At 43.7% G+C, this 144,179-nt stretch overlaps 2 protein-coding genes and 2 long non-coding RNA genes across 6 annotated transcripts in view; 2 read left to right on the top strand and 2 right to left on the bottom strand.

Annotated features, from left to right (window-relative positions):
• Positions 1–2,805, top strand: part of LOC310703499 — a 7,317-nt gene extending 4,512 nt beyond the window's left edge. The window contains exon 2 of the long non-coding RNA XR_014524195.1: positions 1–2,805. This exon is cut by the window's left edge and continues 803 nt beyond it. This is a non-coding gene — a long non-coding RNA (uncharacterized lncRNA).
• The window catches only part of ISM1 (isthmin 1), a 30,889-nt gene extending 25,684 nt beyond the window's left edge, over positions 1–5,205 (bottom strand). The window contains exon 1 of one of the 2 annotated variants that reach the window (XM_083495648.1): positions 4,473–5,205. In XM_083495648.1, coding sequence (XP_083351774.1) covers positions 4,473–4,595 — 123 coding nt within the window. In that variant the 5' untranslated portion in view covers positions 4,596–5,205. Of the gene's footprint in view, positions 1–3,677; positions 3,930–4,472 lie in introns of those variants that run through there. The other variant, XM_083495647.1, reaches the window with a different exon arrangement.
• A 30,082-nt stretch (positions 5,206–35,287) lies between these two features.
• Positions 35,288–100,567, bottom strand: SPTLC3 (serine palmitoyltransferase long chain base subunit 3). Of its 2 annotated transcripts, none has more exons than XM_083495614.1 (12): positions 99,436–100,567; positions 70,951–71,142; positions 68,266–68,420; positions 65,980–66,128; positions 61,059–61,183; positions 60,157–60,250; positions 58,122–58,227; positions 54,591–54,810; positions 52,530–52,656; positions 40,855–40,990; positions 39,782–39,911; positions 35,288–37,268 (listed from the first exon to the last, which is right to left on the bottom strand). In XM_083495614.1, exons 1-12 carry the CDS (start codon positions 99,676–99,678, stop codon positions 37,155–37,157), a joined length of 1,791 nt encoding a protein of 596 aa, XP_083351740.1. In that variant the 5' UTR covers positions 99,679–100,567; the 3' UTR covers positions 35,288–37,154. The 2 variants fall into 2 exon arrangements, with proteins under 2 accessions (XP_083351740.1, XP_083351741.1); XM_083495615.1 differs by lacking the exon at positions 99,436–100,567 and adding an exon at positions 79,889–80,629.
• Positions 100,325–104,412, top strand: LOC310703439. Its single transcript, XR_014524115.1, has 3 exons — positions 100,325–100,445; positions 101,766–101,954; positions 103,383–104,412. It is a non-coding gene; the product is annotated as an uncharacterized lncRNA (long non-coding RNA).
• The last annotated feature ends 39,767 nt before the right edge of the window (positions 104,413–144,179 follow it).

The raw sequence follows: 144,179 nt of genomic DNA, 5'->3' as shown, positions 1-144,179 counted from the left end.
TGAAATCAGCAGTCCATATACAAACACATAAGCCGCTGTTAAACAGAATCTGCCTTTTGCCTTTTTTTTTTTTTTAAACCCAGATAAGTCACTCCCACCCCCTCAATTCAGTAGCATATAAATAACTCCGCTGGGAATTAGTTTCACCTAGATTTTCATTTGCCCAGCTGTTTCCCTCATTATGTTACTGGCCTGTAAAGAGAGGCAAATTCAGGGTTATTCCAGTGGTACCAAATGCCTCATAAAACAACAACAAAATCCTTCCCAGATTTACTGTTCTACAGAAGGCACTTCAGGGTCCCACGTGGAAAGAAAGCATCGTTCGTATAAAGAAAGCTATAGCTAGGCATCTTGAAGATATTGTTAGCAAGAGTGAAAGTTGTTCTACAAGGACAGCCTACAAGAAATGGGTCAAATGATGGCTCTTGTCAGTCAGAACACAGTCCAGCGACCCTCCAGATGTTGCTGGACTACAGCTCCCATAATCCCTCACCACTGGCCATCCTGGCTGGGGCTTATGGGAGATGGAGTCAGCAGGTTCCCCAGTTCCGGCTTTGTTCTTACATCGTTCAAGCTCTCTCCTAACAAACCCTCTTTCTCTCTCTTCATTTTGGCCGTGGTGGTGAGGATTTTGTATCTGCTTGGCCTCTTTGGAGCAACTTTAGGCTGGACTAACAACAAGGAAGCAGCTTAAAATAGGAATTCAGCTGTTGGGCAGCCCAGTAGAACCCTCACTAAGTGTCACCATTCCCCATATATTTCTTTCCCATGTGTCTTCACGCAGAAGTGCATCCTAAATTTGGTTTCATGCTTTAAAGCTGCACTGAGGTAAAGTCCTCATGCCATTCAGCTATCTCAACCTCCTGTAAGCAGGCAGGGCTTTTACGTCCTTACAAACAAGGGGAAGCTCCCATTTTAATACCCTAATTTCAAGTTGCAGCCATGCATGTTTAGATTAATAAGCACCCTCACAGAAACACCAGTTGTGGAAACTATGCAGCCTTCTATTAAGAAGAAGCTGGGCGGGGGTGGAGAGAGAGAAAGGTACTTTCCCCCAATACGCAGGACGCAGCTGTCATTGTCCCAGCACATTATGCCGTTCTGAAGGCTGAAACTATGCAACATAAATGTGGCCTTCCTGCATCCCATCTGCACAAACTCAGCCACACCTACCCGGAATTTGAAAAAAGCAAAATGAGGACAGCATTTATTGGTTTCAAAGGAGGGGCGAGATCAACTTGGATGGGGAGAACTTAAAACTTGCTTGCTCCTAGATGAAGCAGACATTATTACTGGTAGTTAAGAAAACACTGAATCGTCCACATGGTTTTTGAGGCTGGTTTTTAAAATGCCATAAACTATCCCGAAACTTTAAGGACTGGCAAGAAATCAAAATAGTAAAGTATCTGGGCTGTCCAATTTCCAAAATTCCCTATCCACAGTTGTATGGAGAGACTATAATAAGAAGAGAAATTCTCACCACAGTATCTATGCAACACCTGTCACTCTCACAGGTGACTCCTACTTCCTACCCTGAAATCTTCAGATAAAGGGTGGTATACAAATTCGATAAATATAAATCAATTTTCCTTGGGCCATGCCAGCTTCTCCAGGCCACATTTCTCACCAGCCCTGCTCTGTGCTCCTATAAGTGCTTTCGCCTGGCTGGAACCGTAAAAATGCCTTTTGCTTACGTGGATGGAGCCTCTGAACAGATGGAATGTGGTCTGCTGTACTGCTTTGCCCACCTTTGCCCCCTGGGCATGTCCACCAATGGCATGTGGCCCCTGGAAAGTTCCCCAAGAGGGAATGTGGCCCTTAACATCATGGCTAAAAATCTAACTACAAACCAGTTAGTCCCCATCTTGAATCTTACTACTGCCATGAATTTACTAGCTGGCCATAGGTTCTCATTCTCTCTCTCTCTGACAACTGAAACATGGCATCACCGGCCAACCTCACAGGGGTGTTGTAAGGAGGACAAGATACTTTATTGGAAGCCCCCTGAACCCCCGTGCAGTAGAACTGTTAAACACTATCAGAAAATGCTAAGAAGCATTACTACAAATCCATGCACATGATAATTATCTTATCCCTACACACTGGTCCACTTTTCCACTCCATTCTTCCTAAGCATTTCCCACAATGTTTCCAGTTCAGTAGAGAGGAGCAGGCTAGTTCTAGAATTTGGGATGGAGCACACCTGCTGTCACCCGGAATATTTGCAAGAATATTACTATTATTGTTGTGGGCAGAGGGATATATTCTATTCTTCAGACTCCCAAGTCCACACTGGTTTAGAGATGCTCATAGGACATGTGAAAAATAGACAGGCCTATCATACCTGGACTGGGAAAAGGACTTGGCAGGATGTGTGTTCATGCAAGTTTAAATACAACACAGGGGAAAGACAGGGAGACCTTTTGCAACATTCACTGGAGATGTGGGTGGGGAGGAGCATAGAGCACACCATGCTGGGTAGCAGGCTGAAACAACCTCTCATGCAACAGTGTAATGGTGATTTGTGCTTGAATGATGCATCAAGTATTTTAACGTGGTGGAGATGAATGGGTTGAGATCCGCTGCAGGGTGCACAACATCTTGGGGCCAGCATGAGAAGATCAGGATCAAGACCTGGTGTCTCTGCTCCAGCAGGTAGGCTGTAAAAACTGGGGACCTAGCAAAAGGGGTCGGTCCCCAAAGCCTATGCATGTAGGTTCCATCCAGACCTTTGGAAGAACATGTGGAAGTCTGGAGCAGAGACCTCACACATGATCCTACTCCTCTTCATGCAGGCACTGAAAGGAGCCAAATGTACAAATTCTAAAGCAGAAATGGGGAACCTCCAGATCAGGGGTCAGCAACCTTTTTCAGCCGTGGTCCGGTCCACCGTCCCTCAGACCATGTGGTCGGCTGGATTATATTTTTCTGGGGAAAATGAACGAATTCCTATGCCCCACAAATAACCCAGAGATGCATTTTAAATAAAAGGACACATTCTACTCATGTAAAAACACGCTGATTCCCGGACCGTCCGCGGGCCGGATTGAGAAGGTGATTGGACCGCATCCGGTCCCCGGGCCTTAGTTTGCCTACCACTGCTCCAGATGATGAACCTCATCAGCACCAGCCAGCATGGCCAATGGCCAGGGGTGCTGGGAGTTAAGAGTACAGCAAAATCTGGAGGACCGACCCCATCTTCTAAAACGATGGTGGAAATAGTCTGAAATCACACACGGGATACACTGCAAGGCAATTTTTTTCCAGGACTCCTGTTTGCTGTGTGCACTCGCTGCATTTCTGTTGCGCTGAGTTTTTAATCCCTGCTCACACAACGCTATCCAAACTGCCAGGTCCTTGAACCATTCCTAATTATCTCTAGTCAAAGTGCGAACACTTAGCTGCCAGCAAGGGGGGGGGCAACTTTTTGTGCTCTAAAGTGGCAACATGAACACACCCTTAGTTAAGCCGAAATAACATAACTTATTGAAAAACACAAGCTTTGCATGCGGACGTTCTTGAGTTCAGTCCCCAGGATCTCTAATTAAAAGGAGAAGCACAGAACACGTTTGTATTTCTTCGGAGGTTTGTTCCACCTGGCTCAGTACAGTATTGTTTATGTGGAGTGGCAGAGCCTCTCCGGGGTTTCAGGCAAGGGAAGGCATTCCCAGTCCTACCTGGAGATGCTGAGGACCGAATTTGGGAACTTTGGCATCCAGAGTGTGTGCTCCTCCAAGAAGACGAGAAGGGATGGGCAAGACCTTTCTCCACCCAAGACAATGAAGAGTCAGTCCCAGTCCGGGGGAACCTAATAAGCTGCCTTGTACTGCGTCACGACCACTGGATCCATCTAGCTTAGCACTGGTTATACACTGACTGGCAGCAGTTCTCCTGGTTTTCAGGGGGGGGGGCATCCCAACCAATGCCAGGGGCTGAACCTGGGCCCTCCTGCATGCAAAGAAGATGCTCTGCCATTGAGCCACAGCCCTTCTTCTCCTTGCAGTGTTTCTCAGATTTGATCCTCAGTTGTTGTGGGACTACAACTCCCATCATCCCTGACCACTGATCCTACTTGCTTGGGATTATAGTTGTAGTCCAATAACAGTTTGGGAACCAGGTGAGAGAAACACTATCTGAACTAACAACCTGATAGCTCCGGTTGATAGAACATGAGACTCTTAATCTCAGGGTTGTGGGTTCGAGTTCCACACTGGGTGAAAGATTGCAGGGGTTGGACTAGATGACCCCCGGGTACCTTCTATGAGCAACTTCAGGCATGTTTGCACCAACATATGTAGCGATCCCGGTGGGTGGAAGTAAAAGAAGAGAGGGGGGTAGGAGAACAAATTAAGAGGGTGGCTAGCAGAGGGACCCCTCGGTTCCTTGGTAAATCCTCTCCCTTCCCACCCCAGAATGTAAACCCCCAACTTTCGCCGGTAACGGCGGAGGCTGCTGCAAGGGTGCTCGCTCACCGGTTGGCGCTGGCTGTGGTTTCCCGTGGCGGCGTCGGGCTCGCTGCCCCGCAGCACCGTGATGTGCAAGGTGAGCAGGAGGAGTCCCAGCAGCAGGAGTAGCTCGGCCGCCAGGCGCACCATCCTCTTGCAGCGGGCGGCTTTAGGGCTCCGCGACGGCGACGACACAGCAGCGGCAGCAGCGAGAGGAGGAGCCGCGGCGGCAGGAGCAGCAGGAGCCCCGGCCGCGCCGGCGGCGTCTAGTGGGGCAGCAGCCGGATTCCCTGCGCCGCTCTCGGGATCAACCGGGCCGGCAGACGACGACGGGGAGCAGGAGGAGGAGGAGCTGCTGCTGCAGCCCGCGCCGCTGCCGCACCGCCACCACCCCGGCGGAGCCACTTCGGGGCGGGAGGCGGCTTCCGAGGCGGCGGCGCGAGGAGGCTGCGGGCGCCCGCCCGACGGCAGCGGGGCCGTGGCAGGGAGCGGGTCCGGCTGCAGGGGGCGCTGCTCTCGCTGCTCCTCCGGCAGCCCGGCGCCCGCATGGGGTCGCGCCCGCCGGCAGGAGCGCACCGGGAGGCAGCTGCCGCCGGCCTCTCGCCCGCCCACCGCCGCCTCGTCGGGCCCCGAGCGCGCTTCCGAAGCTGCCGGAGCGGCGGCGGGGCAGCCCTCGTGGCGCAGCGCAGCCGAGAGCCGTCGGCGCTGCGCCTGCGGACGACGAAGGCGAGGAGGTGGAGAGGGAGCGCGCCTTGCGCTGGAGGTGCCCGGCCTGCCTTCGAAGGCAGCATGCGAGGCGGGGGCGGCGTCCGCCCCTGCTGGCGGCCGGAGGGAGCGCCCCGCTCGGAGGGCTCTCCTCTCTCGTCTCTAGCTCGGGCTACTGCTGCCCCCAAGGCCGGGAAAGGCGACTTCTCCTCCTCTCTCCAGCCACCCAGATGCTCCCCACCCGTCCCCACCACCGGGCGCCTTCGCAGGGGCGCCTACGGGGGTCTCGAGCCCACCCGAGGGCTCCCGGGACGGTCGGCGGGCGCCTGTTTTCTTCAGCCCATGAGCCGGGCTGGGCTGGGTGCTGTCAGAGGGGTGCGGGTGGGGGCTGCTCCGGCCGCCCCCTCGGGGCTTCTGCGCGTCTTGCAGGCTAAAGGTCCTCCCCGGGGTCTTCGGCGTGGCTCCTGAACCTCTTCCCTTCCTGGGGGAAAAATCCTCTCGGAGGGGAACCAGGAAACGTCCAAGTCTTTGAGGGGCACCTCGCTGGAGAACTTGTTCCCGGTGCTAAGACAGCAACGGCGGAGAGTTTGTGTGCGAATCCCCCCGTCTGCTGGCCGGTGTGTCTCCGCTTGCAAGAGACTGTCTCTCTTCCCCGTCCCGCCAGGCTTTCTCATTGCGTGGGTCTCATGCTTTTATACCGCGCTCTTTCCCTCCTCTGCATGGCTGCTGTCTCTCTCCCTCCCCAACCCCCCCTCCTCGTAAAGTTTTATTTCTTCTGATCTCGTCAGAGCAGCTTCTCTCCCCCCCCCTTGCTTGACTCCCTGTTGCTGTTTACTTGCCCCTAACTGCCAACTTGGATAATTACAGGCCAGTACAGCAGCGGACACCGATGCCCTAGTAGGTTTCCTGTATTTCATGAAGTAGGTTGTTGCCTGTGGACAGAAGACCCCGGACCAAGCAAACCATGTCATATGGAACTAGACACTCTAAGTCGGTGTTAGACATCAGAAAACACAGGCTTTTGTTGAGCATTCATTCTGATAGGGTTGCAGGGCAGTGGCGATGTTAGATAATGTTGCATCAAAGCAACCTTAGCCCACACTTTTGCCCTGCATTTTCTCGTCACTCCTTCTTGCAAAAGGCTCACATTTGGGGGAAGTGGGTTTGCTGCCCCAGATTGAATCCCACATGAAAACAATGACAGCCTGGAAATGCCTTATGGGTGCTTGGAGACCAGAGTTTATTGTGGAATTGGCACTGCTTGTGTGTACAAGTTTTTCGCAGCATCCACATGACATCGGCTTCATTAAAATTGCCACCCCATATCTCCCCCTTCATTTAATCCAGATGTCCCCTTTCTTTCTTTCTTTCTTTCTTTCTTTCTCCTCGTGCAAATTCAGGTTGCTGAAAGGTCTTGTTCAACACACTTACTTCCCCAAAAGATTAGGCTTTTTGCAATAAAGATCATGATGGGCAAATGCACTGGAAAATGTGGGAGGGCACTTGATTTTGACGCATCATCTAACCTCCCCATAAACAAACCAGAAACCAGTTTTCCCCCAAGACATTTCTCCTTAAACAGTAACAATTCAGAATGGTCATGTTTACATCCCCTTTGTCTGACACCATTAAATGTTAAGACCAAGCTCTTATTTTGCCTTTTGTTTCCTGAGAAACGATTTTCCCGAAATGACATGTCAACAGAAAGTTCAAGAGCTATTTACAGATGTACAAGTGAAAACCAAAGTCACTCAAATGACTTTGTACCCGTTTTAAGCGGGTTCAGGGAGGGCTTCTTCACACAAAATGTGGCCTCTGGTGGTTTCCACAGAAAGTGTGAAGAGACGGTAGGCACATAGGAATTTGCCTTGTCCATCTGCTCTGACTAGCAGTAGTTCCAAATGCTTGGTCTCAGCCATGGTGCAGCTGGGTAGCTTGATGCCTTAGGTTTTTGGTCTTACAGGAGCTCATCTTTAGCCAGCCATGTGTAGTACTTTTGTTGTGAATCACACAATTAACATATCTCCCTCCCCTACATCACCATCCCGTGCTTTACAGCATCCCCTGCATTCCTCATGTATGTTAGAACACACACAAAGAAACACTCAGAACTTTTTCAGTTTTGCATTTTAAAGACTCACTTGAATCACAGCACGATCATGACTACTGGAACAAAATGGAGTTTGCTTCTGTTGCCCTGATGCTAAGGGTATTTACTTGGGAATGAGACCACTGTGGAGAGTGGGGTTTATTGTTGGCATTCGCCTGCTTCAAGAGACAGTGGATTGTGCCCTCAGGGATGAAACCAAACCGCTGGAGAATCACAGCGCCTGCTGTGGCTGCAGAGACCAGTAATTCATAGCTGCTGCCTCCTGCGTTGTTCTCGCTGTGTTAGCAACACTGATTTAGCTCCCTAGGGCGCAAGTCTGGGCAGCGTGTAGGGAGGTCTTGGGCTGCCCATCCTTGCTGGTGTGAGCAATATGCTTGGCACCAGCTTGGCTGCATGAGCTGCCAGAAGTACAAGGTGCTATCCAACTGCCTGTGGGACTCCACTCCAAATTTGCTGTCTTTTCTTCCCCCAAATCTGTCCCATAAGGCCGTGGGTGTGGGTTTTCCTCGGGGTTTACTCCCGAAGCCTTTCTCATGACTGAGTATAGCCGCAAGGCAGCGAAGATTTAAGACCAGAGTTTTCCTTCTTCTAGGTGGGCTACTTTCACAGGTCGATGAGCCCCTTCCCCTCATTTCCCTCTATAGCATGTGCAGTTTCTGCCTTGCTGACCAATAATGGAAGAGCGGGGTAGAAAAGAATAATATATATTTCAAAGTGAAAAATAAAAGGAGCTCCCTGCTCCTTTTAACTAGAGATGCCACTGCTGTGTGCGATAATGTACTTGTGCTCATCGCTATGGTCATCCCAGGATGTGTGTTCATCAGGCCAGGTCTGGGGTCAGAGAGAGCTGTGTGAGTTGCTTACATGTCTGCCTCACAGGTCAACCCTACAGATGCCCACTCAGAATGGAAATAAATACCGTTTAAGCCTGTGGGGTTTAATTCTGAGTAAATATGAACAGGATTAGGCTGCATGGGTGTGAATGGCATTGACAATGCAGCTATCAATCGCAGGCCAGGCTTTTTGAATCCTCGTGGCACCAGCAGTAAATCTTTACTGCACTGTGGTACATAAGACCTGTAAGCCATTGAGATCACAGTGTATGTTACTGTTCCTTTGAAAGCTTTGATTTGGAGGAGTAAAAATAATCTACTTTGTGGTTAATATCTAACATGTTTAGATATTAATGTGAACCAGCAAATGCAGTTAGAGTTGACTGACTGAGTTAAGTTTTATAACAGAAACTACACATGGCTCCACTGGCAGCTTAAAAAGCATCTGTGATAGTTCTGAAAAGGACACAGGCCTAGAAAAACTCAATTGTATCCAAGCCCAATTCAAAGCATTGTGTCTTTTTTTAAATGAATTTGAGGTTTAGGGATGAAGCTTCTGTAGTTCACTGATATAAACAACATCCAGGAAAAAAAGGTCAGTTAGTGGATTGACGTAGAATGAAACACAACGGACTGGCTATGAAACACCATTTTCCACTATTAGTTTTTGGAATCTGATTTGTTAAGCCACCGGCATCCAATCAATCACATACTTCCATGCCTTTTCAACCATTCTCAGACAGATCACCTTCAGAGGGCCGGCCACAGAGAGCCCAATTTAGTCCACTGGTAACCAGCCTGTGTCTTCTGAGGAGGGAGGGAAGGAGGCAGGCAGGAGTGGAGCTGGATGGCTGGGGAGAGAACCCCATGTATCTGTGCTTGTGTGAATCTCTCTGTGTGTGTCTGTGAGTGACACAAAGAATATGAATTATACAAATATGGGTGATGGATGAATAAAGGAGAGACATGTTGAGGGTCTCAGAGGGAGGCTAGCTAGCTAGTGTGAGAGAGACTTAAGAGAGAGGATGGATATATACAGTGCTTTTTTCTAAAAAAAATGTTTAGGGGTACTCTCATTTTCCTACTCATATTGAAATACTGCCGCTCAATGAGGCCAAACTTAGATTCAAAAATTGGTTAGGGGTTCTCCCCCAGAAAAAACACACTGGATATATGAGAGAGAGAGAGAGACTCTGTCCACTTTTCACTTTAGCCTTGCCCATGTTTTGCTTTGGGTCCCATCCATCACCAATATGCAGCCCCAGATCACCTTTCCCCAATTGAATACAGCCCTCAAAAAGGCTTCCCACCTCTACTTTAGACTAGCAGCGGTTCTCAACCTGTGGGTCCTCATATGTTGTTGGACTACAACTCCCATCATCCCTGAGCTCTGGCCTTTCTAGCTAGGGGTGATGGGAGTTGTAGTTCAACAACATCTGGGGACCCACAGGTCAAGAAAGGCTGGGCTAGAGCGTGGAACTTCTTAACATTGTGCAATGAAGCAAAAGAGCGAACTCCTGAATTTAGTGCCAAAGGGCTCCGAGATCATAGAACCGTAGAATTCTAGAGTTGTCCCATACAGGGATTGAACCTTCAACCTTGGCATTATGAGTGCCACAGTGTAGCCAACTGAGCTCTCCATAATTTTGTGGAGTGGCAAAATAGCTGTACTTTGGCCATGAAACAGACCATGCCAGAAAGGAACCCTTGAGGAAGGTCTTTTCTGAAAGTGTAAAAGGTAGGGTTTTTTGAGTTCTGGGGCGGGGAGGGGAAACAATTCGGTATGTGTTACGTTTTATTTTAAGGCTACAAATTGGTGGGTAAGGATGATGGAAAGAGCCTAATGCACACCAGCTTAAGTGACAGCATGGTGAAATAAAAAGAAAGAAACCTCACACATATGAACTGCAGCTGGGTTCTGGGTAATGTAAGTTCACCATGATGCCATGATTGTTTTTTTTTTTAAATAAAATCTTTAATCCATCTGAGGCAGGCCTGTATTTGGCATGCACTTCCGGATGCAACATTAACTTTTATGTGTCAAGATGTTGTGCAACAGCAGTAAAGGAGCTGTGGAGCCCTACTGCTGGCAGCGACAGGCAGGCAGTTTGAAACGGGATTCTCTTATGATTGGAAAAAGAATGACTTCACATTGTTTCAAAAGCATTATTGTTATTATATGCATATATGGTTTTTTTAAAAAAAGAGTTCTCTTGTAGATGCAGTGCCAGCGGCGTTGCAAGGTTGACTGGGGAAAAATGGAAAAGCACTTAGGCAACAAGACACAGCATAAACAGTCAAAGCCTGCCTGCTCTGTTGCCGATTGCGAAGCCCACACATGGTGGCTTTTGACTCAGAATCAAAAGCCACACACCAGATGAGTTCATTGACACAAATCGATGGACCAGAGACCGTTGTTTAAAGGAGTTGTGCCCCTTTGCTCCTGGCGTGTGGGGGTGTGGGGTGGGGACAACAACCACAAAACAAAACGAAAACCAAGAGACACTCCGCTTTAGTTTAGCTGATTCTTTGCAGCTGCAATCGGTGCCAGTAAAAGTGGAGTATTGGATTGAAGCGGTTTTGCAGTGAATACCAGGTTCAGGGATGAGTGAACGTCCCCTGCTGTAGCAGCCCTGATCCTCAATGGCTCTCTGCGGCTCCTGTTACTTTACTTATTTGTTTGAGCAGAGGAATCCCAAGCACATGATCCAAAGACTTCCTTAACGTCACCTTTCGTTTGACTCTTAAACCAATGGGACTAAAGGGATGAGGGGTCTGTTGCTCTCCAAATGCTGTGGGACTCCAATTCCCATCAGCTCCAGCAGGCATGTGCAATGATCAGGGGTGATGGGACTTGTAGTCCAGCACTTTGGATTAAATTAAGATAAATCCACGTGTTCTAATGTCCCTGGTTACACTGCCTGTATTACTTTTGGATACACTAAGCTGTGAGCTTTCTAGATTAAAGAGGTTTGCCGATCTTTACACAGTTCATGCCACCGCCATGATCAAAACATGGTGTCAGATTATGGCTTCCTATGAAGCCACTGCTTCAACAAGGGACAACCAACCTGGTTCCTACCAACCCCCTGATGTTGTTGGACTCCAGCTCCCATCATTCCTCACTATTGACCATGCTGACTGAGGCTGATGGGAGGTAGAGTCCACTGACATTTGGAGGGCATCATATAGGCTACCCCTGTTTTAAACAAACCACAGTTTCCCCATTTTGAATGTTATAGGGAACAGTCATTTGTTTAAAAGCAAATGCCAAAGCTTCCTTGCTCAAAGCTGTAAAAGAGGGAAGACTATGGCGGGGGGCAAGCCACGGCCAGCTGCAGTTCATTCACAGAGTGGGGAAGTATGGTTTTCCATGACGTCTGAACTAGGCCATAGCCTGTAGCAACAAAATACCTGCAAATACAGCAGCTTGCTGCATCAGCAACCCACACCATCATTTCAGTGAAAGATACCTATTGAATATTCTTTCTGTGCAAAAATGTGATCCTTAATTAAGAGAGAGGCTGTGCTTATGTCACCACAAATATTTGCAGAGGATCTAAATCATGTTCATATATGTTATAACAACAACAACAACAACAACAACAACAACAACAACAACAACAACAACAACAACAACAACAACAACAACAACTTATTATTTAAAGCCTGCCCATCTGGCTGGGTTTCCCCAGCCACTCATATTTTGTGGTTCTATATTTTGAATTTGTTCTGTGAAGTGGCCTGAGACCTCTGGGTATACAGCGGTATATAAATTCTAAGAAGAAGGAGAAGAAGAAGTTTTGGTGTGTGTTCATATATTACTTGGGGGTGGGTGAGCAGGAACTGGTTTAAGTTAAAAGGTGGGAAGACATTCTCTTTGGATTAGAATAATACAATTATACAAGCCAGCATGACCTTCATTTGCAATTGTTCTATAATATGGCCTAGGTTAAATCTGGAGCCAGATGAAGTGAGGAAAGCATGAAGTAGTCAGGTGGACTGTACCAGTTGAGATTACAGATAGGAAAGCACCATTTTTTGAAAAAAAATGTTTTAACACATTAAAAACATGTTGGGTACTGTGTGTGAGATGGGTGGCAGAGAGAAGGGGCAGAAAGTGCTTTGGTCATTTCCACCTCATTTTGGGGCTCGTCCACACTTCCTCTTGTTCCGTGCCTGAGTCTGGGCAGTTTTCCACTTGTATGTTTCTAGGTATGGGTCTGAGTGGTTATGCCTTTGCCTTGCTGTTTCCCCCCCAAAAACCCACTCTTTAACGCTAAATCAGAGCAAATGTCAATCTGGAGAAAACAAGATTGATGTTTGATCCGATTCAGTGGTAAACAGCAGCTTTCCTCAGAGGAGCAAGCAGAAGTGTGGAAGAGAGCCCCCGCTCTGAGTTTAGACCAGGCCTATGCTTGTGAATGCCACTGCCCCCCTTTTGTGCTAGTTTAATATGGGAGTGGGTGGCGCTGTGGTCTAAACCATTGGCCTCTTGTGCTTGATGATCGGAAGGTTAGCAGTTCAAATCCGCGCAATGGGGTGATCTCCCATTGCTCTATCCCAGCTTCTGCCAACTTAGCAGTTTGAAAGTTCACCACTGCAAGTAGATAAATAGGTACCACTGTGGCAGGAAGGTAAATGGCGTTTCCGTGCGCTCTGGTTTCCATCATGGTGTTCCTTTGCGCCAGAAGCGGTTTAGTCATGCTGGCCACATGACCTGGAAAGCTGTCTGTGGACAAACATTGGCTCCCTTGACTTGAAAGCGAGATGAGTGCCACACCCCATAGTCACCTTTGACTAAACTTAACCATCCAGGGGTCCTTTACCTTTACCTTTTTAAAATATACGCAAGGAGTTTTTAACATAATGCTGTTGAAATATGTGACATACGCTCCCACCTGCAATCTGAAGCGCTACACTCTAAAGACATTGTTACCACAGTTTATCATTTTGTATAATGCATGAAGTGGCTCTAGGACTTCACAGAAAGCAGGGAAATCCCCACTCGGTTGAATATCCTTCTGCAATGGATTCATAAATGTATCTTACTAGGAAAGCTCACATTTTGCTCCCCTCTCCTCGCTGAAAGAAGACAGAAGTAAATGTCTTTGGAACCTAGCCCCAAGAGAAGAAGGATGATGAAAGCAATATTATTGTTGACTATAAAACTCTTTGTTTATTTTCTCTCTCTATGATTACTTAAGTGTATGAGTCATTTAACTGAGTGGAACTGAGACATCCAAAACACATGGATAGCTAAGTGAATGCTTGGATAAACTCAGTACGTGCACTTAAATTACACTTGAACGGGGTGCTTTGAGCTGAACGTATCTGAAGTGCAAAGCAAGCTACAAAATGTAGACAAATGAAAAGCTACCCAAGGAGGTTGAAGATAAAGCTGGAACTCCAGAAGGGGAGGGGGGCAGCTCAGTTCACATTCTCCATGTGACTGAATCACTTTCTGATAACACCGCATGGGGAAGACCATTCTGAACATCTGGACCAGAAGGTCAGCGCCAAAGGGGTAACTAATCTGTCTGCAGACGGATCTTCTTGGGTAAGTGCCCCTACAGGCATGCAGACTTCGAGAAGGAAGATGCAGTTCAGATAAAGTTAAGCACGTTTTAATCCTGGTATAATAAAATAAACAGAGCTTGAAAATGTATTACAGGTTAACTGCATTTTCCTTCTGAATGCTAGGCTCCAAGTAGCCATCAAGAATATTCCTTCCTCACCTCGTCACATCAGTCTTTCCTCTTACACTACAGATATCTCCTATAGACGACTATACAGGAAAAGCATTTATTGATGGAATATAGATAAAATGGACTTCATAGAAAGAATAATGAGTGGGAACTGTTTCCCACTTGCAGATCTTTCTTGAAAGTACTATTGGTTAAGGAAGGAAAATCTGCTAGCACCAGTACCAGCTCTTAAGTTTTCAATCAACTTCTAATGCAATTTCTTTCTTTCTTTTCAAAAAATAAACCTACAACATTTCATAGCTCAAATACAGGAGATTTTGTAACAGAAATAAACGTGCACACCATTGACTAAATTAAATAAAATGCAAAACCAGCAAACAATTTTCCCCCAAAAGCACAATTATACTAAAAGTATAGCAGGGGTGAGGTTTTAAGCAGGAATGATCTCAGGCAGCAAAGGTTACTGTAAGTAGTGAGGCGTTTCTGGTAAGCAACTGAAAGCTGTAGAATTATTACTTCTTGTTCATTCTTCCTTTGTTCTGTTTTCCTAGTGTTCAAACTAGGAAGCTGGCTGCAATGAAAATGAGAACACCAGTACTCCATAATGTTCATGCTGCCCAGAGGTGCACATAAGACCCGGTGTATGATTTATACATAGAATAAAATTGTGCAACACCCAAGCAAATGTGTCTGTCTCAATTTTAAATTGGTTCTAACTGTAATGCCTTCTTTGAAGAAACTAGGGAGCTGTGCATTTTGTGGGGCACTGAAAATCCCCCAGATGAATCCCCATGTTCTGAAGGGATGACAATTTTGTTTTTGTTTCTTTGCAGTTGTGTCTCAGATTTTGGTGGACAACACATGTATACAGTGAAACAGAAGGTTTAACCTCTCTTCCTCCTCTATGTCTTCCTTCTTTCTTATTCCTTACTTGTCCTTTATTCCTTCTCCTTTGTGTTCATCTTATTGTTTCGGACGCTTATCACCACAAAATACTATCTGTCTGAATCCCATGTGTGGAAATTAATGCCTGCTGTCTCCTCATCTCCCTCTAGCAGATAGGAAACAGAAGGACAGATTAACGTCAAGCTGTATAGCTGTTGACATACAAAAGTATACACAAACATAACAGGCAGACACACAGGGACTTGAAAGTAATCTGACTCTGAAGGCAACAACGCTCACTTTATGCTTCTTCATTTCATTATTACCAGTCTGAGGTATCTTTTTGACTCCTCTCCCCTCCTCTGTGATATGGCTGCCTCTATGAACTACGGCCGCAAATAATATGGACAATACTCTAGATTCTAGAATAGTTCACTGCATGGTACACTTGGATGTTTATAAGAGAAATAAATTGTGCAAGCTGATAAAAGGTATACAAATATGCTATTCTTTGCATACAAATTAAACTGGGGTGTATATTCAGCTTCTTGGTTTTTTGGGGGGTGGGATTTTTATTTTGGTGGTGGGCAGAATTCTGGAGATGCAAGGATATGTCATTCGTTAAAGAAAAGTATGAGGGAATGCCAGTGTCTTTATATCACACAGATGTCAAAATAAAGTTCAGTCCACCAGCCACCAGTTCCATGTCAAGCCAAGACCTTAAAAGCTAACAAAGTTTCCCCCCTCAGGAAATAATTGTTGACTCTCTCATCATTAAATCAAAAACCCATCAAGTCAATCCAATCAAACCAAATAAAATTAGCATTCTCTCCCCCCCCCCCCCCTAATCCGGGGGAAAACAACTGCTGAGTCTATTCATCCTTGAAAAGTACCTAGTTTTAACCCTCACTAACCCTCGGGAGGTAAGAATTATTCCAGACAAGCTGTCTATGGAACATTCATGCTGATTTGGTTGTGGGGTGTTTCTACATATTCCTGTTAATCATTTGTTTATCCCACACTTTTCAATGTATTTCCCTCAGACCTTGTGGGGGGCCAGACTATACTTTTTTGGGGGGAAATGAACGAATTCCTATGCCCCACAAATAACCCAGAGATGCATTTTAAATAAAAGCACGCATTCTACTCATGTAAAAAACACCAGGCAGGCCCCACAAGTAACCCAGAGATGCATTTTAAATAAAAGGACACATTCTACTCATGTAAAAACATGCTGATTCCCGAACTGTCTGCGGGGCAGATTTAGAAGGCGATTGGGCCGGATCCGGCCCCTGGGCCTTAGTTTGCCTACCCATGTCCAAGAGGCTCAGTGGTTTATACCACAGCGTCACCCACATCTATGGATTATGTATCCCTGTTAAGCCTAACAATGTGGCCCTGAATTATTCCATTTATCAGTTTTCTTCTGTTCTGTCACCTTCTGGAGTGCAAGAGTGGTGCAGTACCTCAGCCAGTTGATCTTAAACAAGTAATACTTCAATGTAGAATTTTAGCACAGGGAGCTCTTAGTGTTGTGCACAAAACAGCAAAGGTGTAGTCCTTGAGATGGTTCACACACACACATGACAGACAGACAGACAGGCAGGCAGGCACACACACACACACACACACACACACACACACACACAATACATGTGCAGGGATGCTCATGTCTACTTTGCAGTGAGGGACGGGATAATCCGAATGAAACCTGGCTGCATCCTGTTGTGCTCCATCCAATGATTTGGACAGCATAAGGCAGGATGCACATTGAGAAAAGTGGGCAGTGGAGGCGGGGGGACCCTGCTGCAGTTTGCAAGGTGTGCAATTGTGCACACATAAAATAATAATGAGGGAGTGATGCCTGAATAGGTCTACAGGGCTCCTGTCCAGGCACACTGCAAGCGCTTATTGTTGTTGTTCTTGTTAACATTTATATACCACCTTTGTTTTACAATAACCTCATGGTTCTCTTCCTCCCCATTTCAACCTCATTACAACCTCACTATTGTTAGCCGCTCTGAGCCCGGCTTCGGTTGGGGAGGGTGGGATATAAATTATTATTATTATTATTATTATTATTATTATTATTATTAAGCAAACAACAGAGGAGAGAGATCACCACCATCCCCTGCATCTGAAGACATGGCTGGCCATGGCTACAGTAAACAGAGTAATGGATTAGACAGGCCTAGGGATGGTGAATTTGTTTCAGTTCACTTTTGAAGGTGAACCAGCCTAATGCACACTTTCTGAAACAACACACAACAGAGCCATCCTTCAAAATAACCACTTTTCTGGGTTCTTCAGTGCAGTTTTCTAGTAAGCCAAATCACCCAGACAAAAATGCATATATGCAGTGCTTTTTTCTAGGGGGGTGCAGGAGTACGCAAACCCCTAAACATAAGTTTGGGCTTCAGTGAGGGGCAGTCGTTCAATACGAGTAGGAAAATGAAAATACCCCTAAACTTTTTTTAAAAAGGAAAAGAAAAAAAAGCACAGCATATATGTATAAAATTGTATTTATTATTTTTAAAAAGAACATACAAGAATGTATAGTATTGAGGAAAATTGCTTTGCCAAATCTGGATATTAGGCAAAATTGCATTAAAAAAAGATTAGGAAAATTTTGCAAAAAAACACACAAAACCAATAAATTCTCATGACGACTTAAAAAAATTGCACACTGATGTGGAAATGTGGAGACCTGAACTTGATTGGAAAAGTGATAAACTGAGAGGAACAAAAATTGGCAGATTTGCCCATCCTTAGACAGGCCTTTGGTCTTCCATTTTGCAAAGGATTTTTTATTTTCTTAAAAGCTACTGGCAATAACTATTTAACATGCCATGTCTTCTTGCTAAGTCTTGCCTGTATGAAATATTGCATAGAAAGAGCCTTTCAAAAGTAATTCTATAAAACTTTGAAACAGATATCCTGTCAGTAAAAATTGTTCGGTCTTGTCCTTGTTTCTCTCATATATTAGTAGCAGAAGAGGCAAACGTTATCCACTAAACTTCAGGCTTTGCTCTTTGATTGCACTGATTTACGGGAGTAGGGAAGCTCCAGATTGGGGACAAATTCGGCTTGGCATGCTAATACGGCCTCTGAGGCTGTTTCCCCCAGTCACATGACATCGTATGTGACATCAGGTGTGGGACAGAGAGAGACCCAGGTGGATCAGCTGTGTGATCAAGATCGTTCCAACTCATGTAGGGGTCCCTGCACATCTTATAGCTCCCCTGAAGATGCTCATGCTTCATGCATGGACTTCAGAGGCAGGGAGGTGCCATAGCCCCTTCCATCAGATGGAGCTCCGGTCACATGATTAACACAATTCAAAAGCGTAAGAAGTGCCCTCTTTTGCTGTGCAATGTTGTTCATTAAAGGTGGCACACAGATCAGCTATCCAATCCCGTTAACCTCCTGCCCTGGAGTTAAAAACCACAAGGGAGAGATGAATGTTATATCTGGGTTATAAGCAGAAATGACAGATTGGCCCAAAAGTCAAATCTTAAACCCCGCCTGAGTTCATGAAATATACTCAGAGTCGCAAAGTGATTTCGTGCTCTTTATTCAACTCATAGTGGTGAGGAGGAATGAATGAAAGTCCCCTCAAAGTATCTCTTTATATACATTATTTACACAATGGGCTGCACATGATTGGCTAATTCCGGAATTCTACTGTAAGCCAATCAGGTTGTGGATTCACTTCTATCTGTAGCATGATTGGGTGGTTCCTGCCAACCAATCATACTGCTGCATTGTTCTAGGACCAATCAGACTGCTGCATTCTGAATCCTATTGTTCTAGGACCAATCAGACTGCTGCATTTTGGATCCTATTGTTCTAGGACCAATCAGACTGCTGCAGTTTGGATCCTATTGAACTCAGTACATAACAGTTCAATGGGACTTATTTTGGCTGGGCCTGTTGAGCAAGGAACGTCTTTTCAAATGCTTACGGTAAAAAATAATTCCAAAAGGAGCAGGACTGGACCATAGGCAGTGCCGGATCTACATATAAACTAAACAAGCTATAGCTTAGGGCCCCACTCTCTTGGGGCCCCCCAAAAAAATTAAAGGAAAAAACCTGGATGTACATTTCCAAAATATAAGATAAAAAACAAATAAAATAAAACCTACATACAGTAACAGTGTTTTGTGTTGTGTAGGCTCCTATGGTGTAAATAATGGGTCCCGCCTGCTAGCCTGCTCCCTAAAATATCACTGGTTTGCTCATTTCTATATACAGTGGTACTTTGGTTCTCAAACTTAATCTGTTCCAGAAGTCTGTTCCAAAACAAAAGCATTCCAAAACCGAGGCATGCTTGGTTAATATACTTCTTCTTAATTGTATTTCAGTTCAACAACTACTTTGATGAAATACATATTTTGTTATGTGCAAATGACTTTAGATACCTATTAGGTCCATAAATTACCCTATAGCATATATCCAACACAAAAAACAGTGACAATTTGTTATTGACAAAGGACAGCTGGACATATAAAGGGTCCCATTACCTTCAGTAGCTTAGGGCCTCATCAATCCTAAATCTGGCCCTGACCATGGGCAGTATGCAGGGTATTTGTTCTGTTACTGCAAGGATTTTTTTACTGTGCAGTAGAGGTTTGCCCCATTTCCTCTCCTTGTGCCCTCCCCAAATCTGCTCCAGAGGGCTGGGGGAACCCCAGAACAGATTTAGGGGGCCTGTAGGGGGATGAGAGGCAGGGGGAGAGTTCTGTTGCACAATTGTAAATCCTTGCAGTAACAGATGCTTAGCCTTATATTGGATTCAATACAGTGAGAGAACTGGCACTGTTTAATTGCTGTGTATGTGAAACAACCCTTTAAATAGAACCCCCCAAAGGTGCTACTTTCTGTGGAGAAATTACAAGTAACCAAAGTTGCTGCATAAATGTTTTTTTTTAATTATTATTATTTATTACAGTGAGTTGCTTCACCACAACATATAGCATGGAACAATAACGTTCAAGGCAAAGTGTATGTCTGCCAGCCTCTTGAAAATGGACTAAAATGCTTTCCTCTCAAGGAGCAGGTCCTGGCTGGGAGATTTTTGCAACAATAAAGCCTCTAATATTGTTTTAAAGTGCTTCATTTGTGCACCAGATGTTTGGAATGAAGAGATTCCGCTTCTTAAAATGAAGGAAAATGATGAAAGTGTTATAAGGAAAAAGAGAACAATGGGTGTTAAGAGCGTTCGAGGAAAGTGGTTTGGGAAGTTTTGAAGTGTGCAAAGTTCCAGTGTTGTTTTGTAAATATTTTCCTTTGCTTGTTTGAAGTCTTAACGATTTGTGGAATTCTTTCTGCCTAAAGATCAGAGGGTTTCGTAGTTGCATTGGTCCCACAGAATGAAAAACACACAGCAAGTGAGACGATACCTTTTATTAGACCAGTCTGGCTATTTCCTCCCATTCTGTTAAACTCCAGTCCTCTTTTGCTGCTTTTTGAGGACATGCATGGAGATAGTAAGTCTTGAGTTTATCTCACTAAGGTAGTAGATCTGTGCCTACATGATACCATGTTCAACTTCCAGTGGGGGCTCACGTAACTGAATGCCCAACCTTCCCCTGTTGTTGTTTAGTTGTTTAGTCGTGTCTGACTCTTTGTGACCCCATGGACCAGAGCACGCCAGGCACTTCTGCTTCCACTGCCTCCCGCAGTTTGGTCAAACTCATGCTGGTAGCTTCGAGAACACTATCCAACCATCTCATCCTCTGTCGTCCCCTTCTCCTTGTGCCCTCCATCTTTCCCAGCATCAGGGTCTTTTCCAGGGAGTCTTCTCTTCTCATGAGGTGGCCAAAGTATTGGAGCCTCAGCTTCACGATCTGTCCTTCCAGTGAGCACTCAGGGCTGATTTCCTTCAGAATGGATAGGTTTGATCTTCTTGCAGTCCATGGGACTCTCAAGAGTCTCCTTCAGCAACATAATCCCAAAGCATCAATTCTTTGGCGATCAGCCTTCTTTATGGTCCAGCTCTCACGTCCATACATCACTACTGATATATCACAACCTTCCCCTACAGTAGTTCAATTGGTACAGCATCTTCTTTGCATGCAAAAGTTCCTAGGTTCATTCCCTGGCTTCTCTAGGCAGGGCTAGTTGAGATCTTCCAACTCAAACCTTGCAGAACAGTCACTGTAGACCAGGTGTGGTCAACCTTTGGCCCTTGAGATGGCCATTGGCCTTGCTAGCTGAATGGAAACAAGGCCTTGAATAGCCTATGGATCTGTAGGAGTGGCATCATGTAATCATTCCATGAGCAGCCAAACCCCAGGGCTAAGTCACTGCCTTGTGGGCTAGGCATTCTTTTTACCCAGCGTTCAGCATCTTAGAAGCTATGGAGGTTAGTGGGGGAGATCAGTTTTCTTGACGTGTTGGGCAGAGGTGCATAGCTCTGTTTGACTTGCTGGCTCTGACCTGCAGCAATGCCAAATCCACACAGCAAGGCTTTCGGGTTTCATTAGAGGCAAACACATGTTTAGCCCTCCTGGCTGAAGAACTCGATGGGGAAATGCCATGGCGACAGGTGCTTAGAAACCAGAAGGTGAGCAATACAATGTCCTAGACCACAAAAGCATGATCTTTATTACAAAATAAAAATGGCAAATTTGGTAGTGCTTGTCTACCCGCTGGGGCTTATAATCAAACATGTCTATGCAAAATGAAGTGATATGCCTATCATTCGTCTATGTTTTAATTTCCATTTACTCATAAGAGTTATATCCAGGCCTTCATCAAGAGACCTTGGAGCTGATAACGACATTCAAAATACATAAACCAAGGTATAAAAACAGGGCTGTTCAAGTTAATCTCGACAATTTCATAAAGATTTCAAGGTGATCCATCTCTCTGTATTTTACTGTACAGGTCTTAAAATAACCCAAAGGCTGGAGGGAAAGTCCAAAAGGTGCAAAATGTTGGTACCAACTGAACCTCAGGAGGGAGCTGTTCAAAAGGTGGAACGCTGTAACTGAGGCAGCTTTCCTGTGAGCTACAAAACCAGGAATCTCACCTGCTAATGGTAATACTGATAAGGCCTCCGTGGATGATCACAAGGCCCAAGTGCATAGCTGTCAATGTTTCCCTTTTTTAAAGGGAAATTCCCTTATTCTGAATAGGATTCCTTGCAAGAAAAGGGAAAAGTTGACAGCTATGCCCAAGTGTGACAGTATGAGGAGAGCTTCCCTTTTACGGCAAAGGCTTAAAAAGTCAAAGCAAAAACGTTGAATTGAACTAAGAAGTGCTTTTGACACCAGGCTTTCAAAATCACTTCCAGGATCCCTGATGAATACTAAGTCCCTAGGTCTCTCAAAGACATCTGAAGTCAGTGGGAAAGGAGGTGAAAAAATATTTGTTTCTGGGTATGAGATGAAGCACAACTTATTCTTTGCTCGTTCCCCGCCCGCCCCCCGCCCCTGCCTTACTGACATGTCACCAAACTAGCTTCCACACACATAGCACAAGTCCAGTCTTTGAAAACTTATGCCGTAATGACTTGGTTAGTCTTTGAAGTGCTGCAAGACCCTTTGTCAGATATTAGGGAGATCATGTATACTTATAACAAACTCAGAGTGCCTTTTTTGTTGTTGTTTAGTTGTTTAGTTGTTTAGTCGTTTAGTCGTATCCGACTCTTCGTGACCACATGGACCAGAGCATGCCAGGCACTCCTGTCTTCCACTGCCTCCCGCAGTTTGGTCAAACTCATGCTGGTAGCTTCGAGAACACTATCCAACCATCTCGTCCTCTGTTGTCCCCTTCTCCTTGTGCCCTCCATCTTTCCCAACATCAGGGTCTTTTCCAGGGAGTCTTCTCTTCTCATGAGGTGGCCAAAGTATTGGAGCCTCAGCTTCACTATCTGTCCTTCCAGTGAGCACTCAGGGCTGATTTCCTTCAGAATGGATAGGTCTGATTTTCCTGCAGTCCATGGGACTCTCAAGAGTCTCCTTCAGCACCATAATTCAAAAGGATCAATTCTTCGGCGATCAGCCTTCTTTATGGTCCAGCTCTCACTTCCATACATCACTACTGGGAAAACCATAGCTTTAAATTGCACCATCTATGCACCAGGGAGGTATCAGCAGGCTAGCAGGAGCCTCAGGTGGTACAGAAGAATAAGAAAACATTAAAAGAAAAAGGCAGGGCAGAGCTTTTCCTCCAAACAGCCAAAGGAGGACCAGGCATGCTTGGTAGGCACAGAATGCTGGCTGACTGGGTTTGTGAGGAAATGAAAACTAGGAGGGAGGGGGAATGGAATATTCAGAGCAGGAGATATCCATGCAGCAACATTTTGTTGCAGGTCCAACTTGTATACACATATTGTTCCTCCCCACCATTCTCCAATTTTAGCTGGTGAATTAAATCACCAGTACTGAGTAGTGCATTAATTTTTTTATGTGAAAATTCATCAATAACGTCTCCCTTTTCCTTCTCTAATTTGTACCCAAATCTTTTCACCATCCTCTTCATATTGACTTTTGATGAGTTCCTGTTTAAGAGTGCCTTTGACAACATGCAATCCTGCCAGGAACATACCAAAACACTCAGCTTGAACTGCTTAAATCGTTTTGTGGGCTGCGTTGGGATTATAGATGGCTCAAGAGGATGTTTGGTAACATATAAAGGGATTTCCCCCTCCCTTTTGAATTCAGTGGTGGGTTTAAGAGTGGGAGAATATAAAATAGTGGAATGTTGAAAAGGTCTCTATTTGGCTGGATTTTTGAAGCTTAATGCCATTTAATAGGAAAGCACATGGAGGGTCATTCAGAAATATTTTAAAGCTTTATTGGAAACAGAAATCCTTCATCTGCTTGACCAAGTTTGACTGAAAACCCGAAGAACTCTTACGGCTAGCATGCCTGGTGTTTGATTCTTTTTTTATACAACAGCACCCAAGTCTCTGCAGGGACTTCCCCTAACATCCCAACATTTTGGACTACACATCTCTCATCCACTTGACCATGCTGGCTGTGGTAAAGAGTCCAAAAGGTTGGGAGGGCAACAAATTATTGCCTATTTCACCCTTGAAAAGTACATCAGGCTGAAGGAGGAAGTTGGAACTGCCCTTCTTTCCCACTTCCTCTTCCATCTCTATACACTTTTTCAAGGCTCATAACAGTTCTACCGTATATGACTTTTACACAGATCTCTTGGATAATTCAAAGTGTGTGCGTACACATGTTCGGACTTTAATGTGGTGGCAAAGAGCAGGTAGTACCCGCACCACTTGCTCAAAAATTCAAACATGCCCATGGGCTTAATAAGTTGGGTGACCCTTAACCTATGTGAAATCAAAAGGGCTTGCATGAAGGCCAGGTTGTGTCAATGTTAGACCCATCTGGTAGGTCTTTCCTCAGAAAAAATGGTCACAATCAACAGATCATGAAGGATAAGGTGCTGGCTGAAGAACGAAGCTCCAGATATGGGATAACCCTGGTGGGATGGATTCTTAGAAGATTTTTGTTTTGCCGGTGAAGATTTAGGGTCTGCAATGCACCCATTCCCTGGATATTTAGCAATCAGCAACACCCATCACATCTGGCAGTTCCTTCTCCTCTTATGATCATTTGATTTTCTTATAGTCACATCCAAAAACTATTTATTTTCCACTCACAAGAGTGGGGCAAAGTGTAGCCATGAGCTGAGTGGAAAAAAGTGTCATTTTGATATGGTTTTGTGAACTTGGTTAATGGATGGCCTATAAAAATGTCAAAATAAATAAATAAACAAATAAATAAATAAATATACCCTAAGCTATTGTTTGGAAAGATTAAATGCCAAAAGATAAATCATGGCTGAAGATTTTAAGTGGATTTTTTTTTTTAGAAAAACCACACACTTGAGAAAGATCAAGTGGAATACATTGGCTCTCAGATGCAGTTGTAACTTTGATTTTCAACGCGTTGGGATTAATTATTCAAGAAATCGAAAAGTTCTTACTTAGGAAAAGTGTTTGGAACCTTTGCAGGAGCATTTCAGCTCTGGCCAATTCTTTGACTATATATTTATAGGAACTCAAACACTGAGATCCTGCTCTGTTCCAGTAACAAGAAGCCGAAAGCACCAGCCTGAAGATGACGAGTGAGACCTCGTCGAAACGTCGCCTAGACACCCCAACTCTTACACGGGAAGACACCCGAAGACACCAAAACCTGCATATATATATATATATATATATATTGCCCTGCAAACAGACAATTGAATTGTGGAAGATTAAAATCTCACTTCTCAAGCAAGCCCCCTAATCATGTTACAATGAGAGGAGACTTGTCAGGGGGAAGGGGGGGGGCAAACCAAAACCGGGTGGGATTTTATCCTAAATGAAAACTCTGTATCACAATTTGTGAGCTGGCTTGATGGAGACTCATTCACATTGCCTTAAGAAGAAGATGCATTCATTGCAAATTATGACAATGTCACTTATCTAGAGCACAGTCCCAAACCCCATTCTTGACAGTTTTTTATTTTATTTTTTATTTTTTTAAAAAATCTTTTTCCTAGAGGAAGCTCTGTCTGACCTCTGCGGAAGGTCAACAACTTAATTATCCTGCTCAAGACAAAGCTAGTCTGTGCACAGGAAACGAAAGCTAAGTAGAAGCACTTTGAAAAGAAAGACATTTCCCTCTCTTGAAAGAAATGAAACTCGCACAATCCAATATTCTTTTCATCCCCAACAGACCTCCTGACTGGATGCTAACTGATGTGGATCCCACAATGAAAGGCGATGCAGAGTCCTTTCCTGCCTGGGGAACACAAGAACTGCAGCTGGGGGAGAAGCGCTTTGGGAGACAGACAGTCCCATAAAGGGCTTACAACAAGAAAGGGCTCCGCTGGCAGAGCAGTCGTGGTGTGTACAAAACTAATTAAGAGGCCAAACGAGCTTGGCTGTTGTCATCTGCCTGTGTGAAAGGGACCGTGTCGTGAGGACAGCCTTGCGAAAATATGTGGAAAGGGAGCATTCCTTCATCTCCCCCATCGCATCCCAGCAAAGGACATATCCATATGTGGAGGTATGGAAACAAGGACTGGCTTGGATTGCTGGTCTGCGGGGAAATGCACTCTGTACATGTTCAAAAGCACCCTTTCTCTTATTATTCCTTCACGTAAGATTGGACAACAGCCCAACAGTTTGACACAGACGTTCTTTTTGGAGTGGAGTTACCCTCGTTCCTCCAGTCTGCTCTTCCCATTACTCACATGGTAGAAGTCACTGGTCCCTAAGTCTCCATTGTGGACCCCCAGATATCTGGTGTCAATGAAAATATTAATTTGTAGGGAGCCAGAAGGGAAGATTATCCAAGATCTTCAGAATGGGAAATAGATTAGGAGAAAGTAGGGGCAATGTGTTTTGCAATGCCTGGCCTCCTTTAAAAACCCTTTCAAAAACTGAATGTTGCTTATAGAGTGTCTTTCTCTCTGAAAATCAGTCTAAATCTGTGTCTACACACTTGCAAATTTGCCTGTGCCCAAAGTCTTTTAAAGGACCCACAGCAACACCCCTGGAAGAAGGTTCATTCTGGTTGGACCAGTTTTCCTAGTAAATCCACTCAAGTCAAACAGCAGTTTCTTATTTTCGCAACCAAAAGTCATACTTGGCCATACTTCCTTCCTGATTTGGCTTATTTCCACTGGTGGAAATTTCTGGGCATGCTTGTCAGTGTCTGAAGCCAAGATGTGGACATCATAGCACTGACTAATAACACATCCAAGTTTTTGTAGGTTTTCTCCCCCGCCCCCTTTTGAAGAACACGGTTCTTTCCACTGTTTGTATCCATTATGTAACTTCGGCTGAACATGTGAGGACACAAACAGGGGCTACATCTGTCAGTCCTGACCCCATAATCTTGCATATCACCAGCACCCTTCATTCCTGAAGTTTGCTCTTTCAGCTAAAAGGTCTGAAGGGAGATTCTAACCCTAAATGTATTTATTTATTTATACATCCCTTCAAAAGCGTCTCAGTATGTGCCTCTCCATCTTAGGAAGGTTCTAGAATTCAAAACTTCTCTCTCTAATTCCATATATTTTCCCCACAGCCTCCAACCACGTGTGCTCATTTTCACCTATCATATGTCTTTCTTATTTTAGGAATTTATACTCTGCCCTTCCAACAAGTTCCAAGGGCAGCTTACAAAAGAGGCATGATGACAGTAAATGCAAATTAAAATGTCAACAGTTTTCAAAAAGCAGCTTGGAAAAAGGTGATGAGATACACAGACAATGCAGCAATAGAATCCTCAATAGAAATAAAAAATAGTTCAATATAACAAGCTGGGGAAATTAAAAACCCCCCAATAATAACACTGAGTTGGAACGGAAATGACATTAAAGTAGATGCCTGATGGGTTTTTCTAGGGAGACTACTCTGCTGTTGGGATGTGACCACCATGAATGCCCTGTTGCCAGGAGCTCCCTGTGGCAGACTATACTTTGAGCCAATATCGGTCAGGATTGTTGGGGAGAGCAGTGAGGAATGCTGGGAAAGTACCTTTTCCTTCACCTTTTACCTTTACCTGCTGACATGAGTTTAAGACCAGATCGTCAGGCTCTTTACTCAGCTTTGTTGCAATAAAACTGGAAGTGACAGTGATTGGCCATGATTGGCAGACACAAAGGATTACTGGGTTCAGACCTTTCCAAAGGCATGTTCGTAATCTCTTGAAATGGGGTTTATGTCTCTCACCAAATACTCACTATGCTGTAGGTTCTGACATACCTGATCAAACAGGAAAATACTTGTTTACCCTGAAACTTCCTGATAAACCAGGAATTAACAAAGAAACACCTTGCTGAGACATGATAGTAATAAGTAAAGTCATTGTAATCTTTAACTTCTAGTGAAGACTCTACCTCATTTTTAGAAAGTTGGAGAAAACTTTTTAACCCTCCCTGTTTAAGCTTTGCCCCTCCCTTCTGGGTACCAAAACCCTTGAGAAGGGGTATGTGTTGGCCCTTCATATACTCCCCTCTGCCTCTTCACATTTCAAGAGCATCTCAGCACACTGCAACAGACCAAGACATTTTTAGGTTCACAATTCTGTTGCTTTGGTGCAATCCTAACTCACAGCAATCGTCTTGTAGAGCTTGTGAGTCCAAAAAGCTGAAATCCCAATGCATAATGTTTCTAGTCTTAGAGCAGGGATCAGCAAACTTTTTCAGCAGGGGGCTGATCCACTGTCCCTCAGACCATTTGGGGTGCCGGACTATTTTTTTGGGGGGGGGGAAGGAAATGAACCAATTCCTATGCCCCACAAATAACCCAGAGATGCATTTTAAATAAAAGCACACATTCTACTCATGTAAAAACACACTGATTCCCGGACCGTCTGCGGGCCGGATTTAGAAGGCGATAGGACCGGATCCAGCCCCTGGGCCTTAGTTTGCCTACCCATGTCTTAGACTTAGAGAGAGAGAGAGAGAGAGAGAGAGAGAGAGAGAGAGAGAGAGAGAGATATGCAGGAGCCCCTTGAGGTAGTGGATGCTCCTATCGTAGTTTTTGCTCTATAAGACGCACCAGACCACAAGACGCACCTAGTTTTTGGAGGAGGAAAACAAGAAAAAAATTATTCTGAATCTCAGAAGCCAGAACAGCAAGAGGGATAGCTGCGCAGTGAAAGCAGCAATCCCTCTTGCTGTTCTGGCTTCTGGGATAGCTGCGCAGCCTGCATTCACTCCATAAGATGCACACACATTTCCCCTTACTTTTTAGGAGGGAAAAAGTGAGTCTTATAGAGCAAAAAATATGGTACTTTTTACTTCGTCAGCACAGTGATCTCTTTCTCCTTTTAAGAACGTACTTTTAGGCTTTGAGGTTGTGAATGTCACAGGGAATTAGATTAAATACACCTGTGAGTTTATGTTTATAATGCTGCACTTTCATTAATTAGTTGAACATCTCTTCCAGACTGCTACAACAAATAAATAAATGCTTTACGATTTGAACCTGAATTCTTGTCGTTGTCAGTTCCTGGGTTCTGAACTCTTTAGAAGACTTTAACACACAGCTCTGCCCCACAAGCGCATTTAAGGTTCACACATGAAGTGTGCGCGCGCGCACACACAGTGCATTGTCACTTGGGCGAAAATGAACAGGCCAACCGTAAGCGTCCCACAGGTTTTGGAAATAGCTTTGCAAGGTCACCAGAATGCTGATTACATGCAGGCTAGAGGCTCTTATTCCTGAGAGTGCTGGCCATTTTTGCCCATATCCAGCCCATGGCTGACCTCCACTTGCAAAGCAGCGTTTCCTGTCGCCCGCACTGCTCACAAACATCTTGGTAGGGCAAATACATAACACAATCCCTCTTTAAAACATAGGGGAGCCAAGAAGAGGGCGGGATTCTTTTACGATCAAACTGGGAGATCATGGGAGAACTTAAGATGTAAAGGCCCAAAACTAACAAGCTACAGTTCTACCAAACTGCCTTTCTATCTGGCGTTATTTAAGACTGATTACAATACTATTTTATTGCTTTTTCATTTGTTTGTTACAAAAAGTGCATTGCATAAGCAGTCTTCTCCACTACATTTGTGACTTCTATAAGCCTTTTTCTCAGTAAGCATTTCTGGGTCATGCAGCTTAGCCTACAATTGTCTTAAAACTGTTATCTACCTCCTGAATACAGTAGGACAGTTTCATTCCCAGCTGGTATGAATTGACGTAACTGGACAGAAATCAGAAGGTATTTGGCATCTTAACACTTGCAAAAGACCTGGCCAATCCTTCTGCAAAAATCCGTAAAGTAATCTTAGGGAATAAATGCTATTTGAGATCTATGTAACATTCATCATAAACCATCCAGAAAGCAACTGGACTTAAATTTGTAAGTTGAGCCAGGTAACTGAAGCATTGCAATTATTTTAAAACAAGTTTCTGCTTCCCAAAGTGTGCATCCCACCATAAACTACCTTCTTACTTTTTAAACCATTGTGCTTCAAGAACAGTTTTAGCCATTTAGGAAGGGTGCATGTGTTTTATTTGTGGCTCTTTTAATTGGAGTGATTAACCAATGTAAAATGCTTTCGTGAATGTAAAAAGGTAAAGAACCCCTTACAGTTAAGTCCAGTCATAAACAACTCTGGGGTTGCAGAGCTCATTTCGCTTTACTGGCCGAGGGAGCCGACGTTTGTCTGCAGACAGTTTTTCCGGCTCATGTGGCCAGCATGAGTAAGCCGCTTCTGGCGAAACCAGAGCAGCGCACGGAATCGCCGTTTACCTTACTGCTGGAGCGGTACCAATTTATCTAGCTCCACCTGGTACGCAGGCTAAGACCCTACCTGCTTGCGGACTGTCTCACCAGAGTGGTGCATGCTCTAGTTATCTCCCACTTGGACTACTGCAACATGCTCTACGTGGGGCTACCTTTGAAGGGGACCCGGAAACTGCAATTAATCCAAAATGCGGCAGCTAGACTGGTGACTGGGAGTGGCCGCCGGGACCACATAACACCGGTTCTGAGAGATCTGCATTGGCTCCCAGTACGTTTCCGAGCACAATTCAAAGTGTTGGTGCTGACCTTTAAAGCCCTAAATGGCCTCGGTCCTGTATACCTGAAGGAGCGTCTCCACCCCCATCGTTCAGCCCGGGCACTGAGATCCAGTGCCGAGGGCCTTCTGGCGGCTCCCTCATTGCGAGAAGTAAGGTTACAGGGAACCAGACAGAGGGCCTTTTTGGTGGTAGCGCCCGCCCTGTGGAATGCCCTCCCATCAGATGTGAAGGAAATAAGCAGCTATCCTATCTTTAAAAAACATCTGAAGGCAGCCCTGTTCAGGGACGTTTTTAACATTTAACGCTGTATTGTTTTTAAGACTTGATTGGGAGCTGCCCAGAGTGGCTGGGGAAACTCAGCCAGATGGGCGGGGTATGTATAAATAAATAAATAAATAAATAAAAATTATTATCTACTTGCACTTTAACATGCTTTCAACTGCTAATGTAGTGACCAACAAACTACAATGCACAAAATAAAAAAAATCCTTCCAGTAACACCTGTCATTGTCTAGGAGAGGTTGTAGATCTCTGATGATGCGTTGAACAGAGAAACCAGTAGGAGAACACTTCAATCTCCCAGGACATTCTATACAAGATCTCAAAGTAATTGTCTTATTACAGAAGAATTTCAGAAATAGACTGGAAAGAGAAGTTGCTGTATTGCAACTTATTACCAAACTTAAAACCATGGAGAGACCTGGTCTGAATAGAGACATTGGATTCTTATCTCATTATACATGATAAAGCTATTTTTAGCCATCTCACCCCTTGCTTTTTCCTGTAAGATCAATTGCAGTCGTCAACAGTCGTCAACAGGTTTACCACACCTATCTGCCAATCACCCACTCCCACCACCCTTCTGAGTAATACCCCTCCCCACCCTCTCACTATATATAAGGGTCTGGTGACTTTTGTTTCAGTGTATCTGAAGAAGTGTACATGCACACGAAAGCTCATACCAATAACAAACTTAGTTGGTCTCTAAGGTGCTACTGGAAGGATTTTTTTTATTTTGTTTTGACTATGGCAGATCAACATGGCTACCTACCTGTAACTAGTACAATGCACAAGTTAGAGACCTTTACCAGACAACAGGGGAAAATCTCAATTGTTTAGAATGAAATAACCTGTGACCTATCCATCACACAGATCCCAACACTCTCCACAGGAGTGCAACAACTATAAAAAATCCTGAGGTTTAAGATCTCTTAAACTGTCTCCTTAAAAAAATTCAGTTCTCAAGGTTGCAGGGATTAGTGTGATAAATTTCGCAGTGGGAAAAATATTCAGAAACAGAGAGGTATGCTGTATCAACAGGGAAACTCTTATGATGGATAACAGCCGGATAAGCTGAATTTGTCAATACAGTGGTACCTTGGTTCCCAAATGGCTTAGTTGTTGAACAAATCAGCTCCTGAAGTAAGTGTTCAGCCAATCGGAAGCTGCACTTTGGTTTTCGAACAGCTTCTGGAGTTGAACGGACTCCCGGAACAGATTAAGTTCGAGAACCAAGGTACCACTGTAATCTCAGCCTTTCTCTTTTCTTTAATGGGACAGGGTCAGTGCCGTTTCGCTCATGGCCTGCATCAGTGGTCCTCCGCCTTTTCTTAAAGTCAATAGATGGCACCTACAAATTAGCACACATCACTCGTTCTAGAGCATCTGATTAAGTAGGGGATCAAAACGTACTAGTGAATTGTGGATATCTACTTCCATTCCAACTAAGAAAAATATTACATTTTAAGTAGTGGAGTTGGTTAGGCACGGAATCTTTAAGAGAGAAATTGCTTTGCAAAAAAGTCCTGTGTGTCTTTGTGTGTGTGGGGAACTCTCACAACCCAGCTGGCATCAGGTGCCAAGACATTTATAACACTTACACTTTTAATATCAAAGAGAGGGCTCCCCGCCCCTTGCCATCTCTCAACTACACTTTGCACAGTATTTATGGTCCAAGTCTGACCACCATGATTGTGCTGTCAAAAAACTGCATATGTATAATAATAGACTTGTTCTGGAATCTGCAGACGAACAGGTCCTTGTTAAGTAAGAGGATGTATATTATTTGCAAAACCTGGGAAACAGGGAAGTTTGGGTGGGTTGGAATGGTTTTGGAATAGATTATTTGCTCTGCTTTGCTTTGCTGCTGCTGCTGCCTTGTGCAGGAGTTCCGACTGCTTCTGCTCTTAAAGAAGCCCATTAGAAAACTTTCTGCCACATAGCCTGGCAAATATAAGGTCCAGATGCTGCCTGCTAAATAATATTAACTAACACACACACACCCTGGATCAATTGGAAACTATTGCAAGACTGCAGAAAAATCAAGATGTTTGTAATAAATGTAAAATTAAAAAGTGAGGGCTGCTTTCTACATCAGGAATAAGGGGGAATTAAGTTCTGCTGTTAAGGTGCTACACTCAGTATGCCAGCAAGTTTGGAAAACTCAGCAGTGGCCAGAGGATTGGAGAAGGTCAGTCTACATCCCAATCCCAAAGAAGGGCAGTGCCAAAGAATGCTCCAACTACCGCACAATTGCACTCATTTCACACGCTAGCAAGGTTATGCTTAAAATTCTACAAGGCAGGCTTAAGCAGTATGTGGACCGAGAACTCCCAGAAGTGCAAGCTGGATTTAGAAGAGGCAGAGGAACCAGAGACCAAATTGCAAACATGCACTGGATTATGGAGAAAGCTAGAGAGTTCCAGAAAGACATCTACTTCTGCTTCATTCACTATGCCAAAGCCTTTGACTGTGTCGACCACAGCAAACTATGGCAAGTTCTTAAAGAAATGGGAGTGCCTGATCACCTCATCTGTCTCCTGAGAAATCTCTATGTGGGACAAGAAGCTACAGTTAGAACTGGATATGGAACAACTGATTGGTTCAAAATTGGGAAAGGAGTACGACAAGGCTGTATATTGTCTCCCTGCTTATTTAACTTATATGCAGAATTCATAATGCGAAAGGCTGGGCTGAATGAATCCCTAGCCAGAATTAAGATTGCCGGAAGAAATATCAACAACCTCAGATATGCAGATGGCACAACTTTAAAAACAGAAAGTGAGGAGGAATTAAAGAACCTTTTAATGAGGGTGAAAGAGGAGAGTGCAAAATATGGTCTGAAGCTCAACATCAAAAAAACGAAGATCATGGCCACTGGTCCCATCACCTCCTGGCAAATAGAAGGGGAAGAAATGGAGGCAGTGAGAGATTTTACTTTCTTGGGCTCCATGATCACTGCAGATGGTGACACCAGTCACAAAATTAAAAGATGCCTGCTTCTTGGGAGAAAAGCAATGACAAACCTAGACAGCATCTTAAAAAGCAGAGACATTACCTTGCCAACAAAGGTCCGTATAGTTAAAGCTATGGTTTTCCCAGTAGTGATGTATGGAAGTAAGAGCTGGACCACAAAGAAGGCTGATTGCCGAAGAATTGATGCTTTTGAGTTATGGTGCTGGAGGAGACTCTTGAGAGTCCCCTGGACTGCAAGAAGATCAAACCTATCTATTCTTAAGGAAATCAGCCCTGAGTGCTCACCGGAAGGACAGATCGTGAAACTGAGGCTCCAGTACTTTGGCCACCTCATGAGAAGAGAATACTCCCTCGAAAAGATCCTGATGTTGGGAAAGATGGGGGGCACAAGGAGAAGGGGACGACAGAGGACATGATAGTTGGATAGTGTTCTCGAAGTACAAGCATGAGTTTGACCAAACTGCAGGAGGCAGTGGAAGACAGAAGTGCCTGGCGTGCTCTGGTCTATGGGGTCATGAAGAGTCGGACATGACTAAACGACTAAACAACAACAACAAGAAGTTCTACATAGGGATTTGCTGCCCCTGTGGATTCTGCCGCCCGAGGTGGTTGCCTCACGAGTGGGCAGGCCCTGCTTCTTTCAAGGTTCAATGGCTCCCAAAGTGTTTTTTTTTTTTTTAAAAAAGGCATGCCATTTTAACAATATAAAATCAGTCATTGTTTACTGGTGTTCCATTTCATGTAATTTGTTCCTCCCCAGGCTCTACAGCCCCTTCCTCAAGCATAGTATGCTGGAAATCAGAACTGCAACAAGACTTTAGTAAGAGAAAATATTCACTTCTTAAATAAAGTAAGTAGAGTTGTTCACAGCCCTTTTACAGACATTGCCTTACCAAAAGAAGGCAAAACTCACTGGCTAATGGCACAAACACACACACACACCACAGTATTATTGAGACCTACTCTGCTCTAAGCCCAGTCCTTACATATGGCTTACATTTCTGTATAGGTACAATGACAATCAGTAACATATGAAGTGCAAAGGTCGAATCATTCCTATGCCATAAACTCCAAAGTACTTTAAAGGGTAAGGCCTTCTAGTCTCTTTTTGCTGATTATGCACTATAGGAAAATATTAACCTACCATACAGGATCCCCCCCCCCCGCCCCCAGATTACAAAACTAACCAAAACTGTGCATGGGAGATGTATGGGTGGAATAAAGAGGAATGCTTTGCCTGTGGACAGGGAAGGTTTGGACTGGATACGATTTGGAAGATACCATTGAAACTATTATTCTATATGGATGTTATGAGCCGCCAGCAGGGGATCTGTGATGCGGAATGGTAGCTTCAGTTCCAAAGACACTTATGTGTCTATTCCAATGAACAGACAAATGTGGGACTTGGATCCAGTGCTCTGCTACTAACAGGTATGCAGCTCTGCAGCAGAGGAAGCACACAGGATATGGTACCATTCCATACCACACTACCTAAACAATGCATCTGTTAAGGGAATGATGAAGGGGAGGAGATGGAGATGCGAGGAATTATTTTATCTGTAAGAGCAGAACTAGCAGCATCTTTAGAGAAAGCCCTTTCACCAGAGCATCAATTTGGCAGTGTGCCCCCGGGGGTATGAAGCCATATCTCTCTCCCCCCCCCCTTTAAAATGACCACTGAAACCAGGATGTTCTGTGGATCCTGTGAATTGTGGATCATGGCTTAAGATGCTTCCTCTATAACCCACCATCATTCTTCAATGGATGAATGCCCCTCCATGCAAATCTGTAAATGGAAATTAAAGTTACCCGAACAAGAAAGGAGTCAACTTCAAAAATTATAAAAACAAAAACATCCTTTAATCTTTATACAGTAGTTTTAGTATAATGCACAAACATGGCCCCTATAGTGTTTCTCAAGTTCATCTGCCAAAGTGAACAATCATACAACACTGTACAAATCACTCCCCTCCACAATATACTTCTGAAGCAGACATTTGATATTGTGGAATGCGTTGCGGTCCGTTCTTAACATTATAGCAGCATTGAATTTTATTAACTTGAACAACAAAAAGGGACCTCATAACTAATCAGCCTTGCTTCATCCTCAAAGCTGCTTTAACAAGCAGGGGAGTCATATACTGTAATTGCTATTCCACAATTTAATTGTTCTGTTCTTAAATCTAATTTTGCAGCTGTGGGTTAAGTGGATACCACAGCTTTCAAGAACATGAAAGCAAAGTACATCTGTGCAACAGAAAGCTAACCATCTCTTGATCGGATGTGTTTACAGTGCCATCAGATAGTCCAGAATGGTTTGCAGCTCTCTCAAAGCTACAGAAACAACTTTCAACCAGTTATTTTATTTTTATATAAAAAAACTACATAAAACTACAAAGACCTTCCTTAACTGCTGAGACTGGAGAACTTCATTTCACATGCAGCCCAGTTGGAAGTGGATGATATCTTCCCATTAGTTCTGGCTTCATTCATTTGGTGCAATGCAAGTGGGACTACATCCACCTATTCTCCCATTATCCTTTCCAGATCATTGGTCATGTTCTAACACCAGTTAAAAACTGTAAACATGTAATAAAAAACACAGATCGGTAACTCTCACAGCAAAACCAAGAATGTTGACCAACTTATCTCCAACTGTGTTATACCTCATAGAAACAGCACTATAAAGAGGTTTCAGGAGTCTGAAACAGCAAGTTCCTGGCGCATCTTATTCTGTGAAACACACAACCAAAGTGTTCTTTACTCCCAAGTATGCTTATCAAGCCTGTAAGGCACTTCAAGAACAGAAAATAGGCTTCCAAATGTCAGTTATATTTTGTGCACCACAAGGGAAGGTATGTATGTGAAAGTATGCAAGAGTAACAGAAATGTTAGTTATGAAAATTGTGCATGAAAAGCCTATAAACCTGCTTTCAGACCAAACAAGTAAAAAAAAAGAAAGAAAAGAATTTCTACCATTAATTTTAAGTATTCAATGCATCAACAATGTAAGAATAAAAACAGACATTTTTGTGGCTTACCCTTTCTTGCCACGTTTGATGAAAAAACCTTAAAACATTTTTTTTTGGCCAAAAAAACCAACTGGCAAACAGAAGTTGTAGCTTTCCCCTCCCCAAAAAACTTTTGGCAGTAATAGTTAATGTTAAGTATGGCACTGAATGACCACTGTCTCCTACTGAGACACCTGTTAATCAAAGAAACGTCTGCCTGTAATTTCCTCTGCCAAAATTCACATAAGTTGAAATGGAAGTATGCTGTTCTGCAAGTGAAAGCCAGTTTAACAAGTGAATTTTTTCCTTCAACCAACATACTACATTCCAATTCACTCTTTTAAAAAGTTTATTGTAATCATAATTAAGAACTATGAAAAGCCTGCTCATAAAAAGGCTCATAACAAAGGCTGCACAGTTGCAATCGACTTAATGGGACAAAGTCTTTTGCATCAAATAATAATAATATTAATAATAATAATAATACTCGTATTTCTTGGTAGGGCTCTGTAGCAACCATATTTCAGTCTCTTGCACACAGATTCCAATCCGGTGAAACACACACAGTGCTTTTCTTGGTTCAATTAGCTGTGAAGCAAAAACTGTCCTTAGAAAAGAAGAAACACATTCCTATTGTTTAGGTTCCCTCCCCCCCTCTTGTAACATCGTCATGGTTTCTCCATGGGAGGGAAGCTTAATCTTCAAGTTCAAAGCATGTTTCATCATATAGTTCAGGACGAGATGACTTGGAGCGCTGGGAATATTTCAGCTGCAAAAAATCTCCCAGTTCATCTAGAGCATCAAGGACCTGTAAATACAATTGTACGATATCAGAAAGATATAAAACGCCGCTCACTTCTGCTTAGCATCAAAGACAAAGAGTCACACAAATGTATGTTTTCACACTCAAACAAAAAAAGGAATCAAGACCACTGGTGAATCCAGGTGAAATCCATAGTGTTATTCCATATTCATAACACTATTACGAATGTAAAAGTCACAGACTCTACGTCTTGTATTACCTGGGGCCAACAATGAAGAAGTGAACATTGTTTCTGTTTCTGATGTTTTGTCCAAATAGTTAATCCAGTGTATAAATTTCCACCAAATGCTTGTCAGAAGGAGGCAGGCTCTTTTATAGTTGAAGACCAACTGCTCTTTGGCACCTCCCAACTGAAGACAAATTTCCTCTCCCTGATCATTTTAAAACATGAAGTCCCCTGAACTCCAAATTCCATTTTCCTTTCCTGCTTCCATTGCTTTTCTAGTTTGTCATCATGACTGTTAGATTGCAAACCACCCTCCATTCTGGTGTGGTCCTGTCTATTTTATTTCTGGTCTGGATATATTTCAGTATAATTTTCCATTTTAGACTCCAGTTTTACAGTGGGTTTCATGCTAACTTTTTTTTTATCATTCCCCTGCTTGATGTGCATTTGTACAATGGCAATTGCCTGAACATATTTAAAGATGTTACCACCAACACCAGTTTGCACCCAGTTCTAGGCCAGGTCTTGCCACTACCTACTCCCAAAGCATAATGCTTCCCACACCTTCCTTTGACAAAAGGAACAATTTTTCATGCCTGCAAGAAGCTCAAGTGCCTATTTTAAAAAGTGCCTCAAAGATCATGCATTTCTCCTCCACAAACAGCATTTAGTATTAGCTGAGTGTAAGTGTGAAGGTGAGATGATATTGCTATTAATTTTAAATTGAAATAGCATCTGCATAAGAACCAGATGGCTTTTGTTATCAAATAACTATGGGTTTTGGGTTTTTTTACGAGAGGAAACAAGCCTGAAATGTCTCCAGCAACAGTAAAATTCTTAGTGCATTACTTATGTGGTCTTGTGGTGCATGACACTTGTTTATTTGCACTATTCTAGATTTGGGGTTATTATATATTATTATTATACAGAATATTATTATTATATATTATTATGCTTTCGTGTCTTACAAAAGTCATTGGGATTAAGGTAATGGGATGTCTTTCCATTTCAAGTATGGGTTGAAACAAATCAGGACATTCAACATATTGGTTTGTATGGTATTACAGCCCCTTCCTTCCTTCCTTCCTTCCTTCCTTCCTTCCTTCCTTCCTTCCTTCCTTCCTTCCCTCCCTCCCTCCCTCCCTCCCTCCTTCCTTCCTTCCTTCCTTCCTTCCTTCCTTCCTTCCTTCCTTCCTTCCTTCCTTCTTTCCTTCCTGTTTGTTTTGTGTCAAACCATAACACCATATAGGAAAAAACTGGTTACAAGCAAACTTTCCTTTATGGATGCTGCAGATATTAGGTTAGCAAAATACAGCTGCAATCAGCAAGCTTCACTCTCCTGTCTTAAAACCACATGGCCTTTACCTTGAGCAGGTATTGTAACTCTTTCCCATTGCTGTGTTAATTTGTCCAAAAATTAAATTAGGAAACTGTATAACTCCCCTTTATTTGTCAAGTCCACCAAATACCACAAGGGAGTGCTGCTTTGAGAAGCAAGCAGTATTCAAGAGGTGTGGCCGAACAGGAGAGTTCAACCAAGTATTTGAAGCCCATCATTCTATTTTGCACAGAACATGAGTTGCAGTGTTAGGACCCTAACACTGTCACAAGATCAAAGCCATACAAAATTAAAGCAAAACACAGATGCAATTTCTCACCCAGGTTTGCAACAGCATGGGGGATATAACTTGGCATACTGCTGTCTTACCATCCGGGTCAATTCTCTTGTTTGATTTCAGAATCAAAAGTCTAGATTTAGTTAGTGATCCTCTTGTGCCAACGTAGCCCTCAACCCAAAAATATGATTGCAACCAACATTTTGCTGATTTCCACTTTGTTCTATGAAACTCAAAAGTTTGCATACTTCTAAGTTGGCCCAGTAAAATATATTAATTTGCCTACATGTTTCTCACATAGACATAAGTACAGTCATACCTTGGGTTACAGACGCTTCAGGTTGCCTTTTTTTGGGTTATGGAGTGCCGAAACCCGGAAGTACCGGAACGGGTTACTTCTGGGTTTCGGCGATCGCGCGTGCGCAGAAGCGCTAAATTGCGCTTTGCGCATGTGCAGAAGCACTAAATCGAAACCCAGATGCGCCGCTGCGGGTTGCGAACGTGCATCCCACACGGATCACGTTCGCAACCTGAGCGTCCACTGTATTTACTTATTTTCAAAATCAAACCTTCTGCAATAATGTGAGGGCAATCAAGGAAGGCAAAGAGTTAATAATAATAATAATAATAATAATAGGAGAGACAGTGTGAGGCTTCTTCTAGAACCTTCCCATTCAATGTCAAGTCGATATTGCAAGCAAGCTTGCTGTGCTTACCGCATCTAACATCTCCCGTGTATGAGCAGCTGACACACAAAACCGAGCTCTGGATTCTGCGATCGGAGTAGCTGGAAAGCCGACCACCACTACCCCGATATTTCTGGCTAGCATGCGTCTTGCAAAAGCCCTGGGTAAGAAAATGAGGCAAAACTGAAATTATTGCTGACACACTGCACAATGTTTAAATACAAAAGAAGTAAACACAAGACCGCATTGCAGAAGTGGAAGCTCATATTCAGTGCTTCTGCTGACAGGACTTTCGCTGAATCCTACCTTAAGCTGGTAGCAGTGATATTGGCCAGGGTGGGGGGGAGAACCCCCCCCCAAAAAAACAACAACAACAAAACTGTTCCAGTGCTTCATTTTTCCATGGAAAACTTTCTACTTAATCAGTTCATTAGTAATAATGAATGGATGTGAATTGCAAATGCAGTATTAGGTAACATTGGCAGTTTCAGGTTTTTTTCTTTGTTGATTAAATACAAGAAAATTGAAACATGCTAAATTGGATCACTTTAGGGCTTGAGAAAATTTTCCAATACAGATTACTCTAATTTGCATGGGATTCCCCCCCCCCCAAAAAAAACCCCACATCACTGCTTGGGAGTAAGGCTTACTAAAAAAACAGGACTTCCTCCTAAGCATGCATAGGACAGCACTGCTTGTCTTTTATACATGTCTGATAAAATTGAGAGGAGGAGGCTGCTTAAACCCAAGAGCCTCTTAAATTCAATTAAGCCCAGAAAAGTATTTTTTTTAAAAAATAAACTAGTTAACAAGCACAATTTTTAAGACTATTACACCATAGAGTGGAAGCATCCACCAGTTTGACACTCTTAAGTACTTATGGCCATACTTTTCCCTATAAACCCAGAGAACAGTTGTCAGTCAGAGTAGACAGCACTAGAAGGGAAGCTGCCATAGAAGGAAGCTGCCATATAAGACAAGTCAGAATATGTTCCCTAATGTAGAAATATAAAAAAGACATTTCTGAAATAAAATCTTTTGCGTTTACCAGCAAAATTCTGAAAACTTTGCATAGCTGCCTGGGGCAGAGGAGCTTAACTTACCCAATTTTGCCTGGTATGTAAAGGAGCAAAGGGACAACAGGAGAATCTTCATTGCCATAAATAATGAAACCTAGTTTATGCAATCTTCGTCTGAAGTACCTTGTATTCTCTGCTAGTGCACGGACTCTCTGAAGTCCTGGAATAAGAACCAGAAAACCAGTGAATGCAGGAACATCACACATCTGCTGCCTCAGGACCAAAACAAAGATCTAGAGCTTTAATGTTGCAGAGACTGATCAGCACGTAAAACAGCTAACTGAGATGGCTTCAGAAGCCGATACATCCTCAAACATACATTCAAACGTTAATGTGTCCCCAGCTGATTATTTCTGACACAGTGGTACCTTGGTTCTTGAATTTAATCTGTTCTGGGAGTCCATTCGACTCCCGGAACGGTTCAAAAACCAAGGCGTGGCTTCTGATTGGCTGCAGGAGCTTCCTGCACTCAATCGGAAGTCGTGTTTGACGTTCGGCTTCTGAACAACGTTCGCAAACCGGAACACTCACAGCGTTCAAGAGCCAATTTGTTCAGGAGCCAAGCCGTTCGACTACCAAGATACCACTGTACATAATAGTATTATGAAGATAAAAGAGTACCCACAGGGCCAAATGAGACATGCATCCACATGGAGGAGATTCTTACACCAGTGGTAAATGAGCACCACTAAACATTCCCCCAACCCACACATCTCAGGCCTTACCTCCCACTAGTCCATTGCTCAAGGCACTCTTCTTCATTCTCTACTTACTTCTGGTTTTGGAGCCAGAAGGGAATAAAAGTGCTTGGAGCAACAACTGGGGTGGGGAAGAGAGGGGCAAGGAGGTTCAGTACCCCCCCCCATTTTTTTTTAATACTGTTTAAAAACAGATGCCCCCCCCGAATATCTGAACAGAGAGGCTATGTGGATGATGCTTAGTTTGACCCATACACACTGTACTCCACTCTTTGCTTTCTAAGCAAAACACTCACAGCTTCTCAGTTACATTAACAAGGCACAAGTAAAGGTACCCCTGCCCGTACGGGCCAGTCTTGACAGACTCTAGGGTTGTGCGCTCATCTCACTCTAGAGGCCGGGAGCCAGCGCTGTCTGCAGACACTTCCGGGTCACGTGGCCAGTGTGACGAAGCTACTCTGGCGAGCCAGAGCCACACACGGAAACGCCGTTTACTTTCCCGCTAGTAAGCAGTCCCTATTTATCTACTTGCACCCGAGGGTGCTTTCGAACTGCTAGGTTGGCAGGCGCTGGGACTGAGCAACGGGAGCGCACCCCGCCGCGGGGATTCGAACCGCCGACCATATGATCGGCAAGTCCTAGGCGCTGAGGTTTTACCCAAAGTGCCACACGCGGCCCTATTAACAAGGCATAGCGGAGGTATTATGATTAAAGTGTCTGGGAGGAACAATAAGACACCATGATTGACTACAATACATCTGTTCTACCCTGCTTAGTATAATAAACAAACACAGTTATACAGTACAATGTTGTTCTCCCGTGCAAACCCACCCGGACTCCATTCAATATGGGTTTAAAGAGAACAATATCCAGAACTGTTTTCTGGTGCAAGGACACACAAGTCCTCATTCCACCTGCCAAAAATTCCTCCTAAGTCAAGATAATGGGTTTGTATCTGGATCACAAACAACAATAAATCAGGTGATAATAGCCATGGGCTCATTATAGTACTATTCTTTGGAGTGCTAGAGAGGAGTTTGAAGGCAAAGGGGAGATACATTTCATCCATTTCAGTATACAGTACTTTGCAATGTCCAAAGCCTTTGACCTTCTAGATGTTGTTGGACTCCAACTTCCATCATCCTTGACCATAGTTCATTTTGGTTGGAGCTAATGGGAATTGGAGTCCCGCATCTTCTGCAGCACTACAAGTTAACCACTTTTTAACTAAAAGTTAAAAACACAGTTCAGAATCTAGAACAAACTTAGAGCGGACAGAACAAAACAAAATTTAAACTGGTTGACCCAAAGCCATTTCTATATTTCACCGACTCAAGACTGTTACATCTTGTCTTTACTGATGATGCAATAACCTTGCTATCTCTTTAATCTCCCAATAGCCAAGGGAGTATTCGCTGGATTACTTTTAATGTTAGTTGGTAGGAGACAGACACAAAGCACATGTTTGCAAATCTTTGTACATCACAATGTAGCAGATCTTGTGGCGTCTCTGATCTTTTTAACAGCCTAACTGCTCCACCATATTTCTTTTTTAAGGAAGCCACCATCACAATTGTCATTACAGCATTTCACCCTTTCCAGAAATTCTATCTACGGCACATCCTGCTCCACCCCGCCGAGAATTATTATTATTTTACAATGTCTCTGGAGTTCTTTGTAATTAGCACTTCTCTTAGGCACCACTTCAAGCTGAACTATTTTGCATTTCCCTATATTCAAAAAAAATAAATCAGTAATTACCATAATCCTGAGATTCTTCCCTTCATCCCATTTGGTTTGAGAAATGAGGCATTTCAGTTCTTTGGAGTCCCAAAGAACACTATGTTGACACACAGTTGGAACTTACAGGACTGCAAATAGATTTAACTCTTGGTGCTTATTTCTATCCTTTATGTTATGTTGACAATATATCTCAAACAGATATATCCACACACACAGCTGTTAAGAAGAACCTCTTGTGCATGTAGCTGATGAAGCGATATGGTGGGGCAGAAGACTGTTTAAGGCCCCACTCAAAACATGAAGCCCCGCTCAAAATATGAAGAAAGGATCCTCATGCTGAAGCCTGCTCTCACAGATTGCCCCTACTGGATCTCAGAGGACTGTCTCCTTCAGAGATGGCCATACCATTAGGCAGGGTGAAGCAGCCACCTCAGAAGGCAGATGTTGGAAGGTGTGGGCAAACAGAGCAGTTTGCACAGTATGACCAGTATTCCTTAAGCGAATACTGTATGTTTCCGGGTGCCAGTGTTCAAATAAGAATCAACTGTCAATCCAGGGAGCTTTGGGAGATGGAACACAGCAGGTGGGAAAGTGGGCAGGCACTATGTTGTCCTTTGCTTCAGGCGGCAACCTGTTTTGGGATAACCCTGGTCTCCTTGCAGGATTTCTCTTTCTGACCAGCTGTTTAGGAACTTTCCATACCATCAGTTTGAAAGAACCACACAGGTGAATTTATTGGGTATGCTCTGTTATACCTGACATAGCTGACAAAGGATTTTGAAAAATTATTGGAAGGATTTCCAGGTGCTGGCTATCCTATTTCTTTCACAGAAATAAAATACGATGCTTTCCTCAGGTAGCACCTTGGTGGTTAGTGTGATTGTCCCGAGAAACGTGATTGTGTGGAAATTACAGGAACTTATATGTGACATCATGAAAGACCAGCAGTTACATAAGCACCTCATTTGTGACACTCTAGATTTTAAAAAATACATCTAACCATTACTTTCTTTCGCGTCTGAGAACTAAGGTACCTTTAGCATACTTATTTAGTCATATCTTTCTTTTAAAAAGAGAGACAGCAAAGCTGCCTCCTTCTCTATCACCGTCTCATTTCTTAATTTTTTTTTTAATGAGCTATGTTTGATGGTATGCTCTCTGACAAATATGAGTGGGAAGTCAAAGCTATCAACACACATATTTATAGATACATATTATTTATTTAATTTCATTAAACTTATATACAGCTTGATTGTAAAAAGAACCTATATGAGAGGAAAGAGGGTGGTGAATAGCTCTGGACCTCTGTCCTCCTGTCCCCCAAATATGAAGAGCGAAGTACGGGTCTTCCTTAAGACAGCAGATGAAAAAGCCTAATATACCGTATTTTTCGCTCTATAAGATGCATTTTCCCCCTCCTAAAAAGTAAGGGGAAATTTGTGTGCGTCTTATGGAGCGAACGCAGGCGGGAGGCTCTGCTCAGCGCTCCCTTTAAAGAGCCGCGTGGAGCGTGTGTGGGGCTCTTTTCCCTGAGGACTTTTTTTCCCTGAGGGCTTTTCCCTGAGAGGCTGTGCGCGGCTATCCCATAAGCCAGGACAGCAAGCGGGATCGCTGTGCAGCGATCCCGCTTGCTGTCCTGGCTTCTGGGATTCAGAATATTTTTTTCCTTGTTTTCCTCTTCCAAAAACTAGGTGCGTCTTATGGTCTGGTGCGTTTTATAGAGCAAAAAATACGGTACTTGGAACAGATCTCCACAATTTACGGATGAAAACAGGGTTGGCTTCTAACAGCTCAGTTCTTCTACCAAGGATCCCTGTCCAAGCCATCCCCCTTAGCCATCACAGTTACACACTAGACCCATGTATCCTGCAGTACTATTACTATTATTGTTGTTGTTGATGATGATCACCATCTGCCCTTCCCTCTCAGAAGTCAGTAGTCTTCCACTGAATTTGAAAGACAAAAAATTGCTATTCTTGACAAACAACAACAATCCTAAAACACACACGTGTTAGCAACAGTTCAAAATATACCATACTAGACTTCAACACCTTCCCATCGAACGTGCTGAGAAATAGATTCTCCAATGGACAGATATCACTCTTATGTGATTGTAATTGTGGGGCACCGGAATCGTTGCATCACATAATTTTTGATTGTGCTTTTCACTCATCGGCCAGGAGCAAGTTTCTTGCTCAATATCTAAAGGGAATTGCCGATGATACGAATGAAGCCAAACTGAGATATCTATTAAATGATGATGACCCCCTAAGATCACTCACGGTTGCCAGATTCTTGATCAGCGTCCTATCCCTAAAGAAGAGAAACGGACTCCTGTGCGGTTCGGAAAATCCCTTCAAACCATGATCTATGTTTTAGGATGTAACTAGGTGAATCGCCATTGATGTCTTCTATTAATTTATGAGCAGAGGGTGATGTTTATGTTACAAATTTATTGTAATGTATGATGTTGGTCTTTTGTTTTTGTTCTGCTTTGGTTCCTGTCTGTTTTTTGTAAGTTTTGACGGTTTTAAATTTGGAGGTTCAAGTACATTATGTTGGTATGGGAAACTGTCGTGTGATGGGCCAATGGCCGTAATAAAGATCAATCCAATCCAATACCATACTAGACTGAAGAATGCGAAGTGGCATGCAAGGTATTGTGTGGGGCTCTTTGTTCCAGAGGCCCTGAAAAGTGACAGAAATCTACCTTAACAAAATTTTAACAAAATTTTACATGACTAAGCCATTTTTCACCTTCTCACCCCTTGCCTTTTCCTGTAAGACCTATTGCAGTCGTTAAGAGTCGTCAACAGGCTCATCTCAGCTATCTGCCAATCACCCATTCCCACCACCCTTCTGAGTAATACCCCTCCCCACCTTCTCACTATATAGAAGGATCTGGCAACTTCTGTTTCAGTGTATCTGAAGAAGTGTTCATGCACACGAAAGCTCATACCAAGAACTAACTTAGTTGGTCTTTAAGGTGCTACTGGAAGGAATTTTTTAAAAATTTTAACAAGGGATTCTCCAGAGGAAAAAAATTGAACAAAACTAGGAGTGGTGAATTGAACAAAACTAGGAGTGGTACAGGAGGCAGTACCAGAACAGTGACTGTCCTTCATAATAAAGGGTAATTTGGAGCTCATGGACTTCCCAAGTGAGAAATTTTCTTATACAAAAAAGATGCTTTGGAGATGACCTGTGCCCTGCTGAATGAATAGGAAGGGAACAAAAAGCCTAGTACAGTCTGTAAGTATCTTTTATACACAGATCTGCTCACACAGGCATTCTGGCTGTTATTCTTTGGGTTTGCCATTCAGTTTCCATTTGACAAATCCGTTGAGTTAGAAGGACGACAAATAGCTTAACCATCTCTCCAGTGGCACTAAAACAAAAACAGCTGTGCCAGAGTATCAAAAACACAAAAAAGCATCTTACTACAAAGCTTTCCAGTTGCTAATAAAAACAATAGTCTGGGGGTACTTCCAAAAATATTTTTGGCACAAGAGATTTTAAAAGAACTCGGAAGAAAATGAGGGGGGGGGCTTGAATAGCTTGCAGGAAATTTTTAGAGGTTTAATGCATTGTTTAGCATGATTAATATTAAACTGGGGACTATCCATTTTTAATGCACAGATTAAAAAAAAGAGATTTTTTTGTGTAAAAAATAAAATACAATAAAATACCACCAGTTTTCTACCAGGATCCATGAAAAGAAAAATTGTTAGTTCAAGCACAAATCCCTTTTCCTGGCTGTAATGGGAAAACCTCCAAAGCTGATTTGTGTACATGAACAGAACTCACAACCAGCCCATCATTTTGTCCCATGTGCTAGCTTACTTCATATGTGCCAGAGTTTAGACATGCGTTGCCTTCTGACTTTTAAGATATAAAAATGTCCCATTACCCACATCTGCATGTCTTGGGCTGTATCAAACCTACTTTGAGTGGATGACAGAAAGGGTGTAAGCTGTTCTTTACCAAGCCTCAGCACTTTCCTGTCATTTCTGATGATGTGTTTTGTGGTCAGAGACCACACACTAGCATGACTGCCTCCCCAACCCTTGTGTACATGTTCTGCCAAGCTATTTTAACACACAAGGACAGATATTATGGTGATAGGTACTTTGGAGAAACCTCAGTGCTTGAACACAATTACAGACTCGCAGATTGACGCGGCTCCTCAACCATCAAATCAAGGTAACTTTCTAAAAGACAAAAATGGTTAAGACTGTTTTGTCTAAACCAAATTGTGAAAGTGTGACTTTCAGTAGTTAAGCAGGATGCCTTGTTTTAATTTCTTAGCTACAGAGTAAGAGAGTTGTAGAGTCGGAAGGGACCCTGAGGGTCAATCTAGACCAACCCTCTGCAATGTAGGAATCTCAACAAACAGGCTCCCATCCAACCTGAAATAATACCAGAGACTGCTTAGCTTTGCAAAGGTGCTAGCAGTTTTACTGCTGCACCACTAGGAGGAGATAGCTTTCTAAGGAATTTGTAGCACATGTAATTTAAGTCAGCACTCCAGATCAGGGTAGATGCCTTGGCAACTTTCATCCACTACAGATCTTTTGACCTTTCAACTCATTTTCATGTTTTGCTGTTGTTGAAAAGCCTAAATAGATGCGCAAAAAAAAAAAAAAAAAAAAGCAGCATGGTGGTGGAGTGGATGACTATTAAAATGAAAGATTCCCATTACTAAACACAATAATCCAGCCGCAGTAAGAGCCTTACACAGAGGCTAGTAAAGGTAAAGGGACCCCTGACCATTAGGTCCAGTCATGGCCGACTCTGGGGTTGCGGCGCTCATCTCACTTTATTGGCTGAGGAAGCTGGCGTACAGCTTCCGGGTCATGTGGCCAGCATGACTAAGCCGCTTCTGGTGAACCAGAGCAGCGCACGGAAACGCCGTTTACCTTCCCGCCGGAGCGGTACCTATTTATCTACTTGCACTTTGACGTGCTTTCAAACTGCTAGGTTGGCAGGAGCAGGGACCGAGCAACGGGAACTCACCCCATCGTGGGGATTCGAACCACCGACCTTATGATCGGCAAGTCCTAGGCTCTGTGGTTTAACCCACAGCGCCAACCGTGTCCCTCTGACACAGAGGCTAGATGGTGCTAAATTCTATGTTTAAGGTAAAGGTAAAGGGACCCCTGACCGTTAGGTCCAGTCGTGAATGACTCTGGGGTTGCAGCGCTCATCTCACTTTATTGGCCGAGGGAGCTGGCGTACAGCTTCCGGGTCATGTGGCCAGCATGAAATGCCGCTTACTACTGACCAAAGGTAGGGCAAGTATAATGATAGTCTGGAGAGGGGCACAGAGGGGAACAATGATTCCAGAGACCTACAATTACTGCCCCAGAATTGCGCTTAATTTTTATTTGAATATTTCTGAATATTGTAATATAGACTTAGCAATAATATAGCACTCTGGGTGGTTCTGAATAAGCATTACAGCACCCATGGTATGTAGGTCAGCATAGGTAGATTTGCAATGGGGATTTCCTCATTGTTAGCACAGATTTTCACTAAAAATCTTAAGCATCTTTGTGGGACACAATTCTCACCCAGGTGGTGAAATCTGTGTTCGGGCATTATCCCTTTTGACTGTTGTTGTTGCTGTTGTTGTGTGTGCGCTTGTATGTGCACACATGATGGAAAGGTCCTCAATATTAAAAAATAGGTAAAAGGTAAAAGGTACCCCTGCCCGTACGGGCCAGTCTTGACAGACTCTAGGGTTGTGCGCTCATCTCACTCTAGAGGCCGGGAGCCAGCGCTGTCCGCAGACACTTCCGGGTCACGTGGCCAGCGTAACAAGCTGCATCTGGTGAGCCAGCGCAGCACACGGAACACCGTTTACCTTCCCGCTGGTAAGCGGTCCCTATTTATCTACTTGCACCTGGGGGTGCTTTCGAACTGCTAGGTTGGCAGACGCTGGGACTGAACGACGGGAGCGCACCCCGCCGCGGGGATTCGAACCGCCGACCATGTGATTGGCAAGTCCTAGGCGCTGAGGTTTTACCCACAGCGCCACCCGCGTCCCTTCATTAAAAAATAAAGCACCCACAAAAGACTAGCTGGTCAGGGAGGAGGAGTCTGGTCTAGGCTTCTTACTCCTGAATATTCTTGTTTTCTATGTACAGAGAACCCTTTGTACATTAAACAATGTACAAAGAAAGATAGAAGGAAAAACGATTCAATAGAAATTTTAAAAAACTAGTACATTTCGCTAGGTAAATATCTAATATTCCAGGAAATTTGCCAAATTCATAAATCAAAATCTCACAATATTCCCAACAAATCATATGGATTTCTCTTTTCTTTGGCTTGTTACACCAATACATGATAAAAAGTCGTATTTTTAGGAAAATGGTAATAACTCTATTTCCCCTCTCTGACTTGGATCATTTTGGCTAGTTTAACCATGGAAGCTAGAGCCCAAATGTTAGTGAACCAGCCACCTGGGGTTGGGAATTGGTTTTCCCGCCCAGTAAGCTAACTTAATATTTTGAAGCTTTAATGAATGATTATTTGTATTTGATCTTTGCCACTCTGTTGGTTGGGGTAAGAAGCAACCCAAGTGAGTTTGGCTCTTCCCTCTGTTCCATTCACAACAGCTTATGAACTTTACATAAAATCTGGAAGCAAAGGCACACAGCTCATCATTTCCTGTCTAAAAGTCTTCTCTTTCTGTAAACTGAAGAAAGACAAAGTCCAATAACTCATTCCATTGACTCGGATGGAAGAAGCCCACTTTCCAGCTCATTTCTGAACCTACTAGATATTGCAGAATTCAGCACACTAAGAAGTTAAATCTTTCCCAGCCAGAGGCTTTGAAACAGCCTGCTGCATCCAGGTTTTGTTTTAGCACGCTAAAACAGAATAATTTGCAATGGACTAACAACAGAGGTTCTATTGATTTATAAAAAACAGGATCCTGCTCACATTGTTCCCTTTTCAAGGCTTCAAAGAGGAATTCTACTGAAACTCCAGCATGGCCATGGAACTTTTGCAAAACAGGCTTCTCCATTCACTTATATGGAAGGGGCAATTCTATTCTAGTGAAGTGGGAAGTCATCTTTATTGCTTTCTGAGCAGATCAGAAAGAAGCTGCTGAATCAGCTTTAGGTGCCTCAGCTTAGATGAAGAGTTTTATCCTATTTCCTTATCTCAGATACTTATCAATTGCCTGCAGATTATCCTCAAAGGCCTTTAATGCTATTGAGCTTGATGCCCTTTCAGATCACTTAGCTTTGGGGCTGGGTGGGAGGGAATGCCACAGCTGCCACCTTCCTGCTTAAAGGAGAAGCACAATTTTCTCGCTCCTTTAAAAGGGTCCCTTGAAGCTCATTTGGATATACCGTAATTGTCCTAGCCTAGTCTTCTCTCCAATATACTAGTTTGTCATGTTTGCATCTCTTCCACCACTGTATTCCCTTATGAGAAGTACCGATAGTATATTCAAGACTGACGTTTTCTACCTTACTGAGAAATAGGCCTGTCACTGCTACACCAGGTGCAAGTGCTAAAGAAGGCAGTTTTTAAACAATCACTCCTTAAAAATGCTTTTGACGCGATCCCTTTAAGAGGCAGGGATGGAAACAAAAGCACGCTCTATAGCTAACTCAGTTCAACTGAAAGTACAGTGGTACCTCTGGTTACATACTTAATTCGTTCCGGAGGTCCGTTCTTAACCTGAAGCACCACTTTAGCTAATGGGGCCTCCTGCCGCCACCACACTGTTCTCATCCTGAAGCAAAGTTTTTAACCTGAAGCACTATTTCTGGGTTAGCAGAGTCTGTAACCTGAAGCATATGTAACCTGAAGCGTATGTAACCTGAGGTACCACTGTAGAAGCTTGTACCTTGAGTGGATGCCCAATGTGCTAGTGTGCATCAAAGCCACTGCAGTTAGTTTCCCCTTGCTATACTCCTTGCAATGCAACAACCCTTGAACCTGCAGGTTCTGAGAACTTCTGTATCTGTGGATCTGTACTAGCTCAAAAAGGTAAGAAGAAAAAAAGTGCAGATGGAACCTTTTATGTTTCTTTCTTACAGCCAGAAAGAATACTATCATCTTGGGAAACTACAGTGCAATGTTGCCCTCCACTGGCAAGTATATTTGCAAAAAAGCAGTCCATAAATCGAATTTTACGTGTGTGCTCTTATTTATTGCTATAGATGAAGCATACCCTCTTTCACACCACTTTAGAAACTGTATAACAACTCTACACACTATGGCGTTAAAATGCTATAGAGACAAAGTACACCCATTCTGTGCTAGCATCTCATAGGCACTGTTCTTCAGTACTGGCCACTTGCGCCTGCTTTTCAGTATGCTGGTGTTGTGGTTGCTACTGGGAAGCTGATATGAATTATCTGGGCACCTCTTGATGCATTTATATGAAGCTCCACCAAATATGTTGGCCAAATTCAACCACATCAGAAAAAAACTTAATTTATTGTTGGCCCCAAACTACCAGGGCATCATTTCACATAAGCAGATAAGACCTTTGTCCCAACTGCCATTTTTTTCATCCAAGACAGGAAACAAATCCAAAATTCTGCAAGAATATTCCTTTTAACAGGGTTACTCATAAATATAACATTTAATTTTCAATCACTTGGACATTTGGGTCACTGCCACCCCATGGACTGCTGACCATGATTTGTTCTATGTTATATAGAAGTTTATGGGAAACAGTTCAGTGACTCTTTTATTCAGACTAACATTTCCACCATGTAAGGAGGTAATTATTATGCCTTACAAACAGCCCAACACAGTGAGACATGTTTTATGACGTGAGGAATAGGGTGTTGGACCTGTGTGCTTGTCTTCTTGCACACTGAAGTGTCAGCACTTCAGTTCTGATGAAATAAATCAGTTTCCCTTTACATCTAAAATGGGGAAATGTAACTCAGTGTCAGTTTAGGCTTACAACCAAGATCTTGAGACAGCAAGAGTGAAGAAGCACATGATCCCTGATGCTTGTTCCTGGCTTCATACACCTACCAAGTCAGAATCACTGCACCACTGTTGGTCTAACAACATCCTCCAAGCAAAGTGTGATTGCAGGTGTATGAAGGCCAGGAATTAAGTCCCCCAAATGCTATGTTTTGCTCATACATTGACCACAAATGATCAGTTGCATTCATCCACAAGCATGCCTTTCTTAAGGTGAAATGCTGTTATCCCCCCTCCCATTTCAAACAACTATAAAAGGAAATCTTCTCAGTCAGCACAATATCCTACCTTTTGTGGTTCCATCTAGTCCCATGACACATTTCATTGCTCTTATGATTTGTTCCACTACTGGAGCAGCCATAGATGAAGCATATGCAGCACTATGGGAGTGAACCCGTAAGTAGTCTACTAGTTCCTGGAATAAAAACAGAATAAAGTTTTAGCGCAGACACCAAAACCTCCTTATGTCTGTTGGAACAGAAGTTTGCAGGTGGCAAGAGCGATCAGATCCAGAATTGGCTGCACACTCAACTGTAAGCCGAAATGCAAAACTTTTAGAAACATACCTCACTTTTGAACCAATGGCTAAATCAACTATTTGTTTCACTGATTACCTCAAGTACTCTTATAAAGGTAAAGGTACCCCTGCCCGTACGGGCCAGTCATGTCCGACTCTAGGGTTGTGCGCTCATCTCACTTAAGAGGCCGGGAGCCATCGCTGTCCGAAGACACTTCCGGGTCACGTGGCCAGCGTGACAAAGCTGTTCTGGCGAGCCAGCACCAGCGCAGCACACGGAAACGCCGTTTACCTTCCTGCTATAAAGCGGTACCTATTTATCTACTTGCACTTAAGGGTGCTTTCGAACTGCTAGGTGGGCAGGAGCTGGGACCGAAAGACGGGAGCCCACCCCGCCGCGGGGATTCCAACCGCCGACCATGCGATCGGCAAGCCCTAGGCACTGATGTTTTACCCACAGCGCCAGCCGCGTCCCCAAGTACTCTTATAGCAACTGTCAAAAGGGCACACTTTTAAAAAGTCAGTGCATGGCAAGAAGCATCATGCTTCCAAATTTCCCAGTAATGAGAGAACAGATAGACAGCAGAGGATGATATTTTAATGCACTATCTCTAGAGATAGTCCTTCCCATGGACCTTGTACCCAGAAGAAATAAACTGCTATTCTATCTCTGTTTATGGGTTCAGTGTTTGGTTCTACTGCAATCCCTTAAAAGGAGGCCCGGAGCTCTCTCATTCAGAAAAAGGTTATTCAGCCTAGACCCACAATATTTGAAGGGAAAAGTACATCAGGAAATTTATTTCTCAACAGTGTTTCAAATTAGTTTAATGCTAAATTAGGCCTGGCACAGTAGCAATGCCTAATTAAATGATCTGCAATTCAATACCTGCAACCTGGATCCCTTTCAAAGGCGTGTCTGACTGAGCACACCTCTGGTCTCAGAGGTCAGAGCTTATTAAACAGTGCTAATAGGGATCTGATGCAAAGAGTAGCACAGAAGCCAATTTAAGCTGACTCAAGTGAAAAATCTGACTACAGTTTCCCCTGCAGACAAAAACAGAACATGCTCACAGTTTTACTTGTTTATACTCAAGCAACATAAGACTTGAAAGTTCACAACCCTAAGGAAACTATGCAGTCAATGTAAAATTCATTCATGTTTAGCTACAGTCCTTTGGCAGGACTTGCATATAAGCTGTATGCAACTATACTCACGCAAAGAGCAATTTTTGCAGCAAGCACATGACTTCTGAAGACACGTAATAATGTGCCCAGTACAGAGAAATCGTTAAAACTTTCTTAAGATCAAATAACAAAAGGAATTCAGAGGCATTCCAAAAAACATTTGAGAACTCAGTTACCAGTGTGCAAATTGTTGCTGCATTTCCCCCTTACATCATCATATTCAATGACATTAATTAGAAAGTGCTTACTATGAACAACCTGCATGCAAATAGTGGGATGAGATATTGGCACAGTTATCAAATGCAGCAGAAACAATGTTTACTGTCAACAGGAGAATCCAAAGAGCTGTATATTTGTGACATGATATTCATTCAGAAGTATGTGAACTCAAAACTGGAATATTATCTGTTCTGTGGATGCAGACGGAACCACATGAAGCCCTTCAAACCTAGTGCAAATATACACACAAGGGAGCAAAAACTCTTGCAAAAACATGAGAAGTGGCAGGATTTTCTAGGTACCAGAATAGGATATCTGCTTCCTGACTGCTATAGCAACCCAGGTCTTATTCCATTTTTGAAATGGTTAGCAATCACTGGCATTTGAGTTTTTACACACCTACAAATGCTGACAATTGATGCCAATACCTTTTTGCCTGCTATGTATCCCCCTGCTGCTCCAAAGCTTTTGGTGAATGTTCCCATCAGCACATCAACATCGTTGGGATCCATTCCAAAGTACTCCACAACTCCTCTTCCTGTTGGGCCAACGGCACCTATGCTGTGAGCTTCGTCCAAGTAGACATAGGCTTTGTATTTTCTCTTCAAAGCAATTATCTCCGGCAAGCGTACAATGGAGCCTTCCATACTGTGGGAAACAAAAGAAAACAGTTGAGAAATGAGCACTTAATTGATTCAGCTATAGCTATTGTTGCATAATATGGACATAATGCTATTGATTGCATCCAAGCAGCTCAAGCCAGAGTCGAGAAAAACCTAAGTATACTTGTTTGTACTCGCGAGCAGCTACCAGCAAGAGACAAAGAAGCACTAGAGTTCAACAAACCAAAAGTAGCTTAGCTGTGGACTCTTGTTTATTCCTTAGGTGTCAACAATGGAGTGTCCCAAAAGGGAAGTGGAGACTGTGGTGTCTTTAGGATATATAGTTTATTTACACACATACAGGGTGGTCCAAAAGTAGATATACTTTTGAAAACAAACAAACAAAGAAACAATTATTTTTCTTTACCGATATTGTGAACGATGAGAACTTCTTGAGTCAAAGAACAAAGAAAGTGTATTCTAAAGCAGTATACAGTGGTGCCCCGCAAGACGAAATTAATTCGTTCCGCAAGTTTTGTCGTCTAGCGAATTTTTCGTCTTGCGAATCACGAAATCCCATAGGAATGCATTGAAAATCAATTAATGCGTTCCTATGGTCAAAAAAAGTCCAAACAAAGCCAAATTTGGTACAACAACAGTTTATTAACTGCTCTTTAAAGTCACACATACTGTAAAGAGCATTTCAAAAATTGAAGGGAAAATAAATTAACTTTATAAACAAAACATGTCTTTGTTTTTAGACAAAGGAAACAAAGTCGCGAGACGTTTTCGTCTTGCGAAACAAGCCCATAGGGAAATTCGTCTTGCGAGGCAAATCGAAAATGGAAAAACCTTTCGTCTAGCGAGTTTTTTGTCTTGCGAGGCATTCGTCTTGCGAGGTACCACTGTACCTACTTTTGGGCCACCCTGTATATAACCTGAGCCTGTGATGGAAAGGTTCACTGCGTCAACACCCCAAAAGGGTTTTGTTTCTCCCATAGCCACAGCCCTGGATTCAGCCGGAGATCCAGCATGGCTCTCTCTCTCTCTCTGCTTTTCCAGCCTGCCGTTTTTGCATCATATCGCTCCCTAACCTCTATACTCTAAACTCTGGCTTTATCTGTTGAGGGAGTGGGGTCTCCACTCATTTTTCATCTTGCACAGACTCCTTGATCCAGTCAAAAACAATTAAAATAATTAGTTAAAACATGTCAACATTACACATAGGCTGGTCTAAAACATGTTTTTAGTAGGAACTGAAAAGAGTACAGTGAAGACACCTTCCAGATGTCATTAAGCAGGAAGTGTGGGTGTACTCATGATTTCATTGCTCTATTATTTCCCATCCACCCATCTACTTGCTAAATTCAGATAACATGATTGCTTTGATGAAGAGTTCCAACACCTTGCAGAAATATTACAACACTGACCAGTTTGGAATGCCACACAACATTCAGACCAAGTGCAATTCATTATGCAAACAAAAGATCTCTAGAGATTTTCATCCATGACATGTTATAAAAAAGAAAAGCCTTCCAAAAATGCCAAAAGCAATCTGTGTCTCTCTCACAGATATATATCCTTTATTGTTTTAAGAATCATGCTACATGATCATATGCATATTATTATTATTATTAATATACCATCTGTTATCCAAATGATAGTGTAATGTGTTGGGATACTGCCAGGGAGACATGGGCAATTGGGCAGCCACGTCGTCTCCGGACGATCTCTGGTCTCCCGTTGGAACAGCATCAGTCAATTAGCGACACGAGCCTCAAAGACATTCCAAGACTCATGCACACCCTTTCTGCAGAATTTCCACAAGGGAAGATTCACCCAGAAGAGCATATTTACAGCTTTATTCAACGTAAATAAAGGAAAAAACATGACTGCTTGCATCCGTGTCGAGGAAAACAGCCAGAAACAAAAGCTATATCCAAAACGGAAACTCCCAGTGAGCAGGAAGTAAACAGGCATGTGACACACAACAGCCTGTTTCCTTTTTAAGGAGGAATGGAAATATCCTAACATAATGATGTAATAATGATACCAGGCACGCATTAGGCCAACAAAGGCTGAATGAATGAATGAATGAACCATGCACACCTGGGGAAAGCATTCCACAGATGGGAAGCCACCACAGAAAAGGCCTGTTCTTGTGTTGTCATCCTCCAAACCTCTTAGGGAGGGGGGACAAAGAGAAGGGCCTTGGATGACAAGCACAGGGCCCAGGTTGGATCGAATGGGGGAAGGCAGCCCTTAAGATCCTGAGCTGTATTGCCATAATCTGGAACCAGAATGCACGAGTAGGAAGAAAAGTGCCAGCTCAGCTCTCCCATGTCTGCAGTGGGGAGCCTTTCACGTTCATGGAGGCTTCTTGTGAGATGGGGGTTCTACACAATGCAAGGAGCCTATGGAATTAGAAGCTACAGACCCATTGTCTTCCAAATCATGGCAGGGAGTGAAAGAGAATGGGGACAAGGAGGCAGAGTCAGGGTTCTAGTCCTCATTTCCACATTCCGCTTCCAAATTACTTTTAACAGCTGAATAAGGCTTTGGAGTTATGGTGACCAGCCACTAACCAAAGAAAAAACAGAAGGTAATGACTCATTAAAGGTAAAGGGACCCCTGACCATTAGGTCTAGTTGTGGCCGACTCTGGGGTTGTGATGCTCATCTCGCTTTATTGGCCGAGGGAGCCTGCATACAGCTTCTGGGTCATGTGGCCAGCATGACTAAGCCGCTTCTGGCAAACCAGAGCAGTGCACGGAAACGTCGTTTACCTTCCTGCCGGAGCGGTACCTATTTATCTACTTGCACTATGACTTGCTTTTGAACTGCTACGTTGGCAGGAGCAGAGACCGAGCAACGGGAACTCACCCTGTTGCTGGGATTCGAACTGCCGACCTTCTGATTGGCAAGTCCTAGGCTCTGGGGTTTAACCTCTCAAATTCTCTCTTTTTTAAAAACAAGCAATCCACAAAGCAAGCTGGGGCAGACTGCACTTGTGCAGCAGAATGTGGGTTGGGAAGAGGCTTCTTAAGTATTCCTCCTTAAATTTTACAGATCAAAATTGCCCCCGCCCCCACAATTGATTTTTGGCCTGTAGGGAGAATATAAGCACCATGTTCCTTGTGCACCCAAACTGACAAAAAAGCTGCTTTGGGGTACCAAATATGATCTGAAAAATGACGGTGGGAGGCAGAACCTTACACAGCCTCTTTGCTTACCATTCTTCCACTCAGATACAGTATTCTCTTGGCTGCTTGAACTGTTAAACAGTGGTCAGCATCACCTATGGTTTGTTGGAAGAAAGCCAACTTGTGCTTGCATTGGAGTTGCAATTTCTGCATACCTGTAAATGCCTTCCACAAGAATCAGAATCTTTTTCCATGCTCTCCGACTTCGAGGTTGTCCATGTATTACTGCTTCCTTCAAAAGCTTTTCTAAGCTTTGTATATCTGGTTACAAAAACACAAGAAAGCAGTGCATCAGATATTTATTCATGTAATTTCTTTGCAGAACATTTATATCCCTCCTTCTAATAAGGAAGACCGTAATCCTGTCATGCTCTGGGGAACAAAAGTCTGTGCTTTTCAAAAATTGGAGACCAGCAGTGGATTCATCCTTTTAAATACAATGGTACCCCGCAAGACGAATGCCTCGCAAGACGGAAAACCTGCAAGACGAAAGGGTTTTCTGTTTTGGAGGCGCTTCGCAAGACGAATTTCCCTATGGGCTTGCTTCGCAAGACGAAAGCCCATAGGGAAATCTCCGGGGACCTGTTTTAAATTGCTGGCGGTCGGGAGCAAAGACTTTCGCCCACAGCCGGCCTTCAGAAGAGGTCCTGGACCTCTTCTGAAGGCCGTTGGGGGGCAAAAGTCTTTGCTCCCCCCCCCGCCTGCCTTCCCGGGACAGCGGAGACTTCTCTGCTGCCCCAGGTGATCTTAAAATGCTGGCGGGCGGGAGCGAAGCCTCTGCTGTCCCGGGGAGATTTTAAAATGCTGGCGGGGGGGGGGGGAAGCCTCCGCTGTCCCAGGGAGATTTTAAAATGCTGGGGGTCGGCAGCGAACGCTTTGCTCCCGACCCCCAGCATTTTAAAATCTCCCCGGGACAGCAGAGACTTCTCTGCTGTCCCAGGGAGATTTTAAAATGCTGGGGGTCGGCAGCGAACGCTTCGCTCCTGACCCCCAGCATTTAAAAATCTCCCTGGGACAGCAGAGACTTCTCTGCTGTCCCGGGCGATCTTAAAATGCTGGCGGGTGGGAGCGAAGCGTTCGCTGCCAACCCCCAGCATTTTAAAATCTCCCCGGGACAGCGGAGGCTTCGCTCCCGCCCGCCAGCATTTTAAAATTGCCCCGGGACAGCAGGGGCTTTTAAAATGCTGGCGGTCGGCAGCAAAGCCCTCCTGTCCCCGGAGCTTGCGGGGCGGGAGGTGGGAAGAAGGGCTTTTCTTCCCACCGCCAGCCTTCAGAACAGCCTTCTGAAGGCTGGCAGTGGGAAGAAAAGCCCTTGTCCCCCCCCCAGCCTTCAGAAGAGGTCGGGGGACAGACTGTCCCCGGACCTGGTCTGAAGGCGGTTTCCCTAGGAACGCATTAATTGATTTTCAATGCATTCCTATGGGAAACCGTGCTTCGCAAGACGAAAAACTCGCAAGAAGAAAAAACTTGCGGAACGAATTAATTTCGTCTTGCGAGGCACCACTGTATTTGAACAATTTAATTGTTCGAGGACACATCTGAGTGACTTCTTTCCTGAGCAAGAATGTCAACATTTAGAATACTGTTACTGTTCATGGTGGGGTGTGTTTTTATGGGTGTCTTCCTGCAACGCACAGTCAGCTCTCAACTTATGTGGGGGATAGTGCATGAAGCCAAAATTGCTTATGGTTAAAACACTCTCCCTGCACCTCTGAATGCTCTCCGAAGCTGAGTGCAATGGCAGGTAAGACTGCTAATGTTTTCCCCCCAGACGCCCACCTTTTAAAAAAATAAATTCAGCCAAGCATGTACAGAAGAATTCGTACAAGTTAAGTTGTGAGTTGGTCTTATTATGTTTTACAAACCTCCAAGCTCTCTACTGCATAATAAGCCTGCTGCTTTACATGACCCTGAGAAGCAACCCCAGTTAACAACCAAAACACGTTGCATCGCATTAGTGAGAGGTGCATTTTACCTTGAGTGAGCAGTGGGGTAGAAGATACTTTTAGTTTATAGTACAACCATATTAAATTTCCAGTAAACCAAGTATCTTAATGCTGATCTTTTATACAGAAGCTGGATTTTGTCTTCCCAACCATTCCATGTTTGATATAAAATGTTGAGAACAGTGCTTGCTCATAACACAAACACAAAGTCAGTTTACCCAACATACCCAGTATTAATACTTACTGTTGTGTCTGAAGACTCTAATTGTAGCACCTGAGAGCCTTGCACCGAGAACAAGTGAAGAATGGTTCAGTTCATCACTTAAAATAAGGCTTCCCTGTGGAAGTACATAACGAATCACAATATGTTATTTGGGCTTGGTAATTGTCATCAATGTCCAATTTTTTACTTTTATTGTAATGTTTACTGATTGAGAAATATTGTAAGAAGGATCTTTAGTAGGTTCAAGGGAAGCCTGCTCTGAACATGAATATTTATGGAAGCAACACTTTAATCTTCGAACCGTCGGGTGAATGAACTGAAACAGACAACTTTGGTTATGCATTTTGTCTTTGTGGTCTAAGGTGTTTATTTTTCTTTCTGACAAATGGAACACAGACAGGTTTAGCCATCTTGTTCCAACCACTCATTCTTAAAAAGGGTGGGGGTTACTTTCTAAAAGGTTCTGAAATATTCAGGGTTACAATCTGCTGCTCAACTTGCCATAAATCACTATCACCACTAATGTTTCCTTCCTGAGCGAGTCATCCACCCCAAAATTATCTCTATCACTGTTAATCGCATTTGTTATTCATTTTGTAAAAAGTGTATTATAGCGAGTTAACAATATAAAAGACAGACAGGTAAAATAAACTAACAGTCAAATTAAAAACACCATACAGTAGAAAATTCCTAAAACGCTCACCCAACAATAAATTAAGAAGGATGGAGGCTACCTCAGCACACTGAAAGATGAGTAGCATAATAGCGGCTAACTTAACTATCAAAAGCCTGGATAAATTAAAATGTCTTAGCCTGGCACCTAAAACTGGAAAGGATGACTCAGGTACGTTTTCCTGGGCATCACCTTCCACAAGGTCCATAAGTTTCCTGTGATATGGACATTCCTAAAGACGTTCACTCACCTTCCCAACCAATGCAGGGATGTTCATAGAATTTGTAGCAAAGCCCATACCAAATGCCATAGCAGCTTCAACGCCCAGGAATTCTGCCACCAGATTTTCTAACTCAACATGTTTGTCAAGGTTGCCTGTTGGAAACAATTAAAAATAGTTTTACAGATCACATTAGTACTTCCCAAGAAAATCAAAGCAGACAGTTTGCAAGAAGTGGATATACCCAGCAGATTACTGCGAATCTTACACGAGAATGGTTTTGAGCTTCTTATATCTTTCTGTTGTATGGTTTTATTTCAACTGTTGCAGAGAGCTCTGATATGTTATTGTGATGTACTGGCATATAAAAATTTCTAGAGAGAAATAAATGAATAAATGTACGTAATGTTTTTATTTAAAAGATCCCATATGCTGACATATCCAAGTGTTCAATCTCAAGTGCGGTTTTCCCTTACTTAGGTGAAGTAGGAGCTGTAAAAGGCCAACAAAGCCAAAGATCTGATGATGGAGATGGACCAGCTCTGATTAACTAATCCATGGCTCCTTCCCCGCTGCAAAGGTTCACTAAAAACATACAAAGGGACCAGAGGAGTCATGTGGCTCTGGGGGTGGGGCTAAATACACGTCCCTGCCCACAGCCCTACTCTACCCAGAAAGTCAGTAGATCTATCCATGTGCTGAGTGCAAATATCCACAAAAGGGTTTGGATGGTTTTAGGCCCTCCTCTTCCCACCCTCAGGAATCCCTCCGCAATTTTATTTATCTATTTATGGAAATTATTGGGAGTGGCTGGGAACTAACAGCAAAGACTTTTAGTTCATTCCTGTGGTTGATCTAGAAGGCATTGTGGATTTACCCTGAATGCCAGTCCTAATATACCTACAAAAAGCCTGTTGCAATGCGTGGGGTGCTCCTCTTCCAGGTTTTTGAAAACCAGCCCCGTGCCCTTTGACAGGATACTCCATTTCATTTCCCTTGCCTGGTTTTCAGCTGGTTTCTCTCCTGCCCCCCAACTGTCAGTCTGTATTCTAAACATGATTAGGCTTTGCTGGGCTGTTCCACCATGTCCAACACATACAAACACCCAAAAAATGCAAGTTTCTGAGATACCGCTGAGGTCACTCTCCTCTCACAATTTTAATCCTTCAGGTTTAAATATATTTTGATGATTTTTAGATTCTTGCACTGCCACTGGTTTCTGCTGTTGGTTTTATTCTGCGGCTGTCTTAAATGGTTTTTAGATTTTAGGTTACATTTATTGTTATGTTCTTGCATTTTATAGTTTGAACCTCTGTTTTCTGAACTGTCTGGTGAGCTCTAGTTGCTAAGTGGCACAGCAGTATTGTAAAGTTAATTTTTTTAAAAAAAGCTTTTCAAGTGACAAAAGCCAAGGTATATGTGGGCTAACAGCTGTTTGCCAGCACCAAATATTGGTAATTATTGTTTGAATAAAAAGCAAACAAACAGTATTTCTACCTTTGTACTTTCATGAAATATAACACACACAGTTACTATGTCCAGTTGGATCCAGAGATCCCAGGTGCAAAGTTCTGCTCACAGGATGCGGTGTGTGTCAGTTTTTTCTGATTCCCCATTTCCCCTGTCTGAAAATCTGCTCCAGAGGATTGAAGGACCCTCTGGAACAGCAAGGGGAAAATTCTGGGACTGCAGCCCATTTGCAGAATAGATTCAGACCAATGCGTTCTTAAAACAGGTAACACAAGTTTACTGTTAAGACTCCCGCCTCCCCACAATAGCTTCCAAATTTTTACAGATGGCCACTATAAATTGGAAATTATGACATGGCTATTGGATTACTCTATGACAAATCATCAGATAATGGAACACTCCCGGCTGTTCAAGTGAACTAACCAAATACCATTTCCTACAATTAGCAAGGTCACCTCCATGATGTTGCAAAAGCATCCTCGTCTATGTTACGGGGAAAAACCAGTGTGACAGATATGTTTCAGGCTACATTAACATGCAGCTACATCTGCATGTCAATGGCTCTCAGAACATAATGAGAACTAATTCCTGATTCATCTTTGCATAAGTCAAACCTGACTGGCAAGGGTGTGCAAGACCAGCCCTTTGGCTTTGCACATTTCTAATTAGAGTGGAACCTCTGTGGGTGGTAGGTGAGGTGTTCAAGAAAAACCATGAGGCACCTACCAGATCTTATCACTGGGAGGTTTGTGACAAGACACAGGGTGGGGATGAAATACCCAGTTCAGTTTCAACATGTTTCTAAGCCCAACTTTTAACGCAAAACGGATAGAACTAACTCAATCTAGGCAGGGATTTACATGCTTAGGCTGGCAGGCACAAATATTGTTACATCAACCAACATTGTGCTTACTGGAAGGGTCATAGCTCACTAGCAGAGTGCATGCTTTGCAAGCGAAAAAATACCAGGTTTGACATTAGATTCTCCAGGTACAGTTGGGAAAGGACTCCTGCCTGAAATCCTAGACAGTGGCACACAGTCAACATTGACAATAATGAGCACAATGGACCAATGGTATGACTGCTATAAAGCAAGTGTACACTGGTGCTGTTGTTGGTAATGCGTAGAAAAACTATCTACTGGAGCTCAGAACAAGTTATACCAGCTTTCCCCTAAGGTTTTTTGGGATGCCAGGAATTCCAGAAAGCTAAAGTTTGGGGAAACTCTGCCTCATCCTTACTCCAAGCACAAAAATAAGGAACCCACTGTATAGGAACACACACAAATAGAAAACACAGGGGTTCAGGCCAGCATACAGACACGATATATGGTAAGCAAAGTACCACGAATGTATTCGTCACAATGTACCCGCTATTACAAGGCATACAGTACATGTAAGCAGTACTCCAGAATTGTCAAAATAAGTACAATATTACAATTAATGATATATTTTCATTATCTTCGACGCAAGGGAGTTATTGGGAGTGGTGGAGCAGCTGTAGCAAACAGGACTGGAGGCCGGTGATCCCAGTTTCGAAGAGAAACTCCTTCTTCAGCTGACAATATAGAAGAATATGGTAGCAACCCAAGCCAGACTATATGGAGTGGAACCTCGTTGTTGAACGTAATCCATTCCGGAAGACTGTTCAACTTCCAAAATGTTCAACAACCGAGGCGCAATTGCCGGTCGGCAAATTCCTTTTAAAAAATGGAGAAACAAGCCTAGGAAGCCGTTCGACATTTGAGGCTCGTTCGAAAACTGAAGCATTCACTTCCAGGTTGTCGGTGTTCAGCTTCCGAAGTGTTCAACAACCAAGGTTCCACTGTAGTGTAAACTATTCCAGACCATGAGCAGGCTGACTCACCCTGTGAAGTTAATAAGGTCCCACATTGGGTACAAGTAGAGACAACTGCTGCTTGCTGGCTAGCAGAGCACAGAGGAAGCCCACTAGTAGACATTTATTAGTAGAGACTGAAACACTGAGGATTTCTTAAGGAGGTACTACAAGAAACAGCCCAAATCAAAAGATGTACAGTGGTGCCTCGCAAGACGAAAAGAATCCGTTCTGTGATTCTCTTCGTCTAGCGGTTTTTTCGTCTTGCGAAGCAAGCCCATTGACGGATTAGCGGATTAGCGCTATTAGCGGCTTATCGGATCAGCTGATAAGTGGCTTAGTGGCTTAGAAAAAGGGGGGGGAAAACAGCAGGAACTCGCAAGACATTTTCGTCTTGCGAAGCAAGCCCATAGGAGATTCGTTTTGCGAAGCACCTCCAAAACGGAAAACGCTTTCGTCTAGCGAGTTTTCCGTCTTGCGAGGCATTCGTCTTGCGGGGCACCACTGTATTCAACTCATGCGGTGTGATTGTATTAAGAAGATGAATAAACTTAATTTCTTGTCTCAAGAGTACTTTCTTAGTACTGAGAAGGTGGTGCATGCTCTGATTATCTCCAGCTTGGACTACTGCAATGTGCTCCATGTGGGGCTATATTTGAAGGCGACCCGGAAACTACAACTAATCCAGAATGCAGCATCTAGACTGGTGACTGGGAGCGGCTTCTGAGACCATATAACACCAGTCCTGAAAGACCTACATTGGCTCCCAGTACGTTTTCTAGCACAATTCAAAGTGTTGGTGCTGACCTTTAAAGTCCTAAATGGCCTCGGCCCTGAAGTACAGCTCCAAAGGCCTTCTGGCGGTTCCCTCCCTGCGAGAAGTGAGGTTACAGGGAACCAGGCAGAGGGACTTCTCAGTAGTGGTGCCCTCCCTGTGGAATGCCCTCCCATCAGATGCCAAGGAAATAAACAACTATCTGTCTTCGAGAAGACATCTGAAGGCAGCCCTGTTTGGGGTAGTTTTGAATGTTTGATGTTTTATTGCGTTTTTAATATTCTGTTGGGAGCTACTCAGAGTGGCTGGGGAAACCCAGCCAGATGGGCAGGGTATAAATATTATTATTATTAATTCTGATGTATGGGTCAGACTTCAGTCGCCAAATGGAATTTTTTTTTTATGTTGGTGTCACTGTGCTTTTTCTTGAGATAATGTTCCAGGATAATGGTGCCCCTGCTAGTCTGTTTCGTGCCCGTTGCACTTTTATACCTCCAGTGAAGCATTTGCATATTATTCAAATACTCCTTAGAGATATTGAAAGACTTAAGCCTCAGCGTCACAGAAGGCATTATAATTGATCCAGAGCAGATAAACTAATCCTGGATACCGTTGCCCAATGTTGCATGTGACTAATATAAAATACGTTATCTTCCATACTGATCCTGTCAGCTGATTTTATGAGAGAACAGAATGATTTTTTTAAAGATGCTTATAAGTACAACAAATTTGCATGATGGCTACTTTTAAAAATGGTTTCGTGGTTTGAAATGGAGCCAGAAATGTATTCTCAAATGGATTTTTAGCCCTTTCCAAAAAAGAGCTCCCAACGCTAAAGATTGTGGTAGTAACTGAAAAACTGTTCCTTACCCATTTCCTGTCTGGTGCTACATACGCCTGTGCCGTATTTATGCAGCATAGTGCCCACAGTTTTCAAAGCGCTAGGATCAGTTTCTGCAAAGCCGAGGTAGTTATATGAACCCATGTTGATTACATTCTTCATTATCTTTCCAGTGAACCTACAGCCAAGGGGGAAAAAAAACTTATTTCAATATTTAAATCACAATGTTGATGTAATAAAACATAAATGGCATTATTAAAACCTCCTGAATTGAAACTATATGATGGAACTCAACAGGCTCATCTCAGCTATCTGCCAATCTCCCATTCCCACCACCCTTCTGAGTAATACCCCTCCCCACCTTCTCACTATATAGAAGGATCTGGCAACTTCTGTTTCAGTGTATCTGAAGAAGTGTGCATGCACACGAAAGCTCATACCAAGAACTAACTTAGTTGGTCTTTAAGGTGCTACTGGAAGGAATTTTTTTATATGATGGAAGTGACCCTATAAACCTTGCCCTTGTTTCCTTTTACTTAATAGACCTGGTCATTGGTAAAGTATATGTGCGAGTGGCAAACTCTGCACAAGGAACTACATTTCAGCCAACAAATGAAGTCCTTTTTCACCTGCATCAAACACACAAGCAGCTCCATGGGTGCTTTTCTCTCAGTCAATTTATTTGAATAATGTATTCTGGAGAGGATTTTGCAAAATTTATTTTCTTGAGCAATGACAGTTCCTCAAATTTGAAAATAAATCTATAAAAGTTACAATCTTTTTTCAAAAGCAATTCTTACTTCCCTTATTGTTGTTGTTATTTATTAGAATTATATGTTGCCCTTCGTCGTAAGATCTCAGGGTGGTTCACAAAACAAAATACAGGATAAAAACAAGTAAATAATTAAAACAAAACAGCAAACAACAAAAACCCCTCCCCTCCCACAGACACATTTAAAAGGTTGTAGAATATATATCAGCCAAAAGCCTGTTTAAGAGGAACGTTTTCGCCTGTCACCTAAAAATATATACGCAGACCTTTCTTGGGAGAGTATTTCGCAAATGGGGAGCCACTGCAGAAAAGACCCGTTCTCATGTTGCCATCCTCCAGACCTCAAGTGGAGAAGGCACATGAAGTAGGGCCTCAGATGATGAACACAGACTCTCGGGCCGTTTATATGGGAAGAGACTGTCCTTGAGGTATTGCGGGCCTGAGCCATTAAAGGCTTTATAGGTGTAAAACAGCACTTTGAATTGGGCCCGGAAGCTAATACGCAGCCAGTACTTTTGGCCACCAGGCTCAATACCCTTTGCACTCTGTTCCTTTCTCTGTTGAGATCAAAATAAAGAATTTGGATAAATTCCAGATTAACAACATGGATTTCCTATAGCGTTTATGTTTGAAGTTTGTGGTAGCTCAGAGTTCAATCCTGATACTCTAATCTAGCTGGTATGGTATTGAGCATATACATGATACATGCACTTGCTAATGAAATAGAAGCTCTCCCCCTCCAGCTTTTACATGTATCTGACTGTGCTTCCTGGAGAGATCGGCAGGGTCAGCAGAAGATTTGTTATTTGTTTTAAAACTCATGGTTTGTCCAAGAGATCTAACCAATTAGTCCTGGTTTGGACATCACAATTAGCAGCAGAACAAACGGGAAGCAGCAGCAAAATGATTGCAATCTCTTCTTTGGGAGCGTGTATGCTTACACTAAGGGCTTGTCCACACTTCTGCTTATCCCGTGCCTATAAAGAAAGGGTCCAAGTGGTTTTCTGCTTGTCCCATGCTTTCTGGGCACAAGTCCAAGCAGTTTTGCCTTTGCCCTGCCGCTTTCCCCCTGAAAACCCACTCTTTAGTGCTAAATCGGAGCAAACAACAATCCATGGAAAACTCAGTTGCAGTTTGTTCCAATTCAGAACTAAGTATAAGGTTTCACCCAGGCAAAAGTTGGGGGTCAAATGGAGGTGGGAATAAGCCCTGGGCCACTGTGTAATGTGCCAGCCAGGCTACCATCAAGGGCAGAAATGCAACCCTGCTTCAAGATGCAAGTTCTGTGCAAGTGAGTTAACACAGGAACACGGCTTATGTTGAAACCATTAATAATTTTAGGTTTGAGTCACAATTCAAGCACACAATCTTTACAAAAAGACTTCCCAAACAGATCTGTCCTGACTCTGCAATTCTGTGATTCTATGATTTCTGTGGTATCACAAAATAGGTAATTACAAAATTCCACTGATAGCTATGGAAAGAGAGTCAGAGACACATTTTTTTTCATCGATCATCACCTGTATTTACTAGCCTGACCCACCTAAATGTCCAGTTGTAATCATCTGAAACACGTTCCATCAGATCAAACTTTGGTCCAGGAACGCTGCAGATAGGGCGGTTCCAATTGTCTCTTATTCTCACGTAGAGGTTTCTTGTAAAAAAGTTTTCAAAATCTTGATAAAGTGGTACAAAATCCTAGGTTTTTTAAAGGGAAAAGAAGTGTGCAAAGTTACATCTCAAGGATATATGCATCATCTAAGGTTTTTTTTATTATATATACATTTCAGTTGTTTTATGGAGGGGTTTTTGGCCTGTCACCGACCCCCAAGTCTGCCACACTAGAGAAGGATGTAAGTCTTAGTAAGAGAAATATAGTGCGATCTAGACTGGCAAGAGATAGACTTTCATTGGTGGTGTTCTGGTATGTATGTATGTATGTATGTATGTATGTATGTATACCTCTATCAAAACAGGCAAGACTGAAAAGCACTTTGTAAAATTAAAAGGGGACTTAGCACACTAGCAGTGGCGCAATGGATCAGTTTGTCTGGCTGTTAACCAGAAGGCTAGTGGTTTGAGACCACTCAGGGATGGCTGTGGGGAGGACTCCTGAATTGCAGGGGGCTGGACCAGATGCTCTTCATAGTCCCTTCTAATTCTACAATTCTGTGATTCTTGTGAGATTGTAACACCATACCTTAGGGACAGTCTACCTGTGTGTCTGTCAGCCAGCCAGCCAGCCAGCCAGCCAGCCATGTGGTACTTAAAAGGGAAGCTTTTGCACTGAAAAATAAGCTCTGTTAGATCAAATGGGTTGCCATTCCATTTACCTGACAAGTGATTTGAAGACTAATAAGCAAATTAACAATGAACTTCGAACCAGGCATTTGATGTTTGATAAGAAGTCCGCTTCCTTGCATAATATACCTGCCCCCTGAAACCACACTACTTCAACACTGCATTTCCCCCCTGTGCTGGAAGCATTCCCTGCCAAATCCACCAATTTGCAAAAGGAAAAACATAATGCTTCAGACAGTGATGCTAAGTTGCATTTTTCTTACATAAACAGAAGAAAATGCAATGTGCTCTGCCGTCTTTTAGAAGAGATCAACCTTACTATCTGTAACTGGAGGTGACAACACAGTTTCTCAGGTTGAGGTCAGTGAGCGTAGGAAGGGTAAGAAGAGAAAAGAGCACATGCATAATAGGAATACACCCTATGCTTCTCAGACACATCCCCAGGACTGGTTCACACCTACATTTTCATCATGGTGAGAGGCGAGATTCTCAGTAGAATTTGTCAACTATCCCTATCCCTTAAAAAGGTATTAGCTGAGAGATTCAGAACCTCTTGAAAACTGCATGTGAGACCATCCATCTGCAAGTCATGTAGCTATGAATATGCATTCACAGGGTGGCACTCAAAAGACAAGTCTGATCATTCATATTTATTTATGTCTATGTCTGAACAGACTTTCCCCTAGAACTTGATAGATGCAAATTAACTCAATTTGCAGAATGCAGATTGGATACTGGAAAAGAGTTTCATATACCAGATCAGACTATTTGTCCAAGTCAGCAAGTATTATTTATTCTAACTGGAAGCATCTCTCCAGGACCTTTGCCAGAGTTTTTTCCTATCACAGGGGAACATCATTGGTATCTTGAGAAGTGTGCATGCACACAAAAGCTCATACCAATAACAAACTTAGTTGGTCCCTAAGGTGCTACTGGAAGGATTTTTGTTTTGTTTTGTTTTGACTATGGCAGACCAACACGGCTACCTACCTGTAAGAAGAAGAAGAAGAATTTGGATTTGATATCCCGCCTTTCACTCCCCTTCAGGAGTCTCAAAGCGGCTAACATTCTCCCTTCCCTTCCTCCCCCACAACAAACACTCTGTGAGGTGAGTGGGGCTGAGAGACTTCACAGAAGTGTGACTGGCCCAAGGTCACCCAGCAGCTGCATGTGGAGGAGCGGAGACACGAACCCAGTTCCCCAGATTACGTGACTACCGCTCTTAACCACTACACCACACTGGCTCTCAAGAGGAACATCAGTAGCCGCTTTTATACAGACTCAGGACACTGGTTCATCCAACTCAGTACTGTCTGCATTCAGTTGGCAGAGGCCAAGGTATCGTTCCCCATCCCCCAGATTCCAAACACCTCTGAATGAACCTCACCAGAATTATCGACCAGTGCAAGAAAATATTTCACTTGGTGCCACCTGATTCTTATGGAAACTTGCAAGCACACACCTGTATCCTTCATAAGATCCAATTTAAGGAAGATTTTATTTTAAAGAAAAAAGCATTATATTCACATCACATGTGCTAAATCTGAAATACTATTAAGGTTGTTGTTGTTTTGCAGGGGAAGGTGGAGAGCAGGCTGCACCCATTTATATCTTGCTCCACATTATTTAGTACACTAGTCAGATGACTTTGATATTTTAGATAGAAATTCCAAAATGAAAAAGGCAGGCATCTAAAACAGTACTGTCAGTAAGGGATCTCTCTCCAACTGTGGCCTGACACATGCAGACTTCTGCCACAGATGTGTCTTGAGACATCCTATGTTGGGGGATGGATGGAAAGCAGTATGGGAACCTGAGATCCGAAGGGCAAGTGACAGTCAAATCCTCCACCTACATCCCTGTTCTGGACATTCCCTTCCTGCTTGGGAAGGAATCAGAGCATTCACCAGTTTTTGATTCTATATACCTTTTGTTCTTCCCGCTCTACAGCAACAATAGTTTTTTGAAGTCCACAAGCTCTCAAGAAGTCTCGCAGGTAACCAAATGACGTTGCTACGACAAAACCCGCATACGTAAGGATAGACACATACATTGGTGCTTGTTCAAAGGACTCATTAAATGTTCGTTTGTAGATGCTTCCGTTTGAGATGCCATTTTCCTGAAAATGGAAATAAAGCAAGTTATAGCAATAATTGTTTCACTTGGGCATAAAACTACAGCGTTCCTTAAACAAATCTTGCTCTAAACACAGTAATACATCAATTGTCTGAGTCTCAGCCACATCACTGGTTGTCCTATGTCTAACTATGCCTGCCCTCCATTTGAAATTAAGAGTCTTGGCTGGGATATTAGAAGATACTTAGATGGGACTGAGCCTGTTAGTATACTTCTTGAGTGAGCCATTTTTGCTATACCAAAAAACATGGATGGAAATGCATAGAACAAAATTACTGCTTCCTAGAACCAACTTGATGCTTGCCTCTTCATTTGCCCTTGTGGTCTGAACCAGGAGGAACAATCTAGCAATCTGATTCTGTTGGTTTAAAATAGCATGTCTGTAGGAAAGAGCACACTGTTCTATACATTTACTGACTCATCCTGGAGTGGGTTCCTTAGGAGTTGCTCCATCTCAGTGAAAACAAATATTCTAGTTCACGTGCCTTTATTTACTGTATGGAATCTGGTGAAACTTTACTCTATATTGCTCTCTCCCTCTCTGCCCCACTCTTCCTTTGCCTTCTATCAACATTGTCTTTCCCCCCAATACAAAGGGTCTATGAATATACAAATATGTTATTCATGGATAGGCCAAAGTTCAGTGGCAGAACATCTGCTTAACACGAAGAGGGGTCCCTGGTCTGATTCCCAGCATCTCAAAACAGTGCTGAGAAAGGCCCTGCAGCCAACTCTGAATAGCTACTGCCTGTTATATCAGAGAGGCAATGCTGAGGTCTCATCAAGACTTGTGTGCTTTCCAGGAACAAGTCCCACCGCTTTCCTCAAGGAAAACCCACTGCTTACTGCTGAATTGGAATAAATGCCAAACAAGTTTTCTGCAGATTGAGATTTGTACTGATTCAGCATTAAACACCAGGTTTTCTGAGGAAATTGACAGGATATATAAAAAAAGAACCGCCTGGACACTGATCTGGAAAGCCCAATGCAAAAGGAAGTCTAGATGAGCCCTGAGTCGGATGCACCACTGGCCTGCCTCAGTATCAAATGTAAAGAGAAATTCAAGCACATTTTCATAATAATTAGCCAGGAAAACAGCTAGCATTACTATTTATGTTGATAGCTATAATGTGAGAAAAAGCCTAATGGACACAGGAGAGCAGTATTGCCTTTAGCTAGCATTTACACTAAGGAGATAAGCCCAAAAGGGGAAGAGGTGGGAGAACGAGGATTCTAAAGCTTTCGGAAATAATTATTAGCATGTTGTAATCTCAGAAATCAGAGCTACCTTGAAGCATTATTATTGTACTGCTTTGTGATTATTAATGAAGGCAGGATTTAATACATCAGCACAAGGAAATAGTTCATTTAATGACCAATGACTGCAGCTTGGGAACATTCTTCTTCATATCAAACTGCAGAGCAGAGCAGAGCTGTCACAGTATTCCAGTATTTGGAAACACATGCTTACAACCACCATTTGTACCTTGGGCAACAGCATTTGGTACTGAAATGACCAACTTCCATGAAAAACTCGCAATAGTAATGATAAATATTAATAAGTACTGCTTAATATTTATGCATTATTAGTGCAATTGACTACCAAAAATCTAAAATTTATGTAAATTAATGCAGATTAATACACAAGTGCACTCTGTTCTTTTTTTTACAGTAGGTTTTATTGATTTTCAGTGTATGAAAACAATTCCAAAGAATTCCCCCATCCCAATCTACCCCACTCCTTCCCTCAGGGTAAATCAGTCCATTAAGTTTTGCCAAAGTCCTGTTTGTGATTTGGGTGGATGCCATTCTTCAGGATTATCAATGGAATATTTTAAAAGAGGATGCCAAATTTCAATAACATCATCTGTGTCTCTTGTACTGTTCAGTGCTTGCAGTCTTTGTTTCCACCCCTGATATAGCAACTGTCCACACATTCTGTTTCCAGTGAGATATTTGCAAATGTTCCAATCCTTTCCAGTTGGTATGTGCTACTAATATGTGTACTGACAGCAGAAGAAAAGTGGTTAATTCTTTGTTGCTTTTCTCTGAAATTGGTTAGCAGCCCCAAACTTGGGGTACATTCTACCTGCTGACCTGTCAGATAGCTTATTTCCATAAATGCACTCTGCCAGAAAGGCTATATATGTGGGGTGAGAGTGTTTTGTTGAGTGCACTCTGTTTTTGAGCAACATGGGTAATTTATAAATAATGCCATGTAGCTTAGGACAAAAACTAATTTATAGAAGAACTCCAATGAAAAGTTACAACTACAGGCGTGGCAGGAATCTTGCTTAACCAGGTAGATTACATATTCCCCCAAGCTGTATATTAGCACGAAGTTTGTAAGAACAAGGGGTCTCTTCAGGTGAACTTTAACAGGCCTTTAGTGGTTGATCTTCAAGGTAAGTAATTGTGTTCAACATACATTAAAAGGAGCTTGGTTTTATTCTAATAATGAGACACAGAGATTTGGTATTTGGCTAGCTATTTTTAGACTTGCCCATTGGGCAAATGAGCCCATACACACCTAAACAAGTTTATGAAATTAACATGTATCTTCAACATTACATAAATCTTTCTGGAGTAAGCATTTTTCTAGTATTGCTTCAGTATTAAACTAAAATGATTTACGTGCTGTTTAAAACTTTCCACATGAAGCAATGGGCAAATTAATCGTGAGGGCTCTGAGGTTTGTTCAGGAAGATCTAGATTCCTCCACATTTTTACAGACGGTTGCAGGTCACACACACCCATCTCCCCGAAGAGCAGCCAGCGGCCAAGACAAGATGAAATCACTGGCCAGTGTAGGATTCTTCTCTAGTTTTGTTCTCTTCCAAAGTTAACCAGAAACCCTAAAAATGCTTATGGAACAACCTTTCTCTCCCTTGTAAGAGAATTTGTATAACCCCAAGTCAGCAACTTGCCTTCCTGAAAAAATACAACAGGCCAGCACCTTCAATTTAGTGAAGGAAACTCTGGCAATTTATTAATTTGCTCTTGGTCTACTCTGTTCCAGTATCATTTAAAAATGAACCATTATTATACATGCACATGGAATTATTTGGCTGGATATGATTGTATTAATCCCCTAATTAAGCACCTTCTTGCAAAAACTTGAGATTATCAGTAAACTAAAGGGCCCAGTATGCAACAAAATAGTCTTTGGTACAGGGCCTCCTGGTAGTCAGCTTTCAAGCTTGACTATATTTTAGGCATATTTAGGCCCCTTTTAAACCTCTTTTTTTCCTTTTCCTTTTTTTTTTTTGCAGCTTATAAGACTTGGCCACATAGCTATAAAAGACAAATGGATGCTTTCAAACACAAGTTTCTATTCCTATTACATTTTGCAATTACTTTTGCCAGATTATTTAGTACGTTTCTCAATATTCAAGTCTGTAAAAGTAAACTTTATTACTTGTTGACAGATGGCCGTGGCAAATTAAAAAATGTCATACAAATGTCTTATTTGGGAGAATAGATTAGCGCTTTTCACTGCTTTTGTTAGAACAGGTCTCTGAAAAGTCATTTTGGATTTTGATGCAAAAGTGCCTGTTATGCAACACAATTCTTACCTATGTTTTATTACTCTGAAGTACCGTATTTACTTGAATCTAATGCTCACCTCCCTACATGTCCCTCTGTCTTTTATATTAACAGAAAACTCACTTCTGAGTGTGGATCCTTATGTAGCCAAAACCACACCATCCATGCACAAGAGTGAAGGTGGGGGAACCCAAATGTTTACAGAAGTACGAACTTCTTTAGGGTGAAAAAAACCCAATGCAGGGGGATACCCCAAAACAACACAAGGAAGACTAAACATGCTCAGTAGTTTCAGAATATTGACCATCTATTGGGGAAGAAGGAAGGAAATAGAAAACTGAGGAAGCGAAGTAGTAAGTGGTATAGAATACTGAGGAAAAGAGCAGAGATCGCCAGAAGGAATTCTGAATAGGAGCATTCCAAACACTACAACCATTTGTTGCTGGCCCAACTTGTCTACCAGAATTCAATTTCAAGAACAAACTAGACCAAGCACAAAATTAAAAGTTTGTGCTATGAGTCCCACCTTCACTAGTCAAGTCTCGAGATACCCTGGGGATAAAACCTGGAATTTTTGAACTCAGAATCTGGCAACCCTAATCACAAATTGCACAAGCTTTGTCGAGTAAAAACCCCAGCTTTTACAGATTCAAAATCACCATGTACCCATCCACTTGGCATCCCCTTTCATGTCATTGTCCTTCTCTAGGAATTCCTACATCACAATGCTTTTCTCCTTTCACTGTTCTTCCCAGGAAATCACTTGTTAGACCATTAGGCCATACATGAAACTGTTGATGGCATAACAAAACAACTGCTTCAGATTATCTATCAAGGAGGATTGAAACACTCTCTCTTGAAGGAGTACGCTAGGCTTGGCCCAAATACACCAATAGTCCTGGTGGTATCCTTTTTTCATATACCGTACATTGTTGGATGCTCTCCCCTTTTATACCAAAAAATAGACCCAGGGTATCCAGATATTGAAATCTTTCCAACGTTAGAGAAAAGTACTGCATTGCCGCCTGAGGTTTAGGAACAGCAAGATACCAGTTACTGACAATAAGATGGAAGGGACTTTTAATTTAGCTTCACCATGACAAAATGGAGACTCTGAATTTAGACAAGCTGATCAGCACGAAAATGTCTTCCCGACAATTCTTAAGCAAGAGCTAAGTTTGACAGCCTGCAACTTGGACCAGCGGGTCTTTTTCATTTAGCACCATGAAAGTTGAGAACTAGATGCCCGAAAGAGACACCAGGAACAAGAAGAATAAAGAACATGAAGAAACAAGAACATAGCTGCATATATAAGTCTTGCGTATGTTATCCTTGTTGAACTCATGCGTTGGTGCTTCCCATCAGCACCTAGTTGGCCACTGTGAGAATGCCTTGGGCCAGCCCTGCATGCCAGGAGTTTCTGTGTTCAATTTAGTATTTGGAAACAATACCTGGTATCTAACAATACCTGGTATCTAAATAGAGTCTAAGGAGAAACGTACTGAATCAGGCTAATAACCCACCTGGTCCATCCTGTTTTCACTGCTCAAAGCACAGTGCACAAAAATGTGCTGGGCTGAACACTGGTGACAGGATAGTGTTCTTCACTGAATCTGAAGCAGCAGGCCAGAACAGGGCCCCAGAAAGGTTCAGATGTTGCCCCAGCCCCACACAGCCCCTTACTTTGCCTTCAACTGGAAGTGCCAACATGTACTTTGCAATTGTCTGGTTTAGGTCATGAAAGATTGAACCCTCACCATCTATAAATAAATAAATATCATGTTTTGATCCTAATCAGAAAGATTACAAGTGAAGAGTGGTTTAGTTTCCATTTCAAAATATATAAATACAATATCCCCTAGTCATAGAAATGTACCATATTAGCAAAGTTGTATCAAGGCTGGAATATACCTGAAGGAATATACCTAGGATACCTGAAGGAGCATCTTCACCCCTATGGTTCAGCCTGGACACTGAGGTCCAGCTCCGAGGACCTTCTGGCGGTTCCCTCATTGTAAGAAGTAAAGCTACAGGGAACCAGGCAGAGGTCCTTCTCGGTAGTGGCACCCGCCCTGTGGAACGCCCTCCCATCAGATGCTAAGGAAATAAACAACTATCTGACTTTTAGAAGACACCTGAAGGCAGACCTATTTAGGGAAGTTTTGAATGTTTGATGTTTTATCGTGTTTTTAATATTCTGCTGGGAGCTGCCCAGAGTCCCTGGGGAAACCCAGCCAGATGGGTGGGTTAGAAATAAATAAATAATAATAATTAAGTGGGCATTGATTATGACATGATCTCACTGGGTGAATGTCTCCTTTTTTTCAAGGGGACCTTCCATTTGTCTTACTTTTTGCCTATTGTACTCTACATTGTCCTCTCTGCTATCTTCATATTCAAATTCCTTATTATGCATTTTTCCCTTCCCTTGGAGGCCAAGTATCCCTCATCCTAGTACTGTGCTTTGAAGATTCTTCCATTATATAAAACACAAAAAAATCATGCAGCGTAACTAAAAATCATTGAACTGCCCTGAGGCACTTCCTTATTGTAACTGGGTTTATTAAGGTTACACAGGTATTACCAGTGTTTGCTGCAACAGGCACATTTCTCAACATACAGTTGCCATGCCAAGGGGAGTAACAGCGAAAAATGAAAAAGTACTGGGGTGGGGGGGTCCTCACGGTGCTGGCAATACTAGCCATGAAAAGAGCGTCTCCCAAGAGGCTTGCCTAATGCCCTTTTTGTTATCTTTTCAGTGCCAGACAGTATCTTTTTTTTACAAAAAAGCTAACTTTAAAATAAAATTGTTCTATAAGATTCACTTTTGGTTTTATTTTATTGGGCTACCAATTGTATTTCTATCTGCCCCAAAAATTTTATTGCTCTTGTTGATGCTTTTAATTTCTGCCTTGTATTTAAATGTTGCATTTTATTCCCTGATGTCCAGGAACATGTGCTATTTTATTTATTTCATAAAATTTGTACACTGCTTGATTGTAAGATAAAGCTCCAAAACCTCAAAGCAGTTGACAAAGAGAATAAAACAACAAAAGTATCAGTAGAAACCAACTCTTTAAAACATCGGGGGGGGGGGGATCAGAACCAGCGATAAATTATAGACAGATTAAAGCAGGCATCTCCGTCCTTCGGCCCTCCAGATGTTTTGGACTACAATTCCCATCATCCCTGACCACTGGTCCTGTTAGCTAGGGATCATGGGAGTTGTAGGCCAAAACATCTGGAGGGCAGCAGGTTGGGGATGCCTAGATTAAAACATACATCAACATGCTACATGTCTGGGTAAAGTAAAGGTAAAGAGACCCCTGACCATTAGGTCCAGTCGTGACCATTAGGTCCAGTCGTGGGGTTGCGGCGCTCATCTCACTTTATTGGCCGAGGGAGCTAGATTACAGCTTCCGGGTCATGTGGCCAGCATGACTAAGCTGCTTCTGGCGAACCAGAGCAGCGCACGGAAACGCTGTTTACCTTCCCTCCGGAGCGGTATCTATTTATCTACTTGCACTCTGATGTGCTTTCGAACTGCTAGATTGGCAGGAGTAGGGACCGAGCAACGGGAGCTCACCCCATCGCGGGGATTCGAACCGCCAACCTTCTGATCAGCAAGTCCTAGGCTCTGTGGTTTAACCCACAGCGCCGCCTGCGTCCCTACATGTCTGGGTAGGCTTGTCTAAATAAAAGCATTTCTAGAAGGCACCTGCCTGGTGTCAATAGGAAGGGAGTTCCAGAGAGTAGGTGCTGCCACAACTAAATATCAATTTCTTACAAATGTGCAACAGGTATTATGTGGGACCTTTAACGGGGGCCAGTTCTACAGATCAAAGCTGTCAAAGTGGGCAATCTGACAAATAAACTGGCCCCAAGTTGTTAAGGGCTTTAAAAATACTAACACACTTGAACCTGGGCCAGCAGCAAATTGGCAACCAGTGCATATCTCTGAGCGCAGGTGTTATATGCTTACAAGGCCTCACTTTTGTCAGCAATCACACTGCAGCACTCTGACTGAACAGCAGCATCCGGATCAGGTGTCACATAAAGCACATTCCACTATTCCGTCCTTGAAATAACAAATGCATAAACTACTGCGGTGAGACTTTGCTGGTCCAGGAATGGTTGTATTTGCCATACCAACTGCAGTTCATAGAATCACAGAGTTGGAAGAGACCACAAGGGCCATCGAGTCCAACCCCCTGCCAAGCAGGAAACACCATCAGAGCACTCCTGACATATGGTTGTCAAGCCTCTGCTTAAAGACCTCCAAAGTAGGAGACTCCACCATACTCCTTGGCAGCAAATTCCACTGTCGAACAGCTCTTACTGTCAGGAAGTTCTTCCTAATGTTTAGGTGGAATCTTCTTTCTTGTAGTTTGGATCCATTGCTCCGTGTCCGCTTCTCTGGAGCAGCAGAAAACAACCTTTCTCCCTCCTCTATGTGACATCCTTTTATATATTTGAACATGGCTATCATATCACCCCTTAACCTCCTCTTCTCCAGGCTAAACATGCCCAGCTCCCAGTTGGTAAAAGGCACTCCTAGCTACAGAAACTACCTGCACCTCCAATGACAGAGCACCCGCCAGACTGCAAACCTGCTCCTTCAAGGAGCAGTGGAGCCCCGCCCAGGGCAAGCAATTGACCAATTTATTGGATGTGGGAACTGCTCACCCACAGTGCCTCTGTTCTGCCAGGATTTAAGCTCACCATGTTCTTCTTCATCCATATCACCACTGCGTCCAAGCAATGCCCCAGGGGCCGTGCAACCTTTCTCAATTAAGATGCTAAGGAGGCATAGCATACCCATGGCAATGATCCCAATGATCACTCCCAGAGGTTTCATATAGATATTAGATAGCACTGGGGGGGCGGAAGGAGACAGTGCCCTGCAGCACCGTGTAATTTAGCTGTCAAGGCGCTGAAAGGCACTCTCCCCCTACTACTCTCCAGATTTGGTGCCCCCAAATGGCGCATTAAGAACGTGAAGAGAACCTGGCCGGATCCGGCCCAAGGCCGACCTAGCTCAGCATCCTGTCCTCACAGGATGATGAAGGAAAGCTTGCAAACAGGACGGCGTGCGATGGGAACATTATTCTGGGCACCACGGAAGCCATTAACGTGGCACGTTGAGAAGGCCCACGTTAAAACCCTATGGGACCACGGGTTACCTCCGCAGACCCCTCCAAAGACAAGGCTATTCCGCTCTGGCTGTTGGGCCGCCTCTCTCCCCCGTCTCGGGGCTGCTCCTTTTCATCGCCTCTCCTCGGCGAGCTCAGCCCGCTCTTCTCTTTCAAAACGTTGATCACCAGCTCTGCCCCGTGCCGCCTGGGCGCCTCTTGGCATTCTCCTCCCTGCCGCGAAGGCGCGTGCCCTCCTTCCACGTAGGCCATGATCTCCCTCCATGTCTCCCTGGGGAAACGGCCCATCCATTTCTCCAGTCCTCTCAACCCCATCGAGAAATGTGTTTTTTGAAGGAACCGGCGCCTTCGGGCTCTCTTCTTCACCTTCGCCTTTCCTCCTTTACAGTCTTTCCTCCAAGCTCTTCCAGGATTCAAACATTAGAAACCAAGGACCCTCACCAAAAATGGCTCGTTTCAAGGAAAGGCGATGACAAGAGGGGGGACGGGACAGGCTCTTTTGAGTCTTCTCACCCCTTCAGTCTTTTAAAAAAAATAACTTAGTTATATACACAATATAAAGGGACGCTTAAGGCTCCCTTCATCTTCTGAGCGGTGTTAGAAGAACTGTCTCTTGGGAGGCGAGACGTCAAATTCACAGCACCCCTTTTTTTGGTGGGAAACCTACAAAAGCCTGTGCTAAACTCTGAGGAGTCCCTGAGGGGCAAATAGGAAGGCCCGCCTGTTCCCATAGTAACAGGCCTAGTGGCTTGTTGCAAACCGCCCTGAGCGCTACTATAGATGATAGGCAGTATGCAAATTTAATAAATAATAATAATATTAAATAGTAGCTGCTAGTGGATACATTAACCCTTCAGAAAGACGGAACACTTTGCACTTGCTTCAGATGAAATGTACACTTGAAGTTTGCTCAGAAAAGATTCTACTAGCTTTGGCCCATCATGCAGCACTGTTCATTGTTAAATCCACCCTGATCACACATTTCCACAGAGAAATGCAGGAGTGTTGGTCAGGTGTACATACAGTGGTACCTCGGGTTAAGAACTTAATTTGTTCTGGAGGTCCGTTCTTAACCTGAAACTGTTCTTAACCTGAGGTACCACTTTAGCTAATGGGGCCTCCCACTGCCACTGCACGATTTCTGTTCTCATCCTGAAGAAAAGTTCTTAACTCGAGGTACTATTTCTGGGTTAGCAGAAGTCTGTAACCTGAAGCGTCTGTAACCCGAGGTACCACTGTACTTGGAAGGCGTTTTTAAATTTGCTGGGCTATTAACATATATACAATATGCCTATCTTTATATGATAATATATGCAGGCCTGATGTGAAACAGAGACATGTTTTAATTCACAGACCCATAAAAAACACACGATTAGAGACTTGCACACATTATTTTTTTTTAAGTTATGAACGCAGAGGCAATACATTCATGGACCAACACTCTAGAGACAGTTTAGCCCATGCATATTGACAAACTTTAAATAGACTTGGGTGGCGATTTCAGTTATACACACACTCGTCTCTTTTATTTGTTTTGCGACTACGTTTAACATAATCCAGGTCTGGAGAAAGTCTTGAAATAAGTGTATGTGTGCATTAACTAGAAAAGGGACTAGAAAAAAGTTTGCATGCTATCTGGATATTCTGTATGGTCATGGAAAAGTGTTTTACTGTCCTAGAAAGGTCCAAAGGATGATGTGTAGCAGAACGTTTTCTACTATATGTGCTCCCACACAGGGCTTATCCACACTTCCTCTTAGTCCCGCTGCTTTTTTCTCAGGGAAAACTGCTCTTTAGCCCTCAATTGGAGCAAATGGCAATTCGTTAAATCATGTTAGTAGTTCAGCTGCTTTTAGATATTGAGATGTTTAATCAACCATGTGGCATACTTGCATTACTCAATACGCTTGAAATCCATCATGTAAACATGTCAGTGACTGAAAATAATATTATGAAATGCAACATTTTTTCCTGGAAAACCTACAACACTAACTTGAAAGAGCACATGTTTCTCAGTATCCTGCTCTCACCTATGAATGGGTCGGCAGAGTGTGATCAAACAGCATGTCTTATGAACAGGCTGCATTATGCATCTTGGCCCATTCTACACAAACTTTAGAATGACATGAGGATGAACATTTACTGTATTTGTTGGCAATGTCACCCTATTTATTTGCTAGAACTACACAGATTAGGGTTTAAGGGAAAAAAAAGCAAAGCAAAGCAAAGCAAAACAAACCAGAGGCTCCTAAAAGGGTTCAAGACATACAAATGAACACAATGCAGGAATACTGTTGTTGACAGAAACCACATTCATGGGTTCTGGAAAAAGCCATGAGAGAGAGACTGATGTAGTCACATAACGTGTAATCAGCTGACTAAAGACACAAATAGGATGTTAAACAGACATAAAACCAAGTGAGGAAGCTAACCTATAGATGGTTACAGAAGCACAAGACAGATCTTTTTATTCTGTTTTTCCACAACCCAACCCACAAAACATTTAAAGTTCAATTGAACAAAACTAACAAAATAGATAAATAAAATCAGCACCAGCATCAATCTATATAATTTTTTTTATAAGAAACAAAAACAAAAAAGACTTAACCTTTCTCCTGGAAGACATTCCTATTTCAAAAAGGAGTTTCAAAGGGAAGTTGCAAGTAAGGAAATGGTTTGGGCCCAATTCTGAGCATCTACAGAAAACCTCAAGCTGCCAGACCCCCATATTAAGTGGTATTCCTTCAGACATTCTGACATCCAGTGCCCAGATAATTTAAAGGCAAGTAAAGCTCAAAATAAAAGAGAAGGGCAGCACTCTGAAAACTCGAAGCCAAGTTTCAAAATAATGCTGAAAATACAAAAATGGGTCAGAAAATGCAATACACACAACAACACAATATACGTTTTGGCATATCACCTCAATCAGGGCAAATGTATTTCTATGCCATTTAGTGGTACCACCCCATAACATGGAGCTGTGCACCAATGCAATTGAGTGTGCTGCTTGGATGTTGGGCTGTGAGATGGAGCTGTCAGGGCACTTGCATTATGTTTTATGCTTTCTATATGTCCCTAATAATATGCTGAGCGCTGCTTGTTAACGGGTGATGTAACTTTAACCCTGGATGTGCAATCAAGGAGTTTTCACTGCTGTTTCCTGCCTCCTCTCCCATAACCAGCACAAGTTTCACTAACAAGCCCTACTATATTCAGTAAGAGTTTCAGAAGTGCACCACTTCGGAAACATGTTGGGAAGCAGTTTATAAATATTGACTAGTAGCCATAAATTCAATGAGCAGAGATGTTTGTTATTTGCTTGGTATCTACAAGCAAACTGGTATCTATTCTGTACTTCACATTTTTTGCTTCATCACAGGGTCAACACATTTTTGCTAACCACACTTGCCAACCAAATATCATGGCCAGGATGGCTCCTCCCACCCCCAGGCTTGTTCCTGATCTTGCACTTCAACTCTGAAACACAAGAAGAGATGAGATGAAGTTCTCCTGGTCTTTTCTTAGGCCCTAGGCTTGGGGCTAGAAAGGGGAGTGGGTCAGAAAAAAGCTCCCACCCCATAACATTTAAAAATCTGTAGAAGGGTGGAGAATGCTTGGGTGCAAAGGTGGAGCAAATCCACACACCTCCACCTTAACTTGGAAGGGAGAAGTAGAGACATCAGTTTCTTCTGCCCCTACATCCCTGGACACTCAAATCTAGGAGCACCTGTAAGACTCAGGGGCAAATCCACACACCTTTTCCTTTTCACTTGGAAATGGAAGGGGGAGGTGCACTGCCTTATTGTCTTGTCTCTGTGTCCAGTGGGCATTTTGGGTGTGGAGCACATGCCAGATCAAGTCAGCAAATGCCTTGCCTCCTCCATCTATCTCTGAAGCTTGAGATCCGAGACAGACACTGTTATGGCTGTTAATAAGCACAGAGCCAAGACCAATCCAGGCTTCAGTTGGATAGCTCAGTTGGTACAGCATGAGACTCTTAATGCCAGGGTCATAGGTTTGAGCTCCACATTGGGTAAAAGATTCCTGCATTCCCTTGTGGCATCTTCCAACTCTATGATCACAGAGATGAAGATGGAGTAGGGTTCATCTCCTTTCTGGCTCTAAGAAGCCTTTGATACATCTTGATGGCCAAAGGCTAACTCCCCTTTTCTCCATGGCCAAGGTGGGATTATAGAAACTTGGTCAGTAAGCAGAATGCTGCAAGCAGTGGGTGCTCATAAAGAAGTCCAAGGCAGTATTATGGTGAAACCTGACACCAGGCTAGTAGAAAGTACTGGTTGTCTAACCAAATAACCCAAGTTATATAGTCTCCTGAGCAGATACCAGTTTAATAGCCTTGCCACTGCATTCCGCAGTGCTGAGTTTCCAAACGCTTTCCCCACAGAGTGCATCGAAGGAGTCTCCAACCTTGAGGTTACCAGAGCATATAAACTATGTACATGCATTGTAATAAATGAGCAAACGCCACAGATGCCATCGGCAAATTAACTAGTATGGCTGGTAATGTTGTAATACATTGTGTTGCAAGATGAACATACACAAAACCCTTTCATCCTTGTATGTTTTATTAGTGGGTAATGAAGCGCATTCAAATACTGTCTGGTCACAATGGCGGTATAGGCCTTTGACAAGAATACTGTGCACTAGCTTTTAGGTTATTGTTGTCATAAGTTTGAAATCCCAAAGCTGGTCTTGTGGCCATTATGTCACCTTCACCCACCCACCAAGGCTCATCACCCATTTTTTATATTTAATTAATTCATATTATTATTTTTACTGGGGAGATGGGTTACCTACTTTTTTGTCTATTTGTTTTTTTGGTGTGTGTTACCTGTTTTTTTTTTGGGGGGGGGGTTTCTGAGCATCACCAGTTGTTGTTGGTTTTCTGCTATAAAATGTGTATTTTGTAGTGCTCACTAGAGTTACTTGAATTTCAAAAGGTTCCCCTGGGCCTAAAAGTGTCAGGGAACTTTGCTTTACATAGGTGGTAATTATTTTAAAATTTTAAAATAAATGAGGCATTCAATTCCACCAAATTAAGAAGCACTCACAATACAGAACAAGCAAATAAATAGGTAAATAAAATCTTCTAACATTGAGATGGCACCGGCACAACACATCACATGTTTCAAAGACAAGTGTGATCTTGCAACTATTGTTAGGTAGGTAACCTACTATTCTTCGATGAATACAGCAAAATTATCACAAATCCTCAAAGTCGACAAGGCAGGGCCTTGTTGGAGGGGCTGCCACGTAGTGGGCATGTATAAACACATGTGGCAGGATTGCTCAAAGATGGCTGTATTTTGGAATGTGTTCACTGAGATCTCTTGGATAACTTAAATAAACTATTATTTCTGCACGAAAAGCTAAGAGGCTTGGGGTTTTCCCCACAGGCCCCAATAGCTGTAGGTTATGAGAAAGCTAGAGCAATAATCCACCAACGAATTTGGGATGTGGAGCTGCAATGTCACGTGAGTGAGATGAATAAACACCCAGCAATAAAAGACAATGGGAGAGAGGGTTCACCTCAGCAAAATATCTGTCAAAATTACAAATACCTAAATACAGGCAGTCGTTTACCCTCGCTAGATTCAACGTGCTGCCATCTGCCTTATTGCAGGGCAGAGCAGATTCAAGGATAAACCATATGTGGAACGAGTCTGCCCCTGTGGCTTGATGAAGGTAGAAACTGTCTCTCATGCCTTGTTACGCTGTCGTTTCTACAGGGATATACGCTCGGCATTTATCACCCCTGCTATACAAAAATCTCCAAATGGGTCCGAACTTCAATGTCTAAAATCCCGGGTAGAGGACAAGGTTCCAGAGATCACGCCAAAGGTGGCCAAATTCTGTGCGACTGCCATAAAACGTAGGGAACAAGCTGTGCTACCATAATGACTAAGGCCTTAAATGAAAATTTTAGGTTATATTTGAGTGATTAAGATTTAACTTACATATTTTAAACTGCTGCTATATCTGTATTGCCCCTGTTATATCCAATTGCAAATTCAAATGTATCCCTATCATGTTTTATGACTTCCCTGATATTGAATGTGAGCTGCAACTAGTCTGTAACCGAAATTAATAAATTCTATTCTATTCTAACTATTATTCCATCTTTCTACCTGGCAGCTTTGAATCTTTTAAGATAGAAAAAGGGACACAACAAGGATGCCCAATCTCCCCATTGTTTTTTATATCGGTCCTGGAGGTTTTGCTGAATATGATTAGAAGGGACCAATTGGTCAAAGGTATACAAGTCGGAGCTAAACAGTACAAATTGAGAGCATTTGCAGATGACTTAGTATTGACATTACTTAGTATTGACAGAATCTAGTACCAAAAGAGTTTTGGAACTGATTCAAGAATTTGGTCAGGTTGCAGGATTTAAACTGAATAAGCTAAAAACAAAGGTCTTAGAGAAAAATTTAACAGCGATTGAGAGAGAGAGGTTTCAGAATGAGACAGGATTAGCACTGGTTAAGAAAGTGAAATACCTGGGGATTAACATGACAGCTAAAAATGGGAATCTATTTAAAGACAAGATAAGATATAAGGACCTACTTGAAAATAAAACCCCAAGGTGGTTGTCACCGATGGAAGCGAAGGCTCAGAAAAAGCTCAATATGGAGGCCAAATGGCCGAAATATTGGGAAATTTTGGAACAAGAGGGAGACAGATTGAAATTGCAGAGTTTTGAAAAACTAAAAAATCAAGTGCGAGATTGGCTTCATTATTATCAGATAATGGAGGCATATAATTTGGACAAGAAAATTGGCTTCCAGGTGGAAAAATCAAAATTGGAAACAGAACTGTTAGAACCCAAAACCAAGATTTTGGCAAAGATGTATAACTTGCTGTTGAAATGGAATACACAGGATGAAACGGTGAAATCTGCTATGATTAAATGGGCACAAGATGTTGGACATAACATAATGATGGCTGACTGGGAACAGTTATGGACCACAGGTATGAAGTTTATGGCATGTAATGCCTTAAGAGAGAATATTATGAAAATGATTTACAGGTGGTACATGACACCAGTCAAGCTTGCAAAAATCTATCATTTGCCCGATAATAAATGTTGGAAATGTAAAGAAACTGAAGGTACATTCTTTCACCTTTGGTGGACGTGCCCTAAGGATTAAGGCTTTCTGGGAGATGATTTATAATGAAATGAAAAGGGTATTTAAATATACCTTTCTGAAGAAACCAGAAGCCTTTCTCCTGGGCATGGTTGGCCAATTGGTGCTAAAGAAGGATAGAACTTTCTTTATGTATGCTACAACAGCAGCAAGAATACTTATTGCAAAGTATTGTAAGACACAAGATTTACCCACTCTGGAAGAATGGCAGATGAAGGTGATGGACTATATGGAACTGGCGGAAATGACTGGCAGAATCCGAGACCAGGGAGAAGAGTCGGTGGAAGAAGATTGGAAGAAATTTAAAGACTATTTACAGAAATACTGCAAAATTAATGAATGTTAGAATGATGTTGGATTGAAGTTAAGTGGTTTTTAGCAGCAATGTTAAAAGGAATATGTAAAAATGGATTGTTAACAGGTGATAATTTAAAGTTATTATATTTTAAGATAAGAGATTAAGATAAAATCAAAGAGGGAAAGGATTTGCTGAACTAACTAATTTGAACTGGAATACAAAAAGGGAGGTGTGAGGAGGTCGGGGAAACAAGCAAATGAAAGATAAGACATGGAAAGACTAATCTGTTTTTTAATTGTTTTTATCTTGTATTTTCATTTTTTATTTTTTTCTTTATTTCTTCTTTCTTTTTTTTGCTTATTTTTGTAATATGTTGAAACTTTAATAAATATCTTTTTTTAAAAAAATAATAATCTTTTTATGGAAACATAACAGGATATGAAAAGTAAAGAACTTATTTCTCATTGTTTAATAACAGCCAGGGATTCTTATTGCAAAATCCTGGAAGACCTTTAGCCTTAATAATTTGAATTGCTGGTAATCTAGGGTTTGACAAACTGCTCTTCTTAAAAAGATATCTCATAAACTAAAAGTATTTGAAGGGTAGAAGTCAAATAACCTATCTATCTATCTATCTATCTATCTATCTACACACACATACACAGCATGATTCTGTTTGTTATATGAATATTGAGTACCCTGTACCATGTTCAGAAACAAAGAATGCAACCGCACAAACCTATATTGAGAATGTGATATGAGTTGTCACAAGCTTAATGAAGTACTACCTAGTATTGTTCAGTTCAGTGGATTTCAGTACAAAAAACATTAGGCGAAGGTGGGGAATATGACAAGTAAGGGACAAACTGACAATACCATCTAATAAAAAATACAGCTGACAAATTATGCAAGCATTTGTTAAGCCACCCTTACCAGTTGCTCTACAAGTTTTATGGTTACCGAGCATAAAGAATTCCTGTTCCACTTAATTCAACTGGTGATCCTGTGTACCATGGAAACTGAATATGAAGAAGCAAAGTAGGCCATAAAAGAGACATGTAGTCAGATACATTAAGAAGTTTTCAAACGTCACAAGTGTAAAACTGCCTTGTGTGCATTTCACTAGACATATTTTAAGTGGAGGTAATCCCTTGAAGATGTGACATTGCAGTGCTCCATGTTTTGGGATAAAGCCCTACTGCCATCCAGTTTTGTCATACCTGTGAAAGGCAGTAAGCACCTAGAAAAACCCATTGTTTTAAGACGGTATTCTCCCTTTTGCTTCTCGTGAAAGGTCCCATGTCTTGGGGTTCAACACTGCCTGGTTCCTTCATAGCTCACAACACCCACACCAACTTACGGAAAAGGCAGCGGCGAAAGGGTGTTGCAACTCACATCTGTGTCAGTAAAAGCATGGACACAGATTCCTGATAGTACATCTAGTGCAGCAGGAAGTGTTTAAGAGATAGAGATAAAAACCTAACCGACTCATTCAAGTTTAATGACGAAGCTGGCTTGGCATGCTAGGTACTGTAGTATACAAGTCTTTTGATACAAGCAGTCCATAAACTCTAATTAAGTAAGAATTAATTGATCAATTTAAGAATACAAGGTGTACTCTTTATACACTAATATAAAAAAAAACATCACAGGCAGAGGCTTACCCATGATGCGAAAAGATGCTGGAGTCATGAGAAAATAGAGGCAATTTAGCTACTAACACAGTATGGCTTGGAGAATACAAGGTGTACTCTTTATAAACTAGTATAAAAACAAAACACAGGCAGAGGCCATGATGCAAAAAGAAGAAAAGATGCCTGAGTCATGGGAAAATAGAGGCAATTTAGCTACTAATACAGTAGTACCTCGGGTTACAGATGCTTTAGGTTACAGACTCCTCTAACCCAGAAATAGTACCTCAGGTTAAGAAGTTTGCTTCAGGATGAGAACAGAAATTGTGTGGCAGCAGCAGGAGGCCCCATTAGCTAAAGTGGTACCTCAGGTTAAGAACAGTTTCAGGTTAAGAACGGACTTCCAGAGCGAATTAAGTTCTTAACCCGAGGTACCACTGTATTTAAATAATGTTACAGAAATTCTTATGGTGACCCGGTAGAACAGCCATGGGAAGAGAGAAGCCATATTCAAGCTGGTCCCAGGCAGGCCAATGGAAGGGGTCTCACTTCCTCCATAGCTGTCAACGTTTCCCTTTTCTTAAGGGAAATTCCCTTATTCTGAATAGGATTCCTCGCAAGAAAAGGGGAAAGTTGACAGCTATGACTTCCTCCCCTCTCCCACAACCCTTATTGTTGTACAAATATCACTCCAAATCCTAGTGCTTCGCCTTCTCATCTTCAATTGACTATTCACTTATCTACTTGTTTCCAATATTTTTGATGGCGCAGTGTCTCTTCTCTTGAGCCATTTGAATACTTATATACAGAAGCAAACGCTCTCAATGAACTTCATGACAAAGCCCTGCTATATAAAGGGGAAAGGCAAAATATATAGACCTTCTGCAGCTCACAGTGAGCAAAGCAAGACAGATTATAACAACCCTCTCCGTTTTTTAAAATTAGGTTTCTATGCTGCCTTTTCTTCCAAGAAGCTCAAGGTGGTGTATATGGTTTTTCTTTTCCATGTTTCATCCTCACAACAGCTTAGGCTAAGAGACTGTGACTGGCCCAAGGTCACCCAGTGAGCTTCATGGCTGAGTGGGGGTTCAAACCCTGCTCTGTCAGGTCAGAGTCCATCACTCTAACCATTACGCCACAGAAATGGAAGGAGGCGGCTGATGCTGCACTGTTACTAACCTGCCTCTGTGCCTGACACACAACCCAAACCCATCGGGCACGGTGACAAGCCAATGTGCCTCTGCCACCTGGGTTTGCCTCTGTCCCTCACAACCCAAAAAAAGGTTGTTACCATGACCTTTTACTCCATAGACCTCATGCTACATCTCTGAGATGTAACAGGAGGCGTTTTTTTGTGTGGGGTGTGGATCTGCTCCTCTCTCAGGCTCTATAGCTGGGGAAATGGATGGTGGGATCAGAGAAAAAGGTCTCATCCCATAATACTTCTAAGCCGGAGAGGGTGCAGAGAAACAGATGCTTTCTCTGCCTCTGCATTCAGAGGGCACTCCAGCGTAGGGAAGCTTGAGCTCAGGGGCACAGCAAGGCGGATTCAATAACGCTGCTGTTATCCACGAGTTCCCAAGAAAGCATGCAACACATGCTGAGCCCCGATGGTGGTGCCGGGAGCAGTGTTCAAAATTTGCCAGTGCATTTTGCACCTGGCTATTGGCCACTTATGGCCAACTTAAGATGACGGGGCACCAGGATGGTGCCTCACATCTCTACCATCTGGAGTGTATGCCTGGGGATCATTGGATCTTGACTGTTTTCACACACTAATTCCACATCCTATAGAATTCTCTCTGTTATATTTTACCGAAAAGAATTTCAGAAACCAAAAATTCGTATTGAAATACAGTCATACCTTGGTTCTCGAACGTAATCTGTTCCGGAAGTCCGTTTGGCTTCCAAAACATTCGAAAACCAAGGCACAGCTTTCGTTTGGCTGCAGGAGCTTCCTGCACTGAAGCAGAAGCCGTGTCGGACGTCTGGCTTCCGGAAAAGGTTCAAAAACCAGAACACTTACTTCTGGGTTTTTGGCGTTCAGGAGCCAAAACATACGAGTACCAAGGCGTTCAAGAACTAAGGTACGACTGTCTAAGGCTTTCGAGTCATCTGCCCCCAAAAGAGCCACTAGGCATTCCATTTTGGTGACTGTAACCCTGGTTTAAGGAGCCATTTGGCACCTAGCTTATATATCCGAGTTTCTAACGCTGGGTCAAGGGAGAAAGTAGCAGCCTGTAGCTCAGTGAATGAGTGCTGGTGACCTGTGGCACTTGCCAGAGAGAAGTGACGGTGGTGGTGAACTTGGCAAATGGATTCATGTGTCCCTGCGTAAAGCCGTCGAGGGAGCAGACAATGACAATTAGATCATGAAATCTAATTTCTCTGAGAGGCAGAGTATACCTGCACAAAAAAAGAAGGTAGGCCACCAAGAAGCCAATCAGAAAGAAACAAATGGAAAAACAGGATGCATGGAGAAAAACAGTAGGCTCTTGCTCATTCCGTTAATCCATTTCAGTTTCCAAACACAGTCTGCTCCTCACAACATGTCACAACATTAAGATAATCCTTAACAAGAAGAGCCACAAACAGATTAAGAGAGTTGGAAGGACTGACTGTACATAAGGCAATTGCTGGGCCTCTGCATATCTTACGAAGGCTATCAGCCCTCTGGGCAGTGATCACGTTACACTTTTATTTTTGCACATAGCTCTTGCGAAAAGAAAACTAAGTGGTTGCGAAGGTTTCTTCAAACCTTCTTCCCCGCAGTTTGCGGAGTCATAAAAATTGGTTGTATAACTGTAGATGCCCTACATAAATAGCTAGTCCCTCCTTCTGCTTTGCCAAACCCTCATGACAAAATGATCTTTTGTGGGGGCAGGTTCCACCTGTAATTGCATTAGGCAAAAAGGGAGACAAAGACACCTGTCGTATTTAAACAAGCCACCATCTGAACTGAACATGTCCATTGTTGCATGTGCACCAAAGGCAAAAAACAGCAACTAAAAATAATGGGAGGAGAAAAGGAGTACGGTGGGCCTGCCATGTGTGCAAGGGTTCGGCTCTGGGGGTTTTTGCACAAAGGCAACATCGCACAAAGCCAGGAACCCCCAAAACTGCTCTCTCCATGAGGCTGTTTACTGGGGTCTGGGGAAGGTGGTGTGAGAGCTCTGGGACACTGTCAGAGCTCTTTACTCCCTTCCCAAAGCCTGGCAAGTGAGGGAAACCTGCTGGTCTCAAACAATATTTATGAAATCAAAATATGGCAACTCCTGTCTGCAAGAATGTCTTCTTCAGCAGGGGATCTCCAGGTCTCTTTCAAACCAAGGTCCTAGCAGCACTTAATCCAGTGGTTCTCAAAGGGTGTGGCACTTTGAGGATTGCAAGTGTGGCAGGAAGATTCAAGGACAATCAATATTATATTTGGGGAATGATTCATGTCCTTACATAGCTGCACTTCCTGGGTGTCCTATGATCATATGATAAGCTCAGTTGTGTTCTACATTAAGAATCAAGCACTACGAAGCACTGTTTATTTTTGTTTTCCAGTGTCTTTCCTATCAATAAAAACTTTGGTGTGGTGCAAGCCTATTTTTATTCTGAAAGTATGGTTCAGAGGGGAAAAAAGCTTGAGAACCAATGACTTAATCCAACAAAAACAAGTGCGACCCGCAACAAAAAGCTGCAGTGTACCACCCAGACATTAAAAGGGCCTGTTCAGGCCTGGAACATGCCTGTGCTGTTCTATAAAGCTTAAGATAGCAGGTGATGCTGGAGCTCTGTTTCGGACTCTGCAGTAGTTGGACTAGAATCAATACTGGACTAGGTGGAACAATTTAACCATAAGGCAGCTTCCTACGTTCCTATAGCACCGGCTGGTTTACAGTGGAACTGTCCACTCCAAACCACTGACAATTTGAAAGCTACATAAGTAAGTGATGTGTGCGTATTCTGCAGTGTGGGCAAAGGAGCAGAGGGGGGGGTGAGGGGTGTCCTTTGGCTCTTTCCTCTTGAAACACCTGTGTCTAGAGCAGCCTTTTAGAAACACACACTCCTCACAGCCCACATTCCCCAAACCCTAATCCTCTCCTGGGGTGTATGGGGTTTTAGGGTTGGGTTAGTACCTCTGGTGGGAGGGGGGGACCACACATCATGCTTCTTCTGGGGTAATTTGCCCACCTTTGGTCCCCATCCTTCATTCAGCTCTCACCAGTGGATCCTAGAAGCAGCCAGCATTTGACAGTGGCCACATCACAGGAAACAACTTCAACTGGCTGGCTAAACCATGTGAGGGTAGACGATAGGCCTCAAACCATCATTTAGTTAGGGACTTCCCCTGCATGAGTAGACGGGCCCCAGGGGATTGAGCACATGAGACCAATTATAGTCCAATTGTCAAGAAGGTAGTTTCTGCAGTGCTGTAGAGGGAAGTGGGTGGCAGATGGGGCTTGCCGACCTGGGAAGATAACCCATCTTGGAGAAAGAAAATTCTGATCCTAAACCTCTGCTGCCTTGCGGCTATACAGTGGTACCGTGGGTTAAGAATTTAATTTGTTCTGGAAGTCCATTCTTAACCTGAAACTGTTCTTAACCTGAAGCACCACTTTAGCTAATGGGGCCTCCTGCTGCTGCCACGCCGCCGCCACACAATTTCTGTTCTCATCCTGAAGCAAAGTTCTTAACCCGAGGTACTATTTCTGGGTTAGTGGAGTCTGTAACCTGAAGCGCCTGTAACCTGAAGTGTCTGTAACCCGAGGTACCACTGTACACATTTGTGAGAAAGGCTTTGGGAGTAAATTCTGAATAATAATATCCGCTGCCTTGTGGGACATCTTCGGGAGAAGAAAAGGCTAAGGAGTAAACTCTACGCAGATCCAGAGTGGAGTCCCTAAGGTGGTTGGATGGTGCCATGTGCGTCTCCTTCTGGCAACTCCTGCAGCCAAGCTGGTGCCAAACGCATTGCTCTGCTTCCCTCTGGACCACATCAGAGAGGCTGAGAGAGGAGTCTTGTTGTCTAGGCAGCCCAGGCCCTCCATATACACTGCCCAGGCTTGCACCCCAGAAAGGTCGCTTTGGTGCTGCTAACGCAGCAAAAGCAATGTGGGAGGCAGCCGCCACGAATTATAAGCTCTATCTGATTGGCATAAGGTACGAGTGCTATAGGTTGCTTTGGGCAGTGAGAGAGCTCATCATGTCTCAATGTCAGCTACTGCCTGGCTTAAGCCAGGCAGCCTTAATGTTGACTCAATATGGAGGCCAAATGGCTGAAATATTGGGAAATTTTGGAACAAGAAGGAGACAAATTGCAGAGTTTCGAGAAATTAAAAAACAAAGTGAGAGATTGGCTTCATTATTATCAGATAATGGAGGCATATAATTTGGATAAGAAAATTGGCTTCCAGGTGGAAAAATCAAAACTAGAAACAGAACTTCTAGAACCCAAAACTAAGAATTTGTCAAGAATGTATAACTTGCTGTTGAAATGGAATACTCAGGATGAAACGGTGAAATCTGTTATGATTAAATGGGCACAAGATGTTGGACATAATATCATGTTTGCTGACTGGGAACAGTTATGGACCACAGGTATGAAGTTTACGGCATGTAATGCCTTAAGAGAGAATATTATGAAAATGATATACAGGTGGTACATGACCCCAGTCAAGCTTGCAAAACTTTATCATTTGCCCGATAATAAATGCTGGAAATGTAAAGAAACGGAAGGTACATTCTTTCACCTTTGGTGGACGTGCCCAAGGATTAAGGCTTTCTGGGAAATGATATATAATGAACTGAAAAAGGTATTTAAATATACCTTCTTGAAGAAACCAGAGGCCTTTCTTCTGGGCAATGTCGGCCAATTGGTGCCAAAGAAGGACAGAACTTTTTTTATGTATGCTACAACAGCAGCAAGAATACTCATTGCAAAGTATTGGAAGACACAAGATTTACCCACTTTGGAAGAATGGCGGATGAAGGTGATGGACTATATGGAATTGGCAGAAATGACTGGCAGAATCCGAGACCAGGGAGAAGAGTCGGTGGAAGAAGACTGGAAGAAATTTAAAGGCTATCTACAGAAATATTGTAAAATTAATGAATGACAGAATGATGTTGGATAGCAATTAGGGGGTTTCCAGCTGTAATGATCTAAGAGAATATGAAAAAAGGGTTATAAATGGGTTAAAATCTAATGGTAAGGATTTGCTGAACCAATAAATTGAAGTGGAATACAAAAAAGGGAGGTATGAGGAGGTCCGGGAAATAAGCTAAAGGAAAATAAGTAATAGAAAATATATGTGTTTTAACTGCTTTTATTTTGTATTTTTCTTTTTTTCTTTTTCATTTTTACTGTTATATTTCAAAAAAATAATAATAAATATTTTAATGTTGACCCGCCACTATCTACCTGAAAAACTGCACGAGGCAATAAAGAAAGAAAAGAAACAACATACAGGTGGCCATCATTGACTGTGAGCCAAAAATGTTCAACTCTTTCATCAACGCTTTACAAGAGACCAGACTTTCTTTGAATGGCAGCCTGTGAGAGGAGAGCTATACCTTTTTCTGGCAAGGAGGGCATCCTGAAGTACCACATATTCATGGCGTACGATTAGCAGTAAAGAACTTCCTTCTGTCTGCAACAGAACTGCCAACTGAGTGTTCAGAATGCTTGCTTTCCATTCAACTCTCAATCACTTCCAGTCCAGTTAATATCTTGAGCATTTATGCTCCCAGTATGTGCTCTGACATACAGTCCAAAGACCTATTACACGAGGAACTAGACCAGACTGGTTGCGCCTATTCCTGCTAGGAGATTTCAGTGGCAGAGTTGAGGGTGATCACCACATATGAGACAACTCTGTAGGCCACTTTGGTATTGACAGCATGAATGAGAACAGACAAAGGCTGTTTGAACTGTGCTGCTTTCACAGCCTTTGCATCACAAGCATGCTCTCCTCTATCAAGGCAAAACAGTGACTGTCCTGGAGACATCCCAGGTCACACCGTGGGCTGGACTTGTCACCAGGTCATTGGCACTGTCACATGGAACTACCATGATGCAGACTGTGACATGGATCATTGCCCAGTGATGAGTAAGATCCTTCTCTAGCCACGGAAGACCCATAGCCCAAAGCGAGGCCTCGAATCAACACTACCCATCAGTCATATCTGAACTTTGTGAATGCTTCTCTGATTCCGTCAAACAAGCACTATTGAACTGCCCCAGAGACAGCGTTGAAGCAAGGTGGAATGACATCAAAGAGGCATCCTACAACACAGATATGTCCTCTTTTAGCAAAAGAGAGCAGCAGATCCTTGACTGGTTTGAGGCTGGCATTCCAGTTGATGTGACTGCTGCATCACTTAAAATGGTATTGGTTCAGTGTCTCAGAGCAAACAATGGGCAAAACCGTTGAGAACAGACTTTCAGTCTAGCCCAATACTATAAAAATGTCAGTTCAGTGCTATAAGGAATGCACCGTTACAACCTTCATCAAACCACCTGTGCTTTAACAACACATTTTCCTTTACGCGACCCTCTAAAAAGAGTCACTCAGTCTTGCAGCATACGCACAGAATTCTGAAGGGAAGGGAGAATTTCATTGCGATTTGTAATCACCGCATACTTTACATCTAAAGCTCATGGCTTTTCAAAAACAATCCTGGGAACAACTGTTTACCCCTCTTCAAGCTACAATTCCCAGAACCCTTAACAAACTACAGTTCCCATGATTCTTTGGGGGAAAGCCATGTGCTTTAAAGGTATGGTCTGCAGGTGACCCTGCTTTCATCTGAAACCAAGCTTCGTAACAGGAAATGGGGAGTACACAGACTCCAGAAACAGTTGAGTCAAAAATTAGTTATCCTAAAGGCTCACAGAATAGCAAAGGGGCAAAGAAGAGTTCAGAAAGTGTTCTAGGCTTATCAGGAAGTAGATGAAGAGTTGTGCCACACATTACTAGTAAAAGGTTACAGGGAATATCCAAAGTTGTTTTTGCTACAACAGATGGAAACTTAAAGACTAACACATTGTGACATAAGCTTGAATGAACTACAGTCCACGTTGTCAAACGCATGAATCCTGAGTTTCAGATAACACGCACGCACACCAAAGATGGGGAACCCAACAACACCAACTCCTATCCTCATTGGTCACTGGCCATACTGGCTGGGGTTCATGAGAGTTCTAGTTTGGCAATATCTGGAGGACCACAGATCACTCACCCGCAATATACACAACTGGGGCAGGAGCAGCAAGCAATGAGGACAGAAGGAAATGAAATGCAGAAAGGTATAGGCAGTGATGATTATATTATACTGGAAATATCCAGTACATGCTCACAATACATCCCCAACAAACTTCCATTAAGCCAAGAAAATAGTCAGGGGTGTATGTTAAATTTGATTGGCTGCCTGTATCTCCCTTAAGGCAGATCAATAGATTTGCGGAATGATTTCTTTCCATAGAATCCTCTCCCATTGTTCTGCTGTTGGCTGAGCCCAGTATCAAAATCCTGAACCTCTCAGGCTGAATGGAAGTCACCCAGAACATCCCTCCACATAAGTTGCACAAGTATTCTTCCCTCCCATCTTCACAGTAAGGTTTTATGCCAAGCAAGCAGGAGACACCCATAGACACTCCTTGGACAAGGCATTGGGTGCGTCTACTTAATAAGCATAGCCGTGTATGCAGTTCACAGTAGGAAGAGACTCTAGATAGGAAGTTTGTGTTTGGAAAGCCTCCAAGTTTGGAAAGCAATCCAATCAACAGCTGTTCTACCACCATGGTATTTTGCTTCTTCACAAGTAAGAAACAAGATACTATTCGACAAGCAACACTAGCGTATGAACCAACACCTTTTTTATTTACTTCACTGAACAAAACCACAGCACTTGAAGTCTCATATACAATCTATTTCTTACCTCTTGAAGCTTTGACTTATTATAAAGAAACTCCGTTTTCACCTTAGGCCCTCCAGATTTTAAACTGGAACTCCCATCACATCATCCCTGACCACAGAGCAGTCTGGCTGAAGATGCTGGGAGTTGCAGCCCAATAGCATCACAAGGGCTACAGGTTCCCCCCCTCCTGCCTTGGGGGGGGGGGGATGGCTGTAGTTCAGTGTTAAGAGCAAGTTTTTGCATGGAAAGGGCACGAAGTTCCCATCCAATTTCAGGTGGGAAAGACGTGTGTCTGAAGCTCTGAAGAAGTACTAATCATCATTGCAACAGTAGTCTTCAGCCTTTTCAGATCTGGGGCCCACTGTTAACCCAAACATGCGTTTGGAGACCACACACACACAAATATGCACACACCCTTTATTTGTATGGCAGTATGTCGCTGCAACGCATTAGTGACTCCAAACACACTGGTTGAAGACCAATCATGTAGACCACACTAAGCTTGATGCAGGGGCAACTTTGGCCCTGTGCGATGCCAAAATTGGGCACACATGCCCCCAGCCTTCCATTCTGTTCAATTTGCTACGTCATAGTTGTGACGCCCCCTAGGCTCGGCCCCCAGTGTGGTGGAACCGGTCACACTGCTCTAAATCCGCCTCTGCTAGGTGGACCAGCGGTCAGATACGGGAAACTTCACCATGTCCCACTTTCAGCTTCACCACAACCACACAAGCATTGTGTGTTTTTTTCTTATATGGGGAAGAGCCCTCCCTCCCTCCAACCCACCCACACCTGCTTCTCAAACTTCAGCAAAGACCTGTTTTGCAAGCTGATACCCGGCAACCTGTCAGAAAACTTTGGAGGTGTGAGAGCTGAATCAGAGGAAGATAAAGCAAAGGAGGCAACTCAACGAGACATCAAATGAGGACAGTATAGTTTAACAAGAACCCTGACCTGGAGTCCAGCTGTGAAACAAACACTGGGACAAATACGTATCACATACAAGTTGCCCCTCGTTTTTGTATGCAACAATCAAAACAATAAGACCATCCTGCATTCATATGCTGGGGACAGGAGAAGAGATGTTTCAGTTTTTTTGTTTTTTAATCAAAAGCAGTGTTTCAAGCTACTAATAAGCGTAGATTTGTAGAGTTGGAAGGGACCTCCAGGGTCATCTGCATTGCAGGAATCTTTCGCCCAATGTGGGGGCCCGAACCCACAACTCTGAGATTAAGAGTCTCATGTGCTACCCCCATATGAGCTTCTAGAAGAATAACCATATATTTAAAACGTGTATAACCACTATATGCCATGCCAAAAACTAATCAGAAAGAGGAGGGCAGGGAAGGGGAGATGGGCCTAAAACAGATGCAAATCAAGCCTTTCTGCCCTGAAGATGCTGGGGCGTTAGAAAAGATGAGTTGACCCCATTCCCACGTACAGTGTATTATTTTTAGGGGGGGAGACAGCTAAATCGCCCCACTACACACAAGTAGAACGCTTAAAAGTATATGGCTTAGTTTGGTTAGCCAAGGGTCCCAGAGGTGGGACCGGAAATGCAAAGCTCACCTTGGTCTCTTTAACCACCCCGTTTTTCTTGCGAACGTCCCGTTTGGATAAGCTGTGCCCGTTCTGGCGGCAGTGCAGGTGTCCATTGGAGAGCGCGTTCGGGTTAGCCATTTGCTTGGCAGGAGAGCCGGCCGCCGAGCCGTGCGGAGGGTCCGGGTCGTTTTCGAAGTCGAGCAAGCCGGAGCGGGGATGAGCAGCAGGCGAAAGTTTCCGACGAGAGGGACCTGCAGCGCAAGAAGGCATCCAACTGGTCTGGCTGGCTTTTCGAGGAGATAGCTATCACTTCAGCGAAGTCGCAGCGACCGAGAGACGAGCGGTGGTGGTGGTGGTGCTTGTTACCTCGGATAGCGCGGGGCCGGAGCGAAGCGGAGCAGTTGCTGTTCCCGAAATCAGGGAGCAAGACGCAAATCCCATGCTGGGTCCTCCCGGGCACCTGAGTTGCGTGACTCAGTTGGAGTCGCGAAGATCGTACCAAGGATTCAGAAAAGGAGGAGAAGAAAGAGAAGAAAGAGGAGAAGGGGGTGGAGAAGAAGGCGGGAACGCTCCAAAGGCACACGCCCTGCTCCGCGTTGAGCAAAGCGCAACCTGTGCGCGCCTTTTGATCGCGCGCCAGGAGGGCGTGCAAGATCCGAGTTTACTTGTTTATTTTTTAAAAAGCAGGGGAGCACAGCGATTGTTTCTCTCTCTCTCTCTTTTATCTGCGCGATCAGGATTATGCCGCTTCAGCGTCAGGTTTGCGCGTTTGGAAACCAGCCCTTTATTTTGGGAAGAGACACCAAGGAGGTCACATCCAAAGGTGACACCCGAAATCCTTGGTTACCCCCCACCTCTCTTGGCCCCTAATCTGCACAGTTGGGTTTCTTCGCTTTTCTATTCCCCCACCAAGGGAGAGAGAAAGAAAGAAAGAGGGAAAAGGAGAAACCTACTTCGATAAGTTTATTTGCAAGAAGTAAACACCTCAAAAGCTTCCACTGAGCACCGCGCCCCCTTTTAAAGCCTAGGAATAGTAGGTCAGTTTCGGGTCATGGCAGAGCTGCTAAACAATAGGCTTAGCTCGATTTCGATGTTAATTCGGATGGCGGGGAGCTAAGCTGGGTTCGAGTTGCTTGCAAATAGCCCGTTAGCCCCCCCCCCTTTGTTTACCAGGCTTGAACTCTCCAGGCGGCATTTCAGGCTTCCCTCGTCGGCCCAAGTTTGGCCTGTTGTGCCTAACTGCGTCGCCTAACCTTAACCTTGCCTCACAGGGTTGTTGTGAAGATGAAATGGTGTGTGTGTGTGTATGGAGGGGAACCATTTGCACCACCTTGAGCTCCTTGGAAAATAAAGGTGGCGTTTAAATGCAATAAATAAATAAATACAAATAAACAGTGAGCAAATGCTGTTGAGGAGTGAGGCCTTTCCCTCACCCCTAAGCTGTCAATAGGCAACATTTTTATTCATTTCTTTTAAGCAAGCTATATCCCAGGGACATCATTTCCCTATGTTTCTTCAATGGTACCAGCCTGGCAATGGGGTGTTGCTGGGTCGAGATTCTGGCAAGCGCAATTTCGACCTCACCAGCACCTTAGGGAAAGCCTTCGCAGAATGAAATTCCCCACTTCAGAGGAAAAGAACAGGTCCCCAAGCCTCAGTATGTTAATTCAGCACTTAACGGTTATACGGACATTCTTACTCATTGGAACAAATGAGATGTGTGCCACGATCCTATACATGTGTCTCATATCCTTCCTGCTGATCTAGTGGGATTTACCCTTAAGCTTAAGTATGCAAAGTTAAGTGCAGGGTTGCATCCTGTGTTTTCAGGAGAATGCCTTCTTGGTACTGGCACCCTCCCTGTGGAACGCCCTCCCTTCAGATGTCAAGGAGATAAAGAACTACATAACTTTCAGAAGACATCTGAAGGCAGCCCTGTATCAGGAAGTTTTTAATGTTTGATATTTTACTGTTTTATGTATGCTATAAGCTGCCAAGAGTGGCTGGGGAAACGCAGCCATATGGGCAGACTATAAATATTATTATTATTATTATTATTATTATTATTATTATTATTATTATTATTCATGGGACAGACATATACTAAACTTGTATCCATCTAAATGAATTAACATAGAGAATAAATATAACAGAAGTCTGGATTTTTAATGGTTCCTCAGAAGTCCAAGGTCTTCAACAACGGAGACACAGTTTAATTATTGGAAACTCATGTACTTCCCAGTTGTTTTGTACTACGTAAAGGGACGATTTATCTGGGTCCCCACTCAAAATGTTTCAAGTTTTTCCTCTTGATTTTTGTTACTCTTCTTTCTGATTTCTATTATTATTTCTCATAGATCATCTTAAAAATCAACTATGAATACTAAGAAAATAATTACACCTGGAGTTGCCATATTCAGAGAGATGTTACATGCCTTTGGGAATTCCTAATGGCTCCTGAAAATGCCGTTGTCGTTGTCATCATTGGCTGACAAAGGTTGCCTCCAGAAATGTAGGAGGAATTAAAGCATGTACCAGAAATTAAGGTTTGCACAATTAAAGTATATTAAAGTGTTTTGGCATACTACCACAACAAAGATACTAAAAAAACCCCAAACTTTGTGGTAAGGAAAGTGACATAAATGTACTGATAAGGTTTTGATGAGCAAATGAGTAACATATAAACACTAGTCAAGCAAATTGGGATGAATGCTCATAATAACACAACCTCCACATAAATCAGAACAAATGCTCAATAAATACTAGACATAATCTAACCTCTATGTAAACTTGTGCAAGTAAACCAGGATGAATGCTCAACAGTGAAGGAATGCAACCCCATGCCGTTTGCCTGTGTTACTTCACTGGGTACGTAGTGTCTTAAGGTTCACACATATGCAGTGCCTATGTACATTAGGAAGGTAATATTTACATTAGAAATGAAATGCCTCATGTCTTTCTGTTGCTATTATAAGGAAAGAAATGTCAAAAGTAAGTGCATTTCGAAAGTCAGGGTTGGGCAGATGTGAAGACATAAGATTCCAAGGTATATTACCTTTTTTCCTGAAGGTATTTAACAATGCAGATGACAAAAGCAATCAGGCTCTGTGGAATGGGAATATTCATGGTCTTTTCCTGTAGCACAGTCACGCTTAATATCTGCTATTACAAATTAGGTGCCTAGAAACTTCTGGTGAGCACATGGAACACTCCTACCTAATCACTACCTTTTTTTGGCGCGGGTTGCTTTGTTGCTAGTTTCCTAACCATGCTATATCGCATCCAGGCTAATGGGATGCTGATGACAGGGACTCTTCCTACGCACTATTGTATTTATTAGTTTATACTTTCAGATATTCACTTCCCAAATTAACTATGCCCAAATTCCTATGAATTCCATGATCTTATTCCTAGAAAATTTTCTGGAAGTCTTTTCTCCAGAAGGTAGGCAGTTGTGCAATTTTAATTTAATCCAATTGAATAGATTTTAATCCCCCTCTTCAAGAAAGTATCCTCACAAAGCACAATGTGTGAATGAAACAACACATAGCAACAATATAAAAATGACATAGTTTAAAACTTTAAAGCATTCAAGAAGAGCATGAGACACTTATTCCCAGGGACGTGGGTTCAAGCCCCACATTGGGCAAAAAGATTCCTGCATTGCAGGGGGTCGGACTAGATGACCCTTGTGGTCCCTTCAAACTCTACAATTCTATGATTCTAATACTCATAAAATAGCCATAAAAGCATTCTGCTCTGTTCAGTCATAGAACAATACTGCTGAATAAAAGCAGATTCACACCTCTACAGCCCAATTAAAATCATTCCACAAAAGTGGCAGAGAACAAGTGCATCTTCACATCAAAACTTCATTAGGAATTGGATGAAGGCCACCAGGGTAAAAGTCCTTTCCAGGATCCCTGCAAACCTGATAGTTCTCATAGGCTGGTATACAAATTGTATTTCCACAGACCTAAAGTGATCCAGTTATAATCATAAACAGGAAAAGACGGGCCAATACCAACATCTGACACTGGCCTACTGTAGGAAACAGACAAAAGCCACCACTCAATGGCTGCTTTGGGTAATTGTAGGTTACCTCTGTGTTTACTTATGTATTTACATTGATTTGTTGGTGGAGAACTATGAGGACCTATGCCGTGGGTCAATATTTTTGTGGTCCTGGAATTCACCAGATCTGTGATTTTTACTGTGCAGTTTACCAATGTAAGTTTTAATTTGACAGTGGTTTTTTTTTTTTTTGTAAAATCATGCAGATTCAAAAGGATATATTTTAATTCTGTTGGATCTGATATTCACACAGATCCCATGGAAAAGCAATGTGTGCCTGTGCTGGCTCTCTTTCTGTCTTAGGGGTGTGGAGAGTTTGCTGGGCGGGGAGAGAAGCAACCAGAGTAGGTGGTGCCCAAAGCACACCCCCCCCCCCCAATTTGCTCCTGGACCAAAAAGGTTGGCCAAGTGAAATATTTCCTTCTGAACTGGAAGATTGCAGATCCTTCCGCAGACGTTACTAGTGGGTAGATAGACATAAAAAATTTTAAACATGGTGGCTGTTGTTAATGTGGAGATCCAGTCAAGTCTATGACAAATTATGTCCCATGTACTAACATTCAATGGATCCTTCAACCGAGGTTCAGATTTGCTCCGCCGTGACCCAGTGGAACAGGGAATAAAACTTAACCAGTAGAATCACAGACTTGGCACTGAAACTAATCACTCGGAGCAAAAGTCAGTGTGGATGAACCCTAAACCTCTCCTGAACTTTGCTGTCAGATAAAAGTGGGAGTTAGGGCAATCTCATACCCAGAAGTGAAAGAATGTTTATCATGTAAGCATTTAGCAACCAAGTCAGATTCGTTTTCGTATGCACGTTTATATGTGATAGCGTTATTATATTGTATTATTTTAATGGAAGCTGTGTTGGGAATCCTTCTGGATCCATAGGTGGGACAAACATCAAATAAATATGTTAATAAGAAACGCCTCTTTGTTGTGCATCGATGCAGGTTTCCCCAAACACCTTTTCTTGCTTCAAATTAGACACACACTCCACCCCACCTCAAAACATGCAGACAGAGACACATACCATAGTTTCAGTCATCCCACTCCCTCTCTTTCTAATTAAAAAAATTAAAAAACCAGGCAGACATCCTACTTGCAAAAAGTTCTTTGCCTCCCAGCACCCCACTCTCCTGTTTTTGGATAGTCAGTCAGAGGTCAGGGGCGAGACTATGTTTTTTGGCAGTGGTGGTTTTTCTGTGGTCCTCTCATCCCTGTTAGCTGTACTGCAGGCTGTGTTAAGGAATCTCAGTTCAACCTTTTGCAGTGATGTCACTGCCCTTATATTGGTTGTCGTGGAAAATCAAGGCTGCCTGGGCCTCCATTACTGTAATGGGTTTAGAGTGGTGAATGCATCAAACATGGCAGCTTAATTTCTGGACACTCATGTCAAGCCCTCCTGTATGTGCCCTGGCACACAATTTTGGAGCCACAAGCGCAAATGTCACATTTTTAGGGGTTGAAAGAAACATATTTTGTGTGAATAGCACATGTTAAAAATGTAATGTGAAACTTATTACAGTCCAGGTATAGGGTGATAATTATATTTTCTAATCATACCAACAGAGACAGGGAGAGACAAAGCTCCACATGTTTTGATCTTTCTGTTTTGAGCTTCAGGTAGTAAAATGGAGCTGTCTTTGACCCTAAATGATGAAACTAGCGGTGGAAAATGTTTACCTTCTGCTTGGGATTAATGGGAAGGCTTCCTCATGCTACCACTTTTCCCCCAGTTAATATGCCTGGTATAACAAATAGCTCACTCTGTACCCTTAGGTGAAATTTAAAAAAACCTGCTGGATTAGACCATCTAGTCTAGCATCCTGTTCTCGCAGTGATCTTTGGGAAGTTAATTCTCAGCTTTACTTACCCAACAGTATTGTTGCAGTAGAGGAGGATAAGCATGTAAATTTATTAGCCTGTTGTTGGGCAATTTATATAGAAATCTGAATGAATAATGCTGCAAGGCACTGTGACAGATATGAATCAATCACATATCCATGAAATGTAACCTCAAAAGCAGCCATAAGGCCGAAGGAGGGAGCAAGGCAAGAGTCAGCAAGTGGAAGTCCTGCTTCTCTTCTTCCTCTTCCCCACTGAGGCCTACCTTCCCAGTCTGCTGTTACCTCAAGTATTCTTACGGCCGAAACAGACTGCCTTTCAAGCCTTGTGCTGGCTGTGAACAGCAAAGCGGCAGTGGTTTTCAAACTTTCTGCTCTGAGAAAAACCCTGTCAGCATCAGCTTTGTCTTCTGAAAACAATCCTTGCCACAGATTACCAGTGCTGCCCTGAAATGGCTAACACAGAATACTGTTTATTTATTTGATTTCTATACATAGCTGTCAACCTTCCCTTTTTTTGCAGGAAATTCCCTTATTCCAGCGCCTTTTCCCGCTGCTATCCCGGATTGTTAGATATCCCGTAGACTGTCCCCGGGACAGGTGAGGCTGCTGATCCCTTATTTTCGAGGCTGCTGATCCCTTATTTTCAAATCTGAAAGTTGACAGCTACGTTTCTATACCACCCCTTCACCCATAGATCCCAGGGTGGTTCATAACATAAAAATGCAAACAAAAACAACAATGCAGAATGCATAATAAAAACCAATGCACTGCATTTTAAACATTCATTACATCAGCTGTATTCATTGGCCTCCAACTACATGGGTAAAACCAATGGCCTCCAGTGTTTGCGTGATGCTCTATGGGTATAGATTTGATGAAGAAAATCAATGCACGACTGGGCCTGCCCATGGGACTGTGGACCTTTAAATAGTACTGAAGCGCTATGGAATGAACCCAAAGAGAAGGCCATGTTATCTTTAAAAGTAACTTGCGTTGCAGAGGATTCTGGGTCATGTCCTAGTGTGGACACCTAGTTTTGGTAGAATGTTGGTGCGGCCTGTTACAGTTCTTTCTCACTCCCCACCCTACCCCCAATTAGTTTCTGGTATGCCACGTAGTCAACTACGTTTTGCATGTTTCAAATATTATTTGTCTAGAAGGCTCCCTGTTAGCACTGCTCATATAGCAGCTTGAATCTCTGCTTTCCCTTTCCCTTTTCAAACCTGCCTCCCACACCTCAACCCCCACAGCCTGTTTGAACTCCCTGTTTCCCCATCACCCATGGCGACTGTGAGTGCCTTAACACTTGGGAAGATCAGTGTCAGTGGATGCAAGCTGTCTCTTTTGTATATACATACTGGGGGCGGTATGCACTAAACCTCAAAGCACCAGTGTTAAATACAGCCACTACAGCAATCCACAATACAGTCAGATCAGAATATAAGTCTGCTGGATCAGGCCCATGGCCCATCTCGTCCGGCATCCTGTTCCCTCACAGAGGCCTGTAGGAAACCTGCAGGCAGGATTTGAGCACAACCACTCTCTCCACTTGTTTCCAGCAAGTGACATTCAGAAGTGTTACTGCCTCTGATTGCGGAGGCAGAGCATAGCTGTCACGGCCAGTTGCCATCACCAGCCTTCTTTTAAAGCTACTGTATTTTTCGCTGGATAAGACGCACCTGACCATAAGACGCACTTAGTTTTAGAGGAGGAGTACAAGAAAAAATAAATTCTCTCCCTCTCTGCGCAGCGCCTCTCCAGTGAAGCGAAGTCAGAACATCAAGAGGGATCGTTGTGCAGTGAAAGCGGCGATTCCTCTTGCTATCCTGGCTTCTGGGATAGCCATGCCAAGCTCTTCAGGGCAGGGGGAGTGTTCCTCCCATTGCCCTGAAGAGGCTTCGCACAGCTATCCCAGAAGTCAAAACAGCAAGAGGAATCGCTGCTTTCGCGGTCCCTCTTGATGTTCTGACTTATGGGATAGCTGCGCAGCCTGCATTCGCCCCATAAGACGCACACACATTTCCCCTTACTTTTTAGGAGGGAAAAAGTGCGTCTTATAGAGCGAAAAATGTGGTATTTCTCTCCATCAATCCTCTCTTAAAGCCAACCAGGTTGGGGGTCATCACTGCCTTCTGTGGGAGTTAGGTCCATAGTTTAACTGGCAAAGTGCTTTCTTTTATCTTAGAATCATAGAATTGGAAGAGACCACAAGGGCCATCGAGTCCAACCCCCTGCCAAGCAGGAAACACCACCAGAGCACTCCTGACATATGGTTGTCAAGCCTCTGCTTAAAGACATCCAAAGAAGGAGACTCCACCACACTCCTTGGCAGCAAATTCCACTGTCGAACAGCTCTTACTGTCAGGAAGTTCTTCCTAATGTTTAGGTGGAATCTTCTTTCTTGTAGTTTGGATCCATTGCTCCGTGTCCGCTTCTCTGGAGCAGCAGAAAACAACCTTTCTCCCTCCTCTATATGACATCCTTTTATATATTTGAACATGGCTATCATATCACCCCTAAACCTCCTCTTCTCAAGGCTAAACATGCCCAGCTCCCTTAGCTGTTCCTCATAAGGCATCGTTTCCAGGCCTTTGACCATTTTGGTTGCCCTCCTCTGGACACGTTCCAGTTTGTCAGTGTCCTTCATTCAGCTTCAGTGGAGGTCCACAAATTCTAGTGTTTATAAGAGGAGGTAGCGGGGGGCAGCGGCGAACTTTTCCTTCTCCAATTTCTCCATGCAATGCATACTTTTATAACTTCTATCGTGTCACCTCTCACTCATCTTTTCTCTAAACTAAAAATTCCCAAACACAGCAGGAAGCACAGAAAAGCTTAGTGTTAAAAGCCAGCAAATGTCTAATCAGGGTTTCCCGAACTTGGGTCTCCAGCTGTTTTTTGGACTACACCTCCCATCATCTTGACCACTGGTCCTGCTAACTAGGCGTGATGGGAGTTGTAGTCCAAAAAAACAGCTGGAGACCCAAGTTTGGGAAACCCTGGTCTAGGTGTATTCTTACTGAATGGCATTGGGTTATTAGAAATGCAAAATGGAAAGCCCGTGCCTTGGGAGCTGCTAGCTAGATGATGCCACAAAGTACCTTCATGCCCTAACAAAGGGCTCATCCACACTTTTGCTTGACTTGCTGCTTCCCCTGCCCCAGAAAACCCACCGGGGGGGATCAATTATTATTTTCAGCAGGTTTTCCTGGAAAAAGTGGTGGGACAAACAAAAAGCTGCTCACACCCATGCCTAGAAAGCACCACGAGACAAGCGGAAAACAGTTCGGGAGCACCTGTTCCTCCTCCTCCTCCATTTATTTATTTTAAACTATAAAGCTCTCCTGGAATTTCCCAGGAAGCATTTTTAGGAAGGGCTGTAGCTGCGTGCACCTGCTTCTCATGCAAAACATCCCAGGCTCAGCCGCAGCGCATCTAGGTAGCGATGAGAGAGACTTCTGCCTGAAATTCTGGAGAGTGGCTGCCAGTCAGTGTGGACCGTATGAGATGGGTCTAAAACAACATTAAAAAAAAACAGAACCCACCACCACTTACCACCATTTTAAAAGTAACAGTATGGATTTAGAATGCAATTTCACTCTTCTAGCGCCTGGCCCAATAAAAAAGCAAGGGAGAGATGGACATATAGGAAGTAAACCCCTTAGTTACATACTTAGGATCTAGACACCCCTGGCCCCGAAGACTTCTGGGAACTGTAGTTTGTTAAGGATGCTGGGAATAGAAGTTCAGTGAGGGATAAACTACAGTTCTTAGGGTGTGTGTTTAAAAATACAGTGGTGCCTTGCAAGACGAAAAGAATCCGTTCTGTGATTCTCTTCGTCTAGCGGTTTTTTCGTCTTGCGAAGCAAGCCCATTGACGGATTAGCGGATTAGCGCTATTAGCGCTTTTAGCGGCTTATCTGCTGATCGGATGAGCTGATAAGCGGCTTAGCGGCTTAGAAAAAAGGGGGGGGAGGAAAAAAACCCCACAGGAACTCGCAAGACATTGTCGTCTTGCGAAGCAAGCCCATAGGAAATTCGTTTTGCGAACCACCTCCAAAACGGAAAACTATTTCGTCTAGCGAGTTTTCCGTCTTGCGAGGCATTCGTCTTGCGGGGCACCACTGTACGGTGTGTACCCAAACGCTAAGCTTGCACTGTTACTTGTTATTCAACTGTTCTTACTACCTATCCACTTTACAGCTCTCTTTGGTATTTCACAATTCTTTCCCCTCTATTTTTTCACAGTACGCTGAGGTACATTAGGTCCAAGTAGGCAAGGACTTGCTCAGCAAAAGCTGGCTTGCACCTCAGTTCCACCAGCTTTGTTTTCCCAACGGGCTTTCTGTGCCATTCACAGATATTTTCCAGTCAGGAAAGCTTCAACTGTTGGCAACTGTTAAAAAGGACAAGGACTTTGCCAGAGGTTGGGGGGGGGGGAGTTGGCAACCTTATCTGAGACTGGAATGAGCTAGGCTGGAATCCACAGCGACATTCCTTCAGAAATGGATCTGGGAAAACAAAACGAAAACTTCAGGTCTGCCTGGTGAAGCACAGCATACATAAGTGTATCTTCTCAGAGTTGCATCACACACGCACTGCGATGAGTTTTAGCAGAAACTCTCGTTTGTCACCTTCGTGCTTACCTAACCTGATAATACGCACTCTTGCAGGGAGTCACACTTGTTTGTTCAGAGCCAGCCCCTTCCTTCTGGGCCAGAAAAAGTATGTCGACGTATCCCATTCCTTGCGTATTGAGACACTGCTGGTGTGGTGGAGCAAAAGCATATACTTGACATTCCTGCCGGGCTTGTTTCATTAAGAGAAAGCACCTGCAGGTTTTACATGAGAGGTAAGATCTCTGCTGAGTTCTGTGTGGGGTCACGAACACTGTTTGCTTTGGAGAAGTTGAAGGGAGAGCATTTGACTTCCTGACTTGTCACTTCTGTACCCTTTCTAGGTCCCGAGTCTCTCCACTTAGCAGCGCTGAACTAACCATAACTGTGTCCAGTGTGAACCATATATTCAGACCCTCCAAGTGTCTCTGGTTTCCAGGGACACTCCCGGATTTATAGAAGCCATCCTAGTTGCTGATTTGATCCCAGAATGACCCACTTTTCCTTAGGACGTCACTATTTTCCTTGGAGAAATAGAAAACCTCAGGTTAAAAACTTAATTTGTTCTGGAGGTCCGTTCTTAACCTAAAACTGTTCTTAACCTGAGGTACCACTTCAGCTAATGGGGACTCCGGCTGCCGCCTCGCGATTTCTGTTCTCATCCTGAAGCAAAGTTCTTATCCCGAGGTACTATTTCTGGGTTAGCAGAGTCTGTAACCTGAAGCGTCTGTAACCCGAGGTACCACTGTAATCAAATCTTGAAAGGGACAGCAAGGGTCATCTGGTCCAATCCCCGGCAATGCAGGAATTTCAGCTAAAGCAGTGGCATCGCAATGGGGGTCGGGGGTCGGTATGCCTCGGGTTCCATGCCTGCAGGGGTGACAAGAAGTCACCCCGCAGGGGCTTGCAGCGGCGTGAGCAGCCATTGCACCACCGCAGCCGCCTTTGAAGGATCCTCCATTCACAGCTGCAGCGGCGAGCAGATGATCCCGGCGCCGGCAGCTAACCGCTAAGTACAGCGCATGTGCAGCTTCGCATTCATGCACTGTACATAGCAATGCCGCACATGCGCTGTATAGCGGTTTGCTGCTGGCGCCGCTCCAGCGCTGTACGGATAGTGCTGGGACCCTCCGTTCGTGGCTGTAGCAGCGCCGGAGGTATCCCGGCACTGTCTGTATGATGCTGGAGTGGCGCCAGTGGCAAACTGCTATACAGTGCATGTGTGGCGTCGCTACATACAGCACATGCGTCCTACGTCGTTATGCTCGCCCCAGGTGTCACGATGCCTCCCTTTGTCCCTGAGCTAAAACATCCAACCTCTGTTTAAAAACCTCCAAGGAAGGAGAGTCCATCATCTCTCGAGGGAGTTCGTTCCACTGCTGAACAGCTCTTACTGTCAGAAAGTTTTTCTGAATGTTTAGTTGGAATCTTATTTCTTGCAACTTGAAGCCATTGGTTCGAGTCCTGCCCTCCAGAGCAAGAGAAAACAAGCACCTTCCCTCCTCCATGTGACAGCCCTTAAGATATTTGAAGATGGCTATCATATCTCCTTCCTGTCTCCTCTTTTCCAGGCTAAACATACCCAGTCCTTAAACCGCTGCTCATAAGGCTTCGTTTTCAGACCCTTGATCATCTTGGTTGCCCTCCTCTGCACACATTCCAGCTTGTCAACATCCTTCTTAAATTGTGGTGCCCAGAATTGGACACAGTATTCCTAGTGTGGTCTGACCAAGGCAGAATAGAGTGGTACTATCATTTCCCTTGATCTGGACACTGTACTTCTGTTGATGCAGCCTGGAATAGCATTAGCTTTTTTTGCTGCTGCATCACACTGTTAGCTCATGTTAAGCTTGTGGTCCACCAAGACCCCTAGATCCTTTTCACATATACTGCTAGTAAGAAGAGAAGAAGAAGAGTTTGGATTTGATATCCCGCCTTTCACTCCCTTTAAGGAGTCTCAAAGCGGCTAACAATCTCCTTTCCCTTCCTCCCCCACAACAAACACTCTGTGAGGTGAGTGGGGCTGAGAGACTTCAAAGAAGTGTGACTGGCCCAAGGTCACCCAGCAGCTGCATGTGGAGGAGCGGAGACTCAAACCCGGTTTCCCAGATTACGTGACTACCGCTCTTAACCACTACACCACAGATGCCCCCCCCCATCCTATATTTGTGCATCTGGTTCTTCCTGCCTAAGTGTAAAACCCTACATTTGTCCCTGCTGAAATTCATTTTGTTAGCTTGTGCCCAGTTCTCCAATCTGTTAATGTCATTTTGAACTTTGATTCTGTCTTTTGTGGCATTAGCTACCCCTGCCAGTTTGCTGTCATTGCAAATTTGATAAGCATCCCCTCAATTCCTTCATCCAAGTCATTTATAAAGATGTTGAACAACAACAGGCCTAGGACAGAACCTTGTGGCACCCCACTTGCCCCTTTTTCCCAGGATGATGAGGAACCATTAATGAGTACCCTTTGGGGTTGGTCAGTCAACCAGCTACAAATCTACCCAACAGTTACCCCGTTCACCCCACATTTTACCAGCTTCCTCACAAGAATATCATGGGAGACTTTGTCAAAAGCCTTACTGAAATCAAGACACACTATGTCCACAGCATTTCCCTGATCCCCCAAGTTTGCAATTCCATCAGAAAAAGAAATCAGATTGGTCTGGCATGATTTATTTTTGAGAAACCCATGCTTGAGAAACCCACCCTTTTCTAAATGCTCACAGATTGACTGTGGAATTATCTGTTCTAGTACCTTCCCTGGTATCGATGTCAAGCTCACTGGTCGGGTCTTCCTTTCCCCCCTTTTTGAAGATGGGGACAACATTTGGCCGCCTCCAGTCTGTTTCATTTAATCCAGGCCATGTCAGCATGACTCAGTGCTGAAAATGTGCAATAATAATAATAATAATAATAATAATAATAATAATAATAATAATACCTGCCCATGTGCATCACACCAGAGTAATCATAATCAGCTTCTTATACCTGAGACTGGGGAGAATATCTTCCAGATTTGGGAAAGGATGTGGAGCCAGTCAATGTGGCAATGTGTCAGAGAGCTCAACTTTTTTGTTTAAAATATTCCTGACTAGCTCACGAACCAGTAAGCAAGTAAGCAAGCAAGCAAGCAAGCAATAATAGCAGCAACATTTCCCTCATCAGTCTACGTTATTCTGTCTAAGATATTCTGAATTCATGCTAGGGGACGGCACTTGTTGGAAGCAGATCCACACACCTTTCCTGGAAATACTCTCAAGTTGCACAGAGATGCATTCACAAGCCTCTGCAACTTCATGGATGTATAAAATTTACACTGAGCCAACTCCTAGGAACTGAGGTCCCTTCGGCTCGCCCCATAAAATATTTGAGGGGTCTGTCCCCCCCAAAGTCGATGGGCATTGCCATTCAAATGATGTGTGAGCCACTGCGTCATGTGGTCAGTTATGGGGGCACGGCTTACCTGCCCCCAATATTTTATTCAAGTTGGCACCCTTGGTGTGTAGCTTTGAGATTTTTGGGGTGGGAGAAGGAGAAGGGATGTTTTAAAAATTGCTTGATATTCTCATTAAGAGGGATGTGCCGTAGTGGAAGAGCCTGCACTGGTTGCAATATCCAGCTATTGTTTTTTGCCAGTTAGTTTGGTCTAATTAAATTGAAGCTCCGATAAACATACCAATTTCACAATATCACACTGATGCAGTTTACTAACCAACAGTAAAGATTAGCTAAAAATTATTGCCTTGTATTCAATGCAGTGTTAAGGTGAATGTTCTTCCTTACGCACCCCCTAAATCCTCTGGATAAGATTTGAGGACGGCACAGGAAGAGGAGGAAATCGCCTTGCACTAGTGATAATCCTTGCACTAGTGCAAAAAAAAATTAGTCGAATAACACCCATGAACAAAATCCAGACATTTGAAGATGCTTTTCATATTTAATGAACCTTTTCCTTTTATTAAATCAAAGATACCTGCAAGGGATTAATATAACTAACATTCACTGTTTATAATGGCTTTATTACCGGTAATTACACGTGGGTAATTCTGATTTTGTGATGACTAAACAAACCCGCAAACGAACTGTCAAAAGTGTGAGGCTCATGCTGTTATAATGATTTTAAGCTGCACACCATTGACAGCATCCGGTCTTGTGCTCCACCCCCAAGACCTTGCACCCAGTGTTGGGACATTGCTTGCACCATCCTAATTGCTCTCCTGGTATTTAGCTTTTTCATTTTTGGGAGGAAAGGCCCATAGATCAGTGGTGGAGCATCTGCCTCGCAAGCAGAAGATCCCAGGTTCAATTTCTGACAGCTCCAGGTTGGGTTGCGAGAAACTCTCGCCCGGCACTCTTGAGAGCTGCTGCCAGTCAGTGCCGACAATACTAAACTAGATGGACCCATCAGAATTCAGTATAAGGCTGCTTCCTCTGCTCCCATGCTATTTATTACTCATGATACAGGACTGGTGGACATTCCTGCTCATTGCAGCAGCCGCAAAAGCCCAGGGAAATGACGCTGATTTTTATCACAGAGGCAGAGCCTGTTTTAGGCCACATATCCAGCAAGGTGTGTCATAACTGTTGCGCTGAGCACCGCAGTGCCTAGACTGGAGAGAAACTGCTGCAGAGAAAACGGTGTTTCGCTTTTCTTTGGCCAGGCACAGGAAGGATCGTAAAAGGCTATTTGCTTTAGATAAGCTGGGAAATGCCAATAGCCCATTGCCATTCCATGTACCTGCAGACTTTTTATTAGTTTTGTGGGCTGCGGTTTGATGACTTGAGGATGGTTTGTTGAGAAACTGAAGCAAGCTCAGGCTTGAATGTTTACACTCCTTGCACAAGTTTCCATGCTGCCACTTTAGTTCACCAGTCTCTGACTGTGTGGGATTTCTCAGCTTTCCTGTCTCAAAAGGTGACTTAGGTTACCCTACAGCTCTCTTTACTACACCTGTTGCCTTTGGCTTAGCTACAACCTTTATCAAAGAAATGACGTCTCAACCATTATTTAAAATGTCTACATTTCCACCGCTACAAGTTTTATTCCTTTTTTAAAAAAAGAGGGAGATCATGGAAAATCACGCATCATTCTGCAATATGAATTTATGCTGCAATAAATGCACGTTTGTTTCTCAAATGTTGTGCATTTTGTGTAATTCCCCCCTTAAAGCTGCATTTTCCAAGTACTGTGGTACCTTGGTTCCCAAACGCCTCCGTTGGCGTACGTTTTGGTTCTTGAATGCCGAAAACCCGGAAGTAAATGTTTCCGCTTTCGAACTTTTTTTGGAACCCGAACGTGCGACGCAGCTTCCACTAAGTGCAAGAAGCTCTTGCAACCAGTGGGAAGCGGCACCTCGGTTTTTGAACATTTTGGAAGCTAAACGAGCTTCGAGAACGGATTCCGTCTGAGAACCGATGTACCAGTGTATACAATTTTCTTAATAAATAAATAAATCTTTTTTTTAAAAAAAAGCCTGCGCATACTCTCCCAAGATCTCACAGCACCCAAAAATCTGAAAACAAAACCTCAGAGGAAAAATGAATATAGTATTTTCAGGCCTTCGATGTTCTATGAAGAAAGTAAAACCTTCCCAACAGAAATGTATCTAATGTTAACTTTTCTTTCAGATATCTCACCTCTTCCCCCAAATACACCCTTCACACCAATGGAATGTGGAACCTTTCCCAGTCCCCACTATCCCTGCGTTCCAACGCCACTCTATTTGAGCCAGGGATGCAAAGCAAAGCTGTGGGATACATCCAGCATAGCACAAAGTCAGGGTCCTCTCGGCACAAGGATTTCTGCATGCGCAATGGGACTCCCCCCATTCTCCTCCCAGCTCCCTAACCGTTCTAGGGGTTTTGCCAGCCTTCCAGAGCAGGGGTAGGCCAACTAAGGCCCGGGGGTCGGATCCGGCTCAATCGCCTTCTAAATCTGGCCCGCGGACGGTCCAGGAATCAGCGTGTTTTTACATGAGTAGAATGTGTGCTTTTATTTAAAATGCATCTCTGGGTTATTTGTGGGGCATAGGAATTCGTTCATTTCTTTTCCCAAAATATAATCCGGCCCCCCACAAGGTCTGAGGGACAGTGGACCGGCCCCCTGCTGAAAATGTTTACTGACCCCTGCTCCAGAGACTATTTCATGGGATGAGGGGGGGCTTGTCCCATTCTGCACATGGAAATTCTTGCATTGATGGGAGCCTCAACCCAATCCTATATGCATGTTTACTGAGAAGCCCTGTGAATAATTGGGACTTACTCCCAGGTAAGCATTCATAAAAGCTGAAGCCATTAAACAGAACTCTATGCATGTTTACTTGGAAGTAAGTGTCCCTGTGGAGGGTTATTCCCAGTGTGCGTAGGCCGTAGGACTGTAACACAACAGCTCACGCCTGTGCATATTTGCTCAGTTACTCCCAGGTAAGTGTGTTAAAGTTTACCACCTTAGTTACTAATCTGAGTTGGGGCATGAAGAGAGAGTAGTGGTTTAAATATTAACTCTCTGTTGGCGTGGTAGTCTTAATTCCTCCCCAAGCTTTTGTTTCCTTAGCTGGTTTGCAAATATTTTGTGTCTCAAGCTTTCATCAAAATGGCATATTCTCTTCCACTAAACTTGTTACACCAAAGGAGGGTAGAACCGCTGCCTGTGACTCCTCTTGCAAGGCCATTTCCTGTGACACATTGGTTGCGCTGCACATTCCTTTATGCTCATGTCACTCTAAGCAACTTTGGGCATCGTGGATTAGTGACACAGTTGATAATTGCCCTGGACCAATATTTATTCTCTCATTAGCATGTTTAATAATATGCTTATGGGGTGATATGGAAAATTCATTTGTCGAAAGGTTACAAGAGGCCAACTGTGTCCAGGCCCAGCCCTTCTTGGGAAGATACCTTAGCTTGGCAGTAGAGCATCAGCCCATAGCTGTCAACTTACAGATTTGAAAATAAGGGACCAGAAGCCTCGAAAATAAGGGATCAGCAGCCAAAATAAGGGATTTTCAGAGCAGAGGTATGTTCAACTTCTGAGCCCCTCCGAGCCAAAGGCGGAAAGCCCAGCCACTAGCCAAATGAAGCCTCAAGCGGTGGTTCCCACAACACAGCAACCCGGCAAAGGGGATGTAGCAAGGAAAACCACGTCACCTCTCCACTGGGAAGCGCTGAGCAAAAGTGAGTCCCTAGGCAACATGGCCGATTTGTTTGGCACAAGGCATGCAAGCTCCACCCCCCAGTCGTTCTTAGACTCCTTATTGGGTGAGCAACGCAGCCAAGCAACACAGTTGGAGCCTCCCTCCTCCCTGGCCGGCAGGGAGGGAGGGAGAGGAGCTGCTTCCTTTGAAACCTGGGAAATTTAAGGGACATCATCAATAAGGGACAACAGCGGGACCCAGTGCTGGGATAAGGGACTTCCTTGCCAAATAAGGGACGGTTGACAGCTATGCATCAGCCTCATGTGGAGAAAATTCAGGTTCAGTCCCTGGTGTCCTGAGGTGTGGCTGGGAGAGGCCTCAGTCTGAAACCCCAATACATAGCTAGATCATAGAATTGTAGAGTTGGAAAGGACCACAAGGGTCATTTAGTCCAACCCCCTGCAATGCAGGAATCTTTGGCGCAATGTGGGGCTCAAACCCACAACCCTGAGATTAAGAGTCTTATGCTCTACTAAGTTATCCAAGCTAACTAATGCTTGACCTAATGCTTTGACTTAGAGCTCGTCCACGCTTCCGCTTGTCCAGGAAAACGCGCTATTTACTGTTGAATCGGAGCAAACATCATCTGGGTTTTCTGCAGATTCATGTTTGCTCTGATGCAGCAGCAAAGAGTTGGTTTTGCTGGGCAAAGTGGCGGGACAAGCGGGAAACCTCTCTGACCCGTGCTTTCTATGCGTGGGACAAGAGGCAGCTTCCTGGTCTCCAGGTCTCCTCTGCTTCTTAGTGTTGATCAATGAAAAGCACAGGATTACAAACTGCATGACTATTTGGCTCCTGTGTGTGCAAGATGAGGTGTCTAGCTGAGTGATTTCCGGTGAATTGATTTGTACAATTACTGATTTGTACCCATCAACACTTCAGGAAAAATGGGAGGCGCATGTTTTGTCTTTAAATAATGGATTCACCAGATGACAGCCAGCAATCCAAATGACTGAGTCATTTCTTCGAGTTCTAATACAATGCTCCACTGAATAATTTTTGAAATATTAATTCCCAAGTCTCCCTTTTCCTGTAGCCCATAATGTGTATTTATTTGCACATTTATTTAAAGTGTACACTAGACATACAGCTTCCTAGCGTGTGTGTTTCACTCAGCCTTTGTCACTTATATTCAGTCCACAATGAAAAAGAAAGAGGGCAATTAAAATATGATAATTATTTTTAAATCTCTTTCTCCGCCCCCACTGATGCTTCCTTGCCCAGTCCAGGCAAGGAGACCTGTTTCTGCCCCAGTTTGCACATCATGCTAAGCCAAACTTAGGGCAAACGGGCAGGCTTCCAGAGAGGAGTTTGCAATTGCTTTGTCCTCCCAAGTCTGCTTTTGCGATGCACTAAACCAAGGTTTGCTTAATTATGCCTGTCGTCTGAACCCAGGCTCATGGTTAAGATCTCTCCAGTCTAACTTTGGTGTAGCTCAGCTCAGTGGCAAAAAGGACTAAGGAGAAGCAAAACGGCTGGCTGCTCCTTTGGCCTGTGGCCCTTTGATTATTCCGAAGCATAGAGTTTTTTTAATTATTATGTTATTTATCATTTTCAATATTACAACAAATTCACAAAATTCCCTTTTCCCCCTTCCATGGTTTAGTGTTGTTTTATCTTTTATTGCTATGTATTCTAGTTACTCCATATTTAATCCTTCCAATTTATAACTCATTTACTATTCCCCCCCTGCAATTATTCTAATCCTAACATTTTTAGCTGTTTGCAATTAAACTTCAAATAATCCACAGATTTTCCCCGTTCTTTCTTAAACACTTCTTCTTCCTGATCTCGAAATCTGTTTGTTAAATTAGTCATCTTGGCATATTCCATTAATTTAGTCTGCCAGTCCTCCACTGTAGGGGCTATATCTTCCTTTCATTTCTGGGAATATACCATCCAGGCCACTGTAGTTCCATACATAAATAAGTTTATCTGTTCTATAGCTATATCTGTACCCAATATTCCTAAAAGACAGGCTTCCTTAAAAGTTTGTTTAAACATTTTTTCCATTTCATTATAAATCATCTCCCAGAAGTCTCCACCACATATGGTAAAAAAAAAGTCCCTTCCTGTTCTTTAGATTTCCAACAAATATCCGTTTCTGACTTATACATCTTCGCCAGCTTACTTGGCGTTAGATACCACCTATAGAACATTTTCATATAGTTTTCCTTTAAAATATAGCATGAAGCATAGATTTTTAAGCACAGAAGATAGTCGGGAGAACAGCAACAGGAGGACTGACAATGGGAGGGTGAAGGTGCTGAATTCATAGAGTTGTGGAATTGGAAGGGACCCCATAGGTCATCTAGTCCAATCCCCTACAATGCAGGAATCTCAACTAAATCATCCATGACAGATGGCCATCTAACCTGTGCTTAAAAACCTCCAAGGAAGGAGAGCCCACCAACTTCTGAGGGAGTCCATTCCACTGTTGCCATCAGAAAGTTTGTCCTGCTAGGATGTCAGCTTCACAGCCACATCTCTAGGGTTGTCTACTTATTCACTAACACAGGCCGTCAACCAGTATGCAGGATGAAGAAATAAGTGCTATAACTTTTGTAAGTGCAGGAATGTAACAGGAGCAATAGGAGGATATGCTGATTCACTTCCTCACCCTTTCCTCCTCCTCATTTTGCTGGGCTTTTCATGGTAACTGGAGTTCTGCTTTAAGTGTTTTAAATGCAGGAACTCTGCCCTCTCATGTAGAAGGATGGCAATGAGGATGCAAAAAAAATCATCTACTGCCCTAGGAAATAGTGCATTAGCTTACAATGTATATTTTTAACTGTTGATTCTATTAATATTTTGATTTGTTAAAAATGTATTTAACTTCAAATTTTATTGACAGTTTTAAGGTACATTGGTACCTCGGGTTACATACACTTCAGGTTACATATGCTTCAGGTTACAGACTCCACTAACCCAGAAATATTACCTCGGGTTAAGAACTTTGCTTCAGGATGAGAACAGAAATTGTGCAGCGGCGGCACAGCGGCATCAGGAAGCCTCATTAGCTAAAGTGGTACTTCAGGTTAAGAACGATTTCAGGTTAAGAACGGACCTCCGGAACGAATTAAGTACTTAACCTGAGGTACCACTGTATAGTTTATGTTTTTTGTAAACTGCTTCAAGATTTTATTTGAAATTAAGTGGTATGCACATTTTGTAAACCACGGGGCTACTGGGAAGACCCAGTTTTCTGAGTGCATGTTCTGGAAGTTGGGCAATAGGGGCAGTACAGGATTCCTTTTGGTGTACCGACCTCCCCGCTGCACCAAGGATTCCCTGTCCGAGCTGCTTCAGGTCGTGGCGGATGTTCTCCTGGAGACACCTAGCTTGGTTGTCCTAGGGGATTTTAACATCCACACCGACACGACCTTACAAGGGGCCGCTCAGGACTTCGTGGAAAGCATGGCCTCCATGGGGCTGTCCCTGAATAAGTTGGGCCCAACTCATAGTCATGGACATGCCTTGGACCTGGTATTCACCTCTAGTGACGTGGGTGATCTGACACTAAGTAAAAGTGAAACCAAAGAAGTGCCATGGTCAGATCACTTCCTGGTGCAACTGGACTTCTCCGCGACCCTTCCCCTCTGCAGGGAGGTGGGACCAATTAGGACGGTCCGCCCCCGCCACTTAATGGATCCAAATGGTTTCCAGAGAGTGGTAGGGGATGCTTTATCCCATGTTGATGGCCTTTCAGCTGATTCCCTGGTGGCCCGCTGGAATGCGGAGTTAACCAGGGCTATCGACTGTCTGGCTCCGAAGCGCCCTCTCCGATTGCATGGAGCCCAGACAGCCCCGTGGTTTTCTTCGGAGCTGATGGCGATGAAACAATTGCTGAGACAGCTAGAGCGTCGGTGGCAGAAAACTCACACCGAATCTGACCGGACACAGGTTAGAGCTCAACGTCGAGCCTACCAAGTGGCGATAGCGACGGCAAAGAAGACTTTCTTCACCGCCTCTTTTGCATCTGCAGAAAATAGTAGCAGGAGACTCTTTCAGGTGGTCCACAATTTAACGGAACCACCTTTACCACCGGGGCCTTGTAAAGACCCCAAGATCTCCTGCAACGATTTTGCAAAGTTTTTTGCAGATAAAATCACTCATATTCGGAAGGAGCTAGACACCTCCGTGGGAGCAGGGCTGGGGCGGGAGAGTGCTAGAGCCCTGTCTGGTCAAGTTGCATGGAATCAATTTCAATCCGTTACCCCCGAGGATGTGGACGGGCTGCTTGGATGCGTGAAACCAACCACCTGTCTCCTTGATCCTTGCCCATCCTGGCTAATAAAAGCAAGCCGGGAAGGGCTGGGCGATGGGCTCTGCGGGGTGGTGAATGCTTCCCTCTGTGAGGGAACATTCCCAGATCCGCTGAAAGAGGCGGTCATTAAACCGCTTCTTAAAAAAACATCTTTAGACCCGGCCAGTATGGCCAACTATCGCCCAGTCTCAAATCTTCCATTCTTGGGCAAGGTGATTGAGCGTGTGGTTGCTGAATAACTCCAGGCACGCCTGGAGGATGTGGACCATTTGGATCCCTTCCAATCAGGGTTCAGGCCTCATCATGGGACTGAAACTGCCTTGGTCGCACTGGTTGATGATCTCCGGCGAGCTAGGGACAAAGGTGAGAGTTGTTTCCTAGTTCTGCTGGATCTCTCAGCGGCCTTTGATACAATCGACCATAACATCCTTCTGGACCGTCTAGAGGGGTTGGGAGCTGGGGGCACTGTTATACAGTGGTTTCGCTCCTTCCTCCTGGGCCGTGTTCAGAAAGTGGTGGTGGGGGATGAGTGTTCAGACCCTTGGGCCCTCACTTGTGGGGTGCCTCAGGGTTCCGTCCTCTCCCCCATGCTTTTTAACATCTATATGAAGCCGCTGGGAGAGATCATCAGGGGGTTTGGACTGGGTGTCCATCAATATGCAGATAATACCCAGCTCTACCTCTCTTTCAAATCAGAACCAGTGAAGGCGGTGAAGGTCCTGTGTGAGTGCCTGGAGGCGGTTGGAGGATGGATGGCAGCTAATGGGTTGAAGTTGAATCCTGACAAGACAGAAGTACTGTTTTTGGGGGACAGGGGGCGGGCTGGTGTGGAGGACTCCCTGGTCCTGAATAGGGTAACTGTGCCCCTGAAGGACCAGGTGCGTAGCCTGGGAGTCATTTTGGACTCACAGCTGTCCATGGAGGCGCAGGTCAATTCTGTATCCAGGGCAGCTGTCTACTAACTCCACCTGGTACGCAGGCTGAGACCCTACCTGCCCGCGGACTGTCTCGCCAGAGTGGTGCATGCTCTAGTTATCTCCCGCTTGGACTACTGCAATGCACTCTACGTGGGGCTACCTTTGAAGGTGACTCGGAAACTACAGCTAATCCAGAATGCGGCAGCTAGACTGGTGACTGGGGGCGGCCGCCGAGACCATATAACACCGGTCTTGAAAGACCTACATTGGCTCCCAGTACGTTTCCGAGCACAATTCAAAGTGCTGGTGTTGACCTTTAAAGCCCTAAACGGCCTTGGCCCAGTATACCTGAAGGAGCGTCTCCACCCCCATCGTTCTGCCCGGAAGCTGAGGTCCAGCGCCAAGGGCCTTCTGGCGGTTCCCTCATTGCGAGAAGCAAAGCTACAGGGAACAAGGCAGAGGGCCTTTTCGGTAGTGGCGCCCGCCCTGTGGAACGCCCTCCCATCAGATGTCAAAACGATAAACAACTACCTGACATTCAGAAGACATCTTAAGGCAGCCCTGTTCAGGGAAGTTTTTAATGTATGATATTTTAGTGTTTTTTGGTTTCTATGGAAGCCGCCTAGAGTGGCTGGGGAAACCCAGCCAGATGGGCGGGGTACAAATAATAAATTATTATTATTATTATTATTATTATGTAAATAAATAAATCTCTGCTGTAAATAGGGGCGTCTCCAGACTGTCAGTATTTTGTAATTCGAGTGCACACTGGAACCTTCAACCGCCAACCTTCTGATTGGCAAGCCCAAGAGGCTCAGTGGTTTAGACCACAGTGCAACCAGGAAGGAACACTTGCACATGCTCATAAACATGCAACCCAAGACAACAGAATTTTGAAATGCAATGGCAGTAAGCAACATAGCTTACATGCTGTCCATGAACTCTTGAATCTGGGGAGCTGCTCGGCCTACTATGAAGTGCAGCGATTGACAACAGCAGTTTTAAAGTGACAACATCAGTCTGAAGGTCAGTGTTTTTCTAGAAAACGTGGTGCTGGGACTCACCATGAACACCTCCTTTGTGCTCTTATAACGGCAAAGGCGCCCACCTGAGAGGGGCTGGAACTGAGTTCTGGCTGAAAAAAATCCCTGTGAAGGTTAATGCAAAAGCTTGACATAGCAAACAAACAAACAATTCAGCACAAAGCATTGTTTTGGGGACTGCAGCACAGTTTTCATACACTTTTTGGAACCCTTCCGCTTCAAATGATTGCAAAATTCTGCCAGAAACGCTAAACAAACTTTAGTACCGTATGAGGAAAGCCCACAAATATCTATGCTGTCAGCTGCCTCAGGTCCTGGTCTCTAGAGTCTTTGGAGTTTCCTGCTCAGGAAAATGCTTTTAAAAAAACACCAAAAAAGGAAAGAAAAAAACCTTGGTGAAAGATCACAATTGAACCAAAGTTAAAAAACACTTGTGTATGTCGATTATTTCAGCTTTCTAACAATTGAAATACATGAGAGTTGTATTATTAATAATAATAATATTAAAAGTACTTAAACTTGGGTTGGATGAATCATACTAATGGAGAGCGTCCGCAGAGCTGGTGTTTCCCATCATTAGCGGGCAATTGTGATGGTTTTAGTGCTGTTCAGTTTCAAAACACAACACTTAGGTTTTTGTCTTTTTCAGTCGAGAAAGTGAGTTCATCCCTAGTCTCCTGATCACGTGACTCCGAGACCAGGGAGAAGAGTCGGTGAAAGAAGACTGGAAGAAATTTAAGGACTATCTAAAGAAATATTGTAAAATGAATGAATGTTAGAAAGATGTTGGATAGAAACTAAGTGGTTTCCAGCTGTAATGCTTTAGGAGACATGAAAAAAGGATTATAAATGGGTAAAAGTTTAATGGCAAGGATTTGCTGAACTAACAGGTTGAACTGGAATACAAAGAAGGGAAGTATGAGGAGGTCGGAGGAAATAAGGGTATGGAAGTTATGTAATTGAAAATTAATGTGTGTTTTTAATTGTTTATTATTCTGTATGTTTATTTTTCATTTTTTTCTTATATCCAATTTTTTTAAAATAAATATCTTATTAAAAAAAAAGAATCATACTAATGGAGAGTTGTCTGCAGAGCTGGTGTTTCCCATCATTAGCGGGCAATTGTGATGGTTTTAGTGCTGTTCAGTTTCAAAACACAACACTTAGGTTTTTGTCTTTTTCAGTCGAGAAAGTGAGATCATCCCTAGTCTCCTGATCACGTGACTCCGAGACCAGGGAGAAGAGTCGGTGAAAGAAGACTGGAAGAAATTTAAGGACTATCTAAAGAAATATTGTAAAATGAATGAATGTTAGAAAGATGTTGGATAGAAACTAAGTGGTTTCCAGCTGTAATGCTTTAGGAGACATGAAAAAAGGATTATAAATGGGTAAAAGTTTAATGGCAAGGATTTGCTGAACTAACAGGTTGAACTGGAATACAAAGAAGGGAAGTATGAGGAGGTCGGAGGAAATAAGGGTATGGAAGTTATGTAATTGAAAATTAATGTGTGTTTTTAATTGTTTATTATTCTGTATGTTTATTTTTCATTTTTTTCTTATATCCAATTTTTTTAAAATAAATATCTTATTAAAAAAAAAGAATCATACTAATGGAGAGTTGTCTGCAGAGCTGGTGTTTCCCATCATTAGCGGGCAATTGTGATGGTTTTAGTGCTGTTCAGTTTCAAAACACAACACTTAGGTTTTTGTCTTTTTCAGTCGAGAAAGTGAGATCATCCCTAGTCTCCTGATCACGTGACTCCGAGACCAGGGAGAAGAGTCGGTGAAAGAAGACTGGAAGAAATTTAAGGACTATCTAAAGAAATATTGTAAAATGAATGAATGTTAGAAAGATGTTGGATAGAAACTAAGTGGTTTCCAGCTGTAATGCTTTAGGAGACATGAAAAAAGGATTATAAATGGGTAAAAGTTTAATGGCAAGGATTTGCTGAACTAACAGGTTGAACTGGAATACAAAGAAGGGAAGTATGAGGAGGTCGGAGGAAATAAGGGTATGGAAGTTATGTAATTGAAAATTAATGTGTGTTTTTAATTGTTTATTATTCTGTATGTTTATTTTTCATTTTTTTCTTATATCCAATTTTTTTAAAATAAATATCTTATTAAAAAAAAAGAATCATACTAATGGAGAGTTGTCTGCAGAGCTGGTGTTTCCCATCATTAGCGGGCAATTGTGATGGTTTTAGTGCTGTTCAGTTTCAAAACACAACACTTAGGTTTTTGTCTTTTTCAGTCGAGAAAGTGAGATCATCCCTAGTCTCCTGATCACGTGACTGTGACCTTCACATCTGGTATGTCAACACATAGACACGCCTTCTTGTCTTTCATCTCTGCTTCCAGTGCCTTTCTTTTTAAACGATATGTTTTATGCCGTTTTACATTTGACATGTTAAGTTGGTGTCCTGTGTGTTCCTTAGAGAAATCATTTTCTGAGCTCTGGTGAAGGAACTATTAATCCCAGTGTGCAAATACCTCTTTGGGGAAGCAGATAATCCTTTGCTATCCAGGGGGTCTATTTTTTTCTTCTTTTTCTTTTAGCCAAAGTAAATATGGAAATGGAAAGGAACAGGAGAGGATAGCACTTATAGGACAAAAATATAATGTAAAAGAGGTCCAGGGAGAAGGGACGAAAGAAACTTTAAGTTTTAGTAGGGTGTGGTGAACATGATACATGTTGAGTGTGAAAGGAGATTGGGAAAAGAAAGTGCAAGAGATAGATATATAGAAAGAAAGACATATGGAAACAGGAAGGGGAAATATAAAAGAAAAAGCCTCCAGTTAGTGCCCCTGGGCTGGCAAATTCTGCCTAAAATCAGGAGTCACGTTTTACCTCCAGAGCAAATGTCTGTACTTAGCTTGAGGAAAGCTGAGCTACAGAACTCCTTGCTGGAAAATGCTGTGGCAAAGAATTTAGCAGAGATGGGGTAGATATCAGTAGAAAGTGATATTAATTGCTGGTTATTATTAATATTATTAAAATCTGCAAGCTGCTCTTCATCCGTAGGTCTCAGGCTGGTTCACAACATAAAAATACAAGATAAAAACACAAAATATATAATAAAAACAGGAACAACCCCCCCAACCAATACCCCCTCCACCCTCCATCTGCCACCATTTTGTGACTGACTCTGCCCCTGTGCCGCCATTTTGTGACTGGTGGGCCTCAGCAATTTTCAGCTGTCTCGGGTGGGCATTGTGGGAAGAAAGCTTGAGAGCAACAGCCTCATGCAATGAGACAGCGTGTGAGGCTGAGTATAGTAGCTCAGCCCTACCTCCCTGCCCTAATTATTAGTAGTTTGATTTTTATCAAAGGTTATTTATATCTGACTTGGCTTTGCACGTCTCTGCACCTTTTCAAAGTCAAATATTTCAACACTATGACAACAACAACATAGCTCCATGCAAGTAGAAAGCTAGCTCAACAGGGGAAAGAACCTTTCTCCCTGATAGGTTACTTGAAGAAAATAAAAATGCAGAGCCTCATTAAAAAATGGTGCTCCCACCCCACCTCAAGATAGGGTGGCCAGGTAAAAATCAGAAAAAAATAACCACAAAACTGGGAAAGGGAACACATAGAGGAACTCTTAAGTATTTAAAGAAGGATTTACTACAGGCATGATTCTGAATAATAAGGGGCTCTATAAATATATGTATGCACACAGACAGAATGGGATAGAGAAATATGATACAATGTAAAAATGATCAAATTGGTTATTGTGAAAAATAGATTTACAAAACTTTTATACATAAATGTCAATAGTTATGAGTGGCTTTCAACTAAACAAATTTGCCAGCAGAATGACCTCTGCTTGTGCAACAGGGCATTTTCACTCTCCCCTCCCCTCCTGTGCACCCCTTGCCATCCTCAAATATGCTCCGGAGGGTTGGGGGAAACCCCAGAACAGATTTAGGGGTGGAGGTGGGGAGGAAGAGGGGGTAGGTCCTGCGGTGCAAGTGAAAGTCGCTTTGTTCCTCCAAAGTGCTACTTATTGCCATGTTGATTGTAAACCTATATCTGTGTCTCTAGAATGTCAAGAACAAGACTTTTATCTAACAAACCAAATTATAAACAGAATATCTAAAAATGCAAAATTGATTGATAACATTATTAATGATTACTAATAGTAACCGATAGGTCTCAAGATGTAGCCTCAGAAGTGTTAATTTTTTTAATAATGTAATATCTAAAATTTAGATATCAAATTTCCATATGGCTGAGAAACCATTTAATATAGCAATTTGCATGACAATACGCGGGTGGTGCTGTGGTCTAAACCACTGAGCCTTGGGCTTGCTGATCAAAAGGTTGGCAGTTCGAATCCCTGCGACGGGGTGAGCTCCCGTTGCTCGGTCCCAGCTCCTGCCAACCTAGCAGTTCGAAAGCATGCCAAAAAGTCCAAGTAGGTTAATAGGTACCGCTCCAGCGGAAGGTAAATGGCGTTTCCGTGCACTGCTCTGGTTCGCCAGAAGTGGCTTAGTCATGCTGGTCACATGACCCGGAAAAACTGTCTGCGGACAAACGCCGGCTCCCTCGGCCTGTAAAGCGAGATGAGCACCACAACCCCAGAGTGGTTCGCAACTGGACTTAACTGTCAGGGGTCCCTTTACCTTTTTACTACAAATACTACCAATTAAAAAGGGACGTGGTGCTGTGGGTTAAATCACAGAGCCTAGGGCTTGCCGATCATTAGGTTGGCGGTTCGAATCCCCGCAATGGGGTGAGCTCCAGTTGCTCAGTCCCTGCTCCTGCCAACCTAGCAGTTCGAAAGCATGAAGTGCAAGTAGATAAATAGGTACTGCTCTGGTGGGAAGGTTAACGGCGTTTCCGTGCACTGCTCTGGTTTGCCAGAAGTGGCTTAGTCATGCTGGCCACATGACCCAGAAGCTGTACGCCGGCTCCCTCGGCCAGTAAAGCGAGATGAACACCGCAACTCCAGAGTCGTCCGCGACTGGACCTAACGGTCAGGGGTCCCTTTACCTTTACTACTAATTAAAAGTGCAGTCACCCTGTTCAGTTTCATGTTTGTCAATACAGCCTCATTATTCTATCATTTCATCCTGCTTCATGTGCAGATTCAGCCTCAGCTTAACCCCTTGCACAGTGCAAACACCATGTAGCATTCATAAGGATTTGTGCAAGTTACAGGTCTGCTGTCAACCTGTTCTTTGGCTTACGTAAAAAAGGGGCACAGTTTTAAGCCCTAAAGATATTCTAGCCAGCGAGGCCAGAGGTTAGGGTTCATGGGAGTTGATGCTTCAACATCTGGAGGAGAGCCACAGTTTAATTTGGTAGCAGAAAGTGTTTGCCTGATGGCTTCCTCGGCACCTCGGCACCATAAAAAATTATGTCACACTAAGAGAAACAGGCAGCAATATATCTCTAGGCAAAAGTCTGAGTGAGCCAAGAGCCAGAAGCCAGGAGTTGCAATAGGGGATCAGAGTGGGAAGATAAAGCCAGGAGTTGGGGCCACAGAGTAAGTCAGAAGCAGCAGAGAAACCAGGAGGTAGGACTTGAGTCAAAGGCAGAAAGAAGTCAGGACCAAAGAGCAACCAGGCAATATAAGAGCATGCCAAAGCTCGGCAAGGTTGTGTTTCACAGTTAAGGCTCAACTGAAAGATAAAGCCCTCTTCTGCTCCTTCAGAATGACCCAGGAGCCAGCCTGGGTGGGCAGTCCCAGCACCTGAGAGTATCTCACTGCTGCAGCATCCTGTTTGGTGGCCCAGCAATAGGGAGTAGCTGCAGCCAGAACCAAACACTTGTGTTCCAGGACCTGTAGACACCCAGGCAGGGGCCGAAGTAAACAATTTTTTCCTTCTAAATTTGACCAGAAGAATGAGAAAGGTGCTTGAGGTTTGCTGATAGCAGTCAAGAAGCAGCCTTGAAGAGATGTATGTCTATGCCACTGCTTTGGGGGAGAATGATCGTTTTTCAGGACATGAACCGCTTGGTGCTTATCGGACCCTCCGCTGCTCAAATGACCTGTCTGTAAAGCAGGGGTCAGCAAACTTTTTCAGCAGGGGGCCGGTCCACTGTCCCTCAGATCTTGTGGGGGGCCAGACTATATTTTGAAAAATAAATATATGATGCAAGAGCACCATGAGTCCTGGTGGCTGCTTACCTGTGTCTTGCGAGTGGCAGGGTCTGGCGGCGGAGGGACAATGAGTGGCGCACGAAAGGGCTCCAGAGAGGGGCTGCTTAAAATGGTGGCCACTCAAGTGCTGCTGCTGCTGGCACCAACAAAGCCCAGCCCCCTTCCTCCTCTAGGCAGGGCGGGGAGAAGCCAGGAGGAGGGAGGGAGGAGGCGCCACTGCCGCTGCGTGAGGGAGAGGGAAAGAACGGGTGCACTGGTGATCCACGTGGCGATTCCCGGACCACCCGCGGGCCAGATCCAGAAGGCCATTGGGCCTGATCCGGCCTGCAGACCTTAGTTTGGCGACCCAGACAAAGACCCAGTTCCTGTCTGTAAAGGAACAGACAGTAGAAGTGACACCATAAATCTGCAGTGGTCTGTCCTTGTAGAGGAACCTCCCTGTAAAGTGCTGCTTTCATAATAATATATATATATAGGAAGCTGGCAAGAAACCAGGCAAAACATCTGTATTTAAAGTAGCACCACTTCTTCCTCAAAGCAAACAGGACAAACCCCTCCAAGTTAGCAGCAAAGCTCCAGCTGCTGCTTCCTTTTTTGGCCCCTTTCCAAATCTCAAGTGTTTCTTTGCAAGGTATTTGGAGTGTGTGAAAGTGATGAATGCAACCCTTCTTTAAAATAATCCTCTGCAGTCTTCACAAACCACGGCACGCCTTCAGGTAGTAGCTCTGAAAAAACATAAACCAACCACCAGGGTTCGTAACAAGGAATCAAGTTATATTAAACATGGGCATCCCTTCACTTGACCCAACACAATAAAATTTCTGGCACAATGTCTGGCTGAAAGCATAATCAGAAAATGTACCAAATCATACCTTAAGCGTCTCACTACGGTAATTAGTGGCAAATGTTAAATTAACCTCTTGTGCAACAGGCACTTATCCTACAGCAGTAATGCTCACCATTTCATTAATGTGTTTCTCTAAAAGTGAAGAAAGATGTAATTTTCAACCAGAGCAATTCTGTACTCATGTTTATGCCAGGCACACTGTCAGAAGATCCATCACATCCTGTACGAGAAGGGGGGGGGGTATAATACAACTACCACCACCTGATCAGTAGAGTATTGAATCGTGTGCCCCAGGGATCGCCTGAACCCTTATATTCCAGCTGGATCACTAAGATAATCTACAAGAACATCTTTGGGCGTTCCTCAAGTTGGTGAGGCTCATTTGACAACAACGATGAGAAACTCAGCCTTTGGTGTCATTGGCCTAGTGGTTTGGATCGCTCTCCCTGCATTCCCCCTGACTCGGCATGTATGGAATGAACCTCAGTTGTGCAACTGCATGACTCGAGCGCTATAGGGTTAGCCCCACTCATGCAAATGAATGGAGTAACATGGCTGGAGGGAGCAAGCTGTCAGTGGCTTCAGCTTGCCAAGCTGGTTGGTTGAGTCTCGCCAGCACCCACGCCCAGGACACCCAACACCTGAGGAGATATGCAAAAGCCAAAACGATTTGGCAAAACCAAATTAATTGAGAAACTAAACTGTTTATTTCCCGGTCTCTAAGCATAGTGCATCTCTTAGTCAAATGATGGCAAAACTAGAAGCCGTGATGTTTGTTTATTCACATGTCTGTGCATTCATGTATAAAATGGGGTGGAGGGATGTCTGGAGGTCAGCATCCAAGGGGTTGGGGTGGTGGGGGGCATGTGAGTAAGAGTGGCTTCAAAGCCAGCCCACCCATTAGATGGGGTGGAACAGCCACCTCAGGCGGGTTTGGCGCTCGTCTTCCCTGCCATTGGGGTGGAGAAGACAAGGACCAAGGCCTTGCAGAACGCCACCTGAGTTTTGGCGAGTGGAAGGGGCGCTGTGGCAGAAGTGGTGGAGCAGGTGGTGCACAGGTAGGAGGCAACACATTCTCATTTTGCCTCGGGTGGTGAAATGAAGCGGGCCAACCTGACTGGCTCAGTGTCCTGGTGCTGCCAGGCAAGGAAGGTCCCGAGGAAGGAATTTACTTTTTATTGTCAAAAGCACACTCACAAGTTAGGGAAAGGCATGCCCTTCAGTCCGATGTCTCTCAACTACTCCTGGGTGTGCATCTGATGAGGCAGTGGCTGCAACAGAGAGTCCCCGGCCCTGACCTTGGCTTATGTGTCTGCCCCACCTGGGCAGGTGAAGATTGCATCTGCGTGTAACCTGGTTCTGCTCCTCCCACTTCAATTCTCACCTGATCCTGGGAGAAAACGAAGCAGGAGAGGTGGAGACAGGAGAAGGTGTGGAAGCCCTTGTCTCTACACCAGCCTGACCTCTCTCTCCCTCCTCCTGCACCTTCACTCTCCAGTCTTGTAGCTTCTCCTGCCTCTGCCTCTCATCTCCCAGGTTACAGGCTCCCCCAGGTCACCGATCCCTTTTTCCAAGTCAGTCTCCAACCCGCCTTCTTCCAGTGCCCATCCAGAACTCATTCATCAGAATCCAGAACCCAGCCACCGCTCCTCAGCGTCCAGCCATTCTCTGATACTCAGACATGAAGCTCATTGGGTCACCTCAGGCCCAGTTGCTATCTCTTAGCAACAGCATTGCCATTGCCATCATAGGACCGGGGCATTGGCTAAAGGTATCACAGTTCTGGGGAAGGACGTGCCATGTCTCCTGGTGCGGTGGTTTTGGGCTTAGTCCTCTTTTGGACTCACGGCTGTCCGTGGAGGCGTAGGTCAATTCTGTGTCCAGGGCAGCTGTCTTATCAGCTTCATCTGGTAGGCAGGCTGAGACCCTACCTGCCCACAGACTGTCTTGCCAGAGTGGTGCATGCTCTGGTTATCTCCCGCTTGGACTATTGCAATGCGCTCTACGTGGGGCTACCTTTGAAGGTGACCTGGAAACTACAACTAATCCAGAATATGGCAGCTAGACTGGTGACTGGGAGCAGCCACCAAGACCATATAACACCGGGCCTTAAATACCTACATTGGTTCCCTGTACGTTTCCGAGCACAATTCAAAGTGTAGGTGCTGACCTTTGAAGCCCTAAACGGCCTTGGCCCAGTATTCCTGAAGGAGCGTCTCTACCATCATCATCCAGCGCCGAGGGCCTTCTGGCGGTTCCCTCACTGCGAGAAGTGGGAACCAGGCAGAGGGCCTTCTTGGTAGTGGCGCCTGCCCTGTGGAATGCCCTCCCACCAGATGTCAAGGAAATAAACAACTATCTGACTTTTAGAAGACATCTGAAGGCAACCCTGTTTAGCGAAGTTTTTATGCTGTATTATGTTTTTAATATTCGGTTGGGAGCCGCCCAGAGTGCCTGGGGAATTCCGACCAGATGGGCGGGATATAACTTGTTATTGTTATTGTTATTGTTAAAGCCCTGACCTTTCGGTGCCATCTCCTTTCTTCTCTTTGCTTGGAGTGGAGCAGAAAGGAACCATATGGGGAAGCTGTGCCCCAAATTGCACCGCTCCGTCTCTGGCCCCATTCCTTCATGCTTACAGGCTAGATGACGTGCGTGTTGCACTGACAGTTGTCATCAGCAGGAAGCCCATCGGGGACAGTTGGCATTATTAGGTATAACTACTGCTGGACGCCCTCTATTTTAGATTCCACAGCTTTATTTACACATAGTTATTTTTTATTCATTTTGGAGTACTTATATACCCTGCAGATATAAGTCAGGTTGCAGTAAATTTAAAGAACAATAAAAATGCAACAAAGGACTGCAAATGTCTGTATTGTCTCATGTGGTTGTGTGACACACAAACATCTGTCTGCATCTGTATCGGATTTGAAGTTTTTTTTTTAATAGATGAAATCATTTTGCCTATACAGTGAACTGTTTGGCAGTGGAATGGTCTCCCGCAGGAAGTCGTGGACTCTCCTTCCTTGGAGGTTTTACAAGCTGTGTCATTTTTCATGCAGAAAGACTTTTCCTTGCTCCAGATTCTAGAAGGATGTAGCATTTGAGGGTCTCCCCCCTATGTGAAAGTAGTACGGTTCTCCCTATTCCTCACATTGGTTGAATGAGCAGGACTTTGCCATCCATTGCTGTTCTCTCCCTTTCAGCTGTCCGGTGGCATCTCTGCCACCTGCGATGGTGAAGCAACTCAACAGGAGGCAGGAAGGGATGAATTCAAGGCTATGGAATAAACCCTATACAAATCCAGCGTGGAGTCCTTAAGACAGTTAGATGATGCCTTGTGTGCCTCCTCCTGGCAACTCCTGCAGCTCAGCTGGTGCCAGACATATTGCTCTGCTTTCCTTTGAACCACATCAGCGAGGCCAAGATGGGGGGGGGGGTCTGGTTGCCCAGGCTTGCACCCCAGAGAGGTCACTTCCTGGGAGGCAGCAGTTATGAGTTCCCAGTCACTGTAGCCAGACCAGGCATTGTGATTCTCCAGTGGTTTGGCTTCATTCCATTGTCTCTCGAGACAGACAGATGCCAACAGCTTCTAGTTATGGCTATGAAAGATCATATTCATAACTTTATCTTCCTTTGGATAAATAAGAGACCGAGACTACCTCATCTTTCCATACAAGCTGATTATAATACAGTGGTGCCCCGCAAGACGAATGCCTCGCAAGACGGAAAACCCGCTAGACGAAAGGGTTTTCCGTTTTGGAGGTGCTTCGCAAAACGAATTTCCTATGGGCTTGCTTCGCAAGACGACAATGTCTTGCGAGTTCCTGCTGGTTTTTTCCCCTTCCCCCCTTTTTCTAAGCCGCTAAGCCGCTTATCAGCTGATTCGATCAGCAGATAAGCCGCTAATAGCGCTAATCCGCTAATCCGTCAATGGGCTTGCTTCGCAAGACGAAAAAACCGCTAGACGAAGAGAATCACAGAACGGATTCTTTTCGTCTTGCGAGGCACCACTGTAAACACAAGAATCTTATGAAGACAACTGTCATGATAATTCAGTAAAAAACTGAGGATTGACCTTTGCCCTTGCTACTGATGATGCCCAATGACTGGAGCAGGAATGTCCTAGAGGACTGGCCGAGTTCCACCCTACCCTACAATTGCAGCTGAAACTTCCTGTGGCAACCATCCCATCACAACTTTGGTAATCAGGACTGGATGCCTGATGCACAGTCATGGTTCTTCCTGAGGATGACTTATATTAATAGGTAACACAGTATTCTTCAGTCTGAAATCCTGGCTGCATAAATCACAGAGGCAGGTGGAAGCACAGGTGATTAAAATGCATTACATCTTACCATCAAGTGACGAAGTCACATTATTCCATTAGCCAAGATTAAAATATTTCCCATAGCCTTTAAATCACAAGGACCCCAAGGTTTCAAATGATAACAAAAACCAACGGTCTAAGTCAGTGGTTTTCAACCAGTGTGCCATGGCACCCTGGGGTGCCTTGAATGATGGTCAGGGGTGCCGCGGGCAACACTGGCCTCTGTCCCTCTTTCATTCCCTCCCTCCCTCCCTCCCTCCAAAGCCCTCTCGCGTCTCTGCCTCCCAAAGGCTTTGCAGGCTCGGGGTGACATAACTGGGCTCCTGAGCCCCACAGAGGTGCCGTAGAAAGAATGCGGTTGGTCAGGGGAGCCATGGACCCAAAAAGGTTGAAATCCTGTGGTCTAAATAACAAGGATTTGTTGGGACTTCTTAAAAAGTGGTTTGCATCTCTGAGTGTCTGTTTTTAAAATGATTACAAGAAAAAAACGCACATTAATTCAATGTTACTGGGTTGATGCTGACCTCTTCTGGTGAATATAATGCACATGCCCAGTTTCGCTTTATTTTTACCTGCCAAGGAAACTTGCGTGTTTTGCCTAAGGAGATAGACATGGTAACAGCTGGAGTTTATATTTTCAAGAATGAGGAATCCGCTGTTTTTATGCTTCTTAATCCTTGCAGTCCTGGGTGCAACCTGAAACCTGCAAATAATCTCACTGGAGCCTCATTTAATTGTCTGCCACCTCCTCCCACATTCCATCCAGAGTCTGCATTTAGTCTGTGACCAAAGACAAGACGCCTGGGCTTCAGCACCAGCCAACTCCCTCTCCCCCTTCCCCAACTTGCTTTGTATACCATCTAGCTTGATGAAGAGTTATGGAGCACTCTAAAGCTCGCATTCTCTATTTTGTGGACATTTTGTTTGGCCCAGTGAAGATATGGATTTTGGTCCCCCCCCCTTATGGTTAATATGGTTACCTTTGCTTCTTATATAATGGGTATCACCATTTTATACTAGTACAGACACAGAGAATCATATGTTCATACAGTAAAAAAAATCAGCATGGATTCAGTTAACGAAAGCAAGCGCAAGAACTTCTGCTAGTGAAATGGGGCTCCCCCCTCACCCGTGTACCCCAAAATTGGATTGGCTAAGGGGTGTGTGTGTGTGTGTCAGGGGAACTCCCAGAACAGCACATGGGGAGTAGAGGGGAGATAATTCCATCTCTCCATCTCACAAGCTGAAATGGCTGCACTCATAATCTCCCAAACGCTAAATTGGATTCGTCCCATATGGAATACCTATCAGTTCTGCTGTGTTATGGAAAAATCTAGGTGTGAGGCTGCTCAGCCACCCAGCTCGTCGGGCAGAGCCCGCGGGTCCCTGCGGAATAAAGAAGGAGTCCAGTCACCAACCGGAGCAAATTGCTGAAGATCTGAGTTTATTGCGTAACAGGTTCAAAAGGAGATTGAACCCTGAGGATGGGGTGACAAGGACTTTTAAAACTTCCCCACCATACCCCAGAATACAGTTCGTACAGCATCACTGGTACATCATTGCTACATCACTGACATGTCACAAAGGGGAGGGTTACACATTATTAGCATAGACAGATGTGTTAGGGCAACACACAAGTATAAGATTAGCATAGACAAATATGTCTTAAGTACCCACCACCCAAAAGTACAATAGAACTTCCTTTGCATGTCTGGAGCCTGAGGCAAGTCAGGCGATGAGATTTGGCTTCCCTTGGCTAACAAAGAGCCCAGCAATTGTCACCTCTGGGAACTTCCTGGAGTCCTTTTTCAAGGGGAAAATAGCTTTGGAATGGAGGAAACTGGCAAAGCAGTTGATTTTATTTTATTTTTAAAGCTAGGTAACTTCTCTGAGCTGTCAAGTTGAAAGGATACATTCAGCCATAATATTCGTAACATTTAACAACTTTAAAGATGTGCCCCCCCCCGTAATTTCCGTAACAGTTGGCTGCAACTGCGTTCAGGCACCAGGTTCCCTTAAAAACCATGTTGAAAAGCTAAAATCAGAAATCAACTATTATAGAAAGATGCATTCTGATGTGTTAAGGAAAATTCTGGGTTGAGAGAATACTCAACAGCCCACCTCATCGGGGTACAAGTCCTCCATGGGTCCATGTGGTCAGTAAAAGAAGGAAATTCCAGCCAAGTAATTTGGATCAAAACAGCAGTCAGTAGACTTGGATCCTTTATTGTTGTGCAACAGGTTCAACAGCAGTAAGAACCCAGAGCATGGGGCGACATTGACTTTTAAAACGTCCCACAATATCCCAGAATACAGTTTGTACAGCATCATTGATACATCATCTTTACATCACTGACATGTCACAAAAGGGAAGGGGTAGACAGGGGTTAAAAGGGACGCGGGTGGCGCTGTGGGTTAAACCACAGAGCCTAGGACTTGCTGATCAGAAGGTCAGCGATTCGAATCACCACGACGGGGTGAGCTCCTGTTGCTCGGTCCCTGCTCCTGCCAACCTAGCAGTTCGAAAGCACGTCAAGTGCAAGTAGATAAATAGGTACCGCCCTGGCGGGAAGGTAAACGGCGTTTCCGATTGCTGCTCTGGTTCGCCAGAAGCAGCTTAGTCATGCTGGCCACATGACCTGGAAGCTGTACACCGGCTCCCTTGGCCAATAAAGCGAGATGAGCACCGCAACCCCAGAGTCAGTCATGACTGGACCTAATGGTCAGGGGTCCCTTTACCTTTAGACAGGGGTTACACTAGTTTCACCTTGGCAAACATGTCCAGACAAGGCCTTAGTACAAGATTAGCATAAGCAGACATGTCAGCACAAGACCCAGGTATAAGATTAGCATGGCAAACACCTCTGAAGTCCCACCACCCAAAGTACAATAGAACTTCCTTTGCATGTCTGGACCCCTAGGCAAGTCTGGTGATGAGATTATGCTTTCCTTGGCCAACAATCAGTTCAAGTCCTTTTTTCAAGGGCAAAATAGCCTTGGAATGGAGGAAACTGGCAAAGGAGTTGATTTTATATGATTTTTAAAGCTAGGTAACTTCTCTGAGCTGTCAAGTCGAAAGGATACATTCAGGCATAATATTTGTAACATTTAACAACTTTAAAGATGTGCCCCCCCCTGTCATTTCTGTAACAGCTGGAATAGAAACGTTTTCAGCATATCTGCAAGCATTGTGTTTACCCAAGATATAAAAGCAGACTCTCCAAGTGCCACTATTTCCCAGGAACAGTCCCGGAATTACAAAAGCCATCCCAGCTTCCGATTTGATCCCCTGCCAGCGCTGCTGCTGCTGAGGTTAGGGAGGAGGATGAGCTGGCAGTTGTCTTCAGTGGCAGCAGCAGTGGCGGTAGTGCTGGATTTATGTATAGGCTACTTAATTGAGAAGGGGATTGTAACAAAAACACTGGGGCCTAATTTGAATAGTACAGTGCCTGGTATCTGGTGGCCAGACCAAAGTACTTGTCAGGAGAGCTGTGAGAGTCAGGTGAGGGTCAGATGCCTTGTCAATCCCAGCAGGTATATAACAGGAAGACCCGGCCTACCCAGGCCGCATCCAAACTGCCAGCATTGCAGAAGTCCATTCCCGCGCAGCGAGGCGTCCGCAGCGTGTGGGACTGACAAAGCAGGCGGCATCCAGCCCCCGGGCCTTAGTATGCAAACCCCTGCTCTAGCCCCATGTTAGGGAGGCAGAAGGAAGTTCCCTCATCTGGTTTTCCATTCATTTAATTCTTTTGTTTTTCTCACATGTGCGTACTGATGTTCTCCACCCCTTTTACCACTGAGCCCAAGCCCCAGGGATGCAGGCTCCACCCTTTGTTCCCTCTGCTAACCCTCTTAGGAAGTGACGCTTGCCTTTTCCTTGGCCTGCTCCTTGGTTCTTCCCAAAGGGACGTCTTTTAGGAATTGGCTGGCTGCCAGACGGCAGCGAAGGGGCAAAGCTGGAGACTAGCTGGCCTTCCCTCGGCAATGGCTTGCCAAGACTGAAGAAGTTAAGAATAAAAGACTCATTATTCTTTGGGTTTTCAGGCTAGCAGGAATATGGACACGGATTGCTTGAATTTCCTGGCTAGAATTGTCTTCACTTTTGGCCAGCAGCCCCAGTGCTGCAGATTATCTGGGAGCTGATCTGCAGAGGCTGAATTTCAAGCCTGACATTAGCTAAATCCAATTTTAATTAGAAATAAGTATTCTGCTGAATGCGGACGAGCTTTGGGCCAGGGCCAGGAAATGGTACAAAGTGATTCCTATTGAGCCATGTACTGTGGATCTTAGTAAGTGCACATCCAAAATATGTTGCCTGCCCTCCCCATTGCATTCTGCATTTCTATTTCCTCTGGATCTCTAACCCTTACAAGCATATCAGAAAGACCAGTGAACAATGCTGAGTGCAATTCAGCTTTTCAAAAAACAACACCCTTCTGATTTCTATGTTTCTTTTATATATATTTTTATTAGTTTTTTAACATATCATTTTCAACAGTAATTAAACATACTTTTACATCTTATTCATTTTTTTTTGACTTCCATCAATCCTGCCTGAAAATTTTTCAATCTAATCTCTTATTGTGCGTTTCTTATCTTCCCTATTACATTTCAAACTCATAACCAATATCTCTATCTTTTTCTACTTTGTAACACTTCGTCTATTTCTCCTTACAAAACTTCTTGTAGTCCTACTAGTTAATTTGTTGATTACAGTTGCTCTTCAAATAATTCATATACTTCTTCCAATCTTCTGTAAATCTCTAGTCCTGCAGGTTTCAAATCCTTCCTGCCATTTTGTCCAATTCTGCATAGTCCATTAATTTTGTCTGCCATTCTTTTTTTGTCGGAATTTCTTCCTGTTTCCATTTCTGGGCTAACAACACTCTCTCTTGCCGCAGTTGTTGCATATAAAAACAATTTAACATCTTGCCTATTAATGTCCTGACCTATAATACCAAGTAAAAATGCTTCTGGTTTTTTTTTTAAAAAATGTACCGTATTTTTCGCCCTATAGGATGCACTTTTCCCCCTCCAAAAATGAAGGGGAAATGTGTGTGTGTCCTATGGGGCGAATGCAGGCTTTCGCTGAAGCCTGGAGAGCGAGGGGGGTCGGTGCGCACCGACCCCTCTCACTCTCCAGGCTTCGGGAAGCTATCCGCTAGCCGTGGGAGAGCTGTGCGAAGTCGCGCAGCTCTCCCATGGCTAGCGGAGAGCTTGCCTGCACCCAGAAGCTTGGGGCGCGCTGAGCTCAGCATGCCCCAGGTTTCCGGCTTCGCGCAGCTCTCCCACGGCTTGTGGATAGCAGCCTGTTCTGGGGGCTGGGTTCGGGGGAAGCTCGGGCTTCCCCCGCCCCAGCCCCAGCCCTGCACCTGGGAAAAAAATAATTCCCCCCTTTATTTCCCCCCCAAAAAACTAGGTGCGTCCTATGGGCCGGTGCGCCCTATGGGGCGAAAAATACGGTATATTTCAACATCTTTTTCATCTCATTATATATCATTTCCCAGAAGTTCTTTACTTTTTTACATCCCCACCACATATGATAAAATGTTCCTTCTTTTTCTTTACATTTCCAGCATTTATTATTTGTCCTATACATTTTAGCTAATTTCACTGGTGTAATATACCATCTAGACATCATTTTCATCATATTCTCTTTCAAAGCATTACAGGCTGTAAATTTTATCCTTTCATTCCAAAACCTTTCCCATTCTTCAAGCTGTATATTATGTTCAAAATCTTTTGCCCAATGTATCATTATCGATTCCACTTCCTCATCTTTCAAATGCCATTCCAACAGTATTTTATACATTTTGAACATTATTTTACATTCATTGTTTAATATTTCTATTTCAAATTTTGATTTTTTTATCATCAAATCCTTTTCCCTTTAAATCCTCTTTATACATTTCATTGACTTGGTGGTAGTGCAACCAATCATTTACATATTCTTTAACCTCCTCTGACTTCTATGCTAGCCTATTAGCAATTTAAGCTTTGCCTGAATGCCATTGGCCTATGTCAGGTGGGCATCAACGAAAGTGACCTACCAGTATCAGTAGAATGTTTTAACTTAAGAAATCTCTGGAATAATTTAAGACGCAAAGAACTTCACTGGGCTTAAGAGAGAGCTTTTGAAGGGACCTTTAATGTTTTCTACTTTGATTTCTCTTTAATAGCCTTGTGGGCTCAGGTGTCTGATATTCAGGTTCATTTCCCTTCCTCCAGGAAACCTGGGCTGGACTAGTTTTCTTAAGATTGTAGGGCTTGGAGCAGGGTCTGTGTTGTTGTTGCTGATGATGATAAAATAAAAATATTAAATCATCTGCCTAAAGTTACCTAGGCACTTTACAAAAGATAGAGCAGGGGTCTGCAACCTTTAAGACAAAAAGAGCCACTTGGACCCGTTTCCGAAGGAAAAAAAAAAGGGAGCCGCAAAACCATTGCGACATTTAAAACAAATATAACACTGCATATATTGTTTCTTACCTTAATGTCCGATCTGACAGCGGGCGGGAAGGTAACGTTGGGACAGTGCGTGACTAACGCACGCACCGTCCCCATGCGACGTCACAGCCAGTACAGCGCCCGCCACAGTGGTGAGTGTCGGGGTGCACAATGCGCCTCCTCCTCTCGCTATTATCTGCCCCGGAGCCGCGGCAAAGGTGTAAAAGAGCCACATGCGGCTCTGGAACCGCGGGTTGCAGACCCCTGAGATAGAGCATTAGGCATTTTTCTAAATCAGTTTCACCATCATTACAGAAGTACTATTATTTATTAGTTACCTTTTACAAACCTATTGTTATAGATTTGGGGAGGACAACTTTGATGATGGGTCCCTTTCAGGCCGGTGATTATGTATCCTGTAAGGTTTAGAATCTAGTAGAAGAAGCTGCTGGTTGTAGGATAGCAATGAAGGGATTTCTGTATAGAAGCCAAGTGGAATTGCATGCCAGTTATGAGACTGCATACCTATCAATGTTCTCTTGTATGGACAGAGGAAAGGAAAGCAGCGAGGATCAAAGTGACTGCTTTATGGCTCAAGGACAAGCCCCATTCACATTTCTTGGCGCAGCTACACAATGCTGCCGCTCCGGCTCTCATCACAACAATCAGACACACTCTGGCTTTGTTTTCTACCTTATAATAAATATTGGGGGGAACAATGGGGTTCTTTATCTCCCTTCTGCAGTGCCCTTAAGCTTTCCTGATGAGCGCCACCTGGTGGCTTGTATGCCATTTCCATCTACCGCTGGTTAAAGATGTCTGGGATGCCTCTTAAAAAGACTACTGCTTTCAAGAGCAAGTTGTGATGCTTCCTGCAATCCAGGGCTTTCAGCTGTGAGGTCGAGGGAAAGGAAACTTCCTATCCCTCTGATAGCATAATGAGAATTTTGCAGGATAGATCTACAGCTAGAGATCTAGATGTGCACCTGTATAAGATGTGGGTGGGGCAAAATCAACAGGTGAAACTCTGCGGCGGTTGAATTTCAGCCTGCCATTCTGCTGCTAAATAATTACAAACATTCTGCAGGGAGGGGGTTGGGTAATATTGGTTGCCAGTGGGAATTCAGCTGGTGATATCAGGGCTGCCAGGAACAGTATCCCTCAGGCTGAAAGTCACTAATGTGGGAGAGACACACCTCACCAGGGAGGGCATTCCACAAATGGGGAGCCACCACTTAGGAGGCCCTGTTATTGGTCAGCACCAACTGGGCAGCTCAGTAACAGCATCATGCTGGTTGTAGGATGGCTGAAATATGGGAAGGCACTTTTTTAGGTACTTAGGTCCCTGAGCCGTTTAGGACTTTGTGTGCTAGAACTAAAACCTTGAATTGGGCCCAGTAGCTCGCTGGCAGTCTGTTCAGCACTTTCAGGACCAGGGACACATGCCCATCTCCTTTGCCAGCCGCACTCACTGCCACCCAAACCCTGAGCACCCTCCCATAACCATGTATGACCCTTCAGGCAAAAAAAGGTTTTCCACCTCTAGTATAGAGGATCTATAGAACTAGAAAGCATTGGACCATTTTATTTTATTTTTTGAGAAATGAGGCACCTGCCTGGTACCTTAGGTAAAGGTAAAGGGACCCTTGGCCATTAGGTCCAGTTGCGAACGACTCTGGGCTTGTGGTGCTCATCTTGCTTTATTGGCCGAGGGAGCTGGCATACAGCTTCCGGGTCATGTGGCCAGCATGACTAAGCCGCTTCTGGCGAACTAGAGCAGCACACGGAAAGGCCGTTTACCTTCCCGCCGGAGAGGTACCTATTTATCTACTATTAATCTACTGCTAGGTTGGCAGGAGAAGGGACCAAGCAACGGGAGCTCACCCCATCGCGGGGATTCGAACAGCCAACCTTCTGATCGGCAAGCTCTAGGCTCTCTGGTTTAACCCACAGTGCCACCCAGTCCACCTCTGGTATAGAGGATCTATAGAACTAGAAAGCATTGGACCATTTTATTTTATTTTTTGAGAAATGAGGCATCTGCCTGGTACCTTAATGCATGCTTATTAGTATTTTTTACTCCTTTATAAGAGGCTCTCTGCACAGTCTGCCTTGCAGAAGAGGCAAAAGGCAGATCTGCACTATCAACATACTTTGGTTTTGAATCAGCATGTTTGTTGTGGCTTCCCAGAAATCATTTGCAAATTGTAGTTTGATGAGGGTGCTGAGAATAATCTCTCAGAGGTGATCCCCAATCCTCTTACCATGAACAAGTAGTAATTAGAAGCAATGCTCATGTGTTGCATTAATGCATGAGCAGAACCTTTTGCGAAGCACACCACTCAAATTTATGCATACCAGCTCACCCTGTTTCCTGAAATCTGCACACCCAGGAGAACAAATGTTGGCAGGAAGGAGGCATTTGCCTGTGCAGGTCCCCACTCCCATGTTCTCCCAACCCTTCTGAACAGGACCAGTTTAAGTTAGTAGTATAGACAGGGACCTCTTTTGCCCAAGTGATTCAGCTATCAGGGATACAAGGTCCACCCCTTGCTGTCACTTTTGATGGGTAGGTAGAAGCTGTCTGCGGACAAACGCCGGCTCCCTCGGCCTCAGTCAGGGGTACCTTTACCTTGGGATTCCCAGAAGTGGGTTATTACATTGGTACTTGTGTATAAGACTTGGAATATTGGAGGGGACAGGGGACCCACCATAAATCAAATGTCCAGCATTTATGGACTGGTAGAGAAGGAAGAACCAATGGAAACGTCATTATTTTGCACCACAGAGAGTGGATAACCCTCCCTCCCTCCCTCCCTCTCTGCTTTGCGTCACAGCAGCCAAAACAGATTGTAAAAGAATTGATGATAGGTGTTAAATATTTGGAAAAAGTCAGAAGCCCAAGGCAGTATAAGTTCCTCAACTAAGTTTATTCAACATTTGTCAGTGACAACAGCTCACTCTTAGGAACACAAGAACCAAACTGACTAGACAACACAATACAGTGGTGCCCTGCAAGACGAATGCCTCGCAAGACGGAAAACTCGCTAGACGAAAGAGTTTTCCGT

The sequence above is a fragment of the Podarcis liolepis genome, assembly GCF_965112155.1.
Source record: "Podarcis liolepis genome assembly, chromosome: 3".
NCBI classification, from domain to species: Eukaryota; Metazoa; Chordata; class Lepidosauria; order Squamata; family Lacertidae; genus Podarcis; species Podarcis liolepis.
Note: the sequence above shows the minus strand (reverse complement) of the source record. Positions and strands in the feature narration are given on the sequence as shown.

Excerpts from the sequence above, each read along its gene's own strand:
- SPTLC3 (XM_083495615.1), bottom strand. The coding sequence starts at position 80,173 with ATGGGGTTGAGAGGACTGGAGAAATGGATGGGCCGTTTCCCCAGGGAG. Across the intron at positions 71,143-79,888 it reads CTTTGGAGGGGTCTGCGGAG|GAAAATGGCATCTCAAACGG; the intron begins GTAACCCGTGGT and ends TTCCATTTTCAG. Across the intron at positions 60,251-61,058 it reads TCCCTGCATTGGTTGGGAAG|GGAAGCCTTATTTTAAGTGA; the intron begins GTGAGTGAACGT and ends GTACTTCCACAG.